Raw genomic sequence first — 144,179 nt, 5'->3', positions numbered from 1 at the left:
GCTCCCCCTGTAAAGCTGCATGGTTACAATCGGACCGCATACTATTAATAATAAAGTATAATGTGCATTGTAAATGTCAGTAATTTATATTTTTTGACTAAAAATGATTTAGAGGCTGAAATATGTGAGTTTTATCTTTTTATAAAACCTTTTTATTTGTTATTTGCTGGTTTTCTACATCAAACTTGGTGAATTGATTTCATTGTGTAGCATTGGGACTTTTTAACAGGATTCTGTGATAACCGTCATGATCAACTATGATAAACTAAAATCAACTATAATTATGTGTTTTTATAGTATAATATGCAAAGTACAATTTTCTATAAGAAAAAAAATCTCTGATTCTGTTCTTTTCTCTGACATTTAAGGGTAACATAGGCCTACAAAGGCTCTTTTAGGTCTAAAACAGTTAATACAGTTAATACAGCGTTCCCACAGCTTGGTTAACTTGGTTATTTGTCATATTTCTGTTTTGCATAAAACTGAAGAATATTTGGTACATCCTGTACTGTATTCTAAAATGATCTGATATTAACTTTTGCATGGATTTTATTGAAAAGAGCTTAGGCTCATGTAACCAGTCTATTTTTGCAATATTTCACGGTGTGTCTGTGAAACGCTGAGGTACCGTAGTGGTTTTGTGTGTGCGTGGCACTGTATGGCAATGTACAACACAAAGTACCTCACGCGGGAAACACTTAATGTAATGCATAAATGCAAGTAACAAACGTAAATCAAGCATAGTCCACGAAGTGTTGGCGAAATAACACATTATCGGACCAGAGAGAATAATATGGAATTTCTTCCAGAAAACTCACAATAAACACAAAATAAATTCAAGCACTTTCAAGGACCTGTATGTATGTTTATTTTCAGTCATGTCATTGTACTCAGCCCTCTCTTTCTGCACAAGGGAAAGATGATCGTGTTGGTTCTTTACTGCTTCAGACATTGTGTTATCTGGGAGGTTTGCACTTCGTATCAGCTGCTCGCTGCTCGTGTATCAGCCACCAGGGTTGCCAGGTTTTCACAACAAAACCCGCACAATTGCTACTCAAAACTAGCCCAAAACAAGCCCAATTGCGTTTCAGGGGGGCTTCTCCGGTAAAAATCGCATTTCAGGGGGTAAAATATGTGTTTTTTTGGCATGGTTGCCTACTAAAATTCACATTCCCGGGGCTAAATATCACATAATTGGGGTCGCTTCAACCCGCGGACATGAAAAACAGCGGACTTGGCAACACTGAGCTACGCTTCCCTTAGAGGGCGGGACAATAACAAAAGAGAAACACGCATCCGCTGCTGCTCTACTGCTATCTCAAACATGGAGAGGCTTCTTCATGATCTCAACTAACAGATTCTGCAAAAAAGCGAAAATCACCAATTTTGAAAAAAAAACACTTCATTCTCATTTTGCTCGAAACTTGTGCTGCCGACTTGTGTCCCTGGTTGCCGTAACGGGTCACATATGCTGCCACTTGGTAATATTATAAGAAAACATGGAATTAATTTCCACTGTTATGCTGATGACACTCAATTATATATTTCATCACGACCAGATGAAAACGCTAAATTATCTAAACCAGGGGTCTCCACACTCGGTCCTGGAGGGCCGCTGTCCTGCAGAGTTTAGCTCCAACCCCAATCAAACACACCTGAACCAGCTAATCAATGTCTAACTAGGGCCTTGTAAGACACTGATTAGCAGGTTCAGGTGTGTTTATTTGAGGTTGGAGCTAAACTCTGCAGGACAGCGGCCCTCCAGGACCGAGTGTGGAGACCCCTGATCTAAACTGACAGCGTGTGTGATATTAAATACTGGATGACGTGTAATTTTCTGCTATTAAATTCAGATAAAACAGAGGTATTACTTATTGGTCCAAAAAACTGCCCACAAAACCTCTCACAATACAACTTTAACTTGGAAGGATGTCCTGTCACTTTATCCACTACAGTAAAAGACCTGGGTGTTATATTAGACCGCAACTTGTCTTTCAAAAATCATATTTCATATGTTACAAGAACGGCATTTTTCCACCTTAGAAACATTGCTAAGCTACGTAACATGCTATCTATTTCTGATGCAGAAAAGTTAGTTCATGCATTCATGACCTCGAGACTAGATTACTGTAATGCTTTATTAGCCAAGATGGCGCTGCCCTGCAGGCGACATGGAGGAGAGTTCTCGCTGCTCATTACTTGTTTGTTTTTTCTGTGCTTGTTCTTTTGCTTGTTCTTTTGCAAATACAATAATTTGTGCGCGTATTATGCATTAAGTTGGTTTTGCGCGAGTATCAGCTGGAAAGGACCACGATTAAGATGGAGGAATACGGAACTGGTGATGGTGGCGTGGCTAATGATGACTAGCTGCGCTGCGTTTGGAGCTACACATGAGTTGGCAGACTTCGGACCGCTGTTATACAGCAGAACGGAACTTCTGAACGGAGAACGGAGTTGCGGCGGGGTACCGTCGACCAACCTGATGAAGGATATACCTAAGGAGCTACTGCGTCGGCCGAGGCATGCCCCTTGTCGTGTCAGGAAGCGGGGCAAGAGAGGCGGCGTTAGGCAGCGTATCCGTAGAGCCAGCAAATTACCGTTGCCACCAGTGTTACTCTGCAATCCTCGCTCCCTGCGGAACAAGCTGGATGAGCTGCGTACACAAGTTGGAGTTTGTTACGAGTATCGTGAGTCTGGATTGATGGTTTTTACTGAAACTTGGTTGTCTAATGAAGTTCCAGACAGTTTAATACAAATTAATGGTTTTTCACATGTACGTCTGGACAGAGATGAGAACTCTGGAAAAAAAGAGAGGTGGGGGAGTTTGTGTATATATTAACGAAAGCTGGTGTCGTAATTTTGCAATTAGAGACAGCATATGTAATCCTGATCTAGAATTATTGTGCATTACATTACGGCCATACTATTTACCAAGAGAATTTACAAACATTTTTATTTGCGCTGTGTATATTCCACCTAGTGGAAATATTAGCAGAGCAGCCAGTCAAATTACTGACTGTGTTCACAGGCATTTACAAAACAAGCCTGATGCACCTTTGTTGATCCTTGGTGATTTTAATCAGTGTGGACTGGAGAGGTCCTTACCAGGGTTTTTTCAATATATAAAGTGTGCTACGAGGAAAGATAATACTCTTGATAAGTGTTATGGTAACATTAAGGATGCATATGTTGCTAAAGCCAAACCCCCCCTAGGTAACTCAGATCACAACGCTATCCATCTGCTCCCTACTTACCGATCAGTTTTTAAGTCCCACAAACCAGTACCCAAGGTGGTAAAGGTGTGGTCCAATGACAGTATAGAGGAGCTGAAAGGATGTTTTCTTGGTACAGACTGGGACATTTTTTATCAGGATGCAGATATAAACATGGCCACTGAATCAATCACGGCATATATTTCCTTTTGTGTGGACTCAATTATACCTCAAAAAGTTGTGAGGTCATATCCGAACAATAAACCGTACATTACACGGGGGATTAAAGATTCTATAAAATTGAAAAAAGTTGCCTTCAAGTCGGGGGATGTTGTGGGACTGAGGTCAGCACAAAAAGACCTTAACCGGCAACTGAGGTCAGCGAGGATACAATATAAGGATCGGGCTGAACAACATCTGCTAAAATCAGACACAAAAGGACTGTGGAACTCAATTCGGGGAATGACTAACATGGCTCCAAAAAGGAAACCAATGGTAGCCTGCAACGAAAGGGAAAAAGCAAATGAACTGAATGAGTTTTACATGAGATTTGAGACTGATACTTCTAAAGAATGCAGTGAAATATTAGATAAAATAAATCATAATAGTGGTAATGATAGAATATTAATAGATTCAGGTACTGTTATAAGGGTTTTTAAAAATTTGCATCTTAACAAAGCAACAGGACCTGATGGAATGTCATGTTTTCTTTTAAAGACGTTTGCTGAGGAGCTCACACCAGCCTGGCATAGCCTTTTTCAGCTCTCACTTGATTCGCATAAATTACCAGAGCTCTGGAAAAAATCAATTATAATTCCAACTCCAAAAAATTCTTCTCCTCAGGACAATAATGACTATAGGCCGGTGGCCTTGACATCTAATGTCATGAAATCTTTGGAAAAGATTGTTGTAGGAGAGCTGCGAAGACAAGTGGAACCATCTTTAGATCACTATCAGTTTGCCTATAAAAGTAACCGTGGTACCAATGATGCTATTTCAACATTAATGCACCTTGTCTTGAGGCATCTGGAAAGTCCAGCTGCTTATGCTAGGTTGCTTTTTATAGATTTTAGTTCTGCGTTTAATACGATTCAACCGCATATTTTGTTGGAGAAACTATATAATTTAAATGTTAATTCTTCTTTAATATCTTGGTATCATTCTTTCTTGATAAATAGGACACAACAAGTAAAAATCAACTCTGTATTATCTGATGTGGCAGTAAGTAGTACAGGGGCCCCACAGGGATGCGTAAGTTCGCCTTTCCTTTTTACTTTATACACTAATGACTGCTCCAGTCATCAATTACATCAATTCGTAGTGAAATTCGATATGGCAATTGTGAACTTGTTAACAAAAGATTCCAGCATTGATGAGTATAAAGCAGCGGTGGAGGGGTTTACAGGCTGGTGTGATGCTCATCACCTCCTGATCAATGTTGAAAAAACAAAAGAGGTTATTATAGATCCCAGATCAGTGGGTGACAGGAGTTCTGTTGTCATCCATGGTCAGGAGATTAAACAGGTGGCTTCTTACAAATACTTGGGAGTCCACATTGACAGTGAGCTCAAATGGCACACACATGTCCTAAATGTTTGTTCACGAGTCCATCAGCGCCTACACTTTTTAAGAAGGCTAAGATTATTTGGAGTCAGTAGTAATATTATGTATATTTTTTATAAGGCTACAATTGAGTCTGTCTTGCGTTATGGAATTATTATTTGGTTTGGGAATTTGACGGTGAAAACGAGAGCTCAAATAAGCAATTTGGTAAAGGTTGCAGGAAAAATAATGGGAGTACGGACACTAAATACTTTACAAGAAATCTTTGATACGTCCATGATACAGCAGGTTAACAAGATTATATTGGACCCCTCACATGTATTGTACTCTGAGTATGCGTTGATGAACTCTGGAAGGAGATATAGGCTTCCTCTATGCAAGCATAATCGCTATAAACATTCATTTGTCCCGTTGTCGATAAAAGTGCTTAATGAGCAACTCTAATTATGGTAATCATGTATTATATAATTATGTGTATATTTTTTATTTTAATTTATATTTTTTATTTTATTATAGGTATTTTAATAAGAATTATCATGTTTGGAGAGTAGAGTTTTTCATGAATTGACGTATGTATGGAATGTATGTTTGTGTATGTTGACGTGCAGCAGTTCTCTCATCCAAAACAAATTTCTCCTAAGGGAGACAATAAATGGTACCTTGACCGTGAGCTGGTTGTCCTGCATCATCAATAAACAAGCTACAGTTAGTCCAAAACGCAGCTGCTAGAGTTCTTACTAGGTCAAGAAAATATGATCATATAACACCATTTTTATCATCTCTACACTGGTTACCTATTAAGTTCCGTATCAATTACAAAGTATTGCTACTGACCTATAAAGCCCTAAATGGTTTAGCTCCAGTGTATTTAACGGATCTTCTATCGCCCTACAATCCATCGCGCTCTTTAAGATCACTAAACTCGAGGCTTCTGGTCATTCCTAGGATATCTAAGTCCACTAAAGGAGGGAGGGCATTTTCACATTTAGCTCCTAAACTCTGGAATAGTCTTCCGGATATTGTTCGAGGTTCAGACTCGCTGTCCCAGTTTAAAACTAGATTAAAGACGCATCTCTTTAGCCAAGCATTCACATTATAAATACGTTTTATACTACAGTTAAATCGCACCAACAGCATTAATATTCTGAACAGCAGCTATGCTAATTATTTCCCATCTGCTTTTCTGTTGTTATCTCGGGACATTAGTCCCGAGGTAACTAGTTGGTCAGCTCCAGTTTGTATCCAGCCTCTGATGGAGACTTCAGATGCCCCTGTGATGAGACGACTCAACACCTGTGAAGAGACGACTCAACGCCAGCGTTGTTATGGCCTAAATTAATACATGATTGATTAACTTTTTCTAAGATTTTGCTTTAACATTCTCTTTCTAACATTTTTCAATGTACATTTATGAAATGCACTTTCTGTAAAGCTGCTTTGAAACAATGTGTATTGTGAAAAGCGCTATACAAATAAATTTGAATTGAATTGAATTGAATAGTTATAACAAAAAAAAGGGTCTGACATTTCTTCACTCATACACATTCTCCATGGTGACTGAACATAATGAAATTAATGGTGACATATATTACACTCAGGAAGAAAATAATACTTCAGCTTCAGTATTTTCTTTTGTGTGACTGTATATTTTTTTACTTCCATTCCTTTTCGCTCTCCTCACAGAGCCACAAAAAAATCTCAGAGACAGCAGATAAACTCACAGAAGAGCAAGGTACAGTCCCAGGAGCTGATCCTACACTTCTGCACAAATGCATTCTTAAAACCCCCAAAATGTTCATAAACTTAAGTAATAATTACAATGGATTTCAGTGTGCAAGGTTTTCAGTGTGCAGTGTGCACTGCCCTATTGAGCTAATGGAATTAAAACGTCAAGCAAACAAACTGCAAGTTATGAAAAACATATATAAATATATATATTAGTGGTGGGCCGTTATCGGCGTTAACGTCCTGCGTTAACGTGAGACTCTTATCGGGCGATAAAAAATATCACCGTTAATCTATTCTCAAAGTTGGGTTGGGAGCTGGGTCTATACTACGCAAGCTATGATGACTTTCACCTTGATATTTTAGAGCGGATGTACACCTAGCCGAATTGCACTGTAGGGGCGAGAGAACGAGTCTTCGAACCTGTGTGTATGCCTACTAGTGTTGTCAAAAATATCCATATTTTGCTATGTATCAGCTGCGCTCTCCTCTCCGACTGACAGCGAGTTGACACGCACCCGCCTCCTCTCAATCAGTCCGGTTAACCCTCTGAACATTGTGAACGCGTGTTCTGTTGGATTTTTCCTCATGACAGCGTGTTAGTATTGGTGTGACCGGTCTGAGTTTCGCGCGGGGTGGCACATAATGTTTATATCTACTAATTCCCGCAGATTTTGCGCTCGCATCTGAAGCGCACACACACACACACCGTAATAAAGCCGCCTCTGACATACAAGTGCAAAAATGAGCTCCTTTTTCCAGCTTATTAATGGTCAAATACACTCAAAACTGTCTCAATGCCCATCTTGGTGAGATTTAACCTATGGTTTTAACGTAAACACAGTCGTAACCAGCTCACAGCTCATATATATATATATGTGTGTGTGTGTGTGTGTGTGTGTGTGTGTGTGTGTGTGTGTGTGTGTGTGTGTGTGTGTGTGTGTGTGTGTGTGTGTGTGTGTGTGTGTGTGTGTGTGTAAAGGGAAAGCCATTAAAACACGTTAAATCGGCAGTAAGAACCATTAAATAGAAAATTGAAACCAAATTTTCTGTCAAATAATAAGCTAAATAAAAGCTTTTTTTAAATAGTAATGCTCTGGTGTCATCTAGCTGTCAGAAAAACTATAACTCACAGCTGAAGTGCCTTTCTAAATGCGCAATTTACTAACAAAATTACAGCATGATAAATAAAAAATGGCCAACCTTTGGGTTACTTTTTAAAATGTATTTAACCCAACGATTGGTTTGTCCATTTTGACCCAAATCTGGGTTGAAACAACAATGTGAAAAAAGGCGAAGTCGAACATCATTAGTGTCGATGTGAATAATAATCTTAGAGAATTTACAATTAGCATATACAAACATATATGATTAGTATAAAAAACAAGGAATGATATAAAATAGAGATTCAAAAGCAAAGCTGTATGGAGCTACAGACACAGACAGGAGGCAGACAGGAGCAATCGATCACCGCTAGCTTCTGGCTTCTTCCATAGTCAACTCTCACTAGGATGTAGCATAAGCGGTTTGAACTGCGAGAGGCATTATATATAATTTTTTTTTTAAATTTTACTTTATAAAGTTTCAAATATAATTAACATGATTCAGAGTTTGCTTGTATATTTACAGAAGTTTTATGAATGAGGCCCTATGAACTGACGTTTTTCACAATTCATCACTTTATAACAAATTGGTTATGGAGTTGATGTAAAATTATTTATGACTTTTTAAATCTAAATGCTGGACAGCATTTAGCCATTCACAGCCATTTTAACATTTATATAAAAAAAAAATATTTTGTTCAAATATTTTGATTTTACCACCTAGTTATACTGCATTAAGTGTAAAACACAGGATTTGATAGACAGAAATATGTTATTATAGTAATTATGATAGAGAGAAACTATGCCCTCAGTGTAGGGGGCATTTTAACCCACAAGCTATGACTTTTTTTAAAAAATGTTTAATTTTTAAAATATAATTATATTCCTTATAAATAACATATCCTCTCAAACTACAGACTTCACTATTCATCTATCATACATCACTGTGATATCCTGCAGAACAATATTTTCTTAAACACGTGTTTACTAATATCAAAAAATTATAGCGCTTACCATGGTGTCAGCTTCTCCAAGGAGATTTGTTTATCCCCGTTTTTAAACGTAGTGCATAGCAACAGTGAACATGTATCTTGACTCCCTCTAGTGGTTATTCTGGGAAAAACAGCTGGGGGGCGTTTTACCCCAGAGGGGTGTTTTCCCCCACTCTACCCTATATATTATAATATAAAATCTATGTAATAAGTATACAATAAATATACATTATTATCCCTTAAATGTCACCCTAGTCTTGTCTGAATTTGTTCATTCGTCTTTGGCTCAAGCTTCACGTTATTATTTCCCAGATGTAGTTTTATTGAGGTCAAAGTCCACTTGCCTACAGGGCGACCATACTCAAAGTTTCCCTCAGGACTTTTGTAAAAGCCAAAATATGACCACACCTCAGATTTGGTACTTTTAGAAAGCTGGAAAATCTCCCGGCGCTGTCACTGCCATTTCTTCTCAGCTCTGCACCAGACTGACACAGGACTGGACAGGATTTACCGCAAGTTTTCAAAATCGTGACAATCAAACGCAGTTTTAATGATAATTTTTTTTTTTTTTTAATGATAATACCAACCGTCAGTACATTTTATCGTGGTTTATCGTTAAACAGTAATTGTTTCATCCCTAGTGTGAACAGGCCTTTAGGGACAGCGTTTCTATCTGTAAAGCTTTATTTCATATTTTCAGATAAGCCGTCAGACCCAGTGGTGATGTGCTGCTCTTCCTGTGGGACTAGACCAGCTGAGAGAGAGATGAGCTGCCTGAATTAACCATTCCACTTCCGCTTATCTATTCCAATTCTTATTGATTTCAAATAAGGTTAAAAAAAGAGAAAAAGCTTTTATTCTAAGTCTTATTGCAAAACATTTAATTGTGGTTGAATACCATGAACAACAATCCACAGGCTAAACAACACTTTACACAAGGAACTTTTGCCTATGATTTAAAAACAGCATAAAAACAACTAGCCTAACTAATTTACATTTCAAGTATTATTAAAGACAAGTAAACGCACAAATAAAAATGAGCCAAACGTACTGTGAGGGTCTGTTGGGAACGTTTGGCCGAGCCCCCTGTCAGAGAGATCTTCAACTCCCACCTCCAGCGGAGCTTCGACCGGATCCCGAGGGAGTCTGGAGATATTGAGTCCGAGTGGACCATGTTCTCCACCTCCATTGTCGCTGCGGCTGCTCGGAGCTGGAGAAGGAGTCCTATCGAGCCTGGGAGGAGTTCAGTGAGGCCATGGAGAAAGACTATCAGTTGGTCGCAAAGAGATTCTAGCAAACCATTACTTAGGCAAAGCATCTGTCAAATGAACTCAAATCAAAAGCACAATGTGGCTTATTGCCCTTTATCAAATTGTGAAAGACTGTAATTTAATTAAATCATCAAAATATGTATTTTCCATAAATGGAAGCTTTAGCATAAGTTCTGCCGGGAAGACTTAATTGTCATGTCACTTTAAATGTATCTATCCAATCACATTCTAATACTGGGTAGAAAAGATCGGTACTTACGCTCGTCTGAGTTCGCAGATGCTGACGCTCCAATTCACTTGACGATCCGGGCGTTCCGTAGTGGTCGATCACTGGTCCTACGATAACTAACAATGTGTTTACAGTGGCGTTCTAAGTCCATGTCAGCCTTCATTCTGTTCAATGGGTTACCGCAGTAACAGACGCGAGTGCTTCACTAACAAGAGCAAGTCTCACGGCAGACTCAGATCAATCGCTTCATGGAGGACTATCTGGGCATGTTATCAAAGACACGGCTGTGGTTTTCATCACCATTCTGGCGACATCACTACATCAGCATTTATCACAGTGATATGCATATGGTTATGCATTCCGATGCCGATTGGGTGTAGTATATTACTGTTTTTCAACTTTGTCGCAAGCATGTCTTTATAGCGCACACACATGCATCGTGTGAGACGCGCACAGGTGTTTGCCGGTCTGCTCGTGCAACGTGATCTCTCGTTGTGACTCGTTTGTGGCCATAGTGCTCGTAAATGATTTGCATGACACCGGTTACCGCTATAGATAGTATTTTGCTATAAAACTGAAACAGAACAGATATGCACAGCATATTTTGACTCTATCATTCTCCCTACGAATGCAAGGAAAATTAACACGGGTTTTAAAGCAACATGCACCCATTTAATCGGGGCTTCATGTTGAACTGAAGTTAAGCTGAAATCGCGATTGGGTTCAGTGTTATCAGATCACTAAAATTGAATTTAAAAACTATGCTGAGCAAATAAGCATATTTAGGTACAGCACCGACATCATTGCTTTGATCCGGTCTGATTCAATGGCGTTAGATTCATCTTCCAAGTGTTGTGAGTTCGTCACATATGCAATTTAACTGTCACAACAAAGTTTCAAGCTTGAAGTGCTGGCTGTCATTCAGCAGAGTACATATTTTGCTCAAACATACGGGGCACCAAGCGTTGGACTGGCTTCCTTTTAATGATTCGATATGGCTTCCTTCCCTATGAGGAAGATCTGTAGCGTTCTGTGCTCATATAAAGGTGCTGTTTTATGTTCAATCTTCAGGTGCTACATGGAAAGCCTAATGAAATACTCATCCACCTATTCAAAGAAAAACATCTAAAATTAATTTTCCAGAAATTAAACAAAAGTGTGCTTTGATGAACACAGAAAACACATTTTGATGGTGAGAACAAGAAAATATATGTAATTCGCTGAATGGAAACATTTAGTTTTTTATACGTATTGTTGAAGGTTAACAATGTTTGCAAGATAAATGAGTTTAAATTATCTCCTTGATACATTCTTTGCATTATGATACTTTTTGATGTTGTGATGGTAATAACGTTTTGCAGTGCCAGTTGGCAAATAGATATAAAATGCTCAAATTACATTTAAGCTCAGTCGTGGCCATTATTATATCTTTACATCAAAGCATGTAAACATTGTCTTGACATAATTTTAACAAAATTCAACCAAATTTCATACATCAAAATGTAAGATGGCAAAATAGCCCCCAATTGAAGAATCACCCTTATATTTCTAGAAACTTAGAATTTGGTGTTATGTCTCACTTGGTCCTTCTGTGCTAGGACGCCATGGCTACATTTATGAATAAAACACATTTGTATCTCGCTTGTACTCTCAGCACCATATGTCGGGTAAGGTTTGCATACAAAACAAGGTTTGACTTGATATTCGATAGCAGCAATAATTTAATTCCGTACTCAATCCGACCCGTATACATAAAGATTGGATCGTTCAGCATCTAAATCGCAGCACGGGAATACAATTATTCAAATCTTTTATGAATACAGTGAACAGAGTGCACTCCTTTATAAACGCATGAAACTGTCAATGCTTCATTTCAGATAAACTCCAGTGGAAACTGCTGTGGTCAATCTGACTGCACCGGATCATGATCGATTGCATATTCTACTATTCGTTGGTCTGCACCATAGTACACCATAGTATGCACTAGAAGGCAGAATTGGCAGTAACGCTTTTGGCAGTAGACGCTTTTGTCTAGGGCACCTTGAGTTGCATTCGGGGTGCACATTTTTCGGGTCTTGCTTTCCCTGGGAATCGAGCCTGTGGCTTGGCGTTGCTGGTGCCACGCTCTACTGTTTGAGCTACAGAAAATGCATGTCTGTGACCGGTTACACTCGCATTGAATTCTATCGTGACTAACACAATATACAGGGGGATAAATATAACTTTGACTGTTGACACAGTCTGCATATGCGTATTGATGCCTGGCTGCACCGCAAACTGATAGGTCTCTCGCAGTAAGTTATTTTTTTTTCTCTTCACTAAAGCTGGCACACACGGTGCGCTTAGACATTGTGATTTGTTGCTTTTCAGACTGCGATCCCGATGCCACCCTGTGGGATCTCAGGGCATTTACGGCAGGCTGTATGTTAATCAGATGCACGAGGACTTGTCTGGAGTTTTACATCAACCCATTCACTTAGCGAAATCATTCAGGCCAAAACTTTTATCATGGTGTGGGTGAACATGTCAACTAACTATTAAAGAAATCAGATTTTATTCTAGGGTCAAAGGAATTTTTAGGATTGCGATATTGTCATACTGCCAAACGTGGCAAAAATCACAGTATTATCCTGGCTTGGGTTATCAAATTATGAATCTCGCTTTGATCCCTTTCATAGGTTCGGTAGCTGTGTCGGGTCCTATATAGCTAGTTATGGTTTTATTAGCTAGTAAAGCTAAACCATATAACACTTATTTTCTTTTTGCAAGGGCATCGTCCGGTGTTCTCAACCACATGCGCATGTTATGTATTTGTCATGCTGTTCTGGTTAATTTTCTTTTGGGGGTTCTCTCAGCAGGTTGACGGTTAGATGGTGTTCTATCAAGATGTGAGCAGGAGCTACGCCCAGGGGTTTAGAATCCTCCTAACTGCAGATGGAAAGAAATGCGAACTCCAACTCACCTGTGCATGGGCCATTCTTTCAGATTGGAGTTGCTACGAACATAGCTCAACCCGCGGAGTTGGCATCCTTTGCCAAGGTCTCCCCTATCAAGAAGCATCTGAATGCGGGATTCCATGATGGTCAAGATGGTTTTCTTCAGCAATGCTCAAACCATCAGGCATGTTCAGTAAACTCTCCCATAATTCCAAAGGTAAAACTAAGATTACCTACTTGTCTTAACAAACATCTGGAAAGTTCAAAGCTTTTAATTTAACTCCTAACACTTAAATCGTAAAAGTCGCTCTTCCACTTACACCGATATTTTATCTAATGGAGCACCTCTCTCTAAGGCCTGGTTTCCGACCCACTTTTATACTGACATTAAAAGCTGCAGTTTACCTCCTTCTCTTCGTATCAGACTTTCCTACAGCTACGACCGCGGAAATTCCAGGCCAGCATTTAGCTACTGGGGAGATGGTGTTTTTCTGCATTCAAGTCTTATACAAGACCGATTCTAAAATCATCTTGAAGCTCAGCAAGCTCTCCAGTAATGGTTCAGGTAAATCCCTATGCAACTACTGGTGGTGGTGTTCCGGCCAATTCGGCTCGGTACGTTATGATTGCATGGTCTTTCTACTATATCAAAAGATGGCTGTGGCCCATATATCTGTACGTCATGGTAGCTGTGAATCTCGCGTCAGGAACTACGATGGCCGGTGGGTTCGCATCTTAACCCAAATCGTACATGGTCTAAAATCTAAGTAAATCCCTATGCAACTACTGGTGGTGGTGTATGTGGCCCCGCGGCCTTGTCTATGTGGTCTAACAGACCGTGTGGCCATGCGGCCTTGTCTATGTGGTCTAACAGACCGTGTGGCCCTGCGGCCTTGTCTATGTGGTCTAACAGACCGTGTGGCCCTGCGGCCTTGTCTATGTGGTCTAGCAGACCTTGTGGCCCTGCGGCCTTGTCTTGTCTCTGTGGACTAGCAGACCGCGCGGCCCTGCGGCCTTGTTTCTGTGGTCTAGCAGACCGTGTGGCCCTGCGGCCTTGTCTTGTCTCTGTGGTCTAGCAGACCGCGCGGCCCTGCGGCCTTGTTTCTGTGGTCTAGCAGTCCGTGCGGCCCTGCGGCCTTGTTTCTGTGGTCTAGCAGACCGTGTGGCCCTGCGGCCTTATCTTTGTGGCCCTGCGGCCTTGTCTCCGTGGTTTAGCAGTCCGTGCGGCCCTGCGGCCTTGTCTCCGTGGTCTAGCAGACCGCGCGGCCCTGCGGCCTCGTCTTTGTGGCCCTGCGGCCTTGTCTCCGTGGTTTAGCAGTCCGTGCGGCCCTGCGGCCTTGTCTCCGTGGTCTAGCAGACCGTGTGGCCCTGCGGCCTCGTCTATGTGGCCCTGCGGCCTTGTCTCCGTGGTCTAGCAGACCGTGTGGCCCTGCGGCCTTGTCTATGTGGCCCTGCGGCCTTGTCTCCGTGGTTTAGCAGTCCGTGCGGCCCTGCGGCCTTGTCTCCGTGGTCTAGCAGACCGCGCGGCCCTGCGGCCTTGTCTCTGTGGTCTAGCAGACCGTGTGGCCCTGCGGCCTTATCTTTGTGGCCCTGCGGCCTTGTCTCCGTGGTTTAGCAGTCCGTGCGGCCCTGCGGCCTTGTCTCCGTGGTTTAGCAGTCCGTGCGGCCCTGCGGCTGTCTCGATGGTTTATACATGCGTTTTATATATAAAAAAAAAAAAACAACAACAGCCAAATGTTTACATTTATGCAGCAGATATGATTTGCTCATGCGTAGTACTCTCTACAAATGATAACTTCAAGTTCTGTTAATCATGAAGTGGCCTTTTTAGCCATCAGCAGGCGGCATTCCATGTTCACGCTTAACATGTTAACTCTTGCTCTTCTTCTTTGTAGGAACTCCAGGATACAAGACCGGTGGGTCTATTTTGTTTACCATTTTTGGGGGATAGGATAGGCTCCGTCCAGGTGGAAGAATTCTTCCACCTCATTTTTGGGGGTCGGCTGCGCCTCTGCCTTCGTCTTCAGGCAGGATATGCAGAGTCCGGACCCTCAGATTGCGAGCTACGGACGGGGCCTATGCCAATATACTTTATTGCTTGCTGGGTTGTTAATAAATGGATAATTGTCACAGTATTTATTCTCCCGAGTCTTTCTGGCAGAAATGGAAGCTTTAGCATAAGTTCTGCCGGGAAGACTTAATTGTCATGTCACTTTAAATGTATCTATCCAATCACATTCTAATACTGGGTAGAAAAGATCGGTACTTACGCTCGTCTGAGTTCGCAGATGCTGACGCTCCAATTCACCGCCATCCTCCCCACCACCTCCAAGTCAAATCCTTCCCTACATCCACCCCACCACCACCAGGATGGTCCCTTCCATACCTCACGGGGGGGGGTCGGCTGCGCCTCTGCCTTCGTCTTCAGGCAGGATATGCAGAGTCCGGACCCTCAGATTGCGAGCTACGGACGGGGCCTATGCCAATATACTTTATTGCTTGCTGGGTTGTTAATAAATGGATAATTGTCACAGTATTTATTCTCCCGAGTCTTTCTGGCAGAACTAATATTTAATCAAAATGAATGTTAATTTTCTGCACTGCTTCGTCTGCTAGACCTGCATGTGTTCGATTCATGAACATAATCTACGAATTTCAGCTAACAGTTTTATTAATAGTTGAGACTTTTCACCCTGTATGAAGCAATATAGGGATAACAGAGTTTAGATGTAGGGAAAAATGAGCATATTGGCTAAAATTACACACTGGAAGCTCCTTGGAATACAATTGGAATCAAATCTATTTAAAAAATAAATATTAGTTCTATTTTTAAAAATACTTCTGTATGTATAGTTATGAGAAGGTTTACCAGTCTTAATTTTGATCGGATGGAGTCCCCACATCAGAAATATTAGATCTGACGCCGGATCCTGCCGAGATATTAATCTTTTCTGGTGTCCAAAACTATCCTAACATTCTTCTATTACGAGAGCCAGGGAAGAGCAGGAGCAGGAGACGGTGAGGATGATGAGAACAGCCGGTTATTGAATAATCTGAGCTGCGTATACTACAGTTTCCCCTTTGCTCTTCACTTTTCTGAGCGTTTCACTTCATGGCACTGTTTTGACATGAGGGGTGGAGTCAAGAAACTGGGGCGTGTTCAGTGGAGATGGTCACGCCTCCATCCGAGTGACATCATCTGCTCGAGACGCAGATCAGCACAGATGAAGACACTGGGGCTGCGTTCAAACCGCATGCTTTCCTACTACATAGAGGGAAAAGCAGTAGGTGAACATGTAGCATGTCTGAATCCTCAGTATTCATGAAAGAGTAGGCGAGAATTACCTGGCTGATGAACTAACTCTCGTGAGATTCAGACAAGCGTGTACTTAAGTTGAGTCCGAATATGCCTACATACGTATGTGAAAATAGTAGTATGTCCAAAACCTCAGTATTTATAAAACAGTAGGCGAGAAATCCCTGGATGGCCTTCTGCGTCCGCCCAGATTCTGAAGTGTGCATCTGATGGACACTCTAATATCCCATGAGGCCATATTCAATGTATCCATTTATTCATATTCGATTCAATTCATATTCAAATTCCCATGAGGAATCGTCATTAGAACATGGCGGAGGACGGAGACGCAGCTGTTCTTAAGTGTAAGTACAACAAACTGAACAGCTGTTAATTGTATTTAAGTTTCACTTATTTAACAACCGACGAGGACACTGTTGCTTTTAAGACATTAATATATATTAAATATTGATATATTAAATATATTAGGTTTATGAAGCCCTCGTCACTGGAAAGAGAAATGCTGCAATCAAAGGCTTTGAGGAAGTATACCATAGAAAATAATTATAAAATGTAATTATTACCAGAGTTATTCCAGCTCTTTTCTGATTCTTGATGTCTGTGTATTTGCTGCTGAGCTTCTGTGGTGGAGCAGGGCCTGAAGACACGGGGACGGGGGCATGTGTGGGGAAAATGGGAAAACCTGAAACAAAAATATAAAGTAAGATCATTTTGTTACTTCTAATAAAGAACGTCTCGGTTACGGATGTAACCCTCGTTCCCTGAGGAGGGAACGGAGACGTAACGTTAGTGACTAACGAATGGGGGTTTCGCTTAGAAGCCTATCAACTTCGAGTTTTGAGAAAACGCCCAATGGCGTGCCAATGCCATGGGGCATGCGGAATTTGCATACGTAGCTCCGCCTCACTGCGTGAGTATATAAGGAAGTACGAGGCAATATCGCATTATGTTACCTGCTTGAGGAGCCAAGACTGAACTCCTGCGTTCCAGGCAACACAGCTCGATGTGGCAAGGGGACGTTACGTCTCCGTTCCCTCCTCAGGGAACGAGGGTTACATCCGTAACCGAGACGTTCCCTTTCGTTCAGTCACTACGACGTAACGTTAGTGACTAACGAATGGGGGTCCCAATATAATCCCGCCACTCAGCTGTCTTCCAGTGCCCTGCGTAAGTGTGAGTACCCTGTCGTAAGACTAGTACGGACGAAGGACTCCCACTTAACACAGGATTACCAAGGTACACTGGGAAGCATATCCCAGTGAGGGAATGCCAAAGATGCCTACCCGTGGGGAGGACTTAAGAGACACATATGACCCGGAGAGGGTTGCATATGGAAGATCTCTAGGGTACCAGCCGAAGGTGGATTTTTAACCCTAGGGGTGGCGGGGACACGCCAAGGGAAGAAACCCGCTCACTGCGGAGACTTACGGTGAAATACACATGTGGGGGTCGCCAGAGGGAACCATGCACATGGGGCACCTGGCCGGACATGAGGGTCTGGGCTCGAAAGGGCAGACTGAACTGATGTCGGCGTCGACAGTGCTGGAGGAGCTCAGGGCTCTCGGGGAACTCACCTGAGGAAATATCGCACGTATCCAGTCCGTGGAGTGGAGTGGCGAGCAAGCGAAGACACCTGAACCTGGTCCATCACCGGCCCCTCGGGGGGGCGAGTACATAGTCGGACACTGGCTCCACTCGGAGATTATAGAATCTGGCGAATGTGTTGGGTGTCGCCCAGCCTGCAGCTCTGCAGATGTCTGCTAGCGAGGCGCCATGCGCTAGAGCCCAAGAGGAAGCCACACTCCGGGTGGAGTGTGCCCTCACACCAAGGGGACATGGTCGGCCTTGCTGCTGGTAAGCCAAAGCAATGGTGTCCACTATCCAGTGAGACAGCCTTTGCTTTGAGAGAGCACTTCCCTTCCGCTCTCCACCATAACAGACAAAGAGCTGGTCTGAGGTCCTGAAACACTGCGTCATGTCTACGTAGGCGCGGAGGGCGCGTACTGGACAGAGCAATGCCAAGGCTGGGTCTGCCTCCTCCAAAGGCAGCGCTTGCAGGTTCACCACCTGGTCCTTAAACGGAGTGGTGGGAACCTTGGGCACATATCCAGGCCGGGGTCTCAGGATCACGTGAGAGTTAGCCAGCCCGAATTCCAGGCACACTTCGTCAACCGAAAAAGCCTGCAGGTCCCCGAGCCTCTTAAGAGAGGCCAATGCGGTCAGCAGAGCCGTCTTCATCGACAGGAACTTAATATCAACCGACCGCAAAGGCTCAAAGGGAGGCCTCTACAGAGCACTTAGAACTACTGAGAGGTCCCAAGAGGGTACGAGAGGAGAGCGAGGAGGATTCAGTCTCCTCGCCCCCCTCAGGAACCTGATGATCAGGTCGTGCTGACTTACCTTTTTGTTCTCCAAAAGATTGTGGCGGGCAGATATAGCGGCCACATAAACTTTGAGGGTGGAGGGAGACAGCCCACGCTCCAGCCCGTCTTGGAGAAACTCAAGCACGACCCGATCGGGCATTTCCAGGGGTCTTCTGGCTTTTTGGAAGAGCACCAGGTGACGAAGAGGTTCCACTTCAACGCATAGGCATGCCGAGTGGACTCTGCCCTAGCGGAAGTGATGGTGGCGACCACCGTAGGTGGCAGGCCACTCAAACCTGCCGCGTCCCGTCTAGGAGCCACACGTGGAGGTTCCAGAAGTTGGGACGCGGGTGCCATAGGGTGCCCCGTCTCTGAGTAAGGATTCTCAGAGGAATAGGCCAGGGAGGGGCTGTCGCAAGGAGTAAGAGTTCGGGGAACCAGGTCCGGTCGTGCCAGTACGGGGCGACCAAAAGGACCTGCTCCTTGTCCTCCCTGATCTTGCACAGGTGTTGTGCGAGTAGGCTCACTGGGGGGGAACGCATATTTGCGTAGGCCCCGCGGCCAGCTGTGCGCCAGTGCATCCGTGCCGAGCGTGCCCTCGGTCAGGGAAAAGAACAGGCTGCAGTGGGAAGAGTCGTGGGAGGCAAACAGATCAACCTGTGCGTCGCCGAACTGTTCCCAAATCAGCTGGACCGTCTGGGGATGGAGTCTCCATTCTGCCGGGAGAGGCTGAAACCGCGAGAGCTCGTCGGCTGTGTGGTTCAGGACCCCCGGAATATGGACAGCACGAAGGGACCTCAGGCGCTTCTGACTCCATAAAACGAGATGGCGGGCGAGTTGAGACATACGGCGGGAGCGTAGACCGCCCTGGTGGTTGATGTACGCTACTACGGCCGTGTTGTCTGACCGGACAAGCACATGTTGACCCTTCAGCAGCGCTCGGAAGCGGTGCAGGGCGAACCGTACTGCCAGCAACTCGAGGCAATTGACATGCAGGAGGCGCTGGGGTCCTGTCCAGGAGCCCGCGGCTGCTTGTCCATTGCACATGGCACCCAGCCCGTGGCAGAGGCATCCGTCGATACGACAGCATGCCTGGAAACTCGTTCTAAGGGCACACAGGCCCGTAGAAAACTGAGGTTCGACCACGGGGTGAGCGTCTGTCAGCAGGGCCGAGTCACTTGGATCCGGAGCGTGCCAGACTGCCATGCCCATCTCGGGACTCGATCGCGAAGCCAGTGCTGAAGCGGTCTCATATGAAGCAATCCGAGCGGCGTTACCGCGGCTGCAGATGCCATATGCCCCAGGAACCTCTGAAATAGTTTCAGTGGAACCGCACTCTTGCTCCCGAATTGACGGAGGCAAGTCAGCAGAGACTGCGCGCGCGCGCTCGCTCGTAAGCTGCGCGCACATGGCGACCGAGTCGATCTCCATACCGAGAAAAGAGATCCTCTGCACGGGGCAAAGTTTGCTCCTTTCCAAGTTGACCCGAAGGCCCAGACGGGCTAAGTGGTGGAGAACCAGATCTCTGTGTCCGCAAACCTGCTCTCGAGAGTGGCCCAGTATGAGCCAGTCGTCGAGGTAGTTCAGGATGCGGACCCCGTGCTGCCGAAGGGGCGCAAGGGCTGCCTCTGCAATCTTCGTGAAGACGCGAGGGGACAGAGATAGCCCGAATGGGGGAACCGCGTACTGATATGCCCGCCCCTCGAAAACAAACCGTAGGAACGGTCTGTGTCGAGGGAGGATGGAGACATGGAAGTAGGCGTCCTTCAGGTCGATCGCTGCAACCAATCGTGAGGACGAACGCATTCGAAAAGGCGTTTCGCAGTCAACATCTTGAACGGAAGCCGGTGAAGGGATCGGTTCAAGATGCGAAGGTCCAGGATTGGTCGTAACCCACCGGTTTTCTTGGGTACAATGAAGTAGGGGCTGTAGGACCCCGACTTCATTTCGGCCGGAGGGACAGGCTCGATCGCACCCTTCGCCAGTAGGGTGGCAATCTCCGCACGCATGACGGGGGCATGGGCCCCGGTCACGGTATAGCGGACTCCCCTGTAACGGGGAGGAGCCTGCGCGAACTGAATCGCGTAGCCGAGCCTGATGGTCCGGCAACCCAGCGGGACAGCCCCGGAAGCTGAAGCCAGGCTTCCAGAGACTGCACCAACGGGGTCATACGGACGACAGACGTACCCTGGGTGGGGCAGCGAGGCAGCGTTACCGGCGCGGACAGGGGAGGCTGTTGGGCGTCCCCGGGTCGGAGCACGGTTAACGGCTGCGCCCTGACAGAGGAGACCAGGGAAGGACTCGCGTTCCACTGGGGTCTGCTCTGCCAGGGGGCTGGCGACAGAGAGGGATGCGAGTGGCGAGACCCGAGGGTGGCGCGCACTGTCATCACCGGTCTCTGTGTCCTCAGAGACAGGAACATGAGTTCTTCCCAAGCGCTGCTAGCCCGGGGGCCAGCAGCGGAAGGATTTTCCCCCGGCCCTCACCCGGGGGAAGGAGAGGCCCTGCTACCATCCCCTGAGAAGAACTGGAACCCATCTCTGAGTTGTCCACCTCCAGCCTGGCGTTTAACCAGTCTGGGGAGCGGACTGGGCGACATCCTCAACCACCTCCACGGCGCGGCCCAGGTGAAGGCTGCTGCTGGGGCCGGGCGGGAAGAGGGAGGGCGCCCTCGGCGGCGAGCGGACTGAGGCGACTGAGCCGGCGGCTGGTGCAGCAGCTGGCCGCCGGGGCAGTACGTGTTACAGCCTCAGTCTGCTCTGGGGCGGCCGAGAACTGTTGGGCGCAGTTCTCAGCCGCGCCGCCGAAAAGGCCAGCCTGGGATATGGGTGAGTTGAGGAGGCGGGCCCGCTCAACGTCCTCCACATCACCAGGTAAGGCCAGGTGTTCTCCCGGACCACAGCTGTGGACATCGCCCGACCCAGGGAGCGTGTGGCCACCTTCACCGCCCGGGGGCGGGGTCAGTTGCGGCACGCAGCTCAATGAAGAGCCCTGGGTCGGCTCCACCCTTGTGCATGTGCAAAGGGGCGGCGGCCTGCCCGTAGCTCTGCGGGACCACGCCACCGAAGTAGACGAGCCCACAGGCTTTGGGAGGGTGCTTAGGACAGCCACACCACGCCACGTCAAAGCCCTCTGTGGACACCGTAGTGCGCAACAGAGAGTTCAACAGTGGGGGTGAGGGGGCCCCAGTGTACCCTAGGCCGCGGCCCCATCAAGGGCAGAGAAGGCGGAGGAGGCCACCAAACGGTCGCGGGAAGCACGGGGACTTCCGGGACCGCGTGATCTCCTCATGCACCCCGGGAGCGAAAGGCATTGGGGGCGGGGCCCAACAGCTGTCGGGTGCCGCCCCCAAAAACCAATCGCACAACCACGAGCACCCGCGACTGGGCGGAGTTCCACACCAGCGCGAGAGTCGCGGCTGCCCGAGATAACATGGCTGTCAACTTTAGGTCAGACCAGGCAGTGCTGACACACCCGGAGGCGGAGCACAACCTAATCGTCATCCCCAAAAGGACTCCAGCCCACCTTGGGATGCGGCGATCGACATCTCACTGCTATCCGGAGCGTGAACTGAACGAACGGGCGTCAGAGACGGGCCGTAGATTCAATCCAACACTCGCGGGAGCGATGTATAAGAGGGGGGCGTGGCCCGAGGAATGAACGTCGGGGTTCTTAATACCACAGCACCGCCCTCAGGTCAGCCTGGCCACCAGCCAAAGTACCATCTCACTCGGGGACGGTAGATTGGGGTGTGGCAGAGGGGACTCTCTCTCCTCACGGAGATCATTGAGTCTCGACCGCGACATCGCGATGGTCACGCCCCCGCAATGGAAACGTGACACATCCGCAAACACTGCCCGAACGTGCTGAAGCCCAAACACGTTGAGCAGTGAATGCGCCCATAGACAGCAGCGGAAAATCGATCGCACCCGGAAGTGCACGGGCGAGCCGTCTTGAAAAAGACGTGCCACGCGCAAGCTCTTTTTGTGAGAGGAAAGCCTCCCAGTCGATGCCGAAGCGCCCAGGGAAACACACACCAGCTGGATGCAGACCACTGCACAGATCAGCAGGCAGGAAGTATGCGATCACTGGAACGCGCCGTCACACCAACACCGACTGGAAAGCTGCTCGTCTCGAAGAAGCTGACAGAGTCTCAGAAGGCTGTAGGAGTGAAGAGGTAGGTACTCTTGGCTCCGAAAGCAGAAAAACATAATGCGATATTGCCTCGTACTTCCTTATATACTCACGCAGTGAGGCGGAGCTACGTATGCAAATTCCGCATGCCCCATGGCATTGGCACGCCATTGGGCGTTTTCTCAAAACTCGAAGTTGATAGGCTTCTAAGCGAAACCCCCATTCGTTAGTCACTAACGTTACGTCGTAGTGACTGAACGAAAGGGAACTCAAATGGCATTGTGCTGTTAAAATGACTGCTTTTGTATTATGTGTGTGCAGTTTTGTAGGATCTGAAATGTCAGCAGACGGGTGTGAGCACTGAGGATCCTGGGAATGGTTTAGTGCCATGATGAGAGCCTCCATCACTCCAGCGGCCCTTATTGCCTCATCTGGCCCAGATGTTGCTGTGGTCTCTTCATCCTCAGTGAGCCCAGAGTCAGCGAGAGCTTCTAGAAAAAGACCAAAAGAGACTTACAGTGCACTTATTACAGGGACGATCCCCCTGGAGCTCCTGGAGTAAAGAGCCTTACTCAAGATCAGAGCAGAAGCCTTCAGTGCTTTAGCCCACTACACCACTAAAGTCATACAGCTACAATACAAATTAGCATGTCATTGTACAAATATGAAATTAAATATGGTAAGAAATAGGATGCTGACAACATGAATTGTAAAACGTTTGAATGTGTTTAAATGTTTTACAGGTAGTCATGCTGATGGAGAGCAGGCACACGGATGTTTGAGCACATGGGTTTGCATACATTATATACACAGACAAAAGCACAATAACAAGGTTACATATCTAAGAATAATTCATCATAATGCATTTTTTTTTTGTTATTTCATAAGCCTGAGGGATGATTTCTTGTTAAATTTAACAAGAAAAAGAGGAAAATATAAATTTAGGCCACTTTTGCTTGAACATATTAACTTCTTTATTTTATATGCAAAAAATATCCAAGAGATCGTGATTTTGGGTTTTCACAATAAGAAATAATATCTTAAGGATAAAACTGTGGCTCAGATAGTAGGGTTAAAAATGTATTGCTTATACTACAATCACAAAATAAATGGGCAGCTGTTTCTTCAACAAGACCACAAAACAAACTAGTTTAATCAATATTAAGACATTTATAGATAGACGAATACTTCCCTTGGGATCCATTTTCAGGAAACATAATGTAGCCTTCCATTGTTATGCTGATGACATGCAAATTTATTTGCCTTTAACCAGCGGTAATGAGGATGCTGTTAGTAATCTATCAGCTTGTTTGAATGATGTAAATGTATGGCTCTCAAAAAACTTTCTTTTTTTAAACTCAGATAGATGTGAAGCTATTGTTTTTGGCCCCTCCGAACATAGCAGACAACATTTACCTAATCTCGATCTTTTAAACCTCACTATTTCAGCAAAAGTTCGTAATTTAGGTGTGGTAATTGATAACAATTTACAATTTGATAGGCAAATTGCCTCAGTAGTGGGCTCTAGTTTTTTCCATCTGCGTTCTTTTTCCAAAATCAAATCTTTCCTATCTAATGCCTCTCTAGAAGTTGCTATTCACGCCTTTATAACATCCAGGCTAGATTACTGCAACTCTCTGTACTCTGGAGTTTCGAAGAGCCAAATCTCTAGATTACAAGTTGTTCAGAATGCAGCAGCGCGATTTCTGAAGGGAGGTAAAAAAATTTGATCATGTCACACCGCTTTTGAGATCCCTTCACTGGCTACCGGTTCAATATAGAATCGACTATAAAATTGTACTATTAGTCTACAAATCCTTAAAGAATCTTGCACCAGCTTATCTATCAGATTTACTTCACCCATATACTTCAAATCGAGAACTGAGATCAGGAAACAAATCCCTCCTTCATATTCCTAGAACCCGGTTGAAAAAGAGGGGAAATCGTGCTTTTGAAGTGGTGGGCCCACTCTGTGGAATAATCTTCCTATTGAACTGAAAAAGGCTTCCACTCTATCTGAGTTTAAAACAGCGCTAAAAACTCATTTGTTTAGAATAGCTTTTAATGTGTAACCTGATCGAGTTTTTAAGGCACCATATTTAGATTGAGGATTGTGATGTCGTTAGTTCAATGTGTATTGTGTGTGTGACTATTGTACAGCACTTTGGTCGGCCAAAAGCCGGTAGTAAATGTGCTTTAGAAATAAATAAACTTGAACTTGAACTTGAATTAAACCTGTATACTGTAATTTAGTGAAATTACAATAAAATGCTGTAACATATTTACAGGATATTATTGGTAACTTTATTGCCAGGTAAATAAGTCTGTGATGTAAAGAAAATCAAATGTAATTTCTACATAATAAGTTAGTTCAGGCAAGAATTTAAAAAAAAGTAAATTCTATATTAGTACTCAATTCAAGCGTAAATTTCAAAAATATAAAATTAATAAAACTTACTCAACATTCTGATACTGGTGTTCCCATGTTTTTTGCTGTTTTTGCACTGTTTTATCAGTGCTTTTATTGTTAGGTCTGGTAACTTTTGTGACATCTGAAGTTCATTTTCTACTCAATCACACATCCATACTCAAATCGATCTATCGAATGTTCCTGTCATTGTGTATTGTGTACCAAGTTTTGAAGTCTCTGTGTTCATATTTACATAATAAAAGTGAGTAATGTGGCATATGACATCTACATGATATCTATTGTATTATTTACTTACATGTTTCTAAGTAAAACATGCACTTTCATGGTTTAATTCTTTGTTATATTATTTGAGTTAAAAGTTTGTTAAATTTAGCTACTTACCTTAGAAAAGTAGTTTTTAATACTATATGTGAAATAAAATATAAGTTATTAATACCTACTCAATCACTTCATGAATTTTAAGTTCAATAGTAAGTAGAATATACTTATAATAACAGGTTAGTACAGAGCAGTAGCAGTGACATTTACTCAAAATGTGTTAAGAGGATTTTATAAAGTAAATCCTACAAGTTATATTTTTCTCAGTGTGTACTGTACTTCAGTAAAATCACAAAATATTGCTGTAAAATAAACAAGTTTATTTCAATGTTACTGTAAAAAACAACAAATTACTGTATTTTACAAACAGCCATTAGCTATAAATTGCTTTGCAGTATTATACTGTAATGGAATCTAGGGAATCTAGTGGAGCACAGAGCGGAGTAATGGATCACAGGAAAAGCAATCACAGACAGAACTGGTTTTGCTGAAGATTTGGGCTGGGCTAAAATGATTGCTTATGCTTCACATGATATTGTGATATATTGTGTTGACCTCTAGTGGTGAGCTTGAGAAACTGCTTTTTTCTGTTTCAGGTCTACAGCTTTCACAGGAGAATCTCTGCATCTGCGGTCGCATCTACTGAACGAATGAACCTTTCAAATCAAACTAAATTATTTTATTTGTATATTTACACAATATGCAAATACATTCTAAAATACATACAATGGCTAAAGAGAAAATTATACTTGCTAAACAAAAAGGATTGAATGGAGTTGCTAGACTGGCGACAGCTAGAATGCGGTGGATTATGGGTTCATGAATGCTGTGTCTGCTAATGCTGAATCTGAAGCTGCGTTCGAAACCACATACTCATTGAGTAGGTACTCATTTTCAATAAGTACTTACTTAACGAGCTCTAAAAGAGTAGGTACTATATTGCCTGATCTCGTTAAGTATGAATGCGAGCCGCATTTTATGCGCCATGTTGACGTTATCATGTGACCTACAACGTTATATCAAGCGCAACGACTTGAAAGACGAGTGACAGGTTTAATTAATCGATCTATAAATATCTTAATATAAGTAACAGCTCAAAGCATCAGTAACTCCACAGGCCGACCTGTGCGGTTTCCCTCAGCGTCTGCACAGAGACTCTTTCAGCTGCTCAAGATCTCACCTTTGGAGAAAACTGTTGATTTTATACTCGAAAAATGCAAGTATCACTATTAAAAATTAAGATTACCCCAGAATGAATTGCATTGCTATCCCACTAAAACACTTACAATAATAATAACAAATGCTGACCAATACTTAATTATATTACTTTTTCTTTTTACTGAAAAGTATATTGTTTTAGTAAAACAAGCAAAATGCAACTGTAGCGGATTTCGGATACAGTGCTTTTCCTTAACACTTATAACATGCTTTGAGTCATGAACTACATTACCCAAAATGCACCGCCAATTACTGGCGCGTATTTCACTTTGTGCAGCAAACGATCAACCACTCGCATCATCAAAATGTAATGAAATGAAACTCAGATGAGCATTAATAAACATCCTCATACTCATGAGAAGGAACAGTCACTGTAACTTCTATTTAATATGCTCTAGGAACATGTTTGAGTTGTCCGTTAACAGAGACACATAACTCTCTTCAGAATGTTTCATGCAGACTGAAGAGTGCGGCACCAGGGGAATATACCATTGATCAAAGAGAGGGGTGTACCACATCAGCAACACAATAGATAATTAAACATTCTTCTAAACAAACACATGCATTACAAGTGTGATTATAATGTTTGATAAACCCCAATATTAAATGCTGTGTAAAAGAGACACAATTTCCATTCTACATAAATGTTATATATACTCCCAACCCCTCCCCCATAATGAAACAATGGATCATCCCTTACCCAGTCTTTCTGCACCTGTTTTTTCTTAACCAAAGTAACAAACAAAGTTTGAATGAATGAATTATTTTACACAACTTGTCATATGACATAGCGATGCATGAATAGGTATAAAAAAGATAACTTATGTTTAGTTACTTTATGTAGTTACTTAATGATACATTACATTAGCTCACTGATGAAGACATGATCATACACACCATATGGTCTGTGACACTATGGCCTAAACTGACCTGCGAGCGCTGGGTACTCGAGTGCTCAGACCCTGCTTTATCACATCACTAATAGAGGTCGACCGATTCATCAGTTTTGCAGATTAATAGGCACTGATAGTTAATTGGTGGAATAATCGATTATCTGCAAAAATCAATACCGATAGTTTTTCTGGGTTGCGTTGCTTGAGCGGCTGAGAAGGGTCTGCTGGCATTATATAGCACGAGAGCGCCCTCTAGAGGCCAAATAACAACTATCACTGACGGTGTTAATATTAACATGTGAGGCTGTGCTGAACGGAGAGCACACACTGCACAGAGAGAGAGCGCTCACACATCAGATGTGCGTTTAAAACACTGACAGTGAAACGGTATGAATACAGGACACTTCAGTACATGTTTCCAAATCATTATAAAGTCATTCATTTGTTGACTAGATGCCGCATCAGCAGGGAAAGAACAGCAGTGTGTGTGCACTTTGTAGTCGAGGCTGAGAGGACATTAGCATTAGCATTCCATTAGCAGAAGCCCAAGCAGTTAAAACAATGTAACAACTCGTGACGTGAGAAAGCAAACTGTATCGTCAAGCAGCCGACAGAAATATAAACACATCAGAAACAGATTGGATTTCAATTCATATTTTGTTGTTTTGATTAGATAATTGCCAAATGTTCTAAAAAAGCTGACTGTTTGGGTTTCTATGAAATGATAACACTTTACAATAATATTCCATTTGTAACATTAATAAGTATTGTTCATTGTTAGTTAGGATTTCGGATACACCACAGGATCAACCCCAAATGACGACAAACACCAGTAATACCTTTTCTTGGATGTTTACTGCAAGCATGAAATGGGACAGTGTTACAACAATGATCTGTTCTGGTTTCACAATCTCTCTTCAGAATGTTTCACGCAGACTCCGTATTACAGATTGTTTTCTTTACAGTATCTTAAATTGTTCCATTCAATAAAATGCATTACACCAAAGGCAAATTTTTTATATAGAATTAATATGATTTATGAATACTGAAAATCAATAAAACAATAATAAAATGAACAATAACTCATACCTGCAAGCATGAAATGGGACAGTGTTACAACAATGATCTGTTCTGGTTTCACAATCTGCAAATACATCATTTAGTTAGTATATTGCCCCATTTTCTAATATGCAGGCGACTTACAATACCAAAGTAACAATTCACAGTTTCAGTGCTTCTCCTTAACACTTATAACATGCTTTGAGTCATGAACTACATTACCCAAAATGCACCGCCAATTACTGGCGCGTATTTCACTTTGTGCAGCAAACGATCAACCACTCGCATCATCAAAATGTAATGAAATGAAACTCAGATGAGCATTAATAAACATCCTCATACTCATGAGAAGGAACAGTCACTGTAACTTCTATTTAATATGCTCTAGGAACATGTTTGAGTTGTCCGTTAACAGAGACACATAACTCTCTTCAGAATGTTTCATGCAGACTGAAGAGTGCGGCACCAGGGGAATATACCATTGATCAAAGAGAGGGGTGTACCACATCAGCAACACAATAGATAATTAAACATTCTTCTAAACAAACACATGCATTACAAGTGTGATTATAATGTTTGATAAACCCCAATATTAAATGCTGTGTAAAAGAGACACAATTTCCATTCTACATAAATGTTATATATACTCCCAACCCCTCCCCCATAATGAAACAATGGATCATCCCTTACCCAGTCTTTCTGCACCTGTTTTTTCTTAACCAAAGTAACAAACAAAGTTTGAATGAATGAATTATTTTACACAACTTGTCATATGACATAGCGATGCATGAATAGGTATAAAAAAGATAACTTATGTTTAGTTACTTTATGTAGTTACTTAATGATACATTACTGACGTTCATGTAAAGTAAGCAGTGATGACAACAGTGAACTCTACATTATAGCACACACACACGAACACACACACACACACACACACACACATCACTCTGATCAGATGTCTATTTCATGCTGTGATGTCATCTGCAATACTTAACGAAAATGTTCCAGTCAGATGTTAAATAAACATTTAGTAAGCATTTTTATATGGTTTATGTAAATCCACTTTGGAGACGTGTGTGTGTTACTGGAGCTCATACGTAATAAAACGTGTTTTTACAGCACAATCACAACTATACTATACTGACTGTCGTCTTTGCACCTTCAACAATTCAATTGTTTACTCTACAGTAGTTCAACAAATGCGATTTTAACACAAGGAACCGTGATTTTGGTTTGTAATACTCACACTTGATTGGCTTTTCTCCGCCTGACGTCTCCTTTCCTGTGGCCTCATGGGAAGGCAGGGATAGAAAAGTATCCGACGATGGGTGCTTCACAATCTGGGCGGAATCAGTAGGCCATCCGGGAACTTCTCGCCTACTCTTTTATGATTACTGAGGTTTCGAACATACTTCTCCTTTCACGTACTGTTTTCGCCTACTATATAGTAGGTAAGTAGGCATATTCGAACGCAACATCAGTATACGCACGTCCAAATCTCGCGAGAAATAGTCCAAAACCCTGGTAGTTCTCGCCTACTCTTTTATGAATACTATGGATTCGGACATACTATTCGCTCGCCTACTGCTTTTTACATACTATATAGTAGGAAAGTATGCGGTTTCGAACGCAGCCTGAGGCTGGGCTGGTGTGGGAAACTTCATCATCTCTCACTGTAGGACAGTCAAAGCTTTGTGTCTTATGAGCACAGACATATTTCTGCATTATGAGACAGACAGACAGAACCTCATATGCATTTCTTTATTTTATATACAGAATATATATTTTTAAATGTGTATGTAAAACAGATTGATGTAAAATAAAATAATGATAATAATAACGGTATAAAGAAATATACATTTGATTGATTTAAATCTCTGTACATGTATTTAATGATTTAATATATATTAAAAGTACTAAATTTGATCATTTAAATGATGAATATTTTAATTTCTTCATTATAGATGAGTTTAATCCCAACATTAGTATGATGTAGGACACTAAAGACTCCCATTCCTGCTAATCCAGCTCATCTGATCTCAGATCAGGCTCTTCCTCCTCTATTTCAGCTCTTAAATCAACAATAACCAGTCAACATTACTCATCATGTGTGTGTTTCTATTGATGCTGCGTTATTAAATCTGAACGTCTGAATCTCTTCCTCCTGTATGCATTAGTACTCATTATAAATGATAATACACAAGAGCTGGTATGATGAACTGTACATGTGTTAAAGCAGTGCTATTTGAAAAACTGCATGTATATAAACAGCTTGAGCTCATAACAGCTGTAGGTTTGGCAGTGTATTTATGAAGTGCTGTAGAGCAGCATCTCAGCTAAACTACCATCACACATATTCATTTATTACAGTGTTATATTGAGAACCTCCTGAGGATCTTTAATCTGATGGTGGCTTTGCTTGAGCTGTTGATGTCCCAGGTTCCTCCTGAGCTTTAGCCCAATATAACCAGTGCTCCTGCTCCAGCTCTTCCTATAGGCTGAAGGAGGAAGTAGAAGAACATAATCAGTGCTCAGTGGAACAAGCTGCACATTATATCAATATTTCAGTTACTTTGAGAACAAAGTGTAATAGACTGCAACAACATTAAATTACTGTAATCAGATTAGTTACTGATCTTACATTATTTGGCGTACATATTGTTTCTAAATATGTATGTCTTAAATATAATACATTTAAAGTTAAATTCCCATGTGTGTGTTAGTGTGAGTGGTGTAAAGTGATGTTTCCTCACCTCAGGTCACAGTTTGAGTCTCGTATCACGTCTCTGAGCTTCTGTGAGTCTCTGATCGTATTGTTTCTCAGATCAAGCCATTTTAAAAACTGCAGTGCTTTTGAGTTTGTCAAAGACTGAGTTAAAGGAGAAACATCTGTAATGCCACAGCCCTGAAGGCTAGAAAAGACAAACACAAGAGAAAAGAGAAATGATTGTAACTTTCACCCAGAGTGTGATATCAAACCAGAGGCTCTGACATGTTCAGTTCCCTTTCGTTCAGTCACTACGACGTAACGTTAGTGACTAACGAATGGGGGTTTCGCTTAGAAGCCTATCAACTTCGAGTTTTGAGAAAACGCCCAATGGCGTGCCAATGCCATGGGGCATGCGGAATTTGCATACGTAGCTCCGCCTCACTGCGTGAGTATATAAGGAAGTACGAGGCAATATCGCATTATGTTTTTCTGCTTTCGGAGCCAAGGGTACCTACCTCTTCACTCCTACAGCCTTCTGAGACTCTGTCAGCTTCTTCGAGACGAGCAGCTTTCCAGTCGGTGTTGGTGTGACGGTGCGTTCCAGTGATCGCATACTTCCTGCCTGCTGATCTGTGCAGTGGTCTGCATCCAGCTGGTGTGTGTTTCCCTGGGCGCTTCGGCATCGACTGCAAAGTTTCCTCTCACAAAAGAGCTTGCACGTGACACGTCCTTTTCAGGATGTTTCGTCCGTGCACTTCTGGGTGCGGTAGATCGCTTTTTTCTTTCGACGGGCACGAGCGCTGTGTGACGTGTTTGGGCTTTCAGCACGCTCAGGCAGCGCTCGTGGATGACTCATGTTCTCTCTGCGGGAACCTGGCCATCTCAGTGCTTCGATCAAGACTCCGTGAATTCCGTGCTGATGCCGGAACGAGAGTCCCCTCCGCCACCCCCCAATCTGCGGTCTCCTCTGGAGGCGGCACTTTGGCTGGTGACCAGGGTGATCTGAGGGTGACGGTGTGGAACAAAGCTCCGACGCTAGTTCCTCGGCCCACACCCCCCTCTCAGGCACTTGACCCGGTCCGCGTTCAAGCGTCTACATCGGGGCCGGCTCCTGCTGTCCCGACTGTGGCGTTTGGCGCGGCGGAGGAGGAAGTGATGTCTATCGCCGCATCACAAGGTGGGCTGGAGTCATCTGAGGATGATGATTCGGCTGTGCTGCCACCTTCGGGTGCGCCAGCATTGCCCGAGTCGGACCCAGAATTGACAGCCATGCTGTCTCGGGCCGCCGCAGCGCTTGGACTGGAGTGGAACCCTCCGCCTCAGCCCGAGCGTTCGCGGTTGGATGATTGGTTTTTGGGGGCGGCGCGTCCGGACACCCGTCCGGCCGCTCCTCCAATACCTTTCTTCCCCGAGGTGCATGAAGAGGTCGCGCGTTCCTGGAAGGCCCCGTTGTCTTCCCGTGAACGTTTGGCAGCCTCTTCCGCCTTCACCTCTCTCGATGGAGCCGCGGCTCATGGGTACACTGGGGTCCCCCCAGTCGAACGTTCTGTTGCGATGCAACTGTGTCCACAGAGCGCTTCGTCCTGGCGTGGTGACCCAAAGCACCCCTCCAAGGCCTGTAGGTTTTCGTCATCCCTGGTGGCGAAGTCATATAGAGCTGCGGGGCAGGCCGCCGCTTCTTTGCATACCATGGCAACTCTTCAGGCTTACCAAGCCAAGTTGCTGTGCGATATGCACGAGAGAGGGGCTGATCCAGGACTCAGCAATGAGTTGCGTGCCGCCACCGACCTCGCTCTCCGGGCGACGAAGGTGACCGCACGCTCCCTGGGTCAGGTGATGTCCACAAATGTGGTCCAGGAGAGACACTTATGGCTCACCCTGTCTGATATGCGCGACGCTGAGCGAACACGTTTCCTCAACGCCCCCATATCACAGGATGGGCTATTCGGCGGAGCGGTCGAGAGCTTCGCCCAACAGTTCTCGGCCGCTCAGAAGCAGACTGAGGCAATAAAATACATCCTGCCCCGGCGGTCAGCTGCTGCCTCCACCCCACCGCCCGCGCAGGTGCCTCAGCCTGCTCGCCGCCGAGGACGCCCTCCCGCGGCTTCCTCCGCCTCTGCGCCACCCAAGCAGGAACGCGAGTCCTTCCCTGGTCTCCTCTGTCAGGGCGCAGCCGTTAACCGTGCTCCGACCCGGGGACGCCCAACAGCCTCCCCTGTCCGCGCCGGTAACGCTGCCTCGCTGCCCCACCCAGGGTACGTCTGTCGTCCGTATGACCCCGTTGGTGCAGTCTCTGGAAGCCTGGCTTCAGCTTCCGGGGCTGTCCCGCTGGGTTGCCCGGACCATCAGGCTCGGCTACGCGATTCAGTTCGGGCAGGCTCCTCCCCGTTACAGGGGAGTCCGCTATACCATGACCGGGGCCCATGCCCCCGTCATGCGTGCGGAGATTGCCACTCTACTGGCGAAGGGTGCGATCGAGCCTGTCCCTCCAGCCGAAATGAGGTCGGGGTTCTACAGCCCCTACTTCATTGTACCCAAGAAAACCGGTGGGTTACGGCCAATCCTGGACCTTCGCATCTTGAACCGATCCCTTCACCGGCTTCCGTTCAAGATGTTGACTGCGAAACGCCTTTTCGAATGCGTTCGTCCGGACGATTGGTTTGCAGCGATCGACCTGAAGGACGCCTACTTCCATGTCTCCATCCTTCCTCGACACAGACCGTTCCTACGGTTTGCTTTCGAGGGGCGGGCATACCAGTACGCAGTTCTCCCATTCGGGTTATCTCTGTCCCCTCGCGTCTTCACGAAGATCGCCGAGGCAGCCCTTGCGCCCCTTTGGCAGCACGGGGTCCGCATCCTGAACTACCTCGACGACTGGCTCATACTAGGCCACTCTCGAGAGCAGGTTTGCGGACACAGAGATCTGGTTCTCCACCACTTAACCCGTCTGGGCCTTCGGGTCAACTGGGAGAAGAGCAAACTCTGCCCCGTGCAGAGGATCTCTTTTCTCGGTATGGAGATCGACTCGGTCGCCATGTACGCGCAGCTTTCGAGCGAGCGCGCGCAGTCTCTGCTGACTTGCCTCCGACAAATCGAGAGCAAGAATGCGGTTCCACTGAAACTATTTCAGAGGCTCCTGGGGCATATGGCATCTGCAGCCACGGTAACGCCGCTCGGATTGCTTCATATGAGACCGCTTCAGCACTGGCTTCGCGATCGAGTCCCGAGATGGGCATGGCAGTCTGGCACGCTCCGGGTCCAAGTCACTCGGGCCTGCTTACAGACACTCACCCCGTGGTCGAACCTCAGCTTTCTACGGGCCGGTGTGCCCTTAGAACGAGTTTCCAGGCATGTTGTCGTATCGACGGATGCCTCTGCCACGGGCTGGGGTGCCATGTGCAATGGACAAGCAGCCGCGGGCTCCTGGACAGGACCCCAGCGCCTCCTGCATGTCAATTGCCTCGAGTTGCTGGCAGTACGGTTCGCCCTGCACCGCTTCCGAGCGTTGCTAAGGGCCAACATGTGCTTGTCCGGACAGACAACACGGCCGTAGTAGCGTACATCAACCACCAGGGCGGTCTACGCTCCCGCCGCATGTCTCAACTCGCCCGCCATCTCATCCTATGGAGTCAGAAGCGCCTGAGGTCCCTTCGTGCTGTCCATATTCCGGGAGTCCTGAACCACGCAGCCGACGAGCTCTCGCGGTTCCAGCCTCTCCCGGGAGAATGGAGACTCCATCCCCGGACGGTTCAGCTGATTTGGGAACAGTTCGGCGACGCACAGGTAGACCTGTTTGCCTCCCACGACTCTTCCCACTGCAGCCTGTATTATTCCCTGACCGAGGGCACGCTCGGCACGGATGCACTGGCGCACAGCTGGCCGCGGGGCCTACGCAAATATGCGTTCCCCCCAGTGAGCCTACTCGCACAGCTTCTGTGCAAGATCAGGGAGGACAAGGAGCAGGTCCTTTTGGTCGCCCCGTACTGGCACGGCCGGACCTGGTTCCCCGAACTCATACTCCTTGCGACAGCCCCTCCCTGGCCTATTCCTCTGAGACCGGACCTTCTTACTCAGAGACGGGGCACCCATTGGCACCCACGTCCCGACCTCTGGAACCTCCACGTGTGGCTCCTAGACGGGACGCGGCAGGTTTGAGTGGCCTACCACCTACTGTGGTCGCCACCATCACTTCCGCTAGGGCAGAGTCCACTCGGCATGCCTATGCGTTGAAGTGGAACCTCTTCGTCACCTGGTGCTCTTCCCGCCAAGAAGACCCCTGGAAATGCCCGATCGGGTCCGTGCTTGAGTTTCTCCAAGAGGGGCTGGAGCGAAGGCTGTCTCCCTCCACCCTCAAGGTATATGTGGCCGCAATATCTGCCCACCACGATCTCTTGGAGAACAAAAAGGTAAGTCAGCACGACCTGGTCATCAGGTTCCTGAGGGGAGCTAGGAGACTGAATCCTCCTCGCTCTCCTCTCGTACCCTCTTGGGACCTCGCAGTAGTGTTAACTGCTCTGCTGAGACCTCCCTTTGAGCCTTTGCGGTCGGTTGATATTAAGTTTCTGTCTATGAAGACGGCTCTGCTGACCGCATTGGCCTCAGTCAAGAGGGTCGGGGACCTGCAGGCATTTTCGGTTGACGAAGCGTGCCTGGAATTCGGGCCGGCTAACTCTCACGTGATCCTGAGACCCCGGCCTGGATATGTGCCCAAGGTTCCCACCACTCCGTTTAAGGACCAGGTGGTGAACCTGCAAGCGCTGCCTTTGGAGGAGGCAGACCCAGCCTTGGCATTGCTCTGTCCAGTACGCGCCCTTCGCGCCTACGTAGACATGACGCAGTGTTTCAGGACCTCAGACCAGCTCTTTGTCTGTTATGGTGGAGAGCGGAAGGGAAGTGCTCTCTCAAAGCAAAGGCTGTCTCACTGGATAGTGGACACCATTGCTTTGGCTTACCAGCAGCAAGGCCGACCATGTCCCCTTGGTGTGAGGGCACACTCCACCCGGAGTGTGGCTTCCTCTTGGGCTCTAGCGCATGGCGCCTCGCTAGCAGACATCTGCAGAGCTGCAGGCTGGGCGACACCCAACACATTCGCCAGATTCTATAATCTCCGAGTGGAGCCAGTGTCCGACTATGTACTCGCCCCCCCGAGGGGCCGGTGATGGACCAGGTTCAGGTGTCTTCGCTTGCTCGCCACTCCACTCCACGGACTGGATACGTGCGATATTTCCTCAGGTGAGTTCCCCGAGAGCCCTGAGCTCCTCCAGCACTGTCGACGCCGACATCAGTTCAGTCTGCCCTTTCGAGCCCAGACCCTCATGTCCGGCCAGGTGCCCCATGTGCATGGTTCCCTCTGGCGACCCCCACATGTGTATTTCACCGTAAGTCTCCGCAGTGAGCGGGTTTCTTCCCTTGGCGTGTCCCCGCCACCCCTAGGGTTAAAAATCCACCTTCGGCTGGTACCCTAGAGATCTTCCATATGCAACCCTCTCCGGGTCATATGTGTCTCTTAAGTCCTCCCCACGGGTAGGCATCTTTGGCATTCCCTCACTGGGATATGCTTCCCAGTGTACCTTGGTAATCCTGTGTTAAGTGGGAGTCCTTCGTCCGTACTAGTCTTACGACAGGGTACTCACACTTACGCAGGGCACTGGAAGACAGCTGAGTGGCGGGATTATATTGGGACCCCCATTCGTTAGTCACTAACGTTACGTCGTAGTGACTGAACGAAAGGGAACGTCTCGGTTACGGATGTAACCCTCGTTCCCTGAGGAGGGAACGGAGACGTAACGTCCCCTTGCCACATCGAGCTGTGTTGCCTGGAACGCAGGAGTTCAGTCTTGGCTCCTCAAGCAGGTAACATAATGCGATATTGCCTCGTACTTCCTTATATACTCACGCAGTGAGGCGGAGCTACGTATGCAAATTCCGCATGCCCCATGGCATTGGCACGCCATTGGGCGTTTTCTCAAAACTCGAAGTTGATAGGCTTCTAAGCGAAACCCCCATTCGTTAGTCACTAACGTTACGTCTCCGTTCCCTCCTCAGGGAACGAGGGTTACATCCGTAACCGAGACGCTCAATATGAACTCATGTGATGAGAGACTTCCAGCGTGAATGAACACATGAATTCTGTGTCAGTGTCGAATCTGACAGGAACATTCACAGCTGGATTTGCACTTCATAACAGCATTGCTCAAGAAAATAAAGATCTGCAGAATAAAGAGGCTGTTTGGGGAAATGTGTGTCACGTGTGTGTCACATCTGCTCCTGCTTTTACACCTGCAGAATTTCTTCTCACAAAGGAAAATATGACAGAATATCAGGAAAGGTGTCAGATAGATTAAAACTACCAGCAGTCACAGTTCTTACCAGACCATTTATAAAAAAGACAAGTATTTTTAACATATATTAATGTGTTAATATGCCACATTGGTAAAATGTTTAAAATATAATTAAAGACAACAGAGCAGTTTAAGAAACATAAGAGCCCAATCTTCAGTCAGAGGAAGAAGATTCTGCAGGAACATTCACTGCAACTTATTGATATTATATTTGTGTAAATGTTATAATGCTATTACAGTTACTGTTCTTATCACAAACATAATTTCTTGAGCAAATGTGTGAAGAATAATACTGAGTTAAGCTCTGTGTGGTTTGATGCTTGTGTGTGCAGTTTTCCCGCTGCTGTTTGCTCTGTGGTGAAAGCATCTTATCCTCACACATTATTCCTGACTGAAGTTACTGACTGACAGAAGCTGCTTGTGCCGCACAGCACATATAAAGCTCACTGATGAAGACATGATCATACACACCATATGGTCTGTGACACTATGGCCTAAACTGACCTGCGAGCGCTGGGTACTCGAGTGCTCAGACCCTGCTTTATCACATCACTAATAGAGGTCGACCGATTCATCAGTTTTGCAGATTAATAGGCACTGATAGTTAATTGGTGGAATAATCGATTATCTGCAAAAATCAATACCGATAGTTTTTCTGGGTTGCGTTGCTTGAGCGGCTGAGAAGGGTCTGCTGGCATTATATAGCACGAGAGCGCCCTCTAGAGGCCAAATAACAACTATCACTGACGGTGTTAATATTAACATGTGAGGCTGTGCTGAACGGAGAGCACACACTGCACAGAGAGAGAGCGCTCACACATCAGATGTGCGTTTAAAACACTGACAGTGAAACGGTATGAATACAGGACACTTCAGTACATGTTTCCAAATCATTATAAAGTCATTCATTTGTTGACTAGATGCTGCATCAGCAGGGAAAGAACAGCAGTGTGTGTGCACTTTGTAGTCGAGGCTGAGAGGACATTAGCATTAGCATTCCATTAGCAGTAGCCCAAGCAGTTAAAACAATGTAACAACTCGTGACGTGAGAAAGCAAACTGTATCGTCAAGCAGCCGACAGAAATATAAACACATCAGAAACAGATTGGATTTCAATTCATATTTTGTTGTTTTGATTAGATAATTGCCAAATGTTCTAAAAAAGCTGACTGTTTGGGTTTCTATGAAATGATAACACTTTACAATAATATTCCATTTGTAACATTAATAAGTATTGTTCATTGTTAGTTTTATCTATTAACCTTAGTTAATGCACTATGAACTAACATGAATGAAAGGTACAATTGTATTGATCAAATATTAATACATGCTGTAAAATGCATATTGCATATTGCATATAGTTCATGGGAGCTAGATAAATAAGCTAATACATCCTTGTGAACAAATGGGATTTGCAGTTACCTATGACATTTACATACATTTTTCTAGGTTATCCACAGTCCCATGAGGCCTTGCGTCAAAAGTGGGAGCGTCTTCCGGTTTGAAGTAAACAAGCGAGACTTTATGCATTTCCATCGTAGTTTATGCGCACGTTTTCATATCGGATAGAAAATGTATCCGCCTCAAATGAGTGCATATGTTTTTTATGCACATTTATAGAATTAATGCGCATCTTGGCGTTTCCATTCAGCATTTTTTGATGCAATATCCCAAACTGCACATAAAAATAGGTGGATGGAAACACAGCTTATTGACATTCAACAGTTGACAGTTATTCAAGCTCTCCAAATGTGCTAACGCTGTGGGAACACAACCTCAACGAACTTTCAAAAGGGTGAAGCAACAGTGCCTTTACCCTCCGCGGTAACGTATTTGGTTGGGAGGATGATGTGAAGAAGTGCCTCGTATCACGTACGGTAGCATTTTTAGCTATTTTAGCTATTTTAGCACATACATCCTGCTTCGCTACTGTTCGGACGCTCTTGCTTACTGCTCCGCGCTTTGCTCTATCGCTTCTATATTTTACAACTTCAGCAAATCAGCACATTGCTCAAGCGACAAAGCTTGACTCCAATGATAAAATTAGAAACTCTGGTGACTGAATTCCTAAACAAAAAGCGGAATATTTCAACCGACCAGCCTCCCACTGCCTTCAGCTTACATTCCGGAGAAGGGAAAACACAGCTGCCTACATTCAAAAGGATAAGAAAATGCCTCTTCTAGAATCTACTTGCTGCACAAACTGCCACAGACTTTTACAAAGGATTGCAGTTCTTGAAACAAAGTTATTTGCGGAACCATCCAACCAGACGAATCACACAGCAGAGCTTCATCATGATCGCCCTCTGCACACTGCCGGTGAGTCCCATAAATGTAGTGCTACTCAACATGTAGAGAAACAAGTAACTGATCAACACACTAATCAATGGAACAAACAGGGAGCAAGACCCAAAGGCACTCGAGACATCAGATTGTCACGAGCATCACATATTGCCGCAGTAGCATGCTCTACCCCAGACACAAGGATTGCAAACACTAGTTTTCTACCACCTAATATACATCTTGAAAACAGATTTGAAGTGCTAATGAATGTGGGTGAGGAATCCCCAAACGTGATAAATGTGACCGAACAAAGATTGAATCAGCCCGCAGCTAACACTAATGCTAACAGGCGCTCAAGGTCGAGCAGACAGCGGCCCTCAGCTCAGACCGCAGCCGAGCCCAGGACTCTGATAGTGGGCGACTCAACAATCAGAAACATTAGCAGCAGGGATACAACTACATGCTGCCTTCCACAAGCTACAGTTTCTGATGTCAACAGGGAACTTAAGAACATTCTGATGAAACACAAGACTGCAAATCGACTCATCATTCATGTGGGAAAGAACGATATTCAGAGAGAGGAGTCAGAACTCCTTAAGAGGGATTTTAATGAACTTTTTGAAACACTTAGAAAACTGAAAGTTCAGCCGTTCATCAGTGGACCACTTCCAGCAAAAGGAACAAATAGGTTTTCACGGCTACTTGGGCTTAATACATGGCTGCAAAAAACCTGCAACATGAAGGGAGTGAACTTTATCGACAATTTTAATCTCTTCTGGAGTCAGAGACAACTGTTTACATCAAATGGCCTCCACCCAAACAAACTCGGTGCAAGAGTGCTAAAGGACAATATTTATTTTTCCCTTCATCATCCTTCAGCTGTGTGTGCTAACCCACTCAACCTGGATGGCACACACACACCAGTAAAGTACGATCACAGGACTTCATTTCAGCATCTGAATGGACATGCGGTTGATACACCCCACAAGGACAATGATAACACCACGCAGCCACAACAACCACCTCTCATGGACACACTCCCAGCTGAGCCCCGCCCTCAGAGCTCACCACAGATAGACTGTGACGAATTAGAACTGCTCCAAATGACACAGATCGAGGAACTAAACAGTAACATCTCAGCCCATACTGTGGAGTCTGTGGAGGCACTGGTAAAAATGGGGACCATCAGGAGTGATACTGGTGAAATTTTAAAACTTATATGTAATATAAGCAATAGGCTGGAAGAAATGTCACTCCTTGAACCGGACGATAACATATTGCAGTTTCCGGTAACATCAGAGAAGCAGCCCCCCTCACCAGACATGTTATTCCGCTCTACAGCATCCCCGCCTCTGAGCTTCACAGAGAAAATGGATTTTGTTTATACTGGAAACAGACAATCATACTCGATCGCTGCGAGCCCCCAGATATCAACCAAAAAGCGTCAAGGCCCACAACCACCAAAGACTGTGGGCCCAGCTCGCTCTGCCCCTCCTCCTGTGAGATTTCTTCGGTCACAACGTCAGGGCACACACCCTCCTCCATCTGCACCAAAAACAACTGATTCCAGCTCTCAGTGACGTGTTCTGGGTCCTCGCAAAGTCAACAGCAATCTTATCAAATGTTTACAAAACATGCGTGAGCCCAGTGTGTCTCTATCTTTCTCTATTTCTGTTCTGTTACGTGATAGAAAGTCCAAGGCTTTCTCAGGCCGTATGGCAAACCCATCTAATCTGCTGCCTGTTAATTGTCAAACTAAGATTACTATGGGGGAAAAAATTAAAATTAATACTGTTAAGTTAGCACTCTTAAACATCCGTTCACTTAAAAACAAATCATTTCTAGTCAACGACTTAATATCCACAAACAACCTAGATTTTTTGCTTCTAAATGAAACGTGGCTAGAAGACAGCTACAGTGCAACAGTCCTCAATGAAACAGCCCCTCCTAACTTTACTTTTATGAGTGTCTGCAGAACAGTCAGAAGGGGAGGGGGGGTCGCAGCTCTATTTAAAGATGTTTATCAATGTAAGCAAGTATCATTTGGTGACTATTTGTCTCTAGAATATCTGGGCATTGTGCTAAAAGGTGCACCACGCATCCTGCTTATCATTATTTATAGGCCTCCGAAATATTCTCCGGCCTTTATTGATGACTTTACAGAGCTGTTATCAGCAATCTCATCTGAGTATGACTGTTTTGCTATTGCTGGGGATTTTAACATTCACATTGACAATGCTGAATCCAGTACAACAAAAGATCTCATGACTGTACTTAACACTTTTGATTTGACACAACATGTTCACGGACCCACACATGATCGTGGACACACTCTAGATTTACTTATCAGTAAGGGTCTAAATATTTCATCAATAGTTATTAAGGATGTGGCACTGTCTGATCATTTCTGTATTTTCTTTGATATATCAATCTCTCCTGCCATTGAAACTAGATCTGTCTCTATCAAAAAGAGATGCTTAAATGAGAACACTAGTGTGCTGTTTATGAAGGCTATATCTCTAACACCAAGCATATCTGCAGACTCTGTTGATTTTCTCCTTGACTCTTTTAACTCAAAAGTTAAGGGTGTAATTGATGATATTGCTCCTGTAAAAGCCAGGAAAAAGAGTGGCAAACAAAAAGCACCCTGGAGAAACTCAACAGCAGTGCAATTAATGAAAAGACAATGCAGGAAATCGGAACGCATGTGGCGAAAGACAAAACTTGTAGTCCATTATAAGATCTATAAAGACAGTCTTCGTGCTTTCAATGTGGAACTAGGCAAAGCTAGACAGACCTTCTTTTCAAATATTATAAACAGAAACATAAACAACACACGCACTCTTTTTGCTACTGTAGAGAGACTAACAAACCCCCCGAGTCACATTCCCAGTGAAATGCTCTCAGACAGCAAATGTAGTGAGTTTGCTTCCTTCTTCTCCGAGAAAATCATTAATATCAGAAATGCGATCAGCACATCCTTGAGTTTCTCTGGGGTGAATCAGATCAGACCACAGCCTCAGAAAGTTACTATGACTGATTTCGAAGCAATTGATGGTAAAATTTTAGAAGAAACAGTACAGCACCTTAAAACATCAACCTGCGCCCTTGACACACTCCCCACTTCTTTTTTCAAAAGTGTGATTAACTGTTTAGAAGCAGATCTTCTCGAAGTGGTAAACGCCTCACTTCTTTCTGGGACTTTTCCAAACTCCCTAAAAACCGCAGTAGTTAAGCCTCTCCTGAAAAAGAGAAATCTGGATAACTCCATACTGAGTAACTACAGACCAATCTCAAATCTCCCCTTCATAGGCAAGATCATTGAAAAAGTTGTTTTCAGTCAGCTGAACAAATTCTTGAACTCAAACGGATACTTTGACAATTTTCAATCTGGTTTCCGACCGCATCACAGCACAGATACAGCGCTCATAAAGATCATAAATGATATTCGCCTCAATACAGATACAGGCAAAACATCAATTCTGGTACTACTGGACCTCAGTGCTGCATTCGACACTGTTGACCACAACATACTTCTTGACAGGCTAGAAAATTGGGTTGGGCTTTCTGGAATGGTCCTCAAATGGTTCAGGTCATACTTAGAAGGGAGAGGTTATTATGTGAGTATAGGTGACCATAAGTCTGAGTGGACATCCATGACATGCGGAGTCCCACAAGGGTCAATTCTTGCACCACTCCTATTCAATCTGTATATGCTGCCACTCAGCCAAATAATGAAAAATAACAAAATGGCTTACCACAGCTATGCTGACGACACCCAGATCTACTTAGCCCTATCACCAAATGACTACAGCCCCATTGACTCTCTGTGTAAATGCATTGATGAAGTTAACAGTTGGATGTGCCAAAACTTTCTTCAGTTAAACAAAGACAAAACTGAAATTACTACATTTGGAAACAAAGATGAAATTCTCAAGGTGAATGCATATCTTGAGGCTAAAGGCCTGAAATCAAAAAATCAAGTCAGGAATCTTGGTGTGATTTTGGAGTCAGACCTGAGTTTCAATAGTCATGTCAAAGCAATAACTAAATCCGCTTACTATCATCTCAAAAATATATCAAGAATTAGAAGATTTGTTTCCAGGCAAGACTTAGAGAAACTCGTTCATGCTTTTATTACCAGCAGAGTGGATTATTGTAATGGTCTCCTCACCGGCCTTCCCAAAAAGACCATTAGACAGCTGCAGCTCATACAGAACGCTGCTGCCAGGATCCTGAGCAGAACCAGAAAATATGACCATATCACACCAGTCCTCAGATCTTTACACTGGCTTCCAGTTACATTTAGGATCGATTTTAAAGTGCTATTACTTGTATATAAATCACTCAATGACCAAGGACCTCAATACATTGCAGATATGCTGATTGAATACAAACCCAACAGATCACTCAGATCATCAGGATCAAGTCAACTAGAAATACCAAGGGTTCACTCAAAGCAAGGAGAGTCTGCGTTTAGCTATTATGCCAGCCGTAGCTGGAACCAGCTTCCTGACCAGATCAGATGTGCTCCAACAGAAGCCACTTTCAAAACCAGACTCAAAACACATCTGTTCAGCTGTGCATTTACTGAATGAGCTGTGCAACTGTACGTGCTTTGTCCGAACTGCTTGCATTTTAATTTATATGCTTAAATTTAACCCTGTTTTTATTTTTAATTATACTCTTTATTTTTATCTTTCAATATTTTCTTTATTTTTTATTTCTTTTAATTCCTGTTATAACTGTAATATTTTTATTTCATTTCTGTGTAAAGCACTTTGAATTGCCACTGTGTATGAAATGTGCTATACAAATAAACTTGCCTTGCCTTGCCTTGCCTATTTTCTAGATTCAGTAACGTTAGCTTGTGATGGTAAGGCGATGAGCAATCTGAAAGCTCAGTGGCGTATCAGTATCTGTCGGAAACGATCTAAAAGCGGACATTGAGCCGAGTCTACACGTATCCCATCATAAGGCATGTGTTCCAGCATCAGTGACCGGTGAAGGACAGACCGCGGGTGTTCATGTATTAGGGCCAGGACGCTGCTGTAGTCATGAAGCAGCTCTTTTGTGGAGGGTCAGTAAAGTAAGGACAATGTTTATTGTATTGTGATATTATTAATTAACTAATAAATGTACTAAACTGTAATGTTTCGTGTGTGTCATTCATGTTGCTTCACAGTAACCTTCATTAACCCTTGTGGCACCATCTGATAAAAACAAATGTAAAAGTGATCATTTTGAAACCTTGCCAATGATCCGAAAAACTCTTAGCCTCTCCACTAACTAGCACACACAATCCCATCGGTAAACTACTCCCGCCGCCTCACCGGAAGTTGTACCCACGTTCTTTTTTACAGTAGCGCCCCCCGGAAACAGGCGGATAGCTAAAGGAACATTTATTTATAATATATTTTTTTATGTTTAAATTATTTTCTGTGGAATTTGTTCTGTTAGAACTTTTTTAATGTATCCATTTTTACATATTTAATTTAGCAATTTTCATAGTTCAGAACTGTTATGTTTATTTATTTGTTTTTATCCAGTATCCATTTTAAAAACTATCGGTTGATTAATCTGTTATCGGCAAGTGTGGTCCACAGTTAGCATGATGCTAACACGATTAGCATTATGTTAGCATGATTAGCTAACATGATTAACATGATGTTTGCATGATGATAACACAATTAGCATTTTGTTAGCATGATGCTAACATGATTAGCATGTTGTTAGCATGATATTATCATGATCAGCATGATGTTAGCATGATTAGATAACACAATTAGCATGATGTTATCATGATTAGCTAACACGATTAGCATGATGTTAACATGATAAGCTAACAGGATTAGCATGTTTTTGCTAGCATAATGTTAACACAATTAGCTTTTTTTAGCATGATGATAACACAATTAACATGTTGCTAGCAATATGCTAACATGATTAGCATTTTTTGCTAGTATGTTTTAACCAAATGCTAACATGATTAGCATTTTGCTAGAATAATGCTGACACAATTAGCATTATGCTATCATTATGTTAACATGATTAGCATTTTGTTAGCATTAATGCTAGCACATTTTGACTTGTTATTATCATGTTCTAACCCTAAGCTAAACACTATTAGCATTTAGCTATTCACTGCTAGCATGTGTAGCACGTTGAAAGTCCAGTTTGCTAGCATGAGCCAAAAGACCCAACCCCCACGTCTCTATGATGTTCTGATGCAGAGATATAGGCCTTGTTAAATGGTTGCTAGGGTACTCTGTTTGGTTGCTATGGAGTGGTGTGGCAGCTGCCAATGATGATACTCCAGAGGCTGCTTGTCAATATGAATGATATAAACCAATCCCCATGCCTCTATGACATTCAGATTAAAAGATATAGCTCTTTGGATTTGGGTCTCTAGGGTGCTTGATAATGGTTGCTAGGGCGTGGCTAGGAAGTGTTGAAGGTGGTTTGTGATTGGCTGTTGATGTCCCGAGTCAAACAAACCCACCCTCGTGTTTCTATGACACTTCTATCCAAAGATATCCCTTTGATGTTTTTCAATGGAAGTCTATGGGATCAGTTGCCAGGGAGCTCTAAATGGTTGCTAGGGCGTGGCTTGATAGCTTCACGATGACCCAGAGATAGTGATTGGTTGGCTGAGTAAATTGATAATAAGCCGGTCGATTTGACGCCTGATTAGTGGGTCTGTGACAAACGGTGTGGGAGGAAATTTTGTCCAGAAGAAGAATAATAAGTGTGGAGAATAACAATAGAGATGCCTTGATACCGCTAATACCACTAATCAGTTCATTGTGTCAAATACTTTAATGAATTTATTTCCTCAAGACGCCTAATTTTAATTGTGACCAATGGCAAAGACCAGCAGATGCAATGCTTCAGTGTAAATGATGAGACTTGTGTCCAGTTGTCTTGAACTAAACAGTGAACTGTAATCTCACTGTAACTGTACAGTATAATGATACTGACTGTAGTTTCTCCAGCTGTGATTGTGGGTTCATCAGTAGATCACTGAGGCTTCTCACTCCAGAGTCTCCTAGTTTATTCCCTCTCAGGTCCAGCTCTCTCAGGTGTGATGGGTTTGATCTCAGAGCTGAAGTCAGGATGAGACACTGTTTCTCTGTAATACTGCAGTAACTCAGACTGAAGACAGAAAGAGAAAAGACAATACTAAGATCATCATCACAGATCTGAGCTAAAGACATATAGTGGTCACTAAATTTTTCAACTAAATATCCAAATAAATCTAATTATTAAACTAAATTAACTATATAAACTAAATTACTGATCTAATTACTGATCTAATGCCCACACTATCACTGTATGATAATTGAAATGAGCTGATGACATCAGTGTTTTCTCCAGAGCGGCTGAATCAGATTCTGTTGCATTATTTTCCTGTTTAACACTGTAAAGCTGCTTTGAAACAATCTGCATTGTGAAAAGCACTGTATAAATAAAGTTGAAAAAAAAAAAGTCTATAGTTCCCATAATCTGCTTGTAATCGTGTCTCTAGTTCTGTGTGCTGGAAACTGATGTTTCTTCTCTTTCTTTTTTAAAACTTTAAACTATTTCTTTTTTGTCTCTTTTGTTTATTGTAGCAGCAGATTCAAATCTCATGATATTTCTGCAGAACAATATGTACACAATCAGTTCATTGTTTCAAATACTTTAAATGAAATGATTTACTCAAGACGCCTAATTTGAATTGTGACCAATGGCAAAGACCAGCAGATGCAATGTATCAGTGTAAATGATGTGACTCGTGTCCAGTTGTCTTGAACTAAACAGTGAACTGTAATCTCACTGTAACTGTACAGTATAATGATACTGACTGTAGTGTCTCCAGCTGTGATTGTGGGTTCATCAGTAGATCACTGAGGTTTCTCACTCCAGAGTCTCCTAGTTTATTCCAGCTCAGGTCCAGCTCTCTCAGGTGTGATGGGTTTGATCTCAGAGCTGAAGTCACAGCAGAACAACCTTCATCTGCCATATCACAGCAGATTAACCTACATTGAGAGAGATGAGAAAACTCTTTATTCTGTAAAGTTATAGCATCTTCATAAATGTAGTGTGAACTCAGGCTATTGATGAGATATTGAGTTCTTCACCTCAATCTCTCCAGTTTACAGTGAGAATCCTCCAGTACGGCACATAAGGGCTTCACTCCAGAGTCTCCTAGTTTATTCCAGCTCAGGTCCAGCTCTCTCAGGTGTGATGGGTTTGATCTAAGAGCTGAAGTCAGGATGAGACACTGTTTCTCTGTAATACTGCAGTAACTCAGACTGAAGACAGAAAGAGAAAAGACAATAGCTCAGATCTGTGATGATGATCTTAGTAAAGACATACAGTGGTCATATAGTCTATAGTTCCCATAATCTGCTTGTAATCGTGTCACTAGTTCTGTGTGCTGGAAACTGATGTTTCTTCTCTTTCTTTTTTAAAACTTTAAAACTATTTATTTTGTGTCTCTTTTGTTTATTGTAGCAACCGATTCAAATCTCATGATATTTCTGCAGAACAACATGTACACAACTAGAATGTATATTTCCTGAAGAAAATGTGAGTGGTGCTTGCAGTGGCAAAAAAAAACAGTTAGCATTTTGCTAGCAAGATGTTAACATGATAAGCATGTTGTTAGCATTATGCTAACACAATTAACATGATGTTAACATGATTAGCTAACATGATTAGCATGATGTTAGCATTAATGTTAACACGATTAACATGATGTTAGCATGATTAGCTAACATGAGTAGCATGATGTTAGCATGATGCTAACACAATTAGAATGTTGTTAACATTATGTTAACACGATTAGCATGATGTGAGTATTATGCTAACACGATTAACATGATGTTAACATGATTAGCTAACATGAGTAGCATGATGTTAGCATTATGCTAACACAATTAGCATGTTGTTAGCATTATGTTAACATGATTAGCATGATGTTAACATTATGCTAACACGATTAGCATGATGTTAACATGATTAGATAACACGATTGGCATTATGTTAGCATGATTAGCTAAGACGATTAGTATGATGTTAACATGATTAGGTTACATGATTAGCATGTTTTGCTAGCATAATGCTAACATGATTAGCATGTTTTTAACAACATTGCTAACACAATTAGCTTTTTTTTAGCATGATGATAACACAATTAACATGTTGCTAACAATATGCTAACATGATTAGCATGTTTTTCTAGTATGTTTTAACCAAATGCTAACATGATTAGCATGTTGCTAGAATAATGCTAACACAATTAGCATTATGCTATCATTATGTTAACATGATTAGCATTTTGTTAGCATTAATGCTAGCACATTTTGACTTGTTATTATCATGTTCTAACCCTAAGCTAAACACTATTAGCATTTAGCTATTCACTGCTAGCATGTGTAGCATGTTGAAAGTCCAGTTTGCTAGCATGAGCCAAAAGACCCAACCCCCACGTCTCTATGATGTTTTGATGCAGAGATATAGGCCTTGTTAAATGGTTGCTAGGGTACTCTGTTTGGTTGCTATGGAGTGGCGTGGCAGCTGCCAATGATGATACTCCAGAGGCTGCTTGTCAATATGAATGATATAAACCAATCCCCATGCCTCTATGACATTCAGATTAAAAGATATAGCTCTTTGGATTTGGGTCTCTAGGGTGCTTGATAATGGTTGCTAGGGCGTGGCTAGGAAGTGTTGAAGGTGATTTGTGATTGGCTGTTGATGTCCCGAGTCAAACAAACCCACCCTCGTGTTTCTATGACACTTCTATCCAAAGATATCCCTTTGATGTTTTTCAATGGAAGTCTATGGGATCAGTTGCCAGGGAGCTCTAAATGGTTGCTAGGGCGTGGCTTGATAGCTTCACGATGACCCAGAGATAGTGATTGGTTGGCTGAGTAAATTGATAATAAGCCGGTCGATTTGACGCCTGATTAGTGGGTCTGTGACAAACGGTGTGGGAGGAAATTTTGTCCAGAAGAAGAATAATAAGTGTGGAGAATAACAATAGAGATGCCTTGCTACCGCTAATACCACTAATCAGTTCATTGTGTCAAATACTTTAATGAATTTATTTCCTCAAGACGCCTAATTTTAATTGTGACCAATGGCAAAGACCAGCAGATGCAATGTATCAGTGTAAATGATGTGACTCGTGTCCAGTTGTCTTGAACTAAACAGTGAACTGTAATCTCACTGTAACTGTACAGTATAATGATACTGACTGTAGTTTCTCCAGCTGTGATTGTGGGTTCATCAGTAGATCACTGAGGCTTCTCACTCCAGAGTCTCCTAGTTTATTCCAGCTCAGGTCCAGCTCTCTCAGGTGTGATGGGTTTGATCTCAGAGCTGAAGTCACAGCAGAACAACCTTCATCTGTCATATCACAGTCTCTTAACCTACATTGAGAGAAATGAGAGAACTCTTTATTCTGTAAAGTTATAGCATCTTCATAAATGTAGTGTGAACTCAGGCTATTGATGAGATATTGAGTTCTTCACCTCAATCTCTCCAGTTTACAGTGAGAATCCTCCAGTGCGTCACATAAGGGCTTCACTCCAGAGTCTCCTAGTTTATTCCAGCTCAGGTCCAGCTCTCTCAGGTGTGATGGGTTTGATCTCAGAGCTGAAGTCAGGATGAGACACTGTTTCTCTGTAATACTGCAGTAACTCAGACTGAAGACAGAAAGAGAAAAGACAATAGCTCAGATCTGTGATGATGATCTTATTAAAGACATACAGTGGTCATATAGTCTATAGTTCCCATAATCTGCTTGTAATCGTGTCACTAGTTCTGTGTGCTGGAAACTGATGTTTCTTCTCTTTCTTTTTTAAAACTTTAAAACTATTTATTTTGTGTCTCTTTTGTTTATTGTAGCAACCGATTCAAATCTCATGATATTTCTGCAGAACAACATGTACACAACTAGAATGTATATTTCCTGAAGAAAATGTGAGTGGTGCTTGCAGTGGCAAAAAAAAAACAGTTAGCATTTTGCTAGCAAGATGTTAACATGATAAGCATGTTGTTAGCATTATGCTAACACAATTAACATGATGTTAACATGATTAGCTAGCATGATTAGCATGATGTTAGCATTAATGCTAACACGATTAACATGATGTTAGCATGATTAGCTAACATGAGTAGCATGATGTTAGCATGATGCTAACACAATTAGCATGTTGTTAACATTATGTTAACACGATTAGCATGATGTGAGTATTATGCTAACACGATTAACATGATGTTAACATGATTAGCTAACATGAGTAGCATGATGTTAGCATTATGCTAACACAATTAGCATGTTGTTAGCATTATGTTAACACGATTAGCATGATGTTAACATAATGCTAACAAGATTAGCATGATGTTAACATGATTAGATAACACGATTGGCATTATGTTAGCATGATTAGCTAAGACGATTAGCATGATGTTAACATGATTAGGTTACATGTTTAGCATGTTTTGCTACCATAATGCTAACATGATTAGCATGTTTTTAACAACATTGCTAACACAATTAGCTTTTTTTAGCATGATGATAACACAATTAACATGTTGCTAGCAATATGCTAACATGATTAGCATTTTTTGCTAGTATGTTTTAACCAAATGCTAACATGATTAGCATGTTGCTAGAATAATGCTAACACAATTAGCATTATGCTATCATTATGTTAACATGATTAGCATTTTGTTAGCATTAATGCTAGCACATTTTGACTTGTTATTATCATGTTCTAACCCTAAGCTAAACACTATTAGCATTTAGCTATTCACTGCTAGCATGTGTAGCATGTTGAAAGTCCAGTTTGCTAGCATGAGCCAAAAGACCCAACCCCCACGTCTCTATGATGTTCTGATGCAGAGATATAGGCCTTGTTAAATGGTTGCTAGGGTACTCTGTTTGGTTGCTATGGAGTGGTGTGGCAGCTGCCAATGATGATACTCCAGAGGCTGCTTGTCAATATGAATGATATAAAACAATCCCCATGCCTCTATGACATTCAGATTAAAAGATATAGCTCTTTGGATTTGGGTCTCTAGGGTGCTTGATAATGGTTGCTAGGGCGTGGCTAGGAAGTGTTGAAGGTGATTTGTGATTGGCTGTTGATGTCCCGAGTCAAACAAACCCACCCTCGTGTTTCTATGACACTTCTATCCAAAGATATCCCTTTGATGTTTTTCAATGGAAGTCTATGGGATCAGTTGCCAGGGAGCTCTAAATGGTTGCTAGGGCGTGGCTTGATAGCTTCACGATGACCCAGAGATAGTGATTGGTTGGCTGAGTAAATTGATAATAAGCCGGTTGATTTGACGCCTGATTAGTGGGTCTGTGACAAACGGTGTGGGAGGAAATTTTGTCCAGAAGAAGAATAATAAGTGTGGAGAATAACAATAGAGATGCCTTGATACCGCTAATACCACTAATCAGTTCATTGTGTCAAATACTTTAAATGAAATGATTTACTCAAGACGCCTAATTTTAATTGTGACCAATGGCAAAGACCAGCAGATGCAATGCTTCAGTGTAAATGATGTGACTCGTGTCCAGTTGTCTTGAACTAAACAGTGAACTGTAATCTCACTGTAACTGTACAGTATAATGATACTGACTGTAGTGTCTCCAGCTGTGATTGTGGGTTCATCAGTAGATCACTGAGGCTTCTCACTCCAGAGTCTCCTAGTTTATTCAGACTCAGGTCCAGCTCTCTCAGGTGTGATGGGTTTGATCTCAGAGCTGAAGTCACAGCAGAACAACCTTCATCTGTCATATCACAGTATCTTAACCTACATTGAGAGAAATGAGAAAACTCTTTATTCTGTAAAGTTATAGCATCTTCATAAATGTAGTGTGAACTCAGGCTATTCATGAGATCTTGAGTTCTTCACCTCAATCTCTCCAGTTTACAGTGAGAATCCTCCAGTGCGGCACATAAGGGCTTCACTCCAGAGTCTCCTAGTTTATTCACACTCAGGTCCAGCTCTCTCAGGTGTGATGGGTTTGATCTCAGAGCTGAAGTCAGGATGAGACACTGTTTCTCTGTAATTCTGCAGTAACTCAGACTGAAGACAGAAAGAGAAAAGACAATACTAAGATCATCATCACAGATCTGAGCTAAAGACATACAGTGGTCACTAAATTTTTCAACTAAATATCCAAATAAATCTAATTATTAAACTAAATTAACTATATAAACTAAATTACTGATCTAATTACTGATCTAATGCCCACACTATCACTGTATGATAATTGAAATGAGCTGATGACATCAGTGTTTTCTCCAGAGCGGCTGAATCAGATTCTGTTGCATTATTTTCCTGTTTAACACTGCGAAGCTGCTTTGAAACAATCTGCATTGTGAAAAGCACTGTATAAATAAAGTTGAAAAAAAAAAGTCTATAGTTCCCATAATCTGCTTGTAATCGTGTCACTAGTTCTGTGTGCTGGAAACTGATGTTTCTTCTCTTTCTTTTTTAAAACTTTTAAACTATTTCTCTTTTGTCTCTTTTGTTTATTGTAGCAGCAGATTCAAATCTCATGATATTTCTGCAGAACAATATGTACACAATCAGTTCATTGTTTCAAATACTTTAAATGAAATGATTTACTCAAGACGCCTAATTTGAATTGTGACCAATGGCAAAGACCAGCAGATGCAATGCTTCAGTGTAAATGATGTGACTCGTGTCCAGTTGTCTTGAACTAAACAGTGAACTGTAATCTCACTGTAACTGTACAGTATAATGATACTGACTGTAGTGTCTCCAGCTGTGATTGTGGGTTCATCAGTAGATCACTGAGGTTTCTCACTCCAGAGTCTCCTAGTGTATTCCAGCTCAGGTCCAGCTCTCTCAGGTGTGATGGGTTTGATCTCAGAGCTGAAGTCACAGCAGAACAACCTTCATCTGCCATATCACAGCAGCTTAACCTACATTTAGAGAGATGAGAAAACTCTTTATTCTGTAAAGTTATAGCATCTTCATAAATGTAGTGTGAACTCAGGCTATTGATGAGATATTGAGTTCTTCACCTCAATGTCTCCAGTTTACAGTGAGAATCCTCCAGTACGGCACATAAGGGCTTCACTCCAGAGTCTCCTAGTTTATTCCAGCTCAGGTCCAGATCTCTCAGGTGTGATGGGTTTGATCTCAGAGCTGAAGTCAGGATGAGACACTGTTTCTCTGTAATACTGCAGTAACTCAGACTGAAGACAGAAAGAGAAAAGACAATAGCTCAGATCTGTGATGATGATCTTATTAAAGACATACAGTGCTCATATAGTCTATAGTTCCCATAATCTGCTTGTAATCGTGTCACTAGTTCTGTGTGCTGGAAACTGATGTTTCTTCTCTTTCTTTTTTAAAACTTTAAAACTATTTATTTTGTGTCTCTTTTGTTTATTGTAGCAACCGATTCAAATCTCATGATATTTCTGCAGAACAACATGTACACAACTAGAATGTATATTTCCTGAAGAAAATGTGAGTGGTGCTTGCAGTGGCAAAAAAAAACAGTTAGCATTTTGCTAGCAAGATGTTAACATGATTAGCATGTTGTTAGCATTATGCTAACACAATTAACATGATGTTAACATGATTAGCTAACATGATTAGCATGATGTTAGCATTAATGCTAACACGATTAACATGATGTTAGCATGATTAGCTAACATGAGTAGCATGATGTTAGCATGATGCTAACACAATTAGCATGTTGTTAACATTATGTTAACACGATTAGCATGATGTGAGTATTATGCTAACACGATTAACATGATGTTAACATGATTAGCTAACATGAGTAGCATGATGTTAGCATAATGTTAACACAATTAGCATGTTGTTAGCATTATGTTAACACGATTAGCATGATGTTAACATAATGCTAACACGATTAGCATGATGTTAACATGATTAGATAACACGATTGGCATTATGTTAGTATGATTAGCTAAGACGATTAGCATGATGTTAACATGATTAGGTTACATGTTTAGCATGTTTTGCTACCATAATGCTAACATGATTAGCATGTTTTTAACAACATTGCTAACACAATTAGCTTTTTTTAGCATGATGATAACACAATTAACATGTTGCTAGCAATATGCTAACATGATTAGCATTTTTTGCTAGTATGTTTTAACCAAATGCTAACATGATTAGCATGTTGTTAGAATAATGCTAACACAATTAGCATTATGCTATCATTATGTTAACATGATTAGCATTTTGTTAGCATTAATGCTAGCACATTTTGACTTGTTATTATCATGTTCTAACCCTAAGCTAAACACTATTAGCATTTAGCTATTCACTGCTAGCATGTGTAGCATGTTGAAAGTCCAGTTTGCTAGCATGAGCCAAAAGACCCAACCCCCACGTCTCTATGATGTTCTGATGCAGAGATATAGGCCTTGTTAAATGGTTGCTAGGGTACTCTGTTTGGTTGCTATGGAGTGGTGTGGCAGCTGCCAATGATGATACTCCAGAGGCTGCTTGTCAATATGAATGAAATAAACCAATCCCCATGCCTCTATGACATTCAGATTAAAAGATATAGCTCTTTGGATTTGGGTCTCTAGGGTGCTTGATAATGGTTACTAAGGCGTGGCTAGGAAGTGTTGAAGGTGATTTGTGATTGGCTGTTGATGTCCCGAGTCAAACAAACCCACCCTCGTGTTTCTATGACACTTCTATCCAAAGATATCCCTTTGATGTTTTTCAATGGAAGTCTATGGGATCAGTTGCCAGGGAGCTCTAAATGGTTGCTAGGGCGTGGCTTGATAGCTTCACGATGACCCAGAGATAGTGATTGGTTGGCTGAGTAAATTGATAATAAGCCGGTTGATTTGACGCCTGATTATTGGGTCTGTGACAAACGGTGTGGGAGGAAATTTTGTCCAGAAGAAGAATAATAAGTGTGGAGAATAACAATAGAGATGCCTTGATACCGCTAATACCACTAATCAGTTCATTGTGTCAAATACTTTAATGAATTTATTTCCTCAAGACGCCTAATTTTAATTGTGACCAATGGCAAAGACCAGCAGATGCAATGTATCAGTGTAAATGATGTGACTCGTGTCCAGTTGTCTTGAACTAAACAGTGAACTGTAATCTCACTGTAACTGTACAGTATAATGATACTGACTGTAGTTTCTCCAGCTGTGATTGTGGGTTCATCAGTAGATCACTGAGGCTTCTCACTCCAGAGTCTCCTAGTTTATTCAGACTCAGGTCCAGCTCTCTCAGGTGTGATGGGTTTGATCTCAGAGCTGAAGTCACAGCAGAACAACCTTCATCTGCCATATCACAGCAGATTAACCTACATTGAGAGAGATGAGAAAACTCTTTATTCTGTAAAGTTATAGCATCTTCATAAATGTAGTGTGAACTCAGGCTATTGATGAGATATTGAGTTCCTCACCTCAATCTCTCCAGTTTACAGTGAGAATCCTCCAGTACGGCACATAAGGGCTTCACTCCAGAGTCTCCTAGTTTATTCCAGCTCAGGTCCAGCTCTCTCAGGTGTGATGGGTTTGATCTCAGAGCTGAAGTCAGGATGAGACACTGTTTCTCTGTAAAACTGCAGTAACTCAGACTGAAGACAGAAAGAGAAAAGACAATACTAAGATCATCATCACAGATCTGAGCTAAAGACATACAGTGGTCACTAAATTTTTCAACTAAATATCCAAATAAATCTAATTATTAAACTAAATTAACTATATAAACTAAATTACTGATCTAATTACTGATCTAATGCCCACACTATCACTGTATGATAATTGAAATGAGCTGATGACATCAGTGTTTTCTCCAGAGCGGCTGAATCAGATTCTGTTGCATTATTTTCCTGTTTAACACTGTAAAGCTGCTTTGAAACAATCTGCATTGTGAAAAGCACTGTATAAATAAAGTTGGAAAAAAAAGTCTATAGTTCCCATAATCTGCTTGTAATCGTGTCACTAGTTCTGTGTGCTGGAAACTGATGTTTCTTCTCTTTCTTTTTTAAAACTTTTAAACTATTTCTCTTTTGTCTCTTTTGTTTATTGTAGCAGCAGATTCAAATCTCATGATATTTCTGCAGAACAATATGTACACAATCAGTTCATTGTTTCAAATACTTTAAATGAAATGATTTACTCAAGACGCCTAATTTGAATTGTGACCAATGGCAAAGACCAGCAGATGCAATGCTTCAGTGTAAATGATGTGACTCGTGTCCAGTTGTCTTGAACTAAACAGTGAACTGTAATCTCACTGTAACTGTACAGTATAATGATACTGACTGTAGTGTCTCCAGCTGTGATTGTGGGTTCATCAGTAGATCACTGAGGCTTCTCACTCCAGAGTCTCCTAGTTTATTCAGACTCAGGTCCAGCTCTCTCAGGTGTGATGGGTTTGATCTCAGAGCTGAAGTCACAGCAGAACAACCTTCATCTGCCATATCACAGCAGCTTAACCTACATTTAGAGAGATGAGAAAACTCTTTATTCTGTAAAGTTATAGCATCTTCATAAATGTAGTGTGAACTCAGGCTATTGATGAGATATTGAGTTCTTCACCTCAATGTCTCCAGTTTACAGTGAGAATCCTCCAGTACGGCACATAGGGGCTTCACTCCAGAGTCTCCTAGTTTATTCACACTCAGCTCCAGCTCTCTCAGGTGTGATGGGTTTGATCTCAGAGCTGAAGTCAGGATGAGACACTGTTTCTCTGTAAAACTGCAGTAACTCAGACTGAAGACAGAAAGAGAAAAGACAATAGCTCAGATCTGTGATGATCAAACTGAACTTTTAAAGGATTTATTCAGACAGTAATTCATCAATCCATCATTTGAAAGTCAAATTTGTAATTCTCTACAACAGTATTTTTCATCTCAGAAGTGTCATAAAGTTCTAGTTTACACATTAACTTCAGATGAACTTGAAGACTGGTTCTTTCATGTCAACTTCACCCTATGGTTTGCTCACTGGGCAAATGTGTTCAGGTCTGTTGTTCTCACACATATGTTTACTAGGGATGCACAATATTATCTGCACGACAAATCGGCTGATAAATGCTTAAAATATAAAAATATGAAAGAATTATGCCGATATGCCTTGGCGATATGATAACGTGTTGATATGCGCCTGCAATAACTATAATAACTGCTATAGCAATAAGATCATGTCAGCACGCTAATTCTTGAAGTGAAAACAAGAAATACAAATACATCGCACGTACAGTGATTTATATTAACAATTTTTAAATGCTGTCTTGAATTTGTGAATGCGCGTACTGAAGGACGTGACCGTCATCGCAAGGTTGCCAGGTTTTCATAATAAAACTAGCCCAAAACAAGCTCAGAACTAGCCCAAAACTAGCCCAAAACAAGCCCAAAACTAGCCCAAAACAAGCCCAAAACAAGCCCAAAACTAGCCCAAAACAAGCCCAAAACAAGCCCAATCGCGTCTCCTACCGCGCAGCCTCCACAGCAGCAGAAGTTCCTCCAGGTCCTCGTGCCCGCCTCTAGAATGTTAGATATACTGTATATGTAGTGGGGTTTAGCGCTGTTTTTACAGTAATAAAATGAAAAGTAAAATTACACAAATAAATTGAAGTTACTTCTTATTCTGAATAAATAAAGCAGTAATTATGTCATAAATCACAAGCATGACACTTGTGAATTAAATACTTTTATTCATCTGTAATAAGATTTTTATGAAATGGATGATGAAAAATAATTCACGGAGCTCTAAAATAATTGTAGAATGTTTTATTTGAAGCTGAAGCTAAAGACGGCATCAGCTGAAGTCATGCCAAAATACAGTATTTAGGTACACCTGCATCTGTCTGGGGTGAAAGATCACTGACTTTATTATTATTTTCAGAACTTTTAATATACTCTTATTATAAAAATAACTTTATTAACATTTATTTATCTTTAACAAGTATCCTTTTAGTCAGGAGACCTCAGAAATCTGAAACCACAATCAAAAATAAAAGTTTTTGCTCAAAATGGTGTCGTTTCCAAACAAAGGGAAAAAATAAACGTATATCGGCATCGGCCAAAATATCGGCATATCGGATATTGGCAAAAATCCAATATCGCGCATCCCTAATTTTGACACAATCTCTCTACCACCAATACGAATGAAAGATGTTCATGACATCATCCTGCTCTAGAATCTGAAGCTTCCCGCCTCGTAAATGATAACAGATGCTGAGACTGCATCTGAAATCCGTCACTCGTTCACTCATTCACTATCTCCTATACAGTGAAGGGCATATATAGTGCACTATATAGAGGATAGTGAACAATTCAGACAGTAAATATGCTTTCTATTAGAGAGACTGAAGTGTGGCTTCACATCAGTGTCACATGATTCAGAGACAGAGATAGCACAGTGTGTCATATCAAAAATCATATCATATATATCATATATCATATCATATCATAAAGTGTATCATATGAACGAGTCGGCACAGACCACAAAACAAACACAAAATGCTGTATTTTAAAGCAATATGGAGATCAAACAACAAGCGGTTAGACAGCCTCTGCATTAGAAACAGCCCTGATGAGAAGAGATGAGCTCTTTACAGCACATTAGCATGATTATGATCATCACTGTTTTACTGTAACAGATCAATGTGAATTCAGAAGGGGGAATCTTGTAGACACGCTCTAACTTCCTGTTTCAGTGGAAATGACATCATCACATTGAATAATGCGGCACTTCAGTGAGGCTTTAAAAAATGAGCCGCCCTAAATTTAAGTAAATGTAGATGTGAAATATAATATTTTGAAATGAAGGTACAGGTCCTCGCGCGCCACAGGGCCCAGGTCCTCGCGCGCCACAGGGCCCAGGTCCTCGCGCGCCACAGGGCCCAGGTCCTCGCGCGCCACAGGGCCCAGGTCCTCGCGCGCCACAGGGCCCAGGTCCTCGCGCGCCACAGGGCCCAGGTCCTCGCGCGCCACAGGGCCCAGGTCCTCGCGCGCCACAGGGTCCAGGTCCTCGCGCGCCACAGGGTCCAGGTCCTCGCGCGCCACAGGGTCCAGGTCCTCCCGCGCCACAGGGTCCAGGTCCTCCCGCGCCACAGGGTCCAGGTCCACCCGCGCCACAGGGTCCAGGTCCTCCCGCGCCAAAGGGTCCAGGTCGACCCGCGCCACAGGGTCCAGGTCCGCCCACTGGTCCGCCCACGCCACAGGGTCCAGGTCCGCCCACGCCACAGGGTCCAGGTCCGCCCACTGGTCCGCCCACGCCACAGGGTCCAGGTCCGCCCACTGGTCCGCCCACGCCACAGGGTCCAGGTCCGCCCACTGGTCCGCCCACGCCACAGGGTCCAGGTCCGCCCACTGGTCCGCCCACGCCACAGGGTCCAGGTCCGCCCACTGGTCCGCCCACGCCACAGGGTCCAGGTCCGCCCACTGGTCCGCCCACGCCACAGGGTCCAGGTCCGCCCACGCCACAGGGTCCAGATCCGCCCACTGGTCCACCCACGCCACAGGGTCCAGGTCCGCCCACTGGTCCAACCACGCCACAGGGTCCAGGTCCGCCCACGCCACAGGGTCCAGGTCCGCCCACGCCACAGGGTCCAGGTCCGCACACTGGTCCGCCCACGCCTGAGGGTCCGGGTCCTCCCACGCCACAGGGTCCGGGTCCGCCCGCGCCTGAGGGTCCGGGTCCGCCCGCGCCACAGGGTCCGGGTCCTCCCGCGCCACAGGGTCCGGGTCCTCCCGCGCCACAGGGTCCGGGTCCTCCCGCGCCACAGGGTCCGGGTCCTCCCGCGCCACAGGGTCCGGGTCCTCCCGCGCCACAGGGTCCGGGTCCGGGTCCTCCCGCGCCACAGGGTCCGGGTCCGGGTCCTCCCGAGCCACAGGGTCCGGGTCCTCCCGCGCCACAGGGTCCGGGTCCTCCCGCGCCACAGGGTCCAGGTCCTCCCGCGCCACAGGGTCCAGGTCCGCCCACTGGTCCGCCCACGCCACAGAGTCCAGGTCCGCCCACGCTACAGGGTCCAGGTCCGCCCACTGGTCCACCCACGCCTGAGGGTCCAGGTCCTCCCACGCCACAGGGTCCAGGTCCGCCCGCGCCTGAGGGTCCAGGTCCGCCCGCACCACAGGGTCCAGGTCCGCCCGCGCCTGAGGGTCCAGGTCCGCCCGCGCCACAGGGTCCAGGTCCTCCCGCGCCACAGGGTGCAGGTCCTCCCGCGCCACAGGGTGCAGGTCCTCCCGCGCCACAGGGTGCAGGTCCTCCCGCGCCACAGGGTGCAGGTCCTCCCGCGCCACAGGGTGCAGGTCCTCCCGCGCCACAGGGTGCAGGTCCTCCCGCGCCACAGGGTGCAGGTCCTCCCGCGCCACAGGGTCCTGGTCCGCCCGCGCCACAGGGTCCAGGTCCTCCCACGCCACAGGGTCCTGGTCCGCCAACGCCACAGGGTCCAGGTCCGCCCACTGGTCAGCCCACGCCACAGGGTCCAGGTCCGCCCACGCCACAGGGTCCAGGTCCGCCCACTGGTCCGCCCACGCCTGAGGGTCCAGGTCCTCCCGCGCCACAGGGTCCAGGTCCTCCCGCGCCTGAGGGTCCAGGTCCGCCCGCACCACAGGGTCCAGGTCCTCCCGCGCCACAGGGTCCATGTCCTCCCGCGCCACAGGGTCCATGTCCTCCCGCGCCACAGGGTCCAGGTCCTCCCGCGCCACAGGGTCCAGGTCCACCCACGCCACAGGATCCAGGTCCTCCCGCGCCACAGGGTCCAGGTCCGCCCGCGTCACAGGGTCCAGGTCCGCCCACTGGTCAGCCCACGCCACAGGGTCCAGGTCCGCCCATGCCACAGGGTCCAGGTCCGCCCACTGGTCCGCCCACGCCTGAGGGTCCAGGTCCTCCCGTGCCACAGGGTCCAGGTCCGCCCGCGCCACAGGGTCCAGGTCCTCCCGCGCCACAGGGTCCAGGTCCTCCCGCGCCACAGGGTCCAGGTCCTCCCGCGCCACAGGGTCCAGGTCCTCCCGCGCCACAGGGTCCAGGTCCTCCCGCGCCACAGGGTCCAGGTCCTCCCGCGCCACAGGGTCCAGGTCCTCCCGCGCCACAGGGTCCAGGTCCTCCCGCGCCACAGGGTCCTGGTCCGCCCGCGCCACAGGGTCCAGGTCCGTCCACTGGTCCGCCCACGCCACAGGGTCCAGGTCCTCCCGCGCCACAGGGTCCAGGTCCTCCCGCGCCACAGGGTCCAGGTCCGCTCACTGGTCCGCCCACGCCACAGGGTCCAGGTCCGCCCACGCCACAGGGTCCAGGTCCACCCACGCCTGAGGGTCCAGGTCCTCCCGCGCCACAGGGTCCAGGTCCACCCACGCCACAGGATCCAGGTCCTCCCGCGCCACAGGGTCCAGGTCCTCCCACGCCACAGGGTCCAGGTCCTCCCGCGCCACAGGGTCCAGGTCCTCCCGCGCCACAGGGTCCTGGTCCGCCCGCGCCACAGGGTCCAGGTCCTCCCGCGCCACAGGGTCCTGGTCCGCCCACGCCACAGGGTCCAGGTCCGCCCACTGGTCCGCCCATGCCTGAGGGTCCAGGTCCTCCCGCGCCACAGGGTCCAGGTCCTCCCGCGCCACAGGGTCCAGGTCCTCCCGCGCCACAGGGTCCTGGTCCGCCCGCGCCACAGGGTCCAGGTCCGCCCACGCCACAGGGTCCAGGTCCGCCCAAGCTCCCAGGCCCATCCAGGTCACGTCTGGGTCCGGTGCCCCTGCACGGGCCTGGCCCACCATCCCTCCCCCAAGATCGCCCCCCAAGACTCTTTGTGTTTAGCCTTTTGGTGTTTTGGTTATGTTTGGGTGTCAGGGGCCGCTCATAGAGGGGGGGATCTGTCACAGGGTGTTTTGGTGTTGGTTCATGTTCATTGTTCATGTGTTTAGCTTATCATGTTCTTGGTTATGTTTTAGTGTTTCATGTTCACAGTCTTGTCATGCACTTCCTGGTTTTGTCATGTTTCATTGTCATGTGATTCCCATGCCCTCATGTGTTGTGTCATGTCATTGGCTAATTGTCTCATCACTGTTCACTGGTGTCACTTGTCTTCTCATTAGTCTGTGTATTTAAGCCCTCATGTTTGCCGTGTGTCCTTGACTGTTATTGTCGTTGTAACCTGCTGTGCTGGTGAGTGTTTCTTGGTCAAGTCAAGCCACGTTTATTGTTTGTTTTGCCAAGTCTTTGTTTTATGTTTGGATTTGTAAATAAAAGAACTGCACTTGGGTCCAAATACTTGCCTCGTCAGTGGATAGCGTTACATATATATTGGGCTACAGTCTGGAGCCCTGCGCCCAGATAGACACGGAGTGACTGAACGCAGCTGCGGGTGCAGAATATACTCAGAGTCAGTACTTCCACTACTGCTGGTAGAGTCACATTATTATCATTTCAGTACCGACTTGGTACCGAAGTACCAGTACTTGTGACATGCCTATTAGGGAAATACTTCCAGTATTAGGCAATTATTTGAGGTGGTAGAACAGATTATTCGTGTGACCTCTCTTAGCCAGAGCTGTTGCCCCGACACACACACACACACACACACACACACACAGTATAGTTTGCTGCTGCTCGTCGGACAGCTTAAATCTGAACCAAGTCCAAATAATGGATGTTGCACCGGTCTTTCACCAGCTCATCCGTTTCGCTTTCAGCCGTTTACTCAAGATGACGAATACAATGATGCGTTGCAGCTCGTGGCTCTAACTTTTGCGGGTAGATTGCATCATCAACATGCATTATCACGATAGAATTAAAATCTTGTATCGTTTATATTGCATATTGTTTATATCGCCCATTACTAATATGTTATGATTAATATCACATTTTTAAATATGGTTTCATTATAAATGTGGTGATTATCTCTAAGGTGGACACCCAACTTAATATATGATGAACTTACAATCTGAATCTAAGCATGTCATGTCAACAAATGTTAAAGTCAGCGGCTGTTTATGATCATGTTAATATGTTTTAAATATGGGCCTTTTGCCCCAAATACCATACTTTACATATTCTTCTGTTATTGAAAAACTGTTGCTTTAATTACCTTGAACAAAACTGACAAACATTAACAAGACCTTTGTTTCAAAATATATTCCATAATTTTAGCGATTCTTATTTGCTACTTAAACCTACAACATTTTTAAAACATCACAATTAGATCAAATGAGCGCAGAATCATCTTTGCGCTGCTGCCTGAGATCGGTCAAAGATCAGACACATTTCCACGAGCATCTTGAAAAGCGGATGTTAAGGAAAGTGCTGAGGCAAGTTTGTGTTATCTAGTGGTTTAGAGGAGAATAAAATCAAAGGAGCCTTTAGCCCCGTGGAGCCTTTAGTTTCTAATAGTCATCCGTGTCAATCATCAATAATAACAACAATAAAAATCACTTTTTCTGAGGTTTTCTCAGCTGTGATGTAACATAAGAGCTTCCAAACATGATCAAAATATATTTGTTTCAAAAATTTAAAGGTTTTCTATTAAATGAGACCTTGATATGAGATGCACTTGATTATATCTTGTTTTTTGTAGAGTTATAAGCCATTACTTTTAAGTATGCAACTTAGACATGAAATCATTAAAAACGTGGTTAATTTTAATACACAAATGATACATTATTGTGTTATTGTGGTAGCTGAAAGAAAAACAAAAACTGACTCAAAGAAACTAGGAAAATGGCATTATCCACTACTATAACAAAACATTAGAAGTAATGTGACATTTTCAAGCTTTAAAATTAGGGATGCACCGAATCCAGGATTCGGGTTCAGATTCGGCAGAATATTGGGCTTTTTGACGAGGTTCGGTTTCTGCCTAGGCTTGAGAACCCTAGGCTTGCACTATGCGCGCCCCGCTGGTCGAACGTAATGACGCCACCGTTGAAAGTGAAAATTAAACTCATGAACAGAAAACGTGGCAGTAGCTACTTTAAGTCAAAAGAAGGCGATTCAAGCCGAGCTACATGTTAAATTTGCAATGCCGATTTGTCTCGTGATGACAAGGACCCTAAACAACAGCCGCTGTTAAAACATTTGCGTATGAAACATCCGAGAGGATACGAGTTGTGCATGAAGGAAGCTACAGACAGCAGCCAAAATGTATTTTATTTTACCGTGAAAACAGCCGCATATAGACCATATAGATTTTTCACTTAAATAATTATCAAATTAAGATGACAAAACGAAAATACATGGAATCCGTAAGCTTTGAAGAACCGGAATTGTTTTTTTTTTTGGTCAAATAAAAATAGAAGGCCTAGGGTACCTCAATCCACGCCTTGTATGTTATTTGTTTGTTTTTTAAGCAACATGTCTAAGTGATGTGGGTTAGTCTGGAGCGCAGCCTGTTGACAGTTAAACCCGCGGCTGAAAACAACCTCAATCCTTCTGTCTCCGCAGTGCGCGAGCTTCCAATGACAGCGCGCGCGCGTGAGCTTCCTGCGCTCTCCGTTGTGCTGTTCTTTGAAACGACAGTGGACGACTCTGGGTAATTTTTCTATAAACCATCAGGAAACAGCGGCAAGAAGAACATAGGCGACAATGTTTACTTTAGTAATCTTGACCAAAACCACCCTATTAAAAGCCTTAAACAAGGCTTCAGATGGACCTGATGTCCCGGGCATACAGAGATAACGCCTCGCTAGAGCGGTGCACCGTTCATTTGCTCTCCACCAGTCAGAGCTTGTACTAATGCTGTATTTTTCTGTTGAAATGGTCCCGCACAGTAAGCTTTCCATTGCTTCATTTTGCGAGATATATCTGGTTTGTGGTTGCACATGTCGACGCGCTCCGTGAGTGAACAAATAACGCTATACAGCATATTTTTCTTAACCATGCATCAAAAAAAAAAAAAAAAAAAAAAATTAAAAACATTTAATACTATCAGTTAAACGGTTTAATCGGTCAAAGTTCTTACTTTCGGTTAACGGTTAAATGGTCAATAGCATCCCTACACTGCTGTGGACGTTGTTTACTTCATTAATGTGTTTACTGTGATAATGGCAGTAGGATTCGGTATTCGGTTTCGGATTCGGCCGAATCTTAATCAGTGGATTCGGTATTCGGCCGAACCCCAAAAATCTGGATTTGGTGCATCCCTAATTAAAACACAATCCTCACGTGAGTGTGTTGAGCTGGCAGTGTTTATCCTGCAGTAAAGCAGAGATCTGATTCACTCGTGTGTCTCCTAGATCATGATCACTCAGATTCAGCTCTCTCAGGAGTAACGGGTTTTTACCCACAATTCCTCTCACATACTGACAGGCTTCATCTGCAGCAGGACTCAAAAACCTGCAAAAGGGAAAATTAAGCAAGAATCAATTGAATTAAACATGGTCTAATGAAAAACAGCATTTGATTCTAATGGGAAACATTGTGAAATTGTTTATCTTGAATTGGCATCTGTGCAACACATTTTATTAGTGAAATAATATTTCTATAAACATTTCACCTGCACATTATGTATTATTCCATCCCATCTCACCTCAGAGTCTTCAGTTGACAGTGTGGATCCTGTAGTAAATCACTGAGCTCCTTCACTCCTGATGGTCCAGGATCATTTCCTGTGAGATCCAGCTCTATCAGGTGTGAAGGGTTTGATCTCAGAGCTGAAGCCAGAGCTTTATAACCTTCTTCTGTGATACTGCAGTCTGAGAGTCTAGAGGAAGAAAAAAACTAATGAAGGGAAGGCCAAGTATGGTACCCTTCTGCATTTACCTCATCCAAGTTAGGGCACACATCATAGGAGTAGTGGGCAGCCATTTTTGCCCGGGGAGCCATTGGGGGTTTTGTGCCCCAGTCATTTCCTGCCGGTACTGAGAATCAAGCCTGCAACCTTCAGGTTACCGGTCTGACTCTCTAACCATCAGGCCACAACGGCCCCAAATAAAGTCTTGAATGTAATCAATAACTCATTTAGTGAAAACAAGATTCATTATTTTACCTTATGATATTTATAAATCTAAGTATGCATCACATTACTTTTAAGTATGCCACTTAGACATGAAATCATTAAAAACGGGGTTAATTTTAATACACAAATGATACATTATTGTGTTATTGTGGTTGCTGAAAGAAAAACAAAAACTGACTCAAAGAAATGAGGAAAATGGCATTATCCACTACTATAACAAAACATTAGAAGTAATGTGACATTTTAAAGCATTAAAATTAGGGATGCACCAAATCCAGGATTCGGGTTCGGATTCGGCCGAATATTGGGCTTTTTGACGAGGTTCGGTTTCTGCCGTACGTCAGAATTTTTTTCCACCGAAACCTAGGCTTGCACTATGCGCGCCCTGCTGGTCGAATGTAATGACGCCGCCGTTGAAAGTGAAAATTAAACTCATGAACAGAAAACGTGGCAGTAGCTACTTTAAGTCAAAAGAAGGCGATTCAAGCCAAGCTACATGTTCAATTTGCAATGCCGATTTGTCTCGTGATGACAAGAACCCTAAACAACAGCCGCTGTTAAAACATTTGCGTATGAAACATCCGAGAGAATACGAGTTGTGCATGAAGGAAGCTACAGACAGCAGCCAAAATGTATTTTATTTTACCGTGAAAACAGCCGCATGTAGACCAGATAAAATATAGATAAAAAGAATAAAATACATAGACCTACACTAAATATTTTTCACTTAAATAATTATCAAATTAAGATGACAAAACAAAAATACATGGAATCCCTAAGCTTTGAAGAACCGGAATTGTTTTTTTTTTTGTCAAATAAAAATAGAAGGCCTAGGCTACCTCAATCCACACCTTGTATGTTTTTGTTTGTTTTTTAAGCAACATGTCTAAGTGATGTGGGTTAGTCTGGAGCGCAGCCTGTTGACAGTTAAACCCGCGGCTGAAAACAACCTCAATCCTTCTGTCTCCGCAGTGCGCGAGCTTCCAATGACAGCGCGCGCGCGTGAGCTTCCTGCGCTCTCCGTTGTGCTGTTCTTTGAAACGACAGTGGACGACTCTGGGTAATTTTTCTATAAACCATCAGGAAACAGCGGCAAGAAGAACATAGGCGACAATGTTTACTTTAGTAATCTTGACCAAAACCACCCTATTAAAAGCCTTAAACAAGGCTTCAGATGGACCTGATGTCCCGGGCATACAGAGATAACGCCTCGCTAGAGCGGTGCGCCGTTCATTTGCTCTCCACCAGTCAGAGCTTGTACTAATGCTGTATTTTTCTGTTGAAATGGTCCCGCACAGTAAGCTTTCCATTGCTTCATTTTGCGAGATATATCTGGTTTGTGGTTGCACATGTCGACGCGCTCCGTGAGTGAACAAATAACGCTATACAGCATATTTTTCTTAACCATGCATCAAAAAACAAAACAAAAAAAAAGCATTAAAAACATTTAAACCGTTTAACTGATAGTATTAATCGGTCAAAGTTCTTACTTTCGGTTAAAGGTTAAATGGTCAATAGCATCCCTACACTGCTGTGGACGTTGTTTACTTCATTAATGTGTTTACTGTGATAATGGCAGTAGGATTCGGTATTCGGTTTCGGATTCGGCCGAATCTTAACCAGTGGATTCGGTATTCGGCCGAACCCCAAAAATCTGGATTTGGTGCATCCCTAATTAAAACACAATCCTCACGTGAGTGTGTTGAGCTGGCAGTGTTTATCCTGCAGTAAAGCAGAGATCTGATTCACTCCTGTGTCTCCTAGATCATGATCACTCAGATTCAGCTCTCTCAGGAGTAATGGGTTTTTACCCACAATTCCTCTCACATACTGACAGGCTTCATCTGCAGCAGGACTCAAAAACCTGCAGAAGGGAAAATTAAGCAAGAATCATTTGAATTAAACATGGTCTAATGAAAAACAGCATTTGATTCTAATGAGAAACATTGTGAAATTGTTTATCTTGAATTGGCATCTGTGCAACACATTTTATTAGTGAAATAATATTTCTATAAACATTTCACCTGCACATTATGTATTATTCCATCCCATCTCACCTCAGTGTCTTCAGCTGACAGTGTGGATCCTGTAGTAAATCACTGAGCTCCTTCACTCCTGATGGTCCAGGATCATTTCCTGTGAGATCCAGCTCTATCAGGTGTGAAGGGTTTGATCTCAGAGCTGAAGCCAGAGCTTTATAACCTTCTTCTGTGATACTGCAGTCTGAGAGTCTAGAGGAAGAAAAAAACTAATGAAGTGAAGGCCAAGTATGGTACCCTTCTGCATTTACCTCATCCAAGTTAGGGCACACATCATAGGAGTAGTGGGCAGCCATTTTTGCCCGGGAGCCATTGGGGGTTTTGTGCCTCAGTAATTTCCTGCCGGTACTGAGAATCAAGCCTGCAACCTTCAGGTTACCTGTCTGACTCTCTAACCATCAGGCCACAACGGCCCCAAATAAAGTCTTGAATGTAATCAATAACTCATTTAGTGAAAACAAGATTCATTATTTTACCTTATGATATTTATAAATCTAAGTACCCCAAAAACACAGTGTTGGTCAATGTAATTGTTTAATTTAACCAAATCCAAACCTGAGTATCTGCAGTGTACACTGTGAATTTCCCAGTATAGTGGAGATTTCTGATACTCCAGAGTCTCCTAGTTTATTTCCACTCAGATCCAGCTCTATCAGGTTTGAAGGGTTTGAATTAAACACTGACGCCAGAACAGCACAAGCTTCTTCTGTAATACTGATGCAGTTAAACCTGTAGAAGAAAGAACAAAGTAACAAAATAAAAATGAAGCTATAAATACATGTGCCACAAGCACGCCAGGCTCCAAGCTCTCCCAGACACAACGTTCACAGTCACCAGAATACTGATTACACGCACATGCACTTCATTATCACTGCAATCACCACCTGCACTTAAGCCCCACGCATTCACTCAGTCACTGTCCGGTCTCGTTTGCACATGCTCACGCTACTGCTTGCTTCCACGGACTTACCTGTGTTACCTACCTGTTCTCCCAGTCTCCTGAGTGTCTCCTCGTCCTGTCTCCTGGCTCCCCGTCTCCTGGCTCCCCGTCTCCATCGCTCCATCGCTCCATCGTCCTGTTCTCCTAGTCACCTGCAACCAGACGTACAGTCTCACTATTGACATTACCATTCCGCTGGATATACTCTTCTGTTACTCACCTCATCTGCTCACATCCCTGGTCCTGTTTAATAAACTCTGTTTACCACTGCCATCAGTTCTCTGTGTCACCTCTGTTTGTAACAGAAGACCGGACCAACACCGCACAGTACCAGGATGAGCACCCCGGATCCCTTCAAGGAGCTCGTCGACGCTCTTCGGTGAGCTCTTCCCTCCAGCACACCTGCACCTTCACCAGCGAGCACTTCCGGGAACAACACCACCGCTTCTTTACCCCCCGAGTGCGCCAGTCCCATGGCCAGACTGGTGCCCTTCTCTGGTTTAGCGGAGGATTGCAACGGATTTCTGCTTCAATGTTCGCTGGTCCTGGAGATGCAGCCGCACCTGTACCCACACGATCGCGCCAAGGTGGTGTTCATCACTTCGCAGCTATCTGGTAAAGCGCTCCGTTGGGCGGAATTTCTGTTGTCCAACAGACCCTCTCCGGTTTCATTGCACACTTCAAGAAAGTTTTTGGAAAACCGTCCTGGGACTCGTCGATCGGTGAGCATCTACCTACCACTTGAAACAAGGTTCACTGTCTGTAAATGAGTATGCCCTCCAGTTTCGAACCCTAGCTGCTGCCAGTGGTTGGAATGAGCAATCCCTGATCACGACCTACCGACAGGGTCTGGATCCTTGGGTGCGTCTGCATCTCTCTGCATACGAGGATACCATCGGGCTTGAACGATTCATCCAACTCTCCATCCACTTCGTCACTCGTATGCAGTCATGTATCGAAGAACACCAGGGCCAGCCATCATTCTCTCCTTTTCTCCGCTGACCAGATGGTGTCAGCCCTCCAGAACCAGCCCACGAAGCTATGCAACTGGATAATTTCTATCTGACAGCGGCTGAGCGGCAGAGGCGGCTGACCCAGAGTCTATGTTTGTACTGTGGCCTTCCCGGGCATTACATCTCCAAATGCCCAGTCCGTCCTCCACGTCCTATGGTGAGTGCTATCATTCCTTCCCTTAATAAGATGCAAACACTCACCACTACTGTAAACCTTACAGCTGCCGGTATCTACCTTCCAGTTAATGCCCTCCTCGACTCTGGGTCAGCCGGGAACTTCATCTCGGGCACCCTCTGCCGCCAGCTCAAGCTCCGCACGACTGCTACTCCGACCATCTACCAGATCCAATTGATAACCGGGAAACCCCTCAGTCGGAGGCAGGTCAGTTGCTCTGTGGGCCCTATCGGAGTGCAAGTGGGAATCCTCCATATGGAGCGTCTACATCTGCTGGTTCTGGAGGAATCCACCACTGACATCATCTTAGAGTGCCCATGGTTAGAGCAGCAAAACCCAGTCATCTCCTGGAAGACAGGAGAAGTCCTGAAGTGGGGCGACAGCTGTTTCCCGGACTGCTTCCCATCTCCACCGGTACGTCCCTCTCCTCGTCCCCAAAATCTCCCGGTCTACGCCACGTCCATCGAGAGTCCAGTAGAGAGACATTCGGGGGATGTTCCCTCCTGCTACGCCCCCTTCAGCAACGTTTTCTATCCCCAACGGGCTTCCAAGCTGCCTCTCCATCGGCCATGGGACTGTGCCATCGATCTGCTGCCCGGTGAACCAGTGCCCAAAGGAAAGATCTATCCCCTCTCACTCCCGGAGGAGAAGGCCATGGAGGACTACATCAAGGAGGTGCTGGAGCAAGGTTACATCCGTCCATCTACTTCCCCTGCTGCTTCAAGCTTTTTCTTCGTGGCAAAGAAGGACGGAGGCTTGCGGCCCTGCACAGACTACCGAGCACTCAACAAAATCACCGTCAAGTTCAGGTACCCCCTTCCTCTCGTCCCAGCTGCCCTGGAACATCTCCGTGGTGCCACTGTGTTCACGAAGTTGGACCTCCCCAGCGCGTAAAACCTCATCCGAATACGTGAGGGGGACGAGTGGATGACCGCCTTTGTCACGCCCACCGGCCACTATGAATACCTCGTGAAGCCCTATGGACTCGCAAACGCTGTATTCAAGGAGCCTGGCCGAACATCACCACCACGTTGCGGAGGTCCTCCAATGCCTGAGGAGCTTACAGCTCTACCTCAAAGCCAAAAATGCTCGTTCCATCAGCCCTCAGTGCAGTTTCTCAGTTACAGCATCGACCGCAGTGGCATCCGGATGGACGAGGGGAAGGTGGAAGCCATCCGGTCCTGGCCAACCCCCTCCACAGTCAAAGAACTCCAGAGATTCCTCGGCTTTGCCAACTTCTATCGTCATTTCATCCACCTTTACAGTTCCATCTCCAGTCCACTCACCAGTCTCCTACACAACATGCCCAAGTCTCTGTCCTGGACCCCATCTGCCACTGAAGCCTTCCAGACCCACAAGACCGCCTTCACTTCCGCTCCCCTCCCGTCCACCCTGATCCAGAACTGCCCTTTGTCGTGGAAGTGGACGCCTCAACCCCCGGAGTGGGAGCGGTCATTTCTCAGCAGCAGGGGAACCCCAGTCGTCTCCCCCCATGTGCCTTCTTCTCTCCGCAAACTCAACCCGGCGGAGATTAACTATGACATCGGGAACCGCAAACTCCTCGCCATCAAATTAGCGCTGGAGGAGTGGAGGCACTGGCTAGAGGGCGCTAAACACCCCTTCCTTGTACTCACCGACCACAAGAACCTGGGTTACCTCCGAGAGGCCAAACGTCTAAACACACGCCAAGCTAGATGGGCTTTATTCTTCACACAGTTCCACTTCAATATCTCCTATCGACCTGGCGCCAAGAACATCAAAGTGGACGCCCTTTCCCGCATCCATAGCCCCGAAGAAAAGTCAGAAGAGACTGAGCCCATCATCCCTACCCAGCTATTCGTCGTCCCATCACCTGGTCTGAAGAAACTCTGCCCTCTGCCAATGCCTCCACCAACGTTCCGCCGGGTTGCCCCCTCGGCTTGTAGTTTATCACCCGACCACGACACACTCCTCTCATCCACTCCTCCCACACGTCACTGGTCACCCAGGGGTTAATGAAACCCTCTCACTGCTACGTCAACGCTTCTGGTGGCCCCAGATGTCATCAGATGTCAGAAGGTATGTGCAGGGATATAGGGAATGTGCCATGTCCAAGAGTCCACGTCATCTACCTGCTGGAAAACTTCATCCTCTGCCCATTCCCAACCGCCCTTGGTCACACCTAGGAGTGGATTTCATCACGGATCTCCCAGTCTCTTCTCGTCCAATTACCCACTGCCCTGGAAACTGCTGAGTTAATGTTCAATCACATCTTCCGCTACTATGGTATCCCCGAAGACATAGTATCGGACAGGGGTCCCCAGTTCATATCCAAGGTTTGGAAAGCCTTTTTCCCCCTCCTAGGTGTGACCGTCAGCCTCTCGTCTGGATACCATCCCCAAACGAACGGGCAGACGTAACGCAAGATCCAGGAGATTGGCCGTTTCCTCCGTACCTTCTGTCACGGCCACCAGGACTCCTGGAACCAGTTCCTAGGATGGGCAGAGTACGCACAGAACTCACTCCGCCAGCTTACCACCGGCCTCGCCCCGTTTCAGTGCGTACTCGGCTATCAACCTCCCCTCTTCCCGTGGTCAGGGGAACCCTCCGATGTCCCTGCAGTCGATTACTGGTTCTGGGAGATTGAAAGGGTCTTGGACTCTGCACATCATCAACTTCAGCGGGCCCTTCGCAGACGCAGGATGACAGCTGACCTTCGCCGCTCAGAAGCTCCTACGTTCCAGGTTGGGCAGAAGGTCTGGCTGTCAACCCGGGACATCAGACTGCATCTGCAGTGCAAGAAGGTGAGTCCCAGATTCGTTGGCCCCTTCACCATCCTGCAGCAGATCAACCCTGTCACGTACAAACTCCAACTCCCACCTCAGTACCGGATTGACCCCACTTTCCATGTGTCACTTCTGAAACCACATCACCATCTGTTTCTGTTTCCCCAGAGCCTGGCGTTACCCCGGAGCCCCCTCCTCCGCTTCTCCTAGAAGACGGCGCAGCGTACCAAGTCCAGGAGATCTTGGACTCCCGGCGTTGTGGTGGTCAGCTACAGTACCTCATGGACTGGGAAGGGTACGGCCCAGAAGAGCGATCATGGGTACCCAGACACGACATCCTAGACCCGAACCTACTTGAAACCTTCCACTCTTCTCGTCCAGACAGACCGGCGCCTCAGGGTAGAGGTCGACCGCCACGGCGTCGGGGTCCTCGGCCCTCGGGAGATGGCCGTGGAGGGGGGGGGGTCACAAGCACGCCAGGCTCCAAGCTCTCCCAGAGTTCACAGTCACCAGAATACTGATTACATGCACCTGCACTTCATTATCACTGCAATCACCACCTGCACTTAAGCCCCACGCATTCACTCAGTCACTGTCCGGTCTCGTTTGCACATGCTCACGCTACTGCTTGCTTCTACGGACTCACCTGTGTTACCTACCTGTTCTCCCAGTCTCCTGAGTGTCTCCTTGCTCCCCGTCTCCATCGCTCCATCGTCCTGTTCTCCTAGTCCCATGCGACCAGACGTACAGTATCACTATTGACATTACCATTCCGCTGGGTACCTCTTCTGTTACTCACCTCATCTGCTTACATCCTGGTCCTGTTTAATAAACTCTGTTTATCCCTGTCATCAGTTCTCCGTGTCTCCTCTGTATTGTAACAACATGTTTATAAGTTGGCATTTGTTTTACACATTTAAACTGACTAAAACACTTACTTCAGCTTTTCCAGTCTACACTTTTTATTCTCAAACATAGTTGAGAAGACCTTCATTCCCGAGTTTCTGAGTTTAGTCCCACTCAGATTAAGCTCTTTCAGATTTGAAGGGTTTGAATTTAAAGCTGCAGTCAGAACACAACAATCTTCTTCTGTGATATCGCTGTAATTCAGACTGTGTAAAGGGGAAAAATAAAGTTTCAGTTTTATCTGAATATTTACCAAGAGTTAGTGGTTACTTGAAATTTTCAACATTTAAACTGACTAAAACACTTACTTCAGCTTTTCCAGTCTACACTCTTTATTCTCAAACAGAGTTGAGAAGACCTTCATTCCCGAGTTTCTGAGTTTAGTCCCACTCAGATTCAGCTCTTTCAGATTTGAAGGGTTTGAATTTAAAGCTGCAGTCAGAACACAACAATCTTCTTCTGTGATATCGCTGTTATTCAGACTGCGTAAAGGGGGAAAATAATGTTTCAGTTTTATTGAATATTTACCAAGAGTTAGTGGTTACTTGATATTTTCAACATTACAAATGTCCCACATGCATTCAGTCTGCACCAGCAGCAGGTTAACAAGTATTAAAGTGTCATCATAATGATAAAACTTACATTAGTATGTTCAGTTTACAGTGTTTATCTTGCAGTACAACAGCAAGTTTCTTCAATCCTGAGTGTCCTAGATCATGTTCACTCAGATTCAGCTCTCTCAGGAGTAACAGGTTTTCACCCACAACTCTATTCAGATACTGACAGGCTTCATCTGCAGCAGGACTCAAAAACCTGCAGAAGGGAAGATGATTCAATTAGGTTCTCTACTAGATGTGGTGTAATAATAAATACTGAAAATTATGGATAGTGATACTGCGCTCATGTACTACTACTGAAAAATGCTCCAATTGCAACAACTGATACCACGCAGCGTGTGCAGTGTGGGATTACACATTTATAAATTATCTCTAGGTTCCAATGTAATAGTATATAAACTGAAAACGCTATGTACATAGAGTTTTACATTTTGAGGTAAAGATTGACGACATTCTATGAAGATCAAGTTAATCAGCTCAGGTGTTTGAGACATTAGTCTTTAGTCTTTATGCACTTCCTGAACATTTAGGCAAGGCAAGGCAAGTTTATTTGTATAGCACTTTTCATACACAGTGGCAATTCAAAGTGCTTAACACAGAAATTAAATAAAAATATTCTTAAGTGAATTAAAACAGTTATAATAGGAATGAAAAGAAATAAAAAATAAAGACGAAAACCCCTATCTGTGGTGGAAGAAAATGGAGAGTCAGGTTTACTTTAAAAATATTTGTCAGGTAACTGTGCGTTTAGACAGTACCCTTACAGACAAATCTTCTTGGCCTAACTTGAGGGCGTTCTCTAGATGTTTTACCCGTCAGAGCAGATCTAAACGGGTCTTCCTCGCACCGGAGGGAATACTCAACTTTGGGACTTCCCCATATTGGCTGTCTGCTTCTGTGGTTTTTAACCGGCTCACAGCACGGCCTCCTCGCCCACGTAATATCTCAAAATTCTCAAAATTTCAATCACGTTGCATTTACCACAGAATCAGTCATCCACCTATGGTTTATCCCCCCCACTTATTTATCGTTCCCCGTCTCTTAACCTCTTCCACCCGGACAGCCTTAACAAAATAAAAATATTGAAAGATAAAAATAAACAGTATAATTAAAAATAAAAATAAAAATAGGGTTAAATTAAAACATATAAATTAAAATGCAAGCAGATCGGACAAAGCACATACAGTGGCACAGTGCTCATTCAGTAAAGGCACAGCTGAACAGATGTGTTTTGAGTCTGGATTTGAAAGTGGCTACTGTTGGAGCACATCTGATCTGTTCTGGAAGCTGGTTCCAGCTACGGCTGGCATAATAGCTAAAAGCAGACTCTCCTTGCTTTGAGTGAACCCTTGGGATTTCTAACTGACTTGATCCTGATGATCTGAGTGATCTGTTGGGTTTGTATTTAATCAGCATATCTGCAATTTATTGAGGTCCTAGGTCATTGAGTGATTTATATACAAGTAACAGCACTTTAAAATCGATCCTAAATGTAATTGGAAGCCAGTGTAAAGACCTGATGACTGGTGTGATATGGTCATATTTTCTGGTTCTGCTCAGGATCCTGGCAGCAGCGTTCTGTTTGAGCTGCAGCTGTCTAATGGTCTTTTTGGGAAGGCCGGTGAGGAGACCATTACAATAGTCCACACTACTGGTGATAAAAGCATTAACGAGTTTCTCTAAGTCTTGTCTGGAAACAAAGCATCTAATTCTTGCAATATTTTTCAAATGATAGTAAGCTGATTTAGTTATTGCTTTGACATGACTACTGAAACTCAGGTCTGACTCCAAAATCACACCCAGATTCCTGACTTGATTTTATGATTTTAGACCTTTCACCACGTTCACCTTGATAATTTCATCTTTGTTTCCAAATGTAGTGATTTCAGTTTTGTCTTTGTTTAACTGAAGAAAGTTTTGGCACATCCAACTGTTAACTTCATCAATTAATTTACACAGAGAGACAATGGGGCTGTAGTCATTAGGTGATAGGGCTAAGTAGATCTGGGTGTCGTCAGCATAGCTGTGGTAAGCCATTTTGTTATTTTTCATTATTTGGCTGAGTGGCAGCATATACTGGTTGAATAGGAGTGGAGCAAGAATTGACCCTTGTGGGACTCCGCATGTCATGGATGTCCACTCAGACTTATGGTCACCTATACTCACATAATCACCCTTCTAAGTATGACCTGAACCATTTGAGGACCATTCCAGAAAGCCCAACCCAATTTTCTAGCCTGTCAAGAAGTATGTTGTGGTCAACAGTGTCGAATGCAGCACTGAGGTCGAGTAGTACCAGAATTTATGTTTTGCCTGTATCAGTATTGAGGCACATTGATCACATTTCTGATATTATTGATTTTCTCTGAGAAGAAGAAAGCAAACTCACTACATTTGCTGTCTGAGAGCATTTCATTGGGAATGTGACTCAGAGGGTATGTTAGTCTCTCTACAGTAGCAAAAAGAGTGCGCGTGTTGTTTATGTTTCTGTTTATAATATTTGAAAAGAAGGTCTGTCTAGCTTTGCCTAGTTCCACATTGAAAGCACAAAGACTGTCTTTATAGATCTTATAATGGACTACAAGTTTTGTCTTTCGCCACATGCGTTCAGATTTCCTGCATTGTCTTTTCATTAATTGCACTGCTGTTGAGTTTCTCCAAGGTGCTTTTTGTTTGCCACTCTTTTTTCTGACTTTCACAGCAGCAATATCATCAATTACACTCTTAACTTTTGAGTTAAAAGAGTCAAGGAGAAAATCAACAGAGTCTGCAGATATGCTTGGTGTTAGAGATATAGCCTTCATAAATAGCACACTAGTGTTCTCATTTAAGCATCTCTTTTTGACAGAGACAGATCTAGTTTCAATGGCAGAGAGATTGATATATCAAAGAAAATACAGAAATTATCAGACAGTGCCACATCCTTAATAACTATCGGTGAAATGTTTAGACCCTTACTGATAAGTAAATCTAGAGTGTGTCCACGATCATGTGTGGGTCCGTGAACATGTGTCAAATCAAAAGTGTTAAGATAAGTCATGAGATCTTTTGTTGTACTGGATTCAGCATTGTCAATGTGAATGTTAAAATCCCCAGTAATAGCAAAACAGTCATACTCAGATGAGATTGCTGATAACAGCTCTGCAAAGTCATCAATAAAGTAAATAATGTAAAGCAGGATGCGTGGAGTTAACTAATGTTAACAAGATTTTAATAATATATTAGTAAATGTTGAAATTAACATTAACAAAGATAAATAAATGCTTTATAAGTGCAGTTCATTATTAGTTCATGTTAACTAATGTAGTTAACTAATGTTAACGTCTCGGTTACGTATGTAACCCCACATTCCCTGAAGGAGGGAATGGAGACGTACGTCGGAACTGACCGACGAATTGGGATCTGATCTCAGAGACCAATCTACTTCGAGTGTATTAAAAACGAGCCAATGGATATTGGCATGCGATCCACGCATTCCACGCTCCGCCCCGCGGCGCGGGAATAAATAAGGAAGTGGAATGCTAGATCATCGCTTTTTTCTGCTGAGGAGCCGACTCGGTCCCCTAGCGGAAGCACAGCACCTGGTGACGGGACGTACGTCTCCGTTCCCTCCTTCAGGGAACGAGGGTTACATACGTAACCGAGACGTTCCCTTTCAGTCGGTCACGTTCGGCGTACGTTGGAACTGACCGACGAATTGGGATCCCTACCAAAACGGCAGGGCGCTTGCCCTTCCAGCGTCCTGCTTGAGCGCACTGGACCGTCTTAGATGGTACGGAAGTCAGGGCTCCAAGCAGGGAGGTCAGTCACTGCTGTTTCTGCAAGACCCACCCAGTGTGACTATTGGATAACGATGGGAAAGCGTGCCCGTCTCGGGAGATGGCACGCTGCGGAACCACGTCCTTCAGTGGAAGGATTGGTGGTGGAATACACATAAGGACTAACCTAGCAGGGTAGTGCAACATATGGCAGTCTCTGGGGTGGTTCCAGCCTGGTTCCAGGGGGAAAAGAACACGCCCAGAGACGACAGAGCGGGCTCTGTCAAAGGAAAGACACGGGGCTAGCCGAGTAGGGTAGCTGGAGCCGTGGAAGAAACACATATGGGATAGCCGTGAGGGGAACGCTACATATGAAACCCAGCCTACACACACGTTTCACAAGCATACGGGTGCACGCCTGGCGTCAGACGGCCGCAACGTCTGACACCGAAGGGGTGACGGAGGAGCTCGACAGGGTTAGCCATTTCCGGGGAACACAACTGGAGACAATAGACGCATGTATCCGGCCCAGAGGGCGGGAGTGGCGTTGCAAGCCGACACTTAGAACGGACACTTAGCGCTACTGGCCCCTGGGGGCGAGGATGCGGGAAGATACCTGCTCTACACGGAGGCTATAGAATCTAGCGAACGTGTTAGGTGTCGCCCAGCCCGCAGCTCTACATATATCTGTCAGCGAGGCGCCTTGAGCCAGCGCCCAGGAGGAAGCAACACTCCTTGTCGAGTGTGCTCGCAACCCAAACGGGCAAGGCACGTCTTGGGACTGGTAAGCCAAGACGATAGCATCCACTATCCAGTGGGCTAACCTCTGCTTGGAGACAGCCTTCCCCTTCTGCTGGCCTCCGTAACAGACGAAGAGTTGCTCTGAGGTCCGAAAGCTTTGAGTCCGGTCAACGTAAGCGCGAAGAGCGCGGACGGGACATAAAGCCAGGGCTGGGTCTGCCTCCTCCGAGGGCAGCGCTTGCAGGTTCACTACCTGGTCCCGGAAGAGAGTGGTAGGAACCTTGGGCACGTATCCAGGCCGGGGTCTCAGGACAAGTGAGAGTTGTCTGGCCCGAATTCTAGGCACGATTCGTTGACCGAAAGTGCATGCAGGTCCCCTACCCTCTTGATGGAGGTCTTCATTGACAGGATTTTAAGCTCCACAGACTGCAAAGGCTCAAAGGGAGGGATCTGAAGTGCTCTGAGCACTAGAGCCAAGTCCCAAGAGGGTAACGAGTTTGGACGAGGAGGATTTAGCCTCCTCGCACCTCTGAGGAACCTGATGATTAGGTCGTGCTTCCCTAAGGACTTTTCTTCGACTGCGTCGTGATACGCCGCTATTGCTGCGACGTACACTTTGAGGGTGGAGGGAGACAGCCTTCGCTCCAGCGCATCTTGCCGGAAAGAAAGCACGACACTAACTGAACACCTTCGGGGGTCTTCCCTGTGGGAAGAGCACCATTCAACGAACAGGTTCCGCTTCAAAGCGTAGAGGTGCCTCATATAGGGGGCTCTAGCAGAAGAGATGGTGTCTACCACTGCCTGTGGTAGCCCACCTAGAACCTCCGCGTCCCGTCCAGGGACCAGACATGGAGTTTCCAGAGGTCTGGACGCGGGTGCCATAGAGTGCCCCGTCCCTGAGAAAAAAGGTCCCTCCTCAGGGGAATCGGCCAAGGAGGGGCTGTCGCGAGGAGAGTTAGTTCTGGGAACCAGGTCCGGTTGGGCCAATAGGGCGCAACTAACAAGACCTGCTCCTCGTACATTGCCAAAATGTACCTCTGGCAACGTTTTTGCAAACCCCCAAAATACGTACCAATATGTAAACATCACTGCAGTTTCAAAGTGAAATAAACACTAGAGGCAGGTCCCGGGGCCAGCTGTGCGCCAGTGCATCCGTGCCGAGGGTGCCCCCGGTCAGGGAATAGTACCACTGGCAATGGGTCGAGTCCGGAGAGGCAAACAGGTCTACCTGTGCGGCTCCGAAGAGGTCCCATATCAGCTGGACCACCTGGGGATGGAGTCGCCACTCTCCCGGAGGTGTCGGCTGCCGTGAGAGCTCGTCGGCTGTCCGGTAGAGCGCACCTGGGATGTGAATGGCACGAAGCAACCTCAGATGCTTCTGACTCCAAAGGAGGAGGTGGCGGGCGAGTTGGAACATGCAACTGGAGCGTAGACCACCCTGACGGTTGATGTACGCAATGGCTGCAGTGTTGTCCGTACGGACCAGTACATGCTTGCCACGTAGCGGCCCCTTGAGGCGGCGCAGTGCCAAGTGTACTGCTAACAACTCGAGGCAATTGATATGCCAATGCAATTGAGGTCCCGTCCACAGACCTGAAACTGCATGCCCGTTGTACGTGGCCCCCCAGCCCGTGGAGGAGGTATCTGTGAAGAGCACAGCATGCCTGGACACTTGTTCTAAGGGCACCCCGGCCCGGAGAAACGAAGCGTCGGACCACGGGCTGAAAGTTTGGCGGCAGTAAGGAGCCACTGGGACCCAGTACTGGCCGCTCTGCCATGCCCACCTCGGGACTCGGCCATGAAGCCAGTGTTGAAGCGGTCTCATATGAGGCAATCCGGTCAGCATTACCGCGGCTGCATATGCCCCAGGAGCCTCTGAAAAAATTTCAGTGGGACCGCTGTCCTGCCCTTGAACGAATTCAAGCAGTTCAACACCGACCGGACCCGCTCTTCCGTGAGGCGCGAAGTCTGGCTGACCGAATCCAGCTCCATACCGAGATAAGAGATCCTCTGTGTGGGACAGAGTTTGCTCTTCTCTCGGTTGACCTGAAGGCCCAACAGGCTGAGGAGACTGAGCACCATGTCCCTGTGTTCGCACAACTGCTCCCGAGACTGGGCGAGTATGAGCCAGTCGTGAGATAGTTGAGGATGCGAACGCCGCGTTCTCTGAGCGGAACAATGGCTGCCTCTGCGACTTTCGTGAAGACGCGAGGTGACAGGGACAGCCCGAAGGGCAGGACTTTGTACTGATATGCCTTCCCTCGAACGCAAAACGTAGGAACGGTATGTGTCGAGGAAGGATAGAGACATGAAAGTACGCATCCTTCAGGTCGATCGCTGCGAACCAATCTTGGGGACGGATGCATTCGAAAATGCATTTCTGCGTTACCATCCGGAACGGGAGCTTGTGCAGGGCCCGATTCAGGATACGCAGGTCCAAGATTGGCCGTAACCCATGACCTTTCTTGGGTACAATGAAATAGGGGCTGTTGAACCCCGCCTTCATATCGGCTGGAGGAACCGGCTCGACCGCGTCCTTCGCCAGTAGGACATCGATCTCTGACCGCAAGACCTGAGCATCGCTGCTTCACACGGAGGTGAAGAGGATGCCCTTGTACTTGGGAGGCCGGTGAGCGAACTGAATCGCGTAGCCGAGTCTGATGGTACGGATGAGCCAGCAAGACGGTCTGGGGAGCTGAAGCCAAGCCCCCAGAGACCGCACAAGCGGGACCAATGGCACCACAGACGTACCCGGGGTGGGGCAGCGAGGCGGACTAGAGAGACCCGACTCGGGAGGCCCGGAGGTGGCCCGGAGTGTTGAGTGAGAAGGCGAGAAGGCCCGGGGGCGTTCTCGGTGCCCACACTGCTGCCCCCTGACGAGTGGAGGGGAGGAAAGAAGTGACAAGGCCCGGGGGCATCGCACACTGCCCTCTTGGGGCCCAGGGAGAGAGGAAACTGCTCTTTTATTAAAAATGTGGGTACCGCTGGACTCCGAAGAGCCAGTGGCAGAGATGTTACACCAGCCGGGGCCCCCCGGTCCTCCTCCGGGGGGTAGGGGAGGGATGCATCGCCACAGACCGCTCGACTGGGGGGATTCCCACGAAGCCCTTAGCCGCACCACCATCGAGGGTAGTGAGGACGGAGGAGTCTTCTCCTGATGCACTTCCGGGAAGAAAGGCACCGGGGCGGGGCGCTGAGAACCAGCACGGGCCGTCCCGAGAAACCAATCGTCCAACCGCGAGGGTTCGGGACACGGTGGAGGGTTCCACTCGAGCCCGACACTCGCGGCGGCCCGGGAAAGCATAGCCATAAGCTCTGGGTCGGACTCAGGCAATGCTGTCACACCCGAAGGGGGCAGCGCAGCCGAATCTTCATCCTCAGAGCCCATTAGCTCGTCCCCCGATGCTGCAACCAACATCATGTCCTCAGCCGGAGCCCCAAAAGAAACGACTGGAACCCCCCGAGAGGGGCCAGCGCGCTCTTCAGGAAGCTCCACCGGCGCAGCAGAGGGGGGAGGGGCCATAGGAGCCATTTGACCCGTCAGGGATGCCCTCACAGTAACCCTCAGGTCGCCACCAAGGCCATCAGCCAAAGTAGCAGCCCTCTGCTTTGCAGCGGGAGGACCACTAGATCGGGGGATGCGCAATGGCACTCCACCTCTTTCGAGGTATTGAATATTATAGTCTGGACCGTAAAACTGCGATGGTCATTTTCCCGCAGTGGGAACATGAGTCATTCACGAATGCTGCCTCCGCGTGCTGAACGCCCAAACCCGTGAGACAACGAACGTGACCGTCAACTGGGGACAGAAATCGACCGCATCCAGAAACACACTGTTTGAATGACATCTTGAAAAAGACGCAGGATCAAACCGTGTTGCTCTTTTAGAAAGGAAACTGCTCTTTTTTTGATGTTTTATAAACAAATTTCGGGAGGAAGCACATTCAGGAAATTAAAACTGTTAAGTGGAGCAGACCCAGATAATTAAACCTAATTGAACACAAGAGGAGCTCATTAAAAAATCAATGATAGGAGGTGTATATAGACAGCCGATTTACCTTCCTGTCGTTGACTGTTTTCTTAGCATCCCTCCACCACCCCTTCTCCTCACTTAATTAAACTCACATAAGACATCAAATTAATATATGTAGTCTAATTCTAGACTATTTCCATCACGGGGGGGGTACTCTGGGTTCGGGCAAAATTCCGAGCCCGGAGCCCTCCCCCGGACAGCACGCCAAATACGCATAATATTTACTCTATTTAATTTGATGTAAGTGTGAACTCGTGAAATGTGCTGAAGCACTCAGGGAGATGACCGCGGCACCACACAGTACAAAGGTGCAAACCTGTGTGTGCACTCAAAAACGGAAACGCCCAGCGGACCAACTCTTTGATCTCCGTTGAAGCGGCCACCCGCTGAGACGCGCCGTCACACCCGCACTGGAAGCAGTCGTTCCTCTCACGAGACTCGTTTACACTCTTCGTAGAAACAGGAAACATTCACTGTTCCGAAGTAGAAAGCAATGATCTAGCATTCCACTTCCTTATTTATAGCCGCGGGGCGGAGCGTGGAATGTGTGGATCGCATACCAATCTCCATTGGCTCGTTTTTAATACACTCGAAGTAGATTGCTCTCTGAGATCAGATCCCAATTCGTACGTCAAACGTGACCGACTGAAAGGGAACCTTATTGTAAAAAAAATTCATATATATATATATATATATATATATATATATATATATATATATATATATATATATATATATATATATATATATATATATATATATATATATATATATATATATTCTTTAGGTAGAAATAAAATACAATCCCGTTTTTATTTGTATGTATTTTCTACACTTCACACCGGATTTGTGTATAAATGTAAGACGTCACATTAGGCTAATCAATTTGTTTCGTTTTGAGGAAAAAAAGGATAAAGTATGTAAATGTGCAGATGTGAACGTTTGTTCGTGGACGTGTGTTGTTTGGAGGATTCAAACAATTATGCTTGCACAAAAGCGCATATGAGAAAACACTCATTGTGACAGTGTGTGAAATAGTATTACAATAAGGGAAAATTTCCCATAGTTAACAAATTGCCATTAATAGTAATCAAATATAGGCATCATTGTGACACTTACCGCTACATGTTTTTTCAGGGTGGAATTCTTGTATGCTGAGATGTCAGTTCGTTTTGGTGCACAGCACACACATTATGAAACTATTCTTTTTGACATCTTGGAGTGAAAACATAGACTGAGCTTGATGCCATGGGTGATCTGCCTCCCGTAGCTCACACACATCTTCCTCTGCTTCGGCCATCATCTTCCGACTAAACGCAAGCTAATTATAAGCGGGTGATGTGTAGACACCTCTCGCGAGCAGCCTCTCCAACGTTTTGCGAGACTTGCGAAAGTCATATTAACTTATTTAAAGAAATATATAAAATAATTATTACCATTTGACAGTAGCGGAGGAACGCCACCGAATGTAACTAAGTAAAAGTACAGTTTTTTCACAAGAAATGTACTTGAGTAAGAGTAAAAGTACCCATCTTTAAATATACTCTAAAAGTACAAGTTACCCAAAAAATTTACTCAAGTAAATATAACGAAGTAAATGTAATTCGTTACTACCCACCTCTGCTGGGGCGTGTCCCTTTACCTGGATACATTTCATTGCTTTGTTTAGATTGTCTCCACCTTACTGTGTGTATCCCTCCCTGCTTAGCTTCACTGTTTTGAGTCAGACTCGTTGGATGACTACAGCGAAGAACAGCGAGTCTCAATAAAGAGTACCGTCTGCTTGAAAGATATCCCAACATCTCCTGATCTCTGCTTCGACGAGGAAAAGAGTTTCCAACACCTCCTTCCCAACGAGCACTTTGAAAGCGGGGTTCGTAACAGTAGTGCATACAGTGCATGATTGTATTTTGTACGTATCGGTGTGTGTGGTGCTGTTATGGCGGCGGCGTGGGGTGTGTTGATTGTTAGTGAAGGCCCTGACTGAAACCCCATGGTACATACTGAGTGTTAGCTTAAACGATTAGCAGAACTTTGTGAGACCACAATGAATTAAGATGAGTTACAGCTTTATAAAAGGGAAATTAATTATAAAAGGGAGCGCGTTTATCCACGTTTTCTAGGCGATAATCCATTCAGAATTTGAAGAAAACACATATGTTTTGCTGCATTTAGGTAAGGCAATGGCTACTTATTATTTGTACTGGCTGCCATGCCAAATTATGCATATGTTTGCCTATTCAAAGTATAGTGGTTTGTGAACATAACCACTTTAATAACAAGAGCGTTTATGCTGGGATGTGTAGGTTGTTGATGGGCAACACGAATTTTCATGTTTTTGTCACATCTAGCCTTACAATAATGTTCTTGCCTTTGACAGAAATAAACTCAAACTAATGATTGTATTTCCAGAAACGGAATGCATACTTTTCTCTCTTCATGCTGAGTTTGTTTTCGTTGGTATGCCCGACTCACAGTCGTTTACCAGTCAAAGTAGGTATCAGGGAAATGACGTCGCATGTGCGACTACCTATTTCTCTTTTTTACCATCTAGATGATACAACACTGCATTCTGTCGGCAGCGACGTAACGCAGCTGTAACGTTTAGTGACCTCGGCTTAGAACTATACTCTAATTACTATTTTGGAAATTATAACATGTTAAATTACTCCATTACTAAAAAAGAAGTTACTAAGTAATGCGTTACTGCCCAACACTGATACTGGCACATGTTTAATAAAGATTTGTCTATATTTAATGTATATAGTGAAGACTATGCAGTGTTATTTTACATTTGATTACTTTATTCAAAATCTATTACAAAATTTTAAAAATCCTTAGTTATGAGCCCTACTGAAGAAGCTCTTAACGCCCTTGAGTCGGCGCAATCAACTCGCTTTTTTCCTTATCAGTGCCAAAGAGACTCAAATAACTGTCGTTTTTTATCATTCAAGCAAGTGTTATAAACCATTATAATCTGTTAAGTTTCTATTTTCTTTGTGTACAGTCACAATAAAAACAAAATATTGTGCTTTTTGCTAAATAAAGAAAACAAACATGATGTGTGATCTTCAGTCTCTCTGTAAATGATGTCTAATCTGATTCTCTTCAGAAAATGAACTGTAGCTTAGTGAAAACTTATCATGCAAACATGAGACATATGTCTAAAGAAACAATCAAATGTCAGGTTTTAAATAATGTAAATCAAATTGAAAACAAATATTCTGTGTTTATGTAATCTGTTTGAAAAGAGAGAGATGTCAGTCGTTCGCGAGCCTCTTCATTATCCGGTAATGCGACCACACCCATGGAGCGCGCGCTCTTTGAGATTCAAATACTGAGGCGATCCATGCGTCAATGCCCACATCAACTCAAACAAACACTTCAAGTGAAGTGAATAATTCTCCTCATGAAAAGCTGTTCATGTTCTGTTCAGAGCAACGGATTCAGCAGCTGATTGTGGTAGACTAAGTTTATTCTGTTAGTATCTGTGAATATTAAACGCAAAAAGACAGTTTAAATATGAATCCTGCTGCAACATAAAATGTACATATCACAAGATAAATTGTATCTTAATTTTAATCAATGTTTTTAATATATTTGCTTCTTATTTAATAAGAAGCCAATATAACAGACAATAGCCTTAGCACTGGTGATCATGCATTGCACGCATGTCACTGCATGAATCTGTGTCTGTAAAGCTGTGAACCAAATGAGCCACACAATGAGCATAACAAGTGAACATCATTCCTCTGAAAGCTCCTGTAGTGCATCGGCTGTCTTATGTACTGCAGGATCTCCAGTGAAGTCCTATATTGTTTGTAGCCCTTTTGTCTTCAAATACAAGATATATAGTTAAATATTTTTACATTTTTATACAACGCAAACCGTTTCCCCGTTTGTATCACTCTGCTCAAGCGACTGTCATGGCGGTCAAGCAAATCCACCACTTTTTAAGCATACCACTGTTGTTTGTTTGTGTTACAAAATGTAGTTTTAACAATTTTTAGGTGAGAATGTAGTTAATTGGACCTCAAATATGTGAATTATATGTAAACATACCGTCTATTTAACAGTTTGTTCAGACGCTTTGGCAGATGTGAGCTCCAGGCAGTCAGCTCTCGTGTACCCGCAGAGAACAGATTAATCTTGGCCAGTCATTCGGGAATTTGCCGCTGGCTCTTACAGTGTGTAGATAGTGGTTAAACATGAGATCATTCATTTCTCAAAATTAGGAGCCTTTAAAATAGCATAATAAGGGCACTTTAAATCCTGTCGGGCCTACTACAGCACTGCTTTTGTACTTTTGACTAAATTGTTTGCATGTGTTTATTTCCTATTGTCTTTTATAATGGCTTTTGTTGATTATTATTATTCTTCAATTAATATAACTTATATAACTAATATGCGTATTTGGTATTGAGAAAAGGTCAGTAATTTCGACTCCAGTGACAGTTACTACACTACTAGATGGCTCAAAGACTGTCTTTATGAGCGACTGCTGTAAACAAGGAAGTTGTTTATTTAGACCATGTGGGCTGTTCGCTGTTTTCAGTCCTGGTGTGCCAAAAAAAATTTGGTTATTGATTTTAAAACATTTAAACAGGGCTCTCCACCAGTTTTATGCCACCATGAAAAACAGGTAAGGTGAACCCTACGGTTTCAGCAGCGATGTTGGCCTACGCGCAGGGATTAAAGGGATAGTTCACTCAAAACTGAAGATGAGCCCATGATTTACTTTCCCTTAACTCATCCTAGGTCTGTATGACATTCTTCTCTCAGACGAACACAATCAGAGTTATATTAATAAATGTCCTGGCTCTTCCAAGCTTTATAATGGCAGTGAAAGGGAAGTTCTGTTTTTAAAACCATAAAAGTGAACCCATCCATCCATCATAAAAGTGCATCTATCCATCATAAAAGTGCATCCATCCATCATAAAAAAGTGCATCCATCCATCATAAAAGTGCATCTTTCCATCATAAAAGTGCATCTATCCATCATAAAAGTGCATCCATCCATCATAAAAAAGTGCATCCATCCATCATAAAAGTGCATCTATCCATCATAAAAGTGCATCCATCCATCATAAAAGTGCATCCATCCATCATAAAAGTGTATCTATCATCATAAAAGTGCATCCATCCATCATAAAAGTGTATCTATCCATCATAAAAGTGCATCCGTCCATCATAAAAGTGCATCTATCCATCATAAAAGTATATCTATCCATTGTAAAAGTGCATCTATCCATCATAAAAGTGCATCTATCATCATAAAAGTGCATCCATCCATCATAAAAGTGCATCTATCCATCATAAAAGTGTATATATCCATCATAAAAGTGCATCTATCCATCATAAAAGTGCATCCATCCATCATAAAAGTGTATCTATGCATCATAAAAATGCATCCGTCCATCATAAAAGTGCATCTATCATCATAAAAGTGCATCTATCATCATAAAAGTGCATATATCCATCATAAAAGTGTATCTATCCATTGTAAAAGTGCATCTATCATCATAAAAGTGCATCTATCCATCATAAAAGTGCATCCATCCATCATAAAAGTGCATCCATCCATCATAAAAGTGCATCTATCCATCATAAAAGTGCATCCATCCATCATAAAAGTGAATCTATCCATCATAAAAGTGCATCTATTCATCATAAAAATTAATCTATCCCTCATAAAAGTGCATCCATCCATGTATATATTTTGTATTATTTCATCACATCTCACCTCAGTGTCTTCAGTTGACAGTGTGGATCCTGTAGTAAATCACTGAGCTCCTTCACTCCTGATGGTCCAGGATCATTTCCTGTGAGATCCAGCTCTATCAGGTGTGAAGGGTTTGATCTCAGAGCTGAAGCCAGAGCTTTATAACCTTCTTCTGTGATACTGCAGTCTGAGAGTCTAGAACAGAAATGCAAATGTAACATCCAGCTAAATAATCAGTTATTCGAGAAATAGAATAACTGATAAAGTTTTGTCCCACAGACAGAATTTGGGGTTATATTCTTTGAAGGCAGCCACTCTAACATCGCTGGTGAAGAACTGTGCTACACTACCTTAAATCATTTTTCCACACAAGAACTCAGTTCAAGCTTACTTATGTATTAGAGAAATGCATTGGCGAGTCACCGAGAAGACTGCTCAACCAAATACAGGGAAATACAGTGAACACTTTGACAAAAACAAATTATGCAGCTCACAGTATTAGAACAGCTATATTTCTATAAATAATTCACCTGTATATTATTTATTATGTATTATTTCATCCCTTCTCACCTCAGAGTCTTCAGTTGACAGTGTGGATCCTGTAGTAAATCACTGAGCTCCTTCACTCCTAAAGGTCCAGGATCATTTCCTGTGAGATCCAGCTCTATCAGGTGTGAAGGGTTTGATCTCAGAGCTGAAGCCAGAGCTTTATAACCTTCTTCTGTGATACTGCAGTCTGAGAGTCTAGAACAGAAATGCAAATGTAACATCCAGCTAATTAATCAGTTATTCTAGAAATAGAATAACTGATAAAGTTTTGTCCCACAGAGAGAATTTTGGGTTATATTCTTTGAAGGCAGCCACTCTAACATCGCTGGTGAAGAACTGTGCTACACTACCTTCAATCATTTCTCCACACAAGAACTCTGTTCAAGCTTACTTATCCATTAGAGAAATGCATTGGCGAGTCACCCAAATCACTGCTCAACCAAATACAGGGAAATACAGTGAACACTTTGACAAAAACAGATTATGCAGCCCACAGTATTAGAACAATTATATTTCTATAAATAATTCACATGTAGATTATTTATTATGTATTATTTCATCCCATATCACCTCAGTGTCTTCAGCTGACAGTGTGGATCCTGTAGTAAATCACTGAGCTCCTTCACTCCTGATGGTCCAGGATCATTTCCTGTGAGATCCAGCTCTATCAGGTGTGAAGGGTTTGATCTCAGAGCTGAAGCCAGAGCTTTATAACCTTCTTCTGTGATACTGCAGTCTGAGAGTCTAGAACAGAAATGCAAATGTAACATCCAGCTAAATAATCAGTTACATCAGAACAATGACTGAACAATATAAAGTGCAAATATAGTTTTATCTGTCCAACATATGGTATGACTCTGACTGTACATACCAGGCTTGTGACAATTTTTCAATTTATATTTAGCATCAGGCCTATTAATCTGCATCTTAAAGATCATTTCATACTAAAAAACTATAATTTGAAAAAAAAATTATTTGTAGACGGCAAGGAAAGAATATTTAAAACTTTGAAATTACTACTAGTTAACTTAAAGGATTTTTATTCTGTATGTTGTTTGTTTTAGTAGATAGCCTAATTATTTTAAGCTAAATATTAAAATGGTCCAGACTTCAAGTGGCCTGAATCCCTATACAGTATCTTTAATCAGTGCGTGTGTGTGTGTGTGTGTGTGTGTGTGTGTGTGTGTGTGTGTGTGTGTGTGTGTCGTTGTGTGTGGTTAAGTTATCTTAGTTATTCTCCTGTTTATTGTGATTCCTGTTAGAATGAAAGACTATTTCGTTTGACTCTTTTGTCGTGTGCTTCATCTAAAAGCCACAAACCGTGACATTTATTCTGTGATTTATTTACATTGTGATTTTTTTTATTTTTATGTTGTATAAATTTTGGGACTTTTTATTTAGAAAACAAAAGTTCTATCTACAAAGTCGAATGGAATGCAAAAACTTTGAAGCTCAATATCTCAAAACTGCTCAGAATGCAGACAGTAGTTATTTAAGGTATCCTCACATTGAACTTAACCAAGCCCATTCAGTAAATGGTATAACGCCAAGCATCGGATTAGGACAAAGTCAATGACAAACCAAATCAGAACACCATGGCAGGTGTAGATATAAACATATCTCCATGCACAACATACAGTCCTGGGCTGCATTTCTCAAAAGCTTTGTAAGCCTAAGTTGATCGTAGAGACCATTGGTGGAAATTGTTCTGTGATCAACTTAGACTTACGATGCTTTTGGGTAACGCAGCCCCGTTCATTATCCAAGTCTGGATTTCACCTTATGTTTTTGTTTTGTTGAGCTCAATGAGCTTCATCTATTGTCAAAAAACTTACCTCAGTTTCTCCAATTTACACCTTATATTCTCCAATCCACCGCAGAGCAGCTTCACTCCTGAATCCTGGAGATTATTATTGTTCATGTTCAGCGCTTTCAGATTGGTATCTGATCCAAGAACTCTAGCCAGAGCTGAACAGCCTTTGTATGTTAAGTTACAATCATTTAACCTACAAGGGAAATAAGTAAGAAGTCCAGAATAATTAGTTTGAATACATTTGCTAAAATACAAATATTAAATATAATTTTTCGCCTATATGTTTAATGACAATAAATTATACATTTAAAGTGCTAGCTCAATAGTTTTTAAGAAAGTGCTAAGTCAATTCTGACTCAAACATTGCCATTGCGTTCAAGTGCTCAACACTGGGTAGAATGCTCAATGCTCTAAAAGCACACTGTAAATAGAAACATTTGATGCTTTTTACAGAGTGCTTACACAAAAAACACATGGGAGTATTTGAATCCTATCAGTGGGCATCACATTGACCTAGTACATGGTACTACTGGTACTGCAGAAAGCCTGTAATCATTAAATGTTTTAATTGTATTAACTTTGTACCAAAGTACCTGTACTTTTGGTAACAATCAGAACTAAATAAAACATGCTGTGCAATTGCTGTAGGTTGTCATGCAGATCTCCGGCTTATACTGTATCAAAATAATTGGTTAGCAAGTTACTGAAATAACATTAACCAGGTTGGTAGCTGATTACCAGTTGACATTTGCTCCAAATATTTGAGCAGTTAATAAAATTAGCTGTCTGCTGCAAGGGCTACCACAAGACTAAACATCATCTTTCAAAATACTTGTCTAATGTTTCAAACCTCAGCATCCCTGAACATAGCACTTTAAGCTACTTACGTTAATTGTTTCAGGGAGAATGAAACTCTTTGTTCTAAGCTAAAGGAAAACACAAGAACATTAAAAAAAATCCAGGATGTGTTCTCTTGTTTTTCAGGACTGGAAAATTAGTAAGTTTTCCAGGATTTTTCCAGGACATGTGGAAACCCTGAAAAAAATGACTTTGTTTGACTTTGACTTACAGTGCACTTTTGGAGGTTTTGATGACTGCTGATAGTCTAATGAGACACTCGTCTGATTTCTTAAATTTCTGAAGCTCAAACTCCTCCAGCTCTTCCTCTGATGTCAACAACACAAAGACCAAAGCAGACCACTGGGCAGGTGAAAGGTCAGCAGATGACAGACTTCCTTTGCTAAGGTGGGTCTGAATCTCTTTCACCAGAGTTTGATCGTTCAGTTCATTCAGACAGTAGAACAGATTGAGGGATCTCTCTGGAGACAGATTAGCTTCAAGTTTCTGCTTGATGTACTGAACTATTTCCTTCTTGCTCTGGTCATTGTCATCTTGCTGTGTCAACAGTCCTCGTAAGAGTGGACGATTAGACCGGAGTGACAGACCGAGGAGGAAGCGAAGGAAAAGGTCCAGGTGTCCAGTTTCACTCTCGAGTGCCTTGTCCACTGCAGCCTTGAGCAAATCAATCATGGCTTCATTTTTGTTTTCCTGTTCTGTAGATTCATGAACAAACAAATGTTTCTCTTTGATGTCTAGAAACAGATGTGCATAAAGGGCTGCAATAAACTCTTGAATGCTCAAGTGAACAAAGCAGTACATGGTGCCAAGAGTGATCCCCCTTTCCTCCATAAAGATCTGGGTACACATGCCTGAATACACTGATGCCTTATAGACGTCAATACCACAGGCTTCCAGGTCTGATTCGTAGAAGATCAGGTTGTTTCTTTCCAGCTGATCAAATGCCAGTTTCCCCAGTGACAGGATGGCGCCTTTATCCCAGGAAACATCAGCTGTGTATTGTCCATCATACTTTCGGCGGCTCTGCTGGATCTGAAAGCGGAGAAAGTGTGTATACATTTGTGTCAGAGTCTTGGGAGTGTCTTCAGTGTTTGATTCCTGTTGTGTTTTAGAGGCGTCATCAGACTGATTGTTTTTCAGATCATTATTTATTTTCTCCTCCAGAATGTTCTGGAGAACAGTGGCTGAAATCCAGCAGAAGACTGGGATGTGGCACATGATAAAGAGACTCTTTGACTGTTTAACGTGATCAATGATTTCATTGGCCATTTTCTCATCCGTGAATCTCTTTCTGAAGTACTCCTCCTTTTGTGCATCATTGAATCCTCTGACCTCTGTCAGCCGGTCGATGCAGTCAGGAGGAATCTTACTGGCCGCTGCTGGTCTGGTGGTGATCCAGATGAGAGCAGAAGGAAGCAGATTTCCCTTGATGAGGTTCGTCAAGAGAACATCCAGAGAGGCTGGAGACGATACATCACACCATGTCTCATTACCATAAAACTTCAGAGGAAGACGACATTCATCCAATCCATCAAGGATGAACAGGACTCTATGATTATTCCTTCTTGTAAGGTTCAGTCCTTTTGTCTCTGGGAAAAACTGAGTTAGAAGATCCATCAAACTTAGTTTTTCATTCTCCTTTAAGTTCATCTCTCTGAATGGAAGAGGAAATATGAAGCTGATATCTTGATTCTCTTTTCCTTCAGCCCAGTCCAGAACAAACTTTTGCACAGAGACAGATTTTCCGATGCCAGCGACTCCTTTTGTCAGAACAGTTCTGATCTCCTTGTCTTGTTCAGGCGCTTCAAACATCTTTATGCATTCAACTGGAATCTCTTGTGATTCATGACGCCTGGAAGCAACTTCAATCTGTCTGACCTCATGTTCAGTATTGACCTGTTCACTGCCACCCTGAGTGATATAGAGATCTGTGTAGATGTTATTCAGAAGTGTGGAGTCGCCTTGCTTTGCAATTCCTTCAAACACACACTGATACTTCTTCTTTAGGCCACATTTTAGCTGATGAATGAAGAGCAGCTCATCTAAACACAGGAACAGAAAACAGACAATTTTAGTCTTAATTTCCTCTCCTATATTTAAATGTGACATTATGGCAGATGTTGATGAGTCTCTTACCTTCTAGAGTATCAGCAGCTTCCTCTTCCTTCATCTCTCTCAGGTAGTGTAGTGTGAGATCAAGAGCTGCTTCTTTGATACTGCATCTGTTCTCATTAAAGTCCTTCACTAAGGATTGTGTGTCCTCTTTCTGTAATATTTTCTTAAACTTTTCCAGTTCATTCTTCAGAAATGTGATTAATTTGCTCTCAAGATCCTACAAACACAGCAAGAAAAAAAGACAGAACAACAATTTAAACCAAACTGCACGTTCACATTTGGTCAAAACTATTTATTCAATCATTTAAAATATCTGTATTTTAAAAAAAATCAGTTAAAAAGACAAACGTGATAACTGTCATTTTTGACAAATATAAGTATTTTTAAATATATTACATTTTATTCTTATTTTATGTGTTCTTTAAAAGTAAAAAAATAAACTGTCAAGATGTATTAGAAATAAACTTCTGTTTTTAATAACATATGTATAAATATAAAACACTCATGAAAATGTGTTTTCTTACCTGGAAGATCCGCGGGAGATTGTCTGTGAAATTCCTGTCGTTCCTACGAGTGTGAGTCTGTAAGTTTGAGTCTAATGTCTCACATTGAAGCCTGTTAGCAAATAAATAAGATAAAATACAGAATGTTCAGGCAAAATATTAAAGAAATCTCTTGTAAACATATTTTAGCAAATAGAAAAGAAAGCTGATTAGCTGTAACTAGCATGTTAGCTGCAACATTAGCTGTAAGAAGCATTTACTTATAAACTTTCTAACACAGTCCACGTGTGACTAGGGGTGTGACGATAACCGCATCACCGCAATATCGCGGTAATGAGATGCCTACCGTGGTGTGAGGTAATGTTAATTTCGTCAGACGAGACAAGACTAAATATGTTTGTCAACAACCTTTTTTTCCATGACTAAGACGAGACGATGACGAGACTGCATCAATGTCCAAAAATCATGACTAAGACTAAATTAACATGCATTATTGTTGACGGAAAAGGACGAGACTTAAATGTTTTGCATAAAATAAAAACTAAGATAAAATCTCTCTTCATTTTCGTCTACAATCGTCTCTACTTTTTCATCATGAGATAAATATTCAGCTGTTCAAAATATTCTGAAAGAGTTTGCGCTGTTGCTCATGTACAGGTCTCAGACTCCTGTGGCTGCCAGCCTGTCCTCTCGCAGCGGCGCGCGGTCACATGGTTCCCGGAGAGCTCAATACTTCTAGCGCTGTCATTACATGTGAATGGCTTAAGCCACGGATACACAACAGCTTCACTATACAGGTGTTTGCAGCAATTTTTGGTAAACAGTACAGCATAGTGTGCATTGATTATTACGTCAATCACATGTACAGGATCATTTTATTATGGAGAGTGATGGAGATGCAATTTGTTAACATTACTGTTAGTTTTTGTCTTGTATTTATCACTCAGGTATTCCTTATTAGTCCTAATTAGTCACACTTATACTCAATGGTGGTCAAATGTGACCATACACCTTAACTATTTTTTAAGTAAATAGTCTATATTTTAGTTCAATAATATTTATTGAATATTTTGAGGAGATCTTTTGGAACTAAATACTATTTGTGCAATGGTCCATTAATGACCACTTAAATGTTCTTCTAATATTTTGTATTATTTATATTACAATTAGTGTAGTAATTAAGGTTAAACTAGAAAATTCCAATGCAAAGAGGCAAATTAGAGTAATTTAGAGTCAAACATTTTCACTTGTAATGCCATTACCCAATGGTGCCTGTGTGGCTCTTTAATCAATATACTTGTATTCTATTTGCTCAAAAAAGTATTGCAGATCATAACTGCTTACTTATTTGTGAAATTTTAAAGTGTTAATAATAGTGAATAGTAAAGAATGCAAGCAAATATAATTTGGCCCCTTTTGTTTGGTTGAAGAAATGTGCCATTCCGTACTGTTGAGAAAAGAAGAGAAAGCTGCAGAAAGAACAAGTCTAGCTCAACCTGCCCTAATATTGCTTAGTTCTGATGAGTTGTGCTAAACTTCGAGTCTTATTTCTTTAGACATTGTTTTTCAGGTAACAGTCCGTGGACATAAACGCACTCGTCCAAATGCAACTTGTTGAAACTTTGAATAATTTACTCTACAAAAAATAGGTAGCAAACTATGACAAAAACTGTTCCATAATTCCTATTAAACTCAAAAGATATCGAAAAAACAACAAAGTTATATAAATACATTTTATTTCATATTATTGTTGTTAATATGTCTATTCGGCATATGTTAAAGGTCCCATGGCGTGGATTTTTTCTTTATTTTATAATGTGTCCTGAGGTGTACTTATATTGTTAGTATGATTTAGAAATTTAGAAAGCTTGAATGCTCTGTTTGAAGGGGCGTGTCTGCTGTGAGACAGTGAAAATGCCCACTGTTGTGATTGGCTGACATCTTTGCATTTGAAATTAGTATTAGATTATGTGGCAGAGGGGGCGTGGTTTAGCGAAGTCAAGCACTGCCAGAGAGAGAGAGTGAGACGGACTGTCAAGTCAAGTCAAGTCAACTTTATTTATATAGCGCTTTTAACAATGTAGATTGTTTCAAAGCACCTTTACAGTGTTAAACAGGAAAATAATGCAGCATAATTTTATTCAGCTGTATAGCCATTCTGGAAAAAACGCTGATGTCATCAGTTCATTTCAATTATCATACAGTGACAGTGTGGGCTTTAGATCAATAATTAGATCAGTAATTTAGTTTAAATGGTTCATTTAGTTTATTAATTATATTTATTTCGATGTTTAGTTGAAAAATGTAGTGCACTGTCGAGATGAACGAATCGTCAAAGTGTGGATTATAGCATTATTTTTTTTTATTCTCTTTTCCCATCACGTTGATCGTGTGAATGCAGTGATCTCATCATTGCAGCGCGTTTTCTCTCTCAAAATGCTTTCACCACAACTAACAGCAAACACGACATCAACATGAATACAGTAAGAGCTTCTGCAGCATAACAGCGTCATTCATATAACGGCAGTTTGAGCAAGTGTGCAGATAATCTCACGACGTGTGATTGGCAGCTCTGAACATTATAAAGAGAGTGTTCTTTGATCGCTAATCTAGCATCTAATCACAATATAAATAACAGATTTGTTTCATGCTAGGCTACTTAGAGAAACGATGTGAAGTTGATCGTTTAGTCACTGGCTTGATTCATGGATGCATAAACAAACGATTTAGAGAGAAAGTCTGAGTGAACTTGAATAATTAGCTGCACATCAGAAATCACTGATCACAGATCAGGCATTAATGAACACTGTTACTCACTGTGTAAGGATGTGAAAACTTGCATAACTCCATATTGTCTGGCGAAGACAATAACTCACTGAGAGGACAGTTTATTTCGCAGCAGACGTCCCACTGAGTGAATCAACTGAGAATGGCTTCATTTGCATGCATTTACCTTGTACTAAACTTCCCCCAAACTCCTGATCACCTTTCCTATGAGATTACTAAATCCAATTGATTTTGGGTATATTTCAATGTCAATTGTCATCATACAATATTATATGTGTTTGGTATCATTTGAAATGTCTCAGTGCGAATGGTACAAAAATCTCATAATCACAGAAATATACAAGAAGTTAATAAGAGTTTTTAGAGCTTAGACCTATTTTACTTATGATGGTGGGTGTGGCTGTTGGAGCCATTTGGTTTCCTTTCAATCAAGCCAAATAGGAATTCGACTCAATTTAAATTCCAACAGTTTTTGGTCTGGTCGGAGTTATTTAAAGCGATGCAGCAATGAGTTTGGGGCTCAATACTATTAACAAGGTTGGCCCGTAACACAGAAAACGCTCTGTGTTACGTAATAATCAAAAAGTCAGTAAATCTTTCACTCTTTAAGCTATTTCGGAATATTTGATGTTATGTATGAATTATCTTTGAATTGATTATGTAATTGGCATTATACATTTACCTGACTGTTAATAAAATTGTTACATTTTGATCCTTTCTGAATTACTCTGTAATTATTAACTTTCTCCAGAACGGAGCTGCAACAAAGGTTAAAACGGAATGATTAAATGTATGATTCACTATACAATGACCAAACAACCTATTGGCATTCTATCCTAAATGCGACAATATGATAAATGGAGTCAGATTTTTCCAGCTGAAACACGAACGCGCAAACGAATGGAGTCAGATAGAGAATATTATAATCAAATCCATTTTTCCAGCTGAAACACGAACGCGCAAACGAATGGAGTCAGATAGAGAATATTATAATCAAATCCATTTTTCCGTCTGAAACACGAACGCGCAAACAGCCTTCGAGTCGCTAACGCTACCGATCCTTGGAGCGATTCCAGCGGTCTTACAACTGTTTGTGGTGGTGCTGTCGAATCCATATGGTAAAAGCCTGTGCTGACATTGCGAGTAAAATAAACAATCCATTTCCTGCAAATTCTCTGGGCGGGCAAAGCAGAGGAAGGGGAGGTAACCATAGATGTGAAGTTTCCCCGTATGACGACATACATGGAAGATTCCAGATCGGCTCGTCTGGGCTGTAATTTTCTCAAAGGCAGAGCAGGACAGCCAGAACTCGGTTTACACCTATCAACATTTCTAGCCACTTGGGGACCATAGACAGGCAAGGGGAACTCCTTTTAATGTTAAAAAACCTCTTAAAGAGACATTTTCATGCCATGGGACCTTTAATAATTAAAAAATTTTTTAAGCAAATACGAAACAAAATAACGAAATTGAAAATCCTGTGAATAACTGGGCAAAACTTACGGAAACGCCAATCAATGCTCTGAATTTCTACTGTCCATTTACATGATCAAGATAAGATCAGACTTTATTGATCCCGAGCTGGAGAAATTCGCTTGTTATAACAGCTCCAGATACAACACAACAGATGGCAAAAATACAGAAATTGAGAATAAGAGCATATTACAGGCTATAAGCTGCAGAACACAGATTGATGTGAACATTGCACTGGTCACGAAAAGGAAATAGTGGCACGGTGTAGAAATAAATACATTTTGCATAGGACGAAAGTTGCCAGAAAATATATGACTATATGCGCTACGAGCACACCCTCCCTCTGAGCGTGTATTCAGTGCGGCTGGCAATATTGTCAGTTCGTTAAGATCCGCTGAAACTAGACAAAGTGAACATGTTGATTTCCCTGTCACGAAACATGAAGATCGAAAAATAAAGCAGCAGGACTTGCCGATTCACTCAAGCGGCTCAACAGCCAAACACATGTACTAAGCAGGCTCTTTTATATTGCATTTAAAAAAAGTTTTTTTTAAGTTTAGCTTAATTAATAGTTAATTATTCATATTTACAATTTAATATTAATGTTAATTTACTGTGTTAGTAATAAAGAAAACTGCTTTATAATTATTTATTTATATTGTCATTTACAAGCTATGCATTCTTGATCGCATCTTTAGTTGTTTGGGGGGGGGGGGTTGTGCGGTTAAAACCGTGAGATTATTTGCTTCTTTATCGCGGTAAGAAAAAATCCCATACCGTCACTGCCCTACGTGTGACCAAAGATAAGAAACATGAAATACCTTTTGGCAGATGGTGGTTTTTCACTGAAGTCCAGGGGTTCATCTTTTGAAAGGTCACTCTTCACAGACACAGAGCTGGACACATATGAGCCTGATCTTAGCCTAATGACACAAAGAACAGAGAAGGGAAAACACACTTTACTACAGGAGATACTTCAATCTCAATTGAAACGGTTTAAACGTTGCAAATGGTAATTAAATGCAGCACAGCTGTGCATTTGTCCTTCACGTATATTGATGGATGATCTATTTTCCATGGTGACTTTATGCCTCCTAGTGGCTACCTGAGTAATTCTATTACTGGAAAGAAACTCCAGACCAAGTTAAATAAAGGTTACCAGACGTTGTGTTTTGTGATTTATTGTTTTATTCAATCAGGTTATGTTACGTATACCACAGTGGAGAAATAATGCAATGCTATAATGTACAACACAGGAAATACCTTTTGGCAGATGGTGGTTTTTCACTGAAGTCCAGGGGTTCATCTTTTGAATGGTCACTCTTCACAGACACAGAGCTGGACACACGTGAGCTTGATCTTAGCCTAATGACACAAAGAACAGAGAAGGGAAAACACACTTTACTACAGGAGGTACTTCAATCTCATTTGAAAAGGTTTAAACGTTGCAAATGGTAATTAAATGCAGTACAGCTGTGCATTTGTCCTTCACGTACACTCACCTAAAGGATTATTAGGACCACCATACTAATACTGTGTTTGACCCCTTTGGCCTTCAGAACTGCCTTAATTCTACGTGGCATTGATTCAACAAGCTGCTGAAAGCATTCTTTAGAAATGTTGGCCCATATTGATAGGATAGCATCTTGCAGTTGATGGAGATTTTTGGGATGCACATCCAGAGCACGAAGCTCCTGTTCCACCACATCCCAAAGATGCTCTATTGGGATCTGGTGACTGTGGGGGCCATTTTAGTCCAGTGAACTCATTATCATGTTCAAGAAACCAATTTGAAATGATTCAAGCTTTGTGACATGGTGCATTATCCTGCTGGAATTAGCCATCAGAGGATGGAGACATGGTGGTCATAAAGGGATGGACATGGTCAGAAACAATGCTCAGGTAGGCCGTGGCATTTAAACTGTCACGGTTTCAGGGTGTGTCATCGGCCTTCCTGTTGTCTGTGTTTGTCCTGTCTATTTCGGCAGCTCGTGGCCAGGGCAATCAGCGCTGAGATTCAGCGCGGGTGTGTCCTGATCACGAGCTGTTTCCCCTCACCTGTCGCTTATTCCCTTCCTCCCTTATATTCCCAGCTGTGTCATTCCCTGGTTGTCAGTAGAGTAGTGTTATTGTCCTGTACGGTGGTATCTGTGTCTCGTGTCTTACCTGTTTCCCGCTGTTGTGCTCAGGACGCCTAGACGAGGAGATTTTCTGCGTCCCGTTTGGGCTGGCACCGGAGGTGTTTTCCACAGCCTGTGTCCGCAGTTCGCTGTACAGACGGCTCTGGAATCTGTTCTACAGTTTATTTTGTTACGTGTGTATCCCTGCACACGTCGGATGTTTATTTGACTTTTTGTTTGGACTAATAAACTGTTATACGCATCCTCTGCGTTTGTCTCCTCCCTTCACGCCGTGACATAAACCATGCCCAATTGGCACTAAGGGGCCTAAAGTGTGCCAAGAAAACATCCACCACACCATTACACCACCACCACCAGCCTGCACAGTGGTAACAAGGCATGATGGATCCATGTTCTCATTCTGTTTACGCCAAATTCTGCCTCTACCATCTGAATGTCTCAACAGAAATCCAGACTCATCAGACCAGGCAACATTTTTCCAGTCTTCAACTGTCCAATTTTGGTGAGCTCGTGCAAATTGTCGCCTCTTTTTCCTATTTGTAGTGGAGGTGAGTGGTACCCGGTGGGGTCTTCTGCTGTTGTAGCCCATCCGCCTCAAGGTTGTGCGTGTTGTGGCTTCACAAATGCTTTGCTGCATACCTCGGTTGTAACGAGTGGTTATTTCAGTCAAAGTTGCTCTTTGAAGCTATCAGCTTGAATCAGTCGGCCCATTCTCCTCTGACCTCTAGCATCAACAAGGCATTTTCTCCCACAGGACTGCCGCATACTGGATGTTTTTCCCTTTTCACACCATTCTTTGTAAACCCTAGAAATGGTTGTGCGTGAAAATCCCAGTAACTGAGCAGATTGTGAAACACTCAGACCGGCCCGTCTGGCACCAACAACCATGCCACGCTCAAAATTGCTTAAATCTCCTTTCTTTCCCATTCCGACATTCAGTGTGGAGTTCAGGAGATTGTCTTGACCAGGACCACACCCCTAAATCATTGAAGCAACTGCCAAGTGATTGGTTGATTAGATAATTGCATTAATGAGAAATTGAACAGGTGTTCGTAATAATCCTTTAGGTGAGTGTAGATTGATGGATGATCTATTTTCCATGGTGACTTTAAGCCTTCTAGTGGCTACCTGAGTAATTCTATTACTGGAAAGAAACTCCAGACCAAGTTAAATACAGGTTACCAGACGTTGTGTTTTGTGATTTATTGTTTTATTCAATCAGGTTATGTTACGTATACCACAGTGGAGAAATAATGCAATGCTATAATGTACAACACAGGAAATACCTTTTGGCAGATGGTGGTTTTTCACTGAAGTCCAGGGGTTCATCTTTTGAACGGTCACTCTTCACAGACACAGAGCTGGACACACATGAGCTTGATCTTAGCCTAATGACACAAAGAACAGAGAAGGGAAAACACACTTTACTACAGGAAGTACTTCAATCTCATTTGAAAAGGTTTAAATGTTGCAAATGGTAGTTTTGTCCTTCACGTATATTGATGGATGATCTATTTTGATCTATTTTAATTTGACTTTATGCCTCCTAGTGGCTACCTGAGTAATTCTATTTCTGGAAAGAAACTCCAGACCAAGTTCAATAAAGGTTACCAGACGTTGTGTTTTGTGATTTGTTTAATTCAATCAGGTTATGTTACGTATACCCCAGTGGAGAAATAATGCAATGCTATAATGCAGTGGTTTTCAAACTTTTTTTTTTGCGACCCTCTTTTTTCCCCCTTTTTTTTTCGCGACCCATATACTATAGGCCTACAGCCATTTACATTCAAACAAGTCAAGCCAAGCATAAGATTACTTATATACAATTGGTCATATTCTCCATTAAACCACTAGATGGCACAAAAATTCAGCTCAGCACTTTTCCACACAATCGCTTTTGATGATTGATGTATTCTTGCAACGCTAAGTTGATTCTGCACTAATTTGATAGCTAGACCGATATTAGGGATGGGCATTTTTGTCAATTTCTCATTTCGATCATCGATAGGTCTCAAAAACGAGTACTCGGGGGCGGGGCATGTCCGTTATTGAGATAATGAAAATACTGTTATGAAAATGGTTGTTGACAAATACCAACGTGACATGAAAACGGGTATATGAAAACATGAACATATAAAGCAAAAAATAACTGCTAGATTATAATGCATAAATGTCTTTGAAAAAGAAACATCTTTATAAATGACCGTCTCAAATAACCAAGTCAATAATATCGAGCATTGCCTTTGAGCTGAAACTGTGAAATAACACCACCCTGCAGAGCTTGCTAGCTGGTTAATAAACTCAACCAAACGCACCCTATATCAATATTAATATGAAGATTATTATGAACCTATTACGACATAAATCAACACAAAAGGACGTGAATGCGCACGTTTCAGCGTGCTAGATTTTACAGGCTATGGTTTGAAACGGAACATTTTGTATCCGCTCTTCCCTTAACAACGCTGATACACGGACAACGAAAGCACACAGAAACAACATTTAATTAAAATAGTGTTCTCATTATAATGCTTTGACAGAGTGACTCTGCACATCATGCACTTAATTTCATTATTCATGATCGAAGTGTTTACAGACATCACTGTGCGTTTTCGAACTCATAACGAAAAACAACTTTAAATAAACTAGGTCTACTGTTAAAAAATATGAGAACAGTATAGCACTGCTGCATTACTAATATCAATGATTCTGAGAAATAAATAGCCTATATCTAAAAAGAATATGACCGTCTCTAAACCATCATGTCGAGCATGAAATATGCATTTGAGCTGAAACTGAAGAGAATGAACAACAGCCGGTATAACGGCAGCGCTTTTCTAGCTTATTAAGCTCAACCAAACGCTTCTTATATTAGATTAATCAGATATAGACAACATAAAAGTAATCTTACAACATGCATCTGCAGAAAAAGACGCGAATGCGCACATTAACTTCACGCGCTAGTCTGAGTGTTCTTCTCGCTAGTTTCTCTGTGGATTTCCTTTAACAGCTGATACACGGGGAACTAAGCACAGAGAATTTACAGCATTCTATTTCCATCGTGTTCTCATTATAATGCTATGTAGGCTATGACAGATTGGCGCATCTTGCACTAACCATTTAATGATCACAGTGATTCCAGACATAACTGCAGTGCACGCCTCAGTTTCACTTTATTTCGCCGCGGTCTGGAGGCGTGCTGTATAACGCTAACCAATCAGACCTCCGGTACCGCGCAAAATGACGCAATAACCAATAAAAAAAAGAGACAAATAAATTTTTTTAAAGTCAGGGCGATCATCGTTCTCATGATCGATGATCGCTGTCACGTTCGAGTACTCGATTACTCGACCACTGTTGCCCATCCCTAACCGATATATATATATATATATATATATATGGGAGGCTAATTAACTGGTTAACCGTTAACCGACAAGAATTTTAAACAATTAATCGTTTGGTTGAAAAAAAAACAGGTAAGCCACATTTTATTGCATTCAGAAATAATACCGGTAAATAAAGCAAAATGTTATAAATGTACTACAAGCATTATAAACACTACAAACGTAGCTATAGGTTAGTTCCCCTCACTCCACAACAAATTTTAATGAGTAGGAATACGGTGTGGCCCCTTTAAGAGCTGCACGCTCCCTGTTGAACTGTCTGCGTCTCGAGCACTTCCATGTGTGCGGGTTATTTTCTGTTGCTTAAATCAAGTTGTTTTCTTTATTAAGTAACACTGTGGATGGTATAGCGTTTGTGACGGACTATTATGTGAGTTTCACGGGGTATAAAGTGTGAGCTGTGACATGTCCATCGCCTCCGTGTCTACAATAACTCCAGTTAAGTGAGCTATCCCAATTTTCCTCCGGACACAACGCGTTACAAAATCCTTTAAATTTAACGGTGTTCAGAACAGATCAAGAATGTAAAAATATAAGTATATAACTATAAAGCCAAAACTAAATCATTTAAGGAGAATCTGAAAGTAACCAGCGTTAGGCTCATGATTATTTATTATAGGCTTTGTTCACTCGCGTCCCAATACTGATGGAGAAATCATCCTCTTCACATGCGCACACATGAGCTTGGAAACACCACAGCGGCGGAGCTCACACTGAATGGCGCGAATTGTAGGCTACTACTGACTAATTAAACTGAGCTGTGTAACTGTTAGGTTGACTATTTTATGTTGAAAATGAAATGACTGCGATATCAAGTGTGCAATGCTGGAATATGTTATGTGCGCGTGAGGCGCCCGCGCGAACGAGCAGAGGAAACATAATACTCCGTCATTTTGGTCATACAGATAATAAGAGTAGGACATCGGGAGAGATCACGTGACCACTAACAGGGATGGCTGCTTGAGTCTTGAGCTCCGTTACTCGGCGTCGATTAATCATCCGTCCTCGGCATTACAATAATATAATTGCTTCCAAGGTTCGTTTACTAGTTGGTGATGGCTAAACGTCAGCTTTTACCAACCTCTCCGGAGAAGAAACGGCTGAAAGACCCTGATAATGACATGCTGCGCGTCATGGTGGCCGACGAACTAAAACTACAGCTTGGCGTCGTCCGAGAAATTTTTAAGGAGGAATTTCAACCGATCGCAGAAAGAATTGGTTTTCTGGAAAAAGAGATTAGAGTTATCAGCAACAACTTCGACAATATTCAGGCGGCAGTTCGGAAAGTTAAGCAAGATTCGGCTGAAGTTAAGCTGGCCGTAGACACACTTCAAGACAAGATGGCGAGACTGGAAGACAAGAGCCGTCAATGCAACTTACGTCTTGTTGGTCTTAAAGAGGGGGAAGAGGGCAGTAACCCCGTGGATTTTATGCAAACTCAGCTACCTCTGTGGATCCCTTCCCTTAAAGATGGACCGATAGAGATAGAACGGGCTCATCGTATCTACGCCGGTGACAGCAACAAAAAAGGTCCGCGAACATTAATTTTCAAGCTGCTACGTTTTCAAGATAGAAACGCGATCCTAAAAGGAGCCCGCGCCGCGGGTCAAATACTCCATAAAGGCAGCTCGCTTCTCTTCTTCCCCGATTACAGTAACCAAACCGCCATGAAAAGACGTGCGATGAATCAGTCGAGGAAAAAACTCACACAGCTTGGGATATCTTCCTTCCTGGTTTACCCCGCTACGGTCAAGGTGACACATCGCGGATCAACCTCTTTTCTCGAAACGCCAGCCGAAGTGGATGCTTATGCTGACCAGCAACAGGCATTCGCTACACCTTTGCCTATAGGTGATGTCACGCCAGCGGGAATTTTAATGGACGCCAGCAGCCCGTAACTCCCAGCAACAAACACCGCGACTATGCCGAGCCCTACACTGGTAAACTGCGATGCCGAGTCGGCTTTTGGACTCGAGTGATCGACTGTTGTGATGGCCACGTATCCAGATGAGGATGTTGTGCTGGCAGGCAGGAGAGTTCGTTCTATCTCTCTGCTTTCTGCCTTTCGATTCGTTTCTTGTTGTTGTTCATTTAAAGTTCCAGATGCCTTGAACTATCCATGTAAGCTCACCCATTTTGATTTTGTATTCAGTATGCACATTGAGACCGACTCATGGCTCTTAATATAGTTTCTTGGAATGTCAATGGTTTAAATGGCGCCATTAAGAGAACTAAATGTTTGGATTATCTAAGATCTAAACGTGCTTCCGTTGCATTAATACAAGAATCTCATCTAAAAGCTTGTGACACTCATCGGTTTCAGAATAAATATTATAAATTAGTTTCTTTTTCTTCATCTGCTAAGAAAACTAAAGGGGTCCTGATCTTGATAGCGCGGCGTCTTCCCTTTTCCATACATTGTTCTAAGAGTGATTCAGATGGGCGTATCACTTGTGTACTCGGCACATGGTCCAATATTAAATGTGCATTTATTTCTGTATATGCCCCCAACGAATATGATTGCGAGTTTTATCAACAGCTTGTCCGTATGATTCTAAGTTTTAATGATCACCACCTTGTGATAGGTGGTGACTTCAATGCTGTGCATAATCCCCAACTTGATAGATCCCAGATATCTCGCTCTGATTTTTCCCCGTCGAAGTTATTCAATGATTTTATAAAACAGGTTAACGTGTGTGACATATGGCGGCTGAGGAATGATAGTGTCAAAGACTATACATTCTTTTCATCCCGCCACAAATCCTATTCGCGCATTGACTATCTGCTTATATCACCAGCTTATATCCCATTTATTGAGAATACGGATATATTACCTCTTCTTCTTTCAGACCACTCCCCAGTAACTTTAAGCCTTCTCCCATTTTCTATTTCCTCTGGGCGTAAACGCTGGAGGTTTAATACATCCCTACTTCATGATCAAGAATTTCTATTACAACTACGCACCTCCTTATCAGAGTTTATTGAGTTAAATAGGGGTTCTACGAATAACCCTCAATCCTTATGGGAGGTAACAAAATGCTTCATTAGAGGAAAATGCATTGGTTTCTCTTCTTTTCGTCAGAAATCTAGGAATAGCCGTAAGAACGAATTGGAGAGACAAGTTCAGTCGTTGGAACAGGATCTCAAAAACTCCTATTGTCAAAAGAAGGCCAAAAAACTAAATGCACTTAAATCTGAGCTGAAAGGTTTTCTTTTATACAGAGCTGAATTTATTATGCATCGAACAAGGCAATGTTATTACTTCAACAGCGAGAGACCAAGTAAACTATTAGCATTACGGATCAAACAGATGGAATCTAGAGCAAACATAAACGCTATAAAGAGTGACGGTATTTTATGCACTCAACCTGAAGATGTAAACCAGACTTTTAAAAATTATTATGAACATCTATACACTTCTAATTCCTCTATAAGCTACGAACAACAAAAATCTTTTCTGCAACGGGTTAATCTTCCTAAAATTGATGAACTTCACGAGGAGATGCTTAACTGGCCCATGTCACTTGAAGAATTAAAACTGGCTCTGGACTCCATGCCAAAGAACAAAGCTCCAGGCAGTGACGGAATTCCCGCTGAATTAATTTCCGCTATTTGGGATATAGTATCACCACTTATACTAAATTCATTTAATTTCGCAATTGAACATGGAGCCCTCCATAGGGACCAAAACACAGCTCTCATAACCCTTTTACTTAAGAAGGGTAAGGATCCTTTAGATTGTGCTAGTTACCGACCTATTAGTTTAATTACTACTGATGCCAAACTTTTTGCTAAAACTCTAGCTCTTCGACTGAACAAATGTATAGATAAAGTCATTAACTACGATCAGTCTGGTTTTCTCAAAAAACGATTCGCATCCGATAACATCAGGCGACTATTACACATTATACATAGATCCAATTCTTATCCAGCCTCCTCCGCAGTCATTTCATTAGACGCGGAGAAGGCCTTCGATAGAATAGAATGGAGCTTTCTCTGGTCGGTCCTGGAACATGTAGGGGCTGGACAAGGATTTATTAAAATGATTAAAACACTTTATAATAACTGCTCAGCCAGGGTTCTTACTGGCTCCTTATTGTCTCAACCTTTCGCTCTCGGTCGGGGTACCCGCCAAGGATGTCCACTATCGCCCTTGCTTTTTACCCTATCAATTGAGCCGTTGGCTCAAGCTGTACGTCAGTCGCCAACTATACAACCCATTATCTGTGTAAATACTTTGCATAAAATCTCTCTTTATGCTGACGACATTTTGCTCTATATTTCCAATATTTCTGTGTCCGTTCCTGAATGCTTAAAGCTTTTTGAAATATTTGGTTCTCTCTCTGGTTACAAAATTAATTGGAATAAATCTTCCTTAACACCTCTTAATGACTCAGCGAGACAGGAATCTAATAACCTACCTCCCATGATTCCTATAGTTAAACAGTTTACATATTTGGGCATCACCATATCTCCTCCATTTAATCTAATTTCTAAAGGTAATTATCAAACCCTTCTGAATAAGATCAAAGAAGATCTTGATCGGTGGTCCCCCTTATGTTTAGCTCTTCTATTTTTCAATGTACATTTATGAAATGCACTTTCTGTGAAGCTGCTTTGAAACAATGTGTATTGTGAAAAGCGCTATACAAATAAATTTGAATTGAATTGAATTCATGGAAGAATATCCATTATTAAAATGAACATACTTCCTAGAGTCAATTTTCTGTTCTCTATGTTGCCTTTGGCACCGCCTGAATGTTTTTTCAAAGAGCTCAACACGACTATTTCTAGATTTATCTGGAATAAGAAAAAACCCAGAATTCGACTCAAGACAATGCAGCGTAAGAAACTTGATGGGGGTCTATCATTTCCTGACTTCAAATTATATAACATAGCATTTCAAATAAGACCAATTAAGACCTGGGTTAATCCTGATTCCTTGGTTCCATGGCGAGATTTAGAAGCCAACATTGCCCATCCTATTCGCCTACAAGATCTACCTTTTTCAGGTGTTTCTAAATGTTCTAAGAAAAATTTTGGACCAATTGTCGAATACACCCTTGATGTGTGGAAAAAGGTTGAGAAAATTATGGGAGGCCCCTTCTTATACACCAAGATAACTCCATTATGGAATAATACTTGTTTGCAGACTGGTAACAAACCCTTTGTTTTTAAAGCTTGGTCTGACTTAGGTGTTCACACCCTGAATGACATTTTCAGTGACGGGGGCATCAAATCGTTCCAGGACTTAAGTACAGAATTTTCTTTACCTGGATTCTCTTTCTTCTTATATTTAAGATTAAGGTCAGCCCTGAAAGCTTATGGGGTCCCCTGGGCTACTAGCATCCTGCCGCATCCCCTGTGGGAGTGGCTGGGCCCTGACACCCCCGTCAATGGCTTAGTTTCTGAGGTTTATAATTCTGCTCTTTTAATGCAGTACTCTTATATTCCAGCAGTCTACTCCTGGGAAAAGGAAGGTTTAGCTAAACCTGACTGGGGTGTGGTATGGGCCAGATGTTTCACTGCATCTAAGAACCTGGCACACCAGATGATTCATTACAAATGTATTAATAGAGCCTATATCACTCCTAATGTGCTGTATAAGATGCATGTCAGAGCTAATCCATACTGTCATTTATGTGATTCATCTACAGTAGGCTCTTATTTGCACATGTTTTGGGAATGCCCCACAGTGATTCCTTTGTGGACTTTTGTATGTACTGTGCTTTCGGACATTCTACATTTGGATATACCTCTGGACCCTGTGTTATTTCTACTTTTAGATGATTCCGCTCTCCAGCTTAATGCTCACCAAAACAGGACCTTATTGGCAGCAAGCACTGCTGCCAAAAAGACTATTCTTAAGCTATGGATAGAACCAGCCACTCCTACAACTTTCCTCTGGTTATCTTATTTTAGAGACATTGTCTTACTAGAAGGTACCACTGCTAAGCTCAATGGCGCAAAAGAAAAAACGATTCAGAGTTGGACAACTATTGCAAAGTTGCTGTTAGATAAATTGAAATGATGACATTCCATTTTTCCTTTTTCTCTGCATATGTATGCTCATGTATAATTTACTGTTTTTATTCTTTAGTTATTGATTTATTATTATTTTAGTTATTGATTGATTGATTGATTGATTTTTTTGCATTGCAGACACTTTTCATGGCATCTGTTTGTACATAGTTCATGGAGACATTGATAAGTTCCTGATTGAGAATAAATTCAAATAAAAATTTTGATCAAAAAAAAAAAAAAAGAGTAGGACATCGTTCAAAATTGCAAAGTGTTTACTTACACTGTGCTATTGTAAAATAAAGAAAACAAGATGTGCTTTCTGTCGTCTGGTTTCCTTTCCGTGAACTTGTTTGAGGAGCGCCTCTTGATAATCAACCAAACTCAGCAGCACAGTCACAGTTCCCTTTCGAAAGGGAACTTGCTGTAACAATTTTCACTGGAGGCAAATGTTCAGAACCCATGTGCAGCATTTATTTATCCAAACATAAATCCTAACATAACTCAAAACTTGGCAAAACAACAAACAAAACTTGGCTTGACAATAAACTTGGCTTGATTAAACATAACAGACTTGAGAACACTCACCACCAACGGGTACAACGTTAATAACAGACCAAGACACATGGCAAACATGAGGGCTTAAATACACACACTAAATGACAAGACAAGTGACACCTGTGAACAGTGATTAAACAATGAACCAATGACAGGACAAGACACAAGATTACATGAGGGCATGGGAGTCACATGACAATGAAACATGACAAAACCAGGAAACTGAAAGGACAAGACAAACTAGAAACATGACAGTAAACTTGATGAACTAAACACATGAAACATGAACCAACACCAAAACACCATGTGACAGATCCCCCCCTCTATGGGCGGCCCCTGACGCCCAAACACCAACACATCAATAACCTAACAAAGAGTCTTAACAAAAAGTCTTGGGGGGCGGTCTTGGGGGAGGGATGGTGGGCCAGGCCCGTGCAGGGGCACCGGACCCAGACATGACCTGGACGGGCCTGGGAGCGTGGGCGGACCTGGACCCTGTGGCGTGGGCGGGCGGACCAGGACCCTGTGGCGTGGGCGGACCAGGACCCTGTGGCGTGGGCGGACCTGGACCCTGTGGCGTGGGCGGACCAGGACCCTGTGGCGTGGGCGGACCAGGACCCTGTGGCGTGGGCGGACCAGGACCCTGTGGCGTGGGCGGACCTGGACCCTGTGGCGTGGGCGGACCCTGTGGCGTGGGCGGACCCGGACCCTGTGGCGTGGGCGGACCCTGTGGCGTGGGCGGACCCTGTGGCGTGGGCGGACCCTGTGGCGTGGGCGGACCCTGTGGCGTGGGCGGACCAGGACCCTCAGGCGTGGGAGGACCTGGACCCTCAGGCGTGGGAGGACCTGGACCCTTAGGCGTGGGTGACCATGGCGGCAACGGCAGTTCACCAGGCCATGGCGGCAACGGCAGTTCATCAGGCCATGACGGTAACGGCAGTTCATCAGGCCATGGCGTTAATGGCGGTTCAGGGGCCCACAGAGGCGTGGCCTTCATGGCCTCCATGTACCCCCTGCCCCCCCCCAAAATTTTCTTGGGCGGGACAGCGGGGCCGTGGGCTGGAGCCTGGACGGGGCCGTGGGCTGGAGCCTGGACGGGGCCGTGGGCTGGAGCCTGGACGGGGCCGTGGGCTGGAGCCGGGACGGGGCCGTGGGCTGGAGCCGGGACGGGGCCGTGGGCTGGAGCCGGGACGGGGCCGTGGGCTGGAGCCGGGACGGGGCCGTGGGCTGGAGCCGGGACGGGGCCGTGGGCTGGAGCCTGGACGGGGCCGTGGGCTGGAGCCTGGACGTGGGCTGGAGCCTGGACGTGGGCTGGAGCCTGGACGTGGGCTGGAGCCTGGACGTGGGCTGGAGCCTGGACGTGGGCTGGAGCCTGGACGTGGGCTGGAGCCTGGACGTGGGCTGGAGCCTGGACGTGGGCTGGAGCATGGACGTGGGCTGGGCTCACTGGGGTGGAGAGTACTGTGGGAACGTGGAGCTCCTCATCCACCGTTCCCACAGTAAAAGATGAGCCACTCAACTGAAGTGCATAGTCAATATATCCAGCTAGAGTTCCTGGAGAATTGCTCTCTGGCATCAAATACCTTAAAAGGTCATTAAGTCAATTTAAGAAAATACCCTTGAGGGCAACATCATTAAAGTTCACCTGGTAGCACAGTCCACAAAACTCCTCCACATAGTTCTCTATGGCTTGGTTTCCCTGGCGTAGACGAAGCAAGGATATAACTGCTGGGTCCATTTTGTAGGTCTGTTATTCTGTAACAATTTTCACTGGAGGCAAATGTTCAGAACCCATGTGCAGCATTTATTTATCCAAACATAAATCCTAACATAACTCAAAACTTGGCAAAACAACAAACAAAACTTGGCTTGACAATAAACTTGGCTTGATTAAACATAACAGACTTGAGAACACTCACCACCAACGGGTACAACGTTAATAACAGACCAAGACACATGGCAAACATGAGGGCTTAAATACACACACTAAATGACAAGACAAGTGACACCTGTGAACAGTGATTAAACAATGAACCAATGACAGGACAAGACACAAGATTACATGAGGGCATGGGAGTCACATGACAATGAAACATGACAAAACCAGGAAACTGAAAGGACAAGACAAACTAGAAACATGACAGTAAACTTGATGAACTAAACACATGAAACATGAACCAACACCAAAACACCATGTGACACTTGCGCTGCGTCAGCTGACGCTACGGGGAACGCCTCCAGCGTGACAGGTGTCTGAACTACTATCGAATCACGGCAATCCTATTGACCGGCGACAGCCTATGATGTCATCAAGGTGCGACCAGGAAGTATATAAGGGCACCTTGCCAACATGACACCGCTTTTTTTCGTCTTCAGGGACTGTTTTGTCTGAATGCTTCGAGTTAAGGTAAATCCAAATTCATGTATTTCTGCCGGGGATCAAGAGCATGCTCATTCAGCTCTTATGGAGCTGTTTGTTTGTTTGTGTATGTGAGCGTTTGTCAATCAGAGATCGCTCCGTTCTCGTCTGATTCTCTTCCTGAGGGAAGAGGGTTTGGCATCCGAGACTGATGATGCGGTCCCGCTCATGCCGAGGCTGAGCGCGGACGCGTGTCACGGGTTTCATGGATAGAGCTCGTTGAGTTGGCTGACGAGAATTATCTGCAAGTGCTCTAGGGATGGCGGAAGGGAGATTAATCTTTTCGGCCATCCCGACTGTGTATGCTGAGCCTTTGAATGTATATAAAACAACGCTGCAGGCGGGCTGCGGCTGCCATGTTGGTGCGTAGAGGTGAAATAACCCATGTTCGGCTGTTCACTGACATCGATGGAGGGTAAGAGAATATGGGTATGTGTCATCGGTGGACGAGGACACTGAGAGCTCCAACCCTGCCATTTAAGTCTACAAAATGATGTTTTGCAAATCTATTGGCAGGGCATACACAGCAGCAGGTCAGCCCAGTGCTACTTCTCTCACCATGGCGGTGTTGCAAAGATGCGCACCAGGCAGATCTGCTGAGGATCTCAATCAGGGGTTGTTTTCTGATGTGGTGGTGGTGCACCAGCCGGAGACTGGGTCTGAGGACCAGCTTCGCTGAAGTGCATTCGGCAGCGTCTGAGGACCTGCATACCATTGAGATCCGGGTCCCTGGCAGGCGGGAGGCGTCACGGTCCAAGGACCGAAGACGGGGCCCAAGGGCCAGCATCGCCTCTCTGGCACCCCCTCAGTCGACGGTGGGGCGCACAGAGGCGGACTCCCGGGGGAAGTAGGAGTTCTATATCACAATCGCAGTTTAAAAAAAAAAAAAAGGCGTTGATGATGGGTCTCCTTATCGAAGTAAGAATTGCATTGACCCTCACTCCTCTACTTCATCTCCTCCCCAGGCGCTTCTTACATCCGGCCTGGGGTTGGCCCGTGATGATTATATTCTAGGCCCGCCGGGCTGTGAGAGCGCCCCCTCAGGATGGTGGTCGTATACTAGCTAGATGGCTGGTTCTTCAAGGTTTGAAGCGCCCGAGGAGCGAGTGGTGAGTCCCCCTCGAGAAGGGTGAAACATTTCTTACTATGTTTTTTCAGGACCCTCTTTCGCTCTCCTAAGAGGGTTTGGGGGATTATGGAACATCGCTGGACATCACAGGGCCTGCAGCTCCCCGTGAGTAAGCTAAGAACGATCTTCTTTGCAACAGTATATGTTTGTGCATAATGCTATACTTTAGCTAGTAGAGAGCTACCGCCTCTCCGTGTTATCTCTCTCACTTATGTGAGTGTTTGTATTTGCCACTCTTGCTCGCGGGCTTGTGGCGTGGGGGGCGAGTTGTTTGTTTTCCTAGCTTTAAGTATAAAGTAGCATTACGACCGGGTTAAGCACTAATGCGTGAGCTGTAGTGAGATCTGCGCCCAGCCCGGTTGGGCTTTGAGATGGGTTTCGGGGCCCCGTTGTTTTATGTAAGGGGTGATAATATTTATTTCCCGAGCCCTGGGTAGATCTAGTGCAGGTTTAGCACCGGACCACTTGGCCTAGGCTTTGCTAAGGATGGGGGGGCGTTTCCTTTAAAAGCAGGTATTGTCGCCCCGGGCCTGTCTTTTAAGTATAAGAACAGTGCTTGGTTTTCTGCATCCTTGATTCAGCCTCCTCTTATTACAGAGTAGTCCGGCCAAGGCCCGCCCCCTTCTCTGCGTTCTGGGGTTATTTAGTAATGCAGTGTAGGTGTTGCAGCAGGGATAGCGACTTTGCCAGTGGTCGTGGGGCGGGGTTGAGCGTCTTTCGCTGGCGTGCGATTAAGACTTTAGTTTTGCTGTACCCCGCTTTCCAGAGCTTGTGTGGCCGCCACCTTCTGGCGGCCCCCGGCCTCATCCTGGAGGATGGCATGGCCGGTGGGTTGCATATTTGTATGTTGTTTTTCACCCTTTGCTCTATGTCCTCTGCTCCACCTTCTTTAGGGCTCGGGTTGAGCTGAACATCGCAACCTTCTGCATGGCGGTTTAGTCGGATGCTCCCCCTGAGGCCCGAGCATAGCCAATAGCTGACGCCCTCGCACGAACGGCGGGCCGCTGTTTGAAAAAAGTGAGGCGGCCGCCCCGAAGCAGGTGACGTAAGTTGTACTCCCCTCGCTTTAGAGGGTTTTTAGGCATTTGTTTGCTGAGTGCACTGCTATTGGCAATGTGATTAGGTTCATGTCTGTAGGCACTGCCCTGTGAGACTGCGCTATCGCGGAGGCCCTTTAGCCTCTGGGATGGAGCCAGCCCCAGGTGCGGGCGTATGAAGGCCAGCTGGTTGTGAGTAGCCAGCTTGGGCAGTCTGGGCAGCGGACTCCAGGACAAGAGAGTCTCGACGTCGTGGCCCGTAGGTGTGCCTTCAACTTCAGCAGAAACCTCGTCAACTAGTAGGCCCTCTTTGGCCTCCTTGGGGATGAGTCCCCAGGTGATAACTGGATGTCCAGTTCTTCGTCAGCAGCAGACAGCTACCGTCAGCCCGGGTGCAGCAGCCAGCCTTCTTCTATCCGCGGCAGGGTTCATAGAACCTGCAGACCTCCTATTTGGAGGTAGGCCCTGCCAGGCCTCCCTGAGGGGTAGGCTCCTGTTTTTGGGTTACCCTGGCTCAGATGGTAGGCCCCATCAGGCCTCCCTGAGAGCCTGCTGTGAGTAGCAGGCCTTGCCCGGTCTCCCCCGAGGGGGTATTCCTGGGCATTAGTCCCTCGACGGCTGGCACGAGCTGCTAGTAGGTGGTAGGCATTACCAAGCCTCCCTAAGGGCCTGCTGTGGGGTAACCAGGCTCACTGGACCTCCTCTGAGGGGGTGGTCCCGGACTCCAGTCACTGGATGGCTAGCACGAGCTGCTAGTAGGTAGTAGGCCTCACCCGGCGTCCCTGAGGGCGAGTTCCCGGTTCCCAGTCTCTGTGGCGGTGAGCGTGGAGTGCTAGCAGGTAGTAGGCCTCACTAGGCCTCCCTGGAGGACTAGCACGTTCTGCTATCAGGTGGTAGGCGGCGGGCCTCCCTGAGACCGTTCCCCGGTCCCCAGTTCCGGTACCACATGGTAGCATGGGTTGCTAACAGGTAGCAAGCTGCACGGGGCTTCCCTGTGGGATTCGCCATTGGGTAGGAGGCTTCAACCGGGCCTCCCCTGAGGGCACGTTCCTGGTCTTCAGTCACTGGACACCTAGCAGAAGATTGCTGTCAGGTAGTAGGCGTCACCAGGCCTCCCTGAAAACTCGTTTCTGGGTGGTAGGCCCCAGCGGGCCTCCCTAACGGCGAGCTCTGGGACCTCAGTCATCTCTGACGGTTCTTACGAATGGCTAGAACAGGTGGTAGGCCCCCACTAGGCCTCCCTGAGGGGGTTCCGGTTCCAGTCACTGTGACAGACTAGCATGGACCGTTAACAGGTCTTCCTACCAGGTGGTAGGCCTCACTAGGCCTCCCTGTCGGAGCGAGTCCCATCTTCCAGCTACCTCGAGGGCCAGCTCGACTGCTATTGGGTAGTAGGCCTCATTAGGCCTCCCTGAGGGCGAGCTCCGCTGTTTGGACGCTCGAGCAGTCAGCACAGGTTACCAGGTGGAGGCCCCTTCTGGCCTCCCTGGGGAATGAGTTCCCTAGGAGGGAACACATAACTGGCTTTACACTGACAGCTGGTGGTCACCTGCTATCAGGCGCCGGTTTCTAGCCGATAGCACCTGAAGGCGGTGCTCATACCCTAGCATGATGAGACGACGCTGCTACTATGCGGTACCTACAGGAAGGGACTCTCATAGATCGCCTACAGCATTGTTACCTACCAGGCAGGCTTGGGAGCTCCTCTCAAGTGAGAGTCTTCTGTGAGCTTATAGCCGCTTGGCACTGATCCATCGGTTGTAGGCCCCTCGAGGCCTCCCAGCAAGGATCAGCCTGTAGGCCTGTTCGGCCTCCTGAGCACGTTTTAAAATAAGTGCTTGGTAGATCCTAGAATCGAGCGGCTAAAACTCCCCTCACTAGCAAGGGTTAGAAAGCACTTCGCTGAGCGCTGCTCTCCAGGATAACCCGTCTCTGAGGTCCGGCTGGTGGAGGACACTGCCTTTTTGCAGTACCCTAGCAGGATGTCTCTCCGGAGGCAAGTACCAGAGGCTCTGTACTTAAGCAGACAGGGGTTGGCCGAACTGACGTGTCCCACATAGAGGTCGCTAGGTCAGGCCTCCCTGGTGGCATTCAGTGAATTCTTCCCGAATAGTGACTGGCACGGGTTCCCTCGGGTCCCCTTGCCACGTTCCCTTAAAGGAACCCCTTCTGTCGAATGGGCTGGTTCCAGGCCTTCGAGAGGCCAGGGTAGGACTTCATTTGGTATGCGAAGGTTTCTTCTCAGGTTTATAGCTTGGGCTTTGACCGTAGGGAGCGCTGTCACTGACAGCCTAATGTGACCAGAGGGGGAGTGGTTCAGGCATTTCAGTTGAATTTGCTTGTCCTGGCACTCCTTTCGGCATGGCGGCGTTGGTATATCGTTCCCCGTAGCGTCAGCTGACGCAGCACGAGTTCCCTTTCGAAAGGGAACGTCTCTGGTTACGTATGTAACCTATGTTCCCTGAGAACAGGGAACGAGACGCTGCGTCGCTTTGCCATGCCTCAGGGCTTGCCTGCCAAACAGTCCCTTCAGACGAAAAGCGGTGTCATGTTGGCAAGGTGCCCTTATATACTTCCTGGTCGCACCTTGATGACATCATAGGCTGTCGCCGGTCAATAGGATTGCTGTGATTCGATAGTAGTTCAGACACCTGTCACGCTGGAGGCGTTCCCCGTAGCGTCAAGCTGACGCAGCGTCTCGTTCCCTGTTCTCAGGGAACATAGGTTACATACGTAACCAGAGACGTTTTTTCTTTCTTTTTGTTAATCTGTTAATTATTTAAGGCAAATATATTTCGCAAATGTATTCATTTTATATAGGCCTATAGACTGATTTTATGAAAACAAAATTATCTTTTTTTATTTTTAATGTTACAATTTTTTTTTTACATCATCCTGGCGACCCATTTTGTAAGTCTCGCGACCCACCCAAGGGTTTGAAAACCACTGCTATTATGTACAACACATGAAATACCTTTTGGCAGATGGTGGTTTTTCACTGAAGTTCGGCATGTCACGTTTTGAACAGTCACTCTTCACAGACACAGAGCTGGACACACGTGAGCCTGATCTTACACTGATTACAAAGAACAGAGAAGGGAAAACACACTTTAATACAGGAGGAACTTCAATCTCAATCTCATGAGCTCTTTAGGTTTGTTAGTTATTAACTCTGACATGTCTATAAAGCCCTCTTTACCATGTAGATGGTATTTTTTGAAAGTATTAGTTGTGTTTTTAAGTCAAGTCACCATTATATATATTTTAAATGGTTTAGCATTTGCAAACATAAAACAATGCTTGTTAAGGTTTTGTTCTTCACAGAGAAAAAAACTCTGAAACTTAATTTGTGTTTAAAACGATTGTGTGAAAAGAGTCTTACCTCTGTTCCTCTGAGAGACTCATCTTAGAGAGAGAGTCCTTCCCTCGCTCCTCTGAGAGACTCGTCTTAGAGAGAGAGTCCTTCCCTCGCTCCTCTGACATACTGCAGCTAAACTGCCACTGAACACAGATCAGCACTTAATAATTTCAGAATCATTTCACGAGTTTAACTGACATATGGCTCTAAATGTAAGTTCAAATGGAATATGCTTTAAGTGGGAAAAATGAACCCAGTTTGTTTCTGAATTGTGGTTTAATATCATTTGCAGTCATATTTACTCTATTTTGTTAACGGTCGATTCTTGTTTTGTCATTTGATCAATACTTCAAGTTCATAATACATTTCATTATTTTCAAATGCTCAAATATTGAGTAAATGTAGCCTGTATTAAAATGGGAATACTTCATAATTGCTGCGTTGACTAAAATTAAATATTCAATGTAATAAAAGCAGATGGGCTGCTTTCTTTCTTGACAAATACATAAATAAATGAGTGAACATTCACTACGTGCTAGGTTTGATCCCGTCTAAACGGACTGGTACTTTAGAAGTAACAAAAACAACATCCTAACAACAACAACAACAACAACATCCTAAAATGGATGACAACATCCGTGCCCTTTCAAATAATTCCAGTAGGCCTAATTTCTGACAGTCTGTTCGGAGTAAACTATAAAAAACTCCCGGAATAAGAACAGGCCTTTTGTAACATTAAATCATGTTTACATACATTATGAGACTTCTATTTTATCCCCCAAATAACTGTAATCAAACAAGTATTAACACTTACAGTCCTGTGCAGTGAGAAGAGAGTTTAGCAGTAATTGAAGCATGATTTCCCCTTCCTGGAGGTTTGTTGGTTGTGTGGTGTAATCCCACAGAAGAGTCCAGTCTGTGGTAAAGCTCTCCGTGTCGTTCAGCTGCTGTGTGTTTGCCTCTGGACAAGATTAACAGCCTTTACTGCTCATTCTGACGATCGTCGCCATAGCAGTTCTCTGTGCTTACACATTTAACACTTTTACTTTCGTTTTCGTCTTCTTTGTGGGCTTTACTGTTTAAACAGGTTCATATCGCCATCTACTGTAATGGAGCGACAAACTCAACACATTTCCATTTCATTTTACCAATTCCAAACCACATTAATCTTAATAACTACTATTAATTTAGTATTTAATCATGTATAAGTGATATATAATTGTTCATGAAGGCTGGAAATGAAAAACGCCTTATATTAAGGTGTGCAGAATTATTAGACACGTTTCCTTTTACAGATAAAATTAGACAAAAAAGAGATTTAACTCAGACTGAAGAGTCAAAGATGATTAAATGCCCGTGAGAAGGACACAATCCTAATGCAATACTAGACATTGCACTTAAGGCATGACCACTGGACAGTGAAATGCTCAGCAGGGTCAGCAGGGTCAGACAAAAACATTTAAAAAATATACACAAAGACTGTTTTATTATAGGCTTTATAGACAGATAGGTTGATAGTGACTCTTGAGAGTGACGTTCCACTGTTTGAAGAATTCATCTTCCAGACTATTTTAAAAATGAATTCCCAAAACTTCCTGCCAGAGTCTGGAAGATAAAACCTTCAAACAGTGGTACGCCACTCTCAAGAGTTTTAATTTAAACATTAATTTGTAAGTCTGAGCCTCTTCCACCTGTATGTAATAATAGTAATATACATAAGCTAGCCTAATGTAATACACTTTAACATTGTGTCACGGGGTGAGGAATCACACGACAAGGCAGGTTGAGTGAAAAGGCCCGGAGGGTGGGTTTTATTACAGTGCTCGTGCAAAAGGTGAAAACAGTCAGTGAGCCGGTGCGTGATGGCTGGTGATCCTTGTGCTCGATGGTGCTCAATCCTCGTGAAAAGTGGGTGTCCAAACGTGCTCCAGTGAAGTGGGCTGTCGGTCACTCGCTGCTTTCTGGGGGAGAACAACAAAGAGAGGTTAGTCCAGCAGTGCATTCAGCTCGAGACCAGAGTCTGTCTGTCTGCTCAGCCGTAGCTGCTTTTATGTCTCTCAGCTGATGCGGTGCAACTGTGACCGATCAGCCCATGGTGATGACGTGCAGGTGCGTTGTTGCCAGGGCGACGCTGATTCCTCTGGGTGGACTCGTCACATTCCCCCCCCCTAAGCGTCGATCTGGTCCTGTGGACATATGGAGACAGTAGGGGTGAAACAAAGGGAGGGTGGGGAATGACCCCTGACAGACCTGCATAAGCTGTCCATATCCTCGAGAGGCCGTCGGCGTTCGCGTTGGCGGCCCCGGCCCGATGACGTACCTCAAAGTGGAAGTCCTGGAGCGCTAGGAACCAGCGAGTCACCCTGGCGTTGGTGTCCTTGGCGCGGGCCATCCACTGTAGGGGCGCATGGTCGGTGACCAGGGTGAACTTGCGGCCTAGCAGATAGTACCTCAGCTCCAGGACTGCCCACTTGATGGCCAGGGCCTCCCTCTCGACGGCGGCGTACCTCGTCTCAGCCGGGGACAGCTTCCTGCTGATGTAGACGATCGGATGCTCCTCGCCTTCCTGGATTTGGGACAGGACGGCTCCCAGTCCTGTGTCGGAAGCATCCGTCTGCAGCAGGAAGGGGCAACCGAAGTCTGGAGCGCGGAGTACCGGCGACGACGTCAGGGCTGTCTTGACCCGGGCGAAAGCCTCTTCGAGGGCTGGGGTCCAGCAGACTTTCTCCGGCTGCCCCTTCCTGGTCAGGTCTGTCAGGGGGGCGGCTAGAGAGGAGAAGTTGGGGATAAAGCATCGGTAATACCCTGCCAACCCCAAAAAGGCCCGTACCTGGGTTTTCGTCTGCGGTCTTGGGGCGGAGTGGATGGCCTCAACTTTCTTCTCCTGGGGCTGGATGAGACCCCTTCCGACTCGGAAACCCAGGTACTTGGCCTCGGAGAGGGCGAGGTGACATTTGCGGGGGTTGGCAGTAAGTCCAGCCCGCCGGAGCTCCGAAAGCACCCTCCGCAGACGTTCCAGGTGGTCTCCCCATGCCTCGGAATGGATGACGACATCATCAATGTAGGCCGCCGCGTAGGCCTGGTGGGGCCTGAGGATGATGTCCATCATCCGTTGGAAGGTCGCTGGGGCCCCGTGGAGGCCGAAGGGAAGGGTCCGGTACTGCCAGTGGCCACTGGGGGTCGAGAAAGCAGTCTTGGGTTTAGCGGATTCAGAGAGTGGTACCTGCCAATAGCCTTTGGTGAGGTCCAAGGTGCTGATGTACCGGGCCCTTCCCAGTCGATCCAGCAGCTCGTCGACCCGAGGCATGGGGTACCCGTCGAATTCGGAGACTTCATTCAGGCGTCGGAAGTCGTTGCAAAAGCGGAGGGTGCCATCCGGCTTTGGGACCATCACAATGGGGCTGGACCACGGGCTCCGGGATGGTTCGATTACCCCCAACTTCAGCATTTGTTGAATTTCTTCCTCAATAGCCTGCCGACGAGCCTCCGGGACACGGTAGGGCCGTTGCCTGACGATGACTCCTGGTGGTGTTCTGACGTCATGTTGGACCACGTTGGTCTGCCCGGGCTGGGTCGAGAACACATCCTGGAACAGACTGACCAGGTGCTGCAGCTCCGCCTTCTGGGCAGCCGAAAGATGGGGGTTGACGTCTACAACCACGGGATTGGTGATGCTTAGGGCCGCCACCTAGTCCCGGGTCCCCACCCACTTCTTCAGGAGGTTGATGTGATAGAGTTGCTCTGTCTGGCGTCGTCCCGGCTGTCTCAGGCGGTACGTGACTGGCCCAATCTTCTCAATCACGGTATACGGACCCTTCCAGGTGGCCAGGAACTTGCAGGCAGAGCTTGGGACCAGGACCATGACGCGGTCTCCCGGCTGGAACTCCCGTGGTTGGGCTGCCCGGTCATACCGGCGTTGCTGCGCTTGTTGAGCCTTGCTGAGGTGTTCCCGGACTAATGGCATCACCCGGTCGATCCGTTCCCTCATCTGGCGGACGTGTTCGATGAGGGTGCGATGAGGGGCAGGCTGCTGCTCCCAAGCTTCTCGGGCGATGTCCAGGAGCCCTCATGGTTGGCGGCCGAAGAGAAGCTCGAAGGGGGTGAAGCCAGTTGAGGCCTGGGGTACTTTGCGGATCCCGAAGAGCACATAAGGAATCATGAGGTCCCAATCCCGCTTATCCTCCGCCGCCACACGTCTCAGCATCTGCTTGAGGGTCTGGTTGAACCTTTCTACCAGCCCGTCCGTTTGTGGGTGGTAGACCGTGGTCCTCAACTGCTTCACCCGCAGCAGCCTGCAGAGATCTGCCATTAGCCGGGACATGAACGGAGTACCCTGGTCAGTCAGTATCTCCGTTGGTATGCCCACCCGGCTGGCCAGCAGGAACAGCTCCTGGGCGATGTTCTTCGCGGTGGCCTTGCGGAGGGGAATCGCTTCGGGGTACCGGGTGGCATAATCGACGATGACCAGGATGTGCTCATGGCCACGGGCAGACTTTGGCAACAGCCCCACTATGTCCATCCCAATCCGCTCGAAGGGCACCTCGATGATGGGCAGCGGAATGAGTGGGCTGGGGGGAGGAGTCCTGGGCGACGTGATTTGGCAGGTCGGGCAGGCCTGGCAGAACCTCTTCACCTCGGCCTCCAGTCCAGGCCAGTGGAACCGGTCGCGGATGCGCTGGGTGGTGTTCGCTGCCCCGAGGTGACCTGCCATAGGATGGGAATGGGCCAGCTCCAGGATGGTTTCAGTCTTGGTCCGAGGGACAACTAACAATTTTTTCTCCTCCCCCCTCCGCTGTGCGACACAGTATAGCAGGCCATTCTCAACGACAAAATGCGGGAGAGGATGGGGCCGTGGGAGGACGTCTTTCCCGTCGATGTTCCGCACTTGGGACCAGCAGTGCTTCAGGCGATCGTCCTCCCGTTGTTCCTTGGCGAACGAGCCCCCTCCGGCAGCCTGCTGATACACATCAAGAAACGGATTAGTGGATTGGGAGGGGGACTCACCATCTCTCCCGCTGTCGGAGGCTAGAAGGGCTGGTCGACGGCGGGGTCCACGCGGCCGTCTCCGTCTTCGACGGTTCCCCTCCCGGCTGGCAGGCTGAGTGGCGGCGGTGAGCAGGGCGTTGAAGCCCGGCCAGTCTCTCCCCAGCAGTACGGCCACCGGAAGGTCCTCTACCACGCCGACTTCCACCGGCCAGGTGCCTTGGGGCGATGAGATGGTGACTCGACGGGTCGGCACTTGGCGAGTGTCTCCGTGCACAAAGGTGATGGGGAGGAAGCTCTTCTCGCCTCCTCGGGACCCGCCCAACCCTGGCTGGATGAGGGTGACCGTACTGCCGGAGTCCAGCAGGGCTCTGAAGTGTCTCCCGTCGATCACCACGTCTGCTTCCGGGGCTCCCGATGGCATCCGCTGGTGGACGATGCAGCCTGCCAGCCACGCACGCGGAGGCGGCATGGATTCGGCGCTGGGCATGGGCTCGTCTCGCGGCGGGGGAACCGTCGGCCTGCCTACTGGTCGCGGGGCGCCTTCGAGCGGCCGTCGCTCCTGGACCACCCTCCGGGGGAATGGCAACGCTCGCTCCCTTGCCTCACGGTGGTAAATGGCATCCGCCAGCTCGATCGCCTCCACGAGTTCCGCGGTGTTGGATGGATTTCTCATACCGACCGCCTGCCGGATGGGACGGGGAAGGGCCCGGAGGAGGCGATCGACCACCACCCGTTCCGCTACCTGAGCTGCCGTGGGACCTCCTTCCATCAGCCAATGTTGAGCGATGCGCTTGAGTTCGGCGGCTTGGGCACGGGCTGGCACCCGGGGCTTGAATTCCCATTCGTGAAACTGCTGGGCGGCACAGATGGATGAGAGTCCCAACCTCGCTAGGATTTCACGCTTGACTTCGCCATAATCCTCAGCGATCGCGCGGGGAAGTGAGAAATAAGCCCGCTGGGCTTCTCCAGTGAGTAGTGGTGCCAGCGCGCGTGCCCAATCGCCCTCTGGCCACTCCTCACTTTGCGCAGTCGTTTCAAATACCTGCAGGAAAGCCTCCACGTCATCATCCGCCGTCATCTTCGGCAGCAGGCGGGTGGCTTGGGCACGCGAATCAGGTAGCGGAACGCGCTGGGCAGCGGCAAGACGGATGGCGGTCAGTTCATCTTCCGTCCTGCCCTGGCGGGTGGCGAGATGTTCCGCGATTTGTTGCTGGCGGATGCTCACCTCCGTGAGGCGCTGCAACACTTCCTCCATCTTCGGGGAGCGAGCGCGCTACTTCCGGGTCCTGGCGTGCAGAAAAAAAAACAAACAGAGAAGATTAGGATTTTTGGGTGCGGTGAACCTGTCGGTGATTCCTCACGCTTCTGCCCGCATTCTCCACCACTGTCACGGGGTGAGGAATCACACGACAAGGCAGGTTGAGTGAAAAGGCCCCGGAGGGTGGGTTTTATTACAGTGCTCGTGCAAAAGGTGAAAACAGTCAGTGAGCCGGTGCGTGATGGCTGGTGATCCTTGTGCTCGATGGTGCTCAATCCTCGTGAAAAGTGGGTGTCCAAACGTGCTCCAGTGAAGTGGGCTGTCGGTCACTCGCTGCTTTCTGGGGGAGAACAACAAAGAGAGGTTAGTCCAGCAGTGCATTCAGCTCGAGACCAGAGTCTGTCTGTCTGCTCAGCCGTAGCTGCTTTTATGTCTCTCAGCTGATGCGGTGCAGCTGTGACCGATCAGCCCATGGTGATGACGTGCAGGTGCGTTGTTGCCAGGGCGACGCTGATTCCTCTGGGTGGACTCGTCACAATTGTTAAAACAAATGTTTTTTTTTCCATTAAACAAACACATGGGTTGGTTCATGGGATAGTTCACCCAAAAAGTTACTCTGTCATTAATTCCTCTCCCTCGTGTCGTTCCAAACCCGTCAGACCTTAGTTCATCTTCAGAACACAAATTAAGATATTTCTGATGAAATCCGAGAAGTCTCTGACCCCCCATAGACAGCAATTTAATGAACACTTTCAAGACCCAGAAAGGAAGGAAAGACATCCTACAGTTTCTGTTGTAGATACAGTGCATCTCTTGTGTCATCATCTCACGCATGCGTTGTGGTGCTCATGTGATCAGCATCGGCTGCCGTTGAACTCGAAAGCGCATAGGAGAAACTGCTTCAGAGACTGACACAGTCTAGAACAAAACTGTTGAATAAAGTTATTTTTGTTTGTTTTTGCCCACTAAAGTATTCTTGTGGCTTCATAACATTAAGGCTGAACCACTGGAGTCACATCAACTATTTTAACAAAGTCTTTACTTCCTTTCTGACCTTGAAAGTGTTCCTTAAATTGACTTTTTGGACCATAAAGGTAATAATGAAACGGTCTCTTCTTCATTCTTCACAATTCTCACGTTTCTGTCACCATTTGACTATGATTGGATGTCTGTTGCTAAGCGTCTAGCCATAACATTCTAACATGGCATTGTTTCACTAAAAATCAGTGCTAACCCCGCTTCTAAATTACACATGTGAACCTTTCTTTCACCAAGGGTCAAAAGTGGGGTTTAGAGTGATGATAACCCGGGGTTAAACGCAGTATGAAAAGCCGATATTCTGAGTTGAGAACAGACTTCTTATTTGAATAATGTACATTTTAGATTGTTATACAGACATCACATTATTTTTCTTCATAGACTCCAGTGAGGCTCTTCTAATGATCCTCACCTGATAATGACGGTCCAGTTCTGCATTAAAGAGTGAAAATATGCTGTATTAAAGGGATAGTTCACCCAAAAATGAAAATTCTGTCATCATTTACTCACCCTCAAGTTGTTCCAAACCTGTATGAGTTTCTTTGTTCTGTTGAACACAAAATATATTTTGCAGAATGTTTGTAGCCAAGCAGATAGAGCAACCATTGACTACCATAGTATTTTTTCCCTAGAAATTTTGTGCCATGACCCAGATTTTAAGAGATCAGCCATCGCAGATTTCCGGGAGAAACCTTTACTGACATCACCTTCAAGGAGAACTTTGGGGGCCAGATAAGCATTGAAACTTAAACATGTTATATGCACTCACCTAAAGGAATATTAGTAACACCATACTAATACTGTGTTTGACCCCCTTTCGCCTTCAGAACTGCCTTAATTCTACGTGGCATTGATTTAACAAGGTGCTGAAAGCATTCTTTAGAAACCCTATGGTCCATATTGATAGGAGAGCATCTTTCAGTTGATGGAGATTTGTCAAGTCAAGTCAAGTCAAGTCAACTTTATTTATATAGTGCTTTTAACAATGTAGATTGTTTCAAAGCAGCTTTACAGTGTTAAACGGGAAAATAATGCAGCATAATTTTATTCAGCCGTCTAGCCATTCTGGAGAAAACGGTGATGTCATCAGTTCATTTCAATTATCATAGAGTGACAGTGTGGGCTTTAGATCAGTAATTATATCAGTAATTTAGTTTGTATGGTTAATTTAGTTTAATAATTCGATTTATTTCGATATTTAGTTGAAAAATTTAGAAAAATTGTATGTCCCCAACTGATCACACCAAGCCAGAGGCAACAGTGGCAAGGAAAACAAAACCCCATCAGGAGCAGAATGGAGAAAAATAAACCTTGGGAGAAACCAGGCTCAGTCGGGGTGCCAGTTCTCCTCTGTTCAATTAACAAACAGCGTATGATTATTATTCTGGAAACTTTACAGGTCAGAGGTCATAATAGATTGGAATATTCGAAGGATTGGAGGCAACACGCCGGATACGGTTTTATTGAGGATGACATATTGATTTAAGTATTATTAAATTGTAATATTCGAACAATCTGAGTCATCACGCCGGAGACGGGTTTATTGAGATGCTGTGTCGATGAGGCAATTTCAAGGGGAGTCTAATTGACACGGTCTCTGCAGACTCTTCAGGGTCATGCGTTGTTTATGTCTGGGCGCAGGTCCACCATCTGATCTGGATACGGCCCGGATCCGGCTGACTGCAGTAAACCTCGGGATAAACAGAGAGACTATTATTAGCGTAGATGCCATTCTTCTGATGATGTCACGAGTACATCAGGTGTTATGGGAAGTGTTCCCGGTTCCGGCTGACCTAGTTAATGCAGCCTAACAATCATTTAATTGAAAAAGTGTTTTATGTGTATGCCATAGTAAAGAGATGTGTTTTTAGTCTAGATTTAAACTGACAGAGTGTGTCTGCTTCCCGAACAATGTTAGGAAGACTTTTCCAGAGTTTAGGTGCTAAATAGGAAAAGGATCGAGCGCCTGCAGTTGATTTGGATATTCTCGGTATTATCAACTGGCCAGAATTTTGAGACCGCAGTAGACGTGATGGAGTATAATGTGTTAAGAGCTCGCTCAAGTATTGGGGAGCTAAACCATTTAGTGCTTTGTAAGTAATAACCAAGATTTTAAAATGTATGCGATGTTTAATAGGCAGCCAGTGCAGTGTTGACAGAACTGGGCTAATATGGTCAAAATCAAGTCAAGTCAAATTTTATTTCTATAGCACATTTACAGATGGCTGAGCCACACCAAAGTGCTTCACAATAAAGTGCTAAGTGCAATAAGCAAAGGAAGGCAGAGAAAAAATAATAATAATAATAATAAATAAGTAGATAAAAATAAAATGAAAAGGGCAACAAGACAATGACTGCAGGAGTTAAAATAATGTAAAAAGAACATTTGAAGGGGAGCCAGGGTGCACTATGTACTGGCACTTAAAAAGGAGACACTAATCAAAGGCAAGAGAAAAGAGGTGGGTCTTTAAAAGAGACTTAAAAATGTTTAGAGACTGGGCTGTACGGATGTGGAGGGGGGGCAGTTCCAGAATCTGGGGGCTGCTACTGCAAAGGCTCTGTCCCCCTTGGTTTTTAGCCTGGACCTGGGCACTTCCAGCAGCAGTAGGTCAGCTGACCGTAATGCTCTGGAGGGGATATGGTGGTGGAGAAGATCAGATAGGTACGGAGGGGCCAGACCATGGAGGGATTTGTAGACAGTCAGTGAGTCACTCTGGGGCAGGTAGGCTTTGGTCTTAGCTATGGTTCTCAAGTGAAAAAAGCTTTTCCTGACTACTGCACTGACCTGCTGCTCAAACTTGAAGGCACTGTCGAAGATCACCCCCAGATTTCTGACAGAGGGTCTGACGTTAGAGGCGAGAGGGCCCAGGGCATCAGTGGAGAAGGCCGGGGAACTTTTGCCAAAAATAATTATTTCGGTCTTACTCGCATTGAGGTTGAGGAAGTTTGCACCCATCCATGCCTTGATGTCAGACAGACAGTCAAGCAAAGGATGGAGTGCAGCCTGTCCATCAGCCTTTAGGGGGAGATACAGCTGGACGTCGTCAGCATAGCAGTGGAAGGAGATGTTGTGTTTGGCCAGAATTTCCCCTAGGGGTAAAATGTACAACAAAAATAGGATGGGACCTAGTATAGAGCCTTGAGGGACCCCACAAGTGAGGGGGGCAACAGAAGATGTGGAATCTCCCAACTGGACAGAGAAGCTCCTGTCGGCCAGGTAGGACTGGAAAAACTTCAGGGCTGTGCCTTTGATGCTTACGAGATGCTCAAGCCGAGACAGCAGAATCCTGTGATCCACCGTGTCAAAGCACTGCATGAAAAGTGGGATTTTCGACCCCGTAAACGCCTGCAGACTCCCGGAAATCTCCCTAATTTTCGGCAGTTTTCGACAATTTAGAGGCAGCGAACGTCGCGTTCGTCTGTGCCACAAATTATCATAAACGAACCATGACGTAGGTGGAGAGCCCCCCGCTGAGAGACCGCGGAGGTGCGACGCCTCTAATTAGCATATGAATAGCAGCGAAACCAGAGAGTCAATGGCCTGACTTGAATTTACTCACTCAGTATTGGCTGAAGCCACTACTTTTAAACAAGAAACATCCCTCGTGATTGGTTGGCAGATCACTGCAAACCAATCATTATTGGTCACCCTGGCTCATTATAAATGTAAACCCCAATAATAATAATAATAAATATATAATTTATGTTGTAATAATTTATGTTTTATATTAATGTTATTGTGCTATGAACTACACTATTCATACCATCAAGGAATATATGGGAAAATTTGCCCGGACCGTGCCGTTTATTCAAAGAAAGAGCTTTATTGTTAAACACACAACTATGTACAGTGCAGCAGTAATGTCTCTTATGTTGTCCTCCAAAAACGTCAAAAAGAAGCGCCCAACACATTCGGGAAACACAGGCTTATATGGTGAGTTGCCCTGTATTTCGGTATCGCCTCTAATCTGGATTGCAAAGTGGCACAGAGTTCGGCGAGCTCCAGGCTGCGAGAGGGCGGTGGCCGCACAATCCATCCAGACACCCCGTCAACAATGCCGTCTTCCTCATCAGACATGAGTTCAATGGTCGCGCACTTCCAAATGTCCACCTCATCCTCAGCCAGCGCACTTCGTCTCGCTTCCAGCAATTGTAATACAATCCATAAAGACAATAAGCAACCTGAAAAATACTCACATTGACAAAAAACTGATCTAATATAATAAATCTTACCCTTTTTCTTCTTGATCGACTCCGAGCTAAACTTCGCAGTTTACGCCTGCGATGTAAGTTCAGGTTGTTTGTATCTGAAGCTCCGGCGTGTCGATTCATAATACGTCTTACAGGCAGCTGGAAAACAATTACATGAGACTGGTATTAATAAAAACAGTCACGGTAAAATTAAACAAGGAATGAGAAAAACATTAGAAGTTATACTTACACACAATTTCGTCGTGATCAGTGGTTAAATCTGGACTAAGAGGTCACGGCTTCGTTATGAGGCGAGGATAGTGTGTGTAAACAAAATGTGCAGTTTTAAGCTCGGATCTATTAACGCATCCATTTCCTTATACAGCTGAATAAAAGCATATTCTTTAAATCGTAACGTTACATTACCCATGCTCTGGTTCATAGCGCCTGCAGTTTGCCTCGGAGTTGTGAAGACGCCAGACAGCTGAAAATTTGTCGAAAAAGTTGTCCGCGTCCATGCAGAGGAGTTGAAGGGGAGCTGAAGGCGAGACGGCGTCCTGTCATTGTTGATCACGAAAAAGCAAAGCAGCAAAAACACAGGAAATGTATAAAAAACACGTCCAAAACACGTCTGTTTAAAGCTCGTCTTCAAGTTTTGTACGCGTCATGGCCATGACATCGCACGTGATTGGACGAGGGCGAGAAGCTCGTCGGGCTCCTCCAATCACATGCAAGGTCATTGTTATAAGGATGTTTTCCAGAATTAATGAACAAACTCTGTATTAATACATTTTCCTGGACAGAATGGAAAATGTATTTAGTACCACATGCATGTACAGACTACAGTTCTCGCTCACAAATTTGATGGGATTAGGATTGATTGTCTTGATATAGTCAGTTTATGACAGTTTACAAAGAAGGGAGTCTAACAACAAACTGATTTTAAGAAATATATTAAATTAACAAGAAAATGAAACAAAAGAATGTTAAGAGGTGAATAAAATAAAAAAATGTTGATGTATTTTGGCTGTGCGTGTGTGTGTGTGTGTGTGTGTGTGTGTACTTGTCTACCTATCTAACAGGGGACCTTGGTGTCGTAACACACTCACTAACAGGGGACCTCTGAGCCAAGAGGGGACATTTTTCAGGTCCCCTGTTGGTCATGCTTTAAATCATGTTAAAATCAAGTAAAAACACTAAAAAAACACTCTGGTGATTTTTTTTACTTTTGACCAAGTGGGGACCTACAAGTGTGTGTGTTTAAATCATGTGAAAATTAAGTAAAAACACTCTGGTAATTTTTTTAAAACTTATGACCAAGTGGGGACCTAAGTGTGTGTGTGTGTTTAAGGTCATACTCAGCAGCTCCCCTGTAGGCTGGAGCAGGAACTGTAAGGGCTCTTAAACACACGTCGTTCACACACACTCCTCTATTGTTTGAATGGCCTGCTGTCCCAGAGAGACTCTGCTGTTTAACAGGCTGCTTACTAAAGGAACAAGCATTACATCTCTTTACTAGATACCCTGACTAGTATCAAACTTTGCATTACATTACAATTAAATTCTACACAGAATCCAAGAAAAAAGGATTTAAAAATCTAAACAACCAGAATGTAATTAGAAGTTTTGTTTTTGTATTTTTTATTTTAACATATTTTAATGACAGTAGCCTATATTCATTGAATATTATTGTATTTATCAAAATAAACAGAAAATAGTAGAAACTTTACTATTCTTTTAAACAAGTGTTAAGACATTATTTAAAAAAAAACATTTTAGCTCAAGTATTTGTATAAATAATGTGTGACTTTTGCCCCATGTAAAATGGGGTGTAAAAGGCCCACCTTACCACCTTATACATTTATGAGTTTTTTTAAACAAACCACTTTTGATTTATTTATGATTTACACAATGGCTCGGTCCCCTGTTAGATAGTAAATCACGACACCAGTGTGTTTGCTTTGTCATTTCTTGCCATCATAAACACACTGTGGAGATTTAGAGTTTTTATAGCAATAACTGAGTTTTAAGAGTTAAATCAAGCAGAAATAGTTCTCTAATGTATTAATTGCAGATCATCTTTGAATAATGATTATGTTAAACACAATGACTCGGTCCCCTGTTAGATAGTAAATCACGACACCAGTGTGTTTGCGTTGTCATTTCTTCATCTCAAACACACTGTAGAGATTTAGAGTTTTTATAGCAATAACTGAGTTTTAAGAGTTAAATCAAGCAGAAATATTTCTCTAATGTATTAATTGCAGATCATCTTTGAATAATGATTATGTTAAACACAATGACTCGGTCCCCTGTTAGATAGTAAATCACGACACCAGTGTGTTTGCGTTGTCATTTCTTGCCATAAACACACTGTGGAGATTTAGAGTTTTTATAGCAATAACTGAGTTTTAAGAGTTAAATCAAGCAGAAATAGTTCTCTAATGTATTAATTGCAGATCATCTTTGAATAATGATTATGTTAAACACAATGACTCTGTCCCCTGTTAGATAGTAAATCACGACACCAGTGTGTTTAATTTGTCATTTCTTGCCATCATAAACACACTGTAGAGATTTAGAGTTTTTATAGCAATAACTGAGTTTTAAGAGTTAAATCAAGCAGAAATATTTCTCTAATGTATTAATTGCAGATCATCTTTGAATAATGATTATGTTAAACACAATGACTCGGTCCCCTGTTAGATAGTAAATCACGACACCAGTGTGTTTAATTTGTCATTTCTTCATCTCAAACACACTGTAGATATTCACTGTATATATTGAGATAACTCAATTTTATGGTGACTTGCATTAAAATGTTTATCCGTCTCAATTAAATTATGTGAACTGAATGACTTTTAACATTGACACTTTAGTTATTTAACCAACTGATGATTTTCAAGTCAGCAATCAACACACAACTGAGTTTTGACCTCCAAAATCTTATTATAGTGTATTTTTATGGTAAGTATTGGTGTTTTATGTTTTAAATCAAGCAGAAATCACTCTTTAAGGAAACAATTGCAGGTCACACTTTATACAGTGAACATGATTTCCTTAAATTGACTTAAGTCCCCTGTTGGATGGTAAAACACGACACCTGTTTGATTGCTTTGCCATTTCTTGCCATCACAAACACACTGTAGAGATTTTGAAGGTCAGAACTAAATTTTTTGGTGACTTGCATGAAAATCTTCATCCGTCTCAATTAAATTATGTGAACTGAATGTCTTTTAACATTGACACTTTAGTCGAAGATTTTCAACTCAACAATCAACACACAACTGAGTTTTGACCTCCAAAATCATTATACAGTGTATATTAAATTTAAATAAAAAATAAAAATTTCCTTACAAAACAGTTTGACTCAAGTTTGACTCTCTACTGCTTATTCATTATTGTTTATGTTACATGGTCCATGTTTACATTACAGTATAAAATTGTTCCTAAGTTTTCCCCTTTTATATAGATGGTAATGACTAAATATCCTCGCACACCGAAATTTTCACACGTTAAAAAAAAGATCAAGCACGTTTACACACAGCCTCTGAAACTTTCCTTCCTTCATCATAAAAAAAAATCTGATCAGGTTCAGTTTTCTGCATTTTTCGCATCCATAGCAAGCATTTAAAGAGGGGTTTCAAATTTCTGTGTTATTCATTTTTGTGTTAAAATTTTGAACATAAGTTGAACAGTTTAAAAAAGAAAGTGTGAACCTTCAAATTAGCCATTATAGTTCATAAAGTTTTGCTGGCGTTTGTATCTAATTGAGAAAAGAATGAATGTAAATTGAAAGATGTCGTCATTGAACGCATTTTGTGCCAAAGCAAATAAATGATCCACAGTTTAGCCACATAGGCTGATGTGATCCCTGAGTGAAGAGTTTTGAAAAAGTGATGAGTATTCAGAAATGTGTCCTAGCAGATGTTTAAAAAACCCTGTAATATCACTATTAGTAAGGGATCACTGTATAATATCAGTCTTTAAATGTGAGATATTTAAAGTGAACCTAAAGTATACTTGCAATAGTGTGATTTTAGCACAATTAAATATACTTAATGGATGTTTCGCAAAAGCGTTGTTTAGTGATATTGCGTCCTTGTGTTTCTGCTGTACGTCATCAGCAACTGTCTAAGTTCAATTACAAAACTCAAGAACACATGTACAGAGGATGCACAAAAGTACCCGGATGTTATAAGATATATGAGTATAAATAACTCCATACAGATCTATTGTTTTACAAAAATAATCTATTGTTTACAAAAGGAGAAAACGTGTGTACTTTAATGAAAACTTGGACCATGTGACATAAACTGAAGTTAACAGCAAAAAAATATACTATAATGCTGACTGTTGTTAGTGTTTTTTGTTGTATGAGTTAAAAGTGTATATATTGGGTGAATCCTCATTGTGTTCTGGAAGAATGAGTTGATTTAAGACATCAATGAAGTGTTTTGGTAGTTTTAGCACATTTTGAACGTGAAATTAACTGCTTTGCTTTGAAAGGTGTCCTAGCGATTGTAGCTGAGAGATAGACGTCAAACAGACTCAAACAAAGACCCAGAATTCTGTGGTGTTACAGCACTGTGGCTGCTGTAAATGGCTGCTGTACGGTTTCTTTATGAAATAATAGGCACAATGGCAAAGATATTTCTGCAAAAACTCCAAAGTAATGTTCGGTTGCAGTGAGAAAGTCACAAGAGACAACTAAAAAAACTCATGCGTGTATTTAGCCTAGTGTAGATCGGTTTGCTTACACATCCCCCAAACTCCATTTACATATGAATACAGGAAAGGCCAAAGCCATTGTCTCACAGGTGAGGAACAGGCCTAACAGAGCTGTTAGACCCATGTCACAGACACAAACTTCTCATCCAAACTAGAGAAAACGCTGGGATTTACCTGGGAAAATTAAATCAATGTACACTTTTTCCAATCCCTACGACACATTTTTCAATACTTGGGTCACTTTTTTAAAACTCTTCACACACTTTTTCACACAAATTCACACAACTGAATTTCAGCTTGGCACAGCAGTTATTTTAGTGTTCAAAATGCACTAAAACTACCAAAAAGGATTCTGAGGATTCAAAAGAATCACCCAATATTTCAATATGGTAATACTGCCGAAATGTAGCAAATTGTTTTTATTTTATTTTATTAATTTTAGTTAAGTTTTGAACATAAGTTAGGGAGTTTTGAAAAGAGAATCAAAATTTTTTCAAATTGGCCTATACAGTTCATAATGTTTTGGTGGTGTTTGTGTTGAAGTAAGAAAATAATTCATATAAATCGAAAGATGTCGCCATTGAATGTATTTTATGCCAAATCAATGATAAATTATGACTTTAGATGGCCCCACTTTATATTAGGGGGCCTTAACTACTATGTACTTAAATAGGTACAATGTACTTATTGTGTTCATATTGTATTGCAAAACACTTTTGCTGATATTGAGGTGGGATACGGGTAGGGTCAGGTGTGGTTGTATTGGTAAGTTTAAAGGTAGGGTTAGATGTAAGGGAAGTGTCAACAGTGTAATTACAAATGTAACTACAGAAATTAATTACAGATGTAATTACATGCAGGTACATTTAAAAATGTAAGTACAATGTAAAGACATGTATGTACACAATAAGTGCATTGTATCAAATGGATAATTAAAATGTTAGTACATAGTAGTTAAGGCCACCTAATATAAAGTGGGTCCCTTTGGATTTTAAGATTTTATATTTCAGTATAATTCCTGCAGAAATGAGTTGATCATCGTTCTGACTTGAATGTGTTTGATCAGTTCTGAAAGCAGTGTGTTAGCATTCAAAGAATGTGCTAAAATATAGTTTTGCAGATAGTTAGGTACGAATAACAAAAGTGTTCGTGGATTTTGGAAAATGTGGTCATTGAATGCATTTTGTGTGAAAGCAATGAAAAATGATTCACAGTTTTTAACATATCAATTTAGTATTGGCCAATGCAATAAAAAAAAAAAAACGTAAAGCGATATGCAGAAAGCTGTGGGGCTAAACATCAAGAAAATATCACTTCTAATAAGATGAAAATATATTTAATTTAATTTTTAAAACAATTTAAAACATGTCAACAGTTTTATTTTTATTTATTTTTTTTACATTTGCTGGGACACATTTCTCAATCCTCATCACTTTTTCACTGTTCACTTTTTGTCTTCACTCAGTGATCACATCAGTCTATGTGGCTAAACTCTGGATCATTTATCATTGCTTTGGGCACAAAATGTGTTCAATGACGACATCTTTCAATTTACATTCATTCTTTTCTGACTTTGACACAAACACCACCAAAACATTATGTACTATACAGGCCAATTTGAACATTTTTACATTCTCTTTTCAAAACTGTTAAACTTATGTTAAAAAAAATAGACATTTGCTACATTTCGACAGTAATACCATATTGAAATATATTTTGAATCTAAAATACTATCAAAACAAATAGATTTAGCTGGTGTTAGTTTTTAAATTGCATTGCCATCCATTCAAAAGGGAAAAATTTAGGAATAATGTTATACTGTACTGGACCAAGGACCATGTAACATAAACTGCAGTGAATTATAGTGTAAGTCTTTTTTTGAAAAGAAAATTTTACAAAAGAAAACATTGTGTAATGATCATGTGTTTTAGGTCTGTGTTTTATGATTGAAAAAGTGTGTTTGTTGGGTCCTTTTTGGTAGTTTTAGTGCATTTTGAACACTAAAATAACTGCTGTGCCAAGCTGAAATTCAGTTGTGTGAATTTGTGTGAAAAAGTGTGTGAAGAGTTTTAAAAAAGTGACCCAAGTATTGAAAAATGTGTCGTAGAGATTGGAAAAAGTGTACATTGATTTAATTTTCCCAGGTAAATCCCAGCGTTTTCTCTAGTTTGGATGAGAAGTTTGTGTCTGTGACATGGGTGTAACAGCTCTGTTAGGCCTGTTCCTCACCTGTGAGACAATGGCTTTGGCCTTTCCTGTATTCATATGTAAATGGAGTTTGGGGGATGTGTAAGCAAACAGATCTACACTAGGCTAAATACACGCATGAGTTTTTTTAGTTGTCTCTTGTGACTTTCTCACTGCAACCGAACATTACTTTGGAGTTTTTGCAGAAATATCTTTGCCATTGTGCCTGTTATTTCATAAAGAAAACGTACAGCAGCCATTTACAGCAGCCACAGTGCTGTAACACCACAGAATTCTGGGTCTTTGTTTGAGTCTGTTTGACGTCTATCTCTCAGCTACAATCGCTTTTTGATTTGATTTGATTTATTTAACAATTAAATTTTAAAACAAGTACAATCAGGCCCAAAAGACCATTTCATACATATAAAAAACAAAATTGTCGAGGATAAAATACACAAAAAAGCCATAGGCTTATTTCCATTGTGGTCCTCAGAGTTCAAGATAGACGAGCAGTTCATAATGGGAATGAGATCAACACAACACACAATCACATACACATATAATACCTCAAACATCATTAAAAAGACATTTTTTGACTTCACTTCTAAAAGGACCTTCTTCTTTAATTTGTTTTAAGCAATCAGGCAATTTATTCCAAGCAACTGCACTGGAATATAAAAACGAATTCTTCCCATTTATACCCCTATACCGACACACATATATATTATTAATCCTTGACCTTGTAGAAAAACAATGAACATCTCTCATGAAAACATAGTAGTCACACAAATACTTAGGAACATTTCTCTGTAATATTTTATACACCATCATCAGCTTAAGAAAAATTACCCTCTTGTCCACTTTTAAAAACCCTATTTCCTTAAAATGATTAATATTTAAATGCATTAGTGGATGAAGGCCTAAAATAATTCTACACATTTTGTTCTGAGCAGTCTGTAATTTAATTTTCACTCGTTTGGTAGAGCCACTATACCAAAAAGCTGCTGCATAATCAAAATGTGTTTGTACTAATGCACCAGCTAACATTTTTAAGGTTTGTGTATCTAGGTAAGCAGCCTGTCTTGCTAAGAATTTAATTTGTTTACAAACGTTAGAATGCACTTGAACAGCCATACTATCCCCAGTCAGTTTATTATCTAAAGTGAATCCTAAATATTTCACTTCTTGCTTAGCATTAATCATCAAATCTCCTACCCTCACTTCTAATTTGGAACATTTTCTCAATTTAGCCGCAGAACCAAATAAAATAGCTTCTGTTTTACCCAAATGTAAAAACAGCTTATTTTGAAAAAAAAAAAACAATTGGATACTTCCTCGATCACTCTACTTAATTCACTTTCTATTATTTCCTTCTTCTCATCAGTGGCAATTATTGCTGCATCATCAGCATATAATAGAAGGTGGCTAGAACAAGCCATTTTTAGATCATTTATATATAGTAAAAAAAGTAAGGGTCCCAATACACTACCTTGTGGTACTCCACAAGAGATGGGCAAATTATCTGAAAACACTCCATTTAAATCTACCATTTGACACCTATTTGAAAGATATGAGTTAATCCATTTACATGCTTTAGTGTCAAAACCCATAGCATTTAATTTTAATAACAAAATATTATGGTCAACTGTGTCAAAGGCTTTCTGTAAATCTAACAATACCATCCCACTTAATTTACCATTATCCAATTGTTTCTTAATATAATCTGTCAAATACAAAATTGTTGTCTCAGTAGAGTGAATCTTCCTAAAGCCAGACTGAAATTCATACAAAATATTAAATTTAGAAGTATATTCTACAATTTGGTCAAATAAAATCTTTTCAAACACCTTGGACAAGGAAGATAAAATAGACACAGGCCTATAATTGTTACATTCCAACCTACTTCCTTTTTTAAAAAGGGGGAAAACTCTTGCTTGTTTTAATTCATCAGGTACATTAGATTTGCCTATAGAGAGATTTAAAATATGAGTAACCATAGGGGTTATAAAATTAGCTGAGTCTTTAATAAACCTTACTGGAATATTATCTAAACCTGTTGCTTTATTGCATTTCAAATCTATTAGTTTCTTATAAACTGTAGTCTCATTTACCTTATTAAATGAAAAACCTCCTAAAGTGACACCACAATTGGCATAATAGTCCCTAACTAATTTGTCATTATATAAACCGGTCTGAACTGGTAACTCCTTTATCAAATTTTCAGCAACATTAGTAAAGAATCTATTAAAACAATTGGCCACTTCTTTCTGGTCTGTCAATAATTGATCATTAACTTTAAGACTAATTCTCGAACCCTTCCTTTTAGCTCTTTTTCGACATCCTAAATCATTTAGAACTCGCCATAATTTTTGAGAATCCTTTTTTACCTCACTAATCTTATATTTAAAAAAATCATTTTTTGCATCTTTAATCTTACATCTTATCTCATTTCTTTTGTGTTTAAAATTTTCATAGTCATCCTTATTTCCATTCCTTCTAAATCCTCTTAGACAATCATTGCGTTCCTTAATATCCTTCAAAATACTATCCGTCATCCATGGTTCTGTTCTTTGTTTTATTCTTACCTCCTTGAAAGGCGCAACTTTGTTCAAAACTTGCAAGAAATTGTTCTTAAACTTATCCAAATGTAAAAAATGTAAAAAAATTGTTCTTAAACTTATCCCGCTAGGACACCTTTCAAAGCAAAGCAGTTAATTTCACGTTCAAAATGTGCTAAAACTACCAAAACACTTCATTGATGTCTTAAATCAACTCATTCTTCCAGAACACAATGAGGATTCACCCAATATATACACTTTTAACTCATACAACAAAAAACACTAACAACAGTCAGCATTATAGTATATTTTTTTGCTGTTAACTTCAGTTTATGTCACATGGTCCAAGTTTTCATTAAAGTACACACGTTTTCTCCTTTTGTAAACAATAGATTATTTTTGTAAAACAATAGATCTGTATGGAGTTATTTATACTCATATATCTTATAACATCCGGGTACTTTTGTGCATCCTCTGTACATGTGTTCTTGAGTTTTGTAATTGAACTTAGACAGTTGCTGATGACGTACAGCAGAAACACAAGGACGCAATATCACTAAACAACGCTTTTGCGAAACATCCATTAAGTATATTTAATTGTGCTAAAATCACACTATTGCAAGTATACTTTAGGTTCACTTTAAATATCTCACATTTAAAGACTGATATTATACAGTGATCCCTTACTAATAGTGATATTACAGGGTTTTTTAAACATCTGCTAGGACACATTTCTGAATACTCATCACTTTTTCAAAACTCTTCACTCAGGGATCACATCAGCCTATGTGGCTAAACTGTGGATCATTTATTTGCTTTGGCACAAAATGCGTTCAATGACGACATCTTTCAATTTACATTCATTCTTTTCTCAATTAGATACAAACGCCAGCAAAACTTTATGAACTATAATGACTAATTTGAAGGTTCACACTTTCTTTTTTAAACTGTTCAACTTATGTTCAAAATTTTAACACAAAAATGAATAACACAGAAATTTGAAACCCCTCTTTAAATGCTTGCTATGGATGCGAAAAATGCAGAAAACTGAACCTGATCAGATTTTTTTTTATGATGAAGGAAGGAAAGTTTCAGAGGCTGTGTGTAAACGTGCTTGATCTTTTTTTTAACGTGTGAAAATTTCGGTGTGCGAGGATATTTAGTCATTACCATCTATATAAAAGGGGAAAACTTAGGAACAATTTTATACTGTAATGTAAACATGGACCATGTAACATAAACAATAATGAATAAGCAGTAGAGAGTCAAACTTGAGTCAAACTGTTTTGTAAGGAAATTTTTATTTTTTATTTAAATTTAATATACACTGTATAATGATTTTGGAGGTCAAAACTCAGTTGTGTGTTGATTGTTGAGTTGAAAATCTTCGACTAAAGTGTCAATGTTAAAAGACATTCAGTTCACATAATTTAATTGAGACGGATGAAGATTTTCATGCAAGTCACCAAAAAATTTAGTTCTGACCTTCAAAATCTCTACAGTGTGTTTGTGATGGCAAGAAATGGCAAAGCAATCAAACAGGTGTCGTGTTTTACCATCCAACAGGGGACTTAAGTCAATTTAAGGAAATCATGTTCACTGTATAAAGTGTGACCTGCAATTGTTTCCTTAAAGAGTGATTTCTGCTTGATTTAAAACATAAAACACCAATACTTACCATAAAAATACACTATAATAAGATTTTGGAGGTCAAAACTCAGTTGTGTGTTGATTGCTGACTTGAAAATCATCAGTTGGTTAAATAACTAAAGTGTCAATGTTAAAAGTCATTCAGTTCACATAATTTAATTGAGACGGATAAACATTTTAATGCAAGTCACCATAAAATTGAGTTATCTCAATATATACAGTGAATATCTACAGTGTGTTTGAGATGAAGAAATGACAAATTAAACACACTGGTGTCGTGATTTACTATCTAACAGGGGACCGAGTCATTGTGTTTAACATAATCATTATTCAAAGATGATCTCCAATTAATACATTAGAGAAATATTTCTGCTTGATTTAACTCTTAAAACTCAGTTATTGCTATAAAAACTCTAAATCTCTACAGTGTGTTTATGATGGCAAGAAATGACAAATTAAACACACTGGTGTCGTGATTTACTATCTAACAGGGGACAGAGTCATTGTGTTTAACATAATCATTATTCAAAGATGATCTGCAATTAATACATTAGAGAACTATTTCTGCTTGATTTAACTCTTAAAACTCAGTTATTGCTATAAAAACTCTAAATCTCCACAGTGTGTTTATGGCAAGAAATGACAACGCAAACACACTGGTGTCGTGATTTACTATCTAACAGGGGACCGAGTCATTGTGTTTAACATAATCATTATTCAAAGATGATCTGCAATTAATATATTAGAGAAATATTTCTGCTTGATTTAACTCTTAAAACTCAGTTATTGCTATAAAAACTCTAAATATCTACAGTGTGTTTATGGCAAGAAATGACAAATTAAACACACTGGTGTCGTGATTTACTATCTAACAGGGGACCGAGTCATTGTGTTTAACATAATCATTATTCAAAGATGATCTGCAATTAATACATTAGAGAACTATTTCTGCTTGATTTAACTCTTAAAACTCAGTTATTGCTATAAAAACTCTAAATCTCCACAGTGTGTTTATGATGGCAAGAAATGACAAAGCAAACACACTGGTGTCGTGATTTACTATCTAACAGTGGACCGAGTCATTGTGTTTAACATAATCATTATTCAAAGAGGATCTGCAATTAATACATTAGAGAAATATTTCTGCTTGATTTAACTCTTAAAACTCAGTTATTGCTATAAAAACTCTAAATCTCCACAGTGTGTTTATGGCAAGAAATGACAAAGCAAACACACTGGTGTCGTGATTTACTATCTAACAGGGGACAGAGTCATTGTGTTTAACATAATCATTATTCAAAGATGATCTGCAATTTATACATTATAGAAATATTTCTGCTTGATTTAACTCTTAAAACTCAGTTATTGCTATAAAAACTCTAAATATCTACAGTGTGTTTATGGCAAGAAATGACAAATTAAACACACTGGTGTCGTGATTTACTATCTAACAGGGGACCGAGTCATTGTGTTTAACATAATCATTATTCAAAGATGATCTGCAATTAATACATTAGAGAACTATTTCTGCTTGATTTAACTCTTAAAACTCAGTTATTGCTATAAAAACTCTAAATCTCTACAGTGTGTTTATGATGGCAAGAAATGACAACGCAAACACACTGGTGTCGTGATTTACTATCTAACAGTGGACC

The 144,179-nt window shown here is 43.5% G+C and overlaps 1 protein-coding gene across 1 annotated transcript; it reads right to left on the bottom strand.

Moving 5' to 3' along the window:
• Positions 1–26,016: 26,016 nt before the first annotated feature.
• On the bottom strand, positions 26,017–120,943 carry LOC307139994 (uncharacterized protein). Its single transcript, XM_079839236.1, has 37 exons — positions 120,740–120,943; positions 119,950–120,068; positions 119,542–119,643; positions 103,286–103,387; positions 101,122–101,223; positions 100,680–100,781; positions 95,620–95,710; positions 95,117–95,312; positions 93,192–95,022; positions 92,145–92,315; positions 90,880–91,053; positions 90,331–90,504; positions 89,782–89,955; positions 75,530–75,700; positions 75,196–75,369; positions 74,920–75,093; positions 69,644–69,817; positions 69,107–69,280; positions 68,743–68,913; positions 66,621–66,794; positions 66,257–66,427; positions 57,707–57,880; positions 57,431–57,604; positions 56,566–56,739; positions 56,290–56,463; positions 54,167–54,340; positions 53,891–54,064; positions 53,025–53,198; positions 52,749–52,922; positions 50,624–50,797; positions 50,348–50,521; positions 48,224–48,397; positions 47,948–48,121; positions 47,082–47,255; positions 31,520–31,678; positions 30,401–31,264; positions 26,017–26,440 (listed from the first exon to the last, which is right to left on the bottom strand). The coding sequence occupies exons 2-36, from the start codon at positions 120,048–120,050 to the stop codon at positions 31,258–31,260; spliced, it is 7,131 nt and encodes a 2,376-aa protein (XP_079695362.1). The 5' UTR covers positions 120,051–120,068; positions 120,740–120,943; the 3' UTR covers positions 26,017–26,440; positions 30,401–31,257.
• Between the last annotated feature and the right edge of the window lie 23,236 nt (positions 120,944–144,179).

The sequence above is a fragment of the Gobio gobio genome, assembly GCF_949357685.1.
Source record: "Gobio gobio genome assembly, chromosome: 16".
Classification (NCBI taxonomy): Eukaryota; Metazoa; Chordata; class Actinopteri; order Cypriniformes; family Gobionidae; genus Gobio; species Gobio gobio.
The sequence above is the reverse complement of the archived record's forward strand: the minus strand, read 5'-3'. Positions and strand labels throughout refer to the sequence as shown.

What these genes read in the sequence shown, in the direction of transcription:
- LOC307139994 (XM_079839236.1), bottom strand. Translation starts at nt 120,050, where the DNA reads ATGTCAGAGGAGCGAGGGAAGGACTCTCTCTCTAAGACGAGTCTCTCA. An exon ending in AAACCACCATCTGCCAAAAG is followed by an intron (nt 103,388 to 119,541) that starts GTATTTCATGTG and finishes TTGTGTCATTAG; the next exon opens with GCTAAGATCAAGCTCATGTG. An exon ending in AAACCACCATCTGCCAAAAG is followed by an intron (nt 100,782 to 101,121) that starts GTATTTCCTGTG and finishes TTGTGTCATTAG; the next exon opens with GCTAAGATCAGGCTCATATG.